This window comes from Arvicola amphibius, chromosome 1 (genome assembly GCF_903992535.2).
Source record: "Arvicola amphibius chromosome 1, mArvAmp1.2, whole genome shotgun sequence".
Taxonomy (NCBI): Eukaryota; Metazoa; Chordata; class Mammalia; order Rodentia; family Cricetidae; genus Arvicola; species Arvicola amphibius.
Genome location: NC_052047.1, coordinates 17,507,509 through 17,651,687, shown reverse-complemented (window position 1 = coordinate 17,651,687; position 144,179 = coordinate 17,507,509). Strand labels below are relative to the sequence as shown.

The 144,179-nt window shown below is 36.2% G+C and overlaps 5 protein-coding genes across 14 annotated transcripts in view; 1 reads left to right on the top strand and 4 right to left on the bottom strand.

Annotated features, from left to right (window-relative positions):
• The window catches only part of LOC119807696 (UDP-glucuronosyltransferase 2B17-like), a 42,362-nt gene extending 17,836 nt beyond the window's left edge, over nt 1-24,526 (bottom strand). The window contains exons 1-6 of one of the 2 annotated variants that reach the window (XM_038319808.1): nt 23,725-24,507; nt 19,312-19,460; nt 17,930-18,061; nt 13,414-13,501; nt 12,726-12,945; nt 9,988-10,282 (exon numbers count right to left, since the gene is read on the bottom strand). In XM_038319808.1, coding sequence (XP_038175736.1) covers nt 10,003-10,282; nt 12,726-12,945; nt 13,414-13,501; nt 17,930-18,061; nt 19,312-19,460; nt 23,725-24,448 — 1,593 coding nt within the window. In that variant the 5' untranslated portion in view covers nt 24,449-24,507 and the 3' untranslated portion in view covers nt 9,988-10,002. Of the gene's footprint in view, nt 1-9,987; nt 10,283-12,725; nt 12,946-13,413; nt 13,502-17,929; nt 18,062-19,311; nt 19,461-23,724 lie in introns of those variants that run through there. The other variant, XM_038319802.1, reaches the window with a different exon arrangement.
• Nucleotides 24,527-26,276: 1,750 nt separating this feature from the next.
• On the bottom strand, nt 26,277-51,516 carry LOC119807749 (UDP-glucuronosyltransferase 2B17-like). Of its 4 annotated transcripts, XM_038319868.1 has the most exons (7): nt 36,502-37,252; nt 34,592-34,740; nt 32,104-32,235; nt 31,313-31,400; nt 30,337-30,556; nt 27,826-28,072; nt 26,277-27,401 (listed from the first exon to the last, which is right to left on the bottom strand). In XM_038319868.1, the coding sequence occupies exons 1-7, from the start codon at nt 37,223-37,225 to the stop codon at nt 27,348-27,350; spliced, it is 1,614 nt and encodes a 537-aa protein (XP_038175796.1). In that variant the 5' UTR covers nt 37,226-37,252; the 3' UTR covers nt 26,277-27,347. The 4 variants fall into 4 exon arrangements, with proteins under 4 accessions (XP_038175796.1, XP_038175824.1, XP_038175812.1 ...); XM_038319896.1 differs by lacking the exon at nt 36,502-37,252 and adding an exon at nt 51,397-51,516 and having other exon boundaries at nt 26,277-28,072; XM_038319884.1 differs by having other exon boundaries at nt 26,277-28,072; nt 34,592-34,736; nt 36,498-37,252.
• Nucleotides 51,517-53,435: 1,919 nt separating this feature from the next.
• On the bottom strand, nt 53,436-77,046 carry LOC119812268 (UDP-glucuronosyltransferase 2A3-like). Of its 2 annotated transcripts, XM_038326826.2 has the most exons (7): nt 76,961-77,035; nt 68,179-68,824; nt 62,451-62,599; nt 59,759-59,890; nt 57,372-57,459; nt 56,769-56,988; nt 53,436-54,129 (listed from the first exon to the last, which is right to left on the bottom strand). In XM_038326826.2, the coding sequence occupies exons 1-7, from the start codon at nt 77,033-77,035 to the stop codon at nt 53,835-53,837; spliced, it is 1,605 nt and encodes a 534-aa protein (XP_038182754.1). In that variant the 3' UTR covers nt 53,436-53,834. The 2 variants fall into 2 exon arrangements, with proteins under 2 accessions (XP_038182754.1, XP_038182745.1); XM_038326817.2 differs by lacking the exon at nt 68,179-68,824 and having other exon boundaries at nt 76,315-77,046.
• A 17,673-nt stretch (nt 77,047-94,719) lies between these two features.
• Nucleotides 94,720-103,126, top strand: LOC119806347 (UDP-glucuronosyltransferase 2A2-like). The gene is given in 3 exon segments (XM_038318051.1): nt 94,720-95,437; nt 101,338-101,501; nt 103,109-103,126. Coding segments are annotated over 3 exon segments (900 nt in total).
• A 590-nt stretch (nt 103,127-103,716) lies between these two features.
• On the bottom strand, nt 103,717-125,855 carry LOC119817029 (UDP-glucuronosyltransferase 2A1). Of its 5 annotated transcripts, XM_042055280.1 has the most exons (7): nt 125,141-125,855; nt 117,864-118,493; nt 110,093-110,241; nt 108,725-108,856; nt 106,710-106,797; nt 105,984-106,203; nt 103,717-103,996 (listed from the first exon to the last, which is right to left on the bottom strand). In XM_042055280.1, the coding sequence occupies exons 1-7, from the start codon at nt 125,853-125,855 to the stop codon at nt 103,717-103,719; spliced, it is 2,214 nt and encodes a 737-aa protein (XP_041911214.1). The 5 variants fall into 5 exon arrangements, with proteins under 5 accessions (XP_041911214.1, XP_038190122.1, XP_038190139.1 ...); XM_038334194.1 differs by lacking the exon at nt 108,725-108,856; XM_038334211.1 differs by lacking the exon at nt 117,864-118,493.
• Nucleotides 125,856-144,179: the final 18,324 nt, after the last annotated feature.

The following is a 144,179-nucleotide window of genomic DNA, read 5'->3' as shown; positions in this document are numbered from 1 at the left end:
TGCCCTTGACTCTTCCCAAAAATATAGATTCTAGTCATTGTCCTTGATTGCTTCCCAGATCTTGAAGATAAGATGTCTGAAGGCATTATACACTCCAGACTTAGGACCTAGAGCAATTGAGAAGCAATTGATTTAGAAACTTCCTCTCTGAGGACTTTCATAGTATTGGAAGAGACTATGTAAGATCTCTAAGGAGAAGTGTAATCAGTAATCCTATTAGCTGTCAGACCTATGGCTTATAATAATGACTGGCATGGCAAGATATCCATAATAGCAAAATTGTGGCACTTTTATCTTAGATGTAATCAAGATAAATCTAACTCTAATTGGATTTGAGGCCAGTGAGTGGTAAGAAATTCATGTGTGGTGCTGTAAAGTGAGTCAGCTGCCCATGAATGGAGAAATCACAGACCCCAGAATTAGAGCCTCCTACTGCTGTTTTCCAAAATAAGTATAATTTCTTACTATATTACTAGCTTTATCTTTATAATCACAGGAAACTGTAGCTCTCACAACTCATCAAGAATCTTTTATTGCAGCAAGTGGAGAATATTGCAGAGATCTACAGCTGGTGAAAAAGGAAAAGAATAATTGATCATTGGATTCCCAAGGCCAGTAAGTACACTTAGAGCAGCACCATATCAAAATCAAAGGCTATGGAAACATTTTGGAAAAGACTTCAGAAGAGCGTAAGACCCAGGGGACTAGGATGCCTGATGAAAGATGGTGATCTTATCTATCTATCTATCTATCTATCTATCTATCTATCTATCTATCTATCTATCTATATTATAGGGATATTAAATTTCATGAAATTTCACCAGTGTGATTGCCTAAATAAGACCTCTGTAATGATTGCCCCATTTGACCTGCCAACATGGATGTGGAAATTTCACAAAGTGTTATTTCTATAGGGAAAACTGTGGGCAATCAATGGCTGCCAAGATGGGAGTGCCAGGTTTCTCCAGTATGACCTCCCTGATCTATTATCCAATGCTCCATTGTCAGCTCTAAACATGTGTATATAACAAGCATCAAAAATAGGACTCAGTTGGATCGTGATATGGTAGAGGGCAAAGCAGGAGTTGATGGAAGCAGAAACGAGCCGGAAAATGATGAAAATATAATACCTGCATATGATTTCTTCAAAAATGAAGCATTTCACAAAGGAAACTGATAAATAACACATGTCTGACACAAGTCTTTTTAGGGCATTCAGGACAACCATGACAACTACAGTGTTGTATTGATCCAGGAATACCATGGCAATCAGAGTGCTGTATTATAGACAGGAGCTGGTGGCGCACACCTTTAATCCCTGCAGTCAGGAGGCAGAGGCAGGCAGATCTCTGTGAGTTTGGGGCCAGCCTGGTCTACAAGAGCTAGCTCCACCACTGGCTCCAAAGCTACAGAGAAACCCGGTGGTGAACAAACAACCACAGTTGCTGTATTGTTGTATGAGAAACAGTGTGAACTTTCTGTGACGGGCAATATGCCATTGATCATTAATGTTTCTTAGTGGTTTTTGAAATATTCCTGCTTTAGAAAAGGAAACAGGTATAAAACTGAATCTGTAAAAGCCAAGGTAAGAACACAATGCTCCTTATAATAAACAGTTACTTTTACAATGCACACTTTGTTCCTGGAATACAAATTACAATGCCAGCTCACATTTCATTCTCTTTTAAGTAAAAAGTATTTTAAAACTGGTTATTTTTGACTTTTCTAAAACAAATCCGTTTGCTTCCTATCACTCTTTAGCTTGTTACTCCTGCTTCAGTTTCTCAGAGTCTTACCCAGAAGGTCCTTCTGGGGGACCCACTGGAAAATCCTGGTATTGGGACCTAATGTATCTGCTTTCATATCCTTAAGTCTCCAAGACACAGTAGGAAGTTAGACAATAATTTATATCAGATTTCAAAACTTAAAATATAGGAATTAGATAATGCATACCTAAATGCCATTTGAATCCCCTGTGTACAAAGCAGGTAAGGAGACATTAACAATAAGAACTACCAAAACATAAGGCAGAGTATGGCAACACTGTCTATGTTTTTCCTTACATTTAATCAGGTCGAATATCATCATGATTTTTTATGTGCAGTTATGTGCACACATGAGAGAGTTAATGAAACATGAATTTCACTTTGTGAAATTTTCACTTTGTGAAATGCCAAGCAGTTCCACAGCCAGACCACACAAATGGTGCTCATTTTGAAATCCCAAACCACCATTCTAAATGTGAGCTTCACCTACATGTTCAATATCTGTTTGCCACAATAAATTTAAACTTTTCTCAGGGAAAACCAGCACGAGTTATTACAGGGAGACTTCATGGGATAGGAAACTAAAATCTAGTTCCTACATACTCCTGATTAAAGTCCAGATATGGTAAATTATCTTCATATACCTTATGAAGAGAGTCAGCTGGACCTTTTCTGGCATCAGTCCTATTTCTACTGGATTATCTCTTGGTTCCCACTTCTTCCTAAATGAAACTCACTTTACTCTTCTGGGTTAGAGACAAAGTGCCATAGACAATGTGTGACTGTGTGTGGTTCACCCTAAGGACAGGGACCATTCCACCTTCTCCTGTATTAGGTTTGGCAGATTCTAGAATGGCTGATTCTTCCCTTTTTTAAAATCTAAATGAACAGGGTACAAGGGGACTGAGGTGGCGAACTGTTTTTTCCACACTTTGAGAAGTCTTCTGAGAGGTTCTAAGCAATCCCAGTTCAGTTCAATTCTCATAAAGAGGGGGAGGGAAACCTGGGAAATTTCTATGCTACTGCAGGTCTGGAAACTATTAATACTATACTACAGATATTATTCTGTATCTTCAAATAAGTTTTTAAATAAACTTTCATTTTCCATGACTGTCTAGATTCAAACAAGGCTCAAGGAAAAGGTTTAAGTGACCACTTGCTCATGTTCTGCCTCCTGTTCCTCATTTGGACGTTGGGAGCTCAGTCTGGTGCTCCAATGTGGGGCTCTGTCTCTATCTCCATCCATTGCCAGATGAATACTCTGGTTTCTCTTCAGATCGTATAAATCTTTCGCCTTTTACTCTGAATTTTTTGGTCAGTATATAGAAGAGATGTTGATTTTTATTTTATTTTATATCCTGCTATATTGCTGAAATTGTTTAGTAATGCTAAAATCTTTCTGCTGGGCTATACATGGTCTTTTAAATTCAAAATCATGTGTTTTACAAATAGTAAAATCTTACAAATTTTACTTTTTAAAACCAAGTTTACTTTTTTTTTTTTTTTTAAAAAAAGTAGGATTTATTTTACGTAAGGGCACACTCTATGCATGCAGACCTGCAGAGACAATAAGTGGTGTTAGATACCCCAGAACTGGAGTGACCAGAGTTATAAGCCTCTTGATGTGGGTGCTGGAACTCACTGGGTCCTATGCAAGAGCATCAAGTGCCCCTTAACCATCACACTAACCCCAACTTCTTTCTCTCTTATTTGTAGCCCTTAATTTCTTTCTTTTGCCTTATTACTTTATCTAATACTTCAAGTACTGTGTTGAGTAGTAGAGGCAATGCTGTCAGGGTTTCTTCATTTGCTGTAACATTTTCTATGGATTTTCTGTATAAACATTTTTATTATGTTGATGTGTGGTCTCCATTTTCATAGTTTTTTCAAGGCTTTCATCTTCAAGGGGTGATCAAAGGTCTTTTCTGTGTCTATTGAGATGAACATGTGATTTATGTCCTTAAATTCATTAATTGGATGTATTGCATTTGTTGATTTGGATATGTTGAACCATCTTTTCATCGTTGGAATAAAATCACATTTTAATTATAAAAAAAGGAATTTTAGCTAGTTACACAGATCACTAAAAGATGGTATGTTTACAGTACTCTTCTGAATAATACATGGCTGCCTAATGTGAAACACATATCCATACACTATACAATACGAAAGTGGGTAAGTGAGGAAGGAAAATAAATTTTATATGGAGAGACATTCATAACTTGACTTGCTACTAAAGACAATGTGCTGGGAGACCAGAATCAATGGAAATGAACTCAAGCTGCAACAGAGGTTAAAATTCAGAAGCCCTGAACCCAAACTTCTGATATTTGCTTGAGAAGCTGTATAGCCTATATGGGATCTGTGGAGGCCACATGGAACACTTCCAACCTCACAAGGTTCTGGTATAATCTATCATCTTTCTTCTGGCTGTCAAACCACCGAGGTACTTCACAAAAAAAGTGAGAGTGGTCATTTTATTGAAATTGTAAAAAATGTACATAGTAAGAGATTGAATATTTAGGTTTCTTAGAACTTGCTGAGGATTGTTTTGTGAGCCCAATTTATGATTGATAGATTCTGGAGAATGTGCTAATTACTGATGGTATAATATATAACCCACATCTACTGTGTAAAATCTGTTATCAACATTGAGTAAGTCAGTTGGGTAATGATAATAGCTAAATCCCATATTGCATTTGTTGACATTCTTTGTTGATATGATAAACTCAATATCTTATTTTAAATTTATTATAATATTTATAAAAACATGTCAATTTTAATTTCTTAAAGGCCTGTTTCTCCTTTAGAGCCACATTTTGTCTTATTGTTTCAGAAATTTTGTTTCTGCATATTGTGATTTGTCCACAGAGCAAGTCAACTCTATTGATTATATAAATAGAAAGTTATGCTGGCTAGGTGTTTTTTTTTTTTACTAAGTTTAGTTGATTAAGAAATATCTATGGCAATATGCTATAATTCTTCATTTATGGATTGCAGAGTCCTGACTGCAAGATGCAGGACCCTCAGCTACTTCTCTAACATGTCTACCTGCATGCCACCTTGTCCGACCATGATGATGATGAACCAAACCACTGAACTGTATATGAGTGTCTTTATTATAAGAGTTTCCATGGTCATGGTGTCTCCTTACAACAATAGGAATAGCAATAGGCTAAGACCGATTCTGACCTCATTTTTAGGAGTTATTAGTTTATCACATTGAAGATTTGCCTTGGAAAATCCACTCAATTGCATATTCTCACTTGAGTTCCTGTTCCATATTACCATCTTGGGACTCTACCTAGGAGGGTTCCTGTGAAGTAGTTGGCTAACTGTATCAGTATCTTATTTTATTCAGTCTTACAAGCCAATGGGCTATGCTACCTCTAGATTGTCATAGGAAGTAAAGCTTTGTATCCCAATTGGCCTTTCTCTGTAGAGAGCCTTCAGAAAAAAAATGAGTATGCCTTTTTATTCCACTGTTGCCTAGGTATCAATTTTAAGTTTCTGCTTACTTATTCTGCAGTCTAATGAAGAAATACCATAACCTCAACCAAAAGAAAATTGTCAGGAATCCTGGCATGAGGGTCTTTGCTTAGAAAGATCTAATGAAGCAGAAAAGTACTCCCATCCACCGATTACTTATCCTAGGGAGCTGTCACAAATACTAGCCGATTATTTTGACCTCTGTTGAAACTCTTACACCCCTATGAAGCACTCAGCTAGCTTAACTCATATGTACCCCAAGAAAGGTTGAATAGTTCATACTCAGAAAAACTACCTAATAACATGAGAAACAAAATGTTAGTGTTCATAAATTTACATCCCCAGGAAACAGCAGGACTACTCACTGATAAGAATGTATCTAACCTTCAAATAACTGTTACAGACGTTGGATTATGACCGGAAGGACTCTGAGCCAAAAAGTGTGCCTTCACTCTTGCGCAATAAACCCTCACCCTATCTTGCTAGCTGACACTATACAAGGCCCATCAAATGTTATCAGTACAAAGCTCCAACCAAAAGTTATTCAGACATATAATAAATGTTTAAGACTGTGGGGGCTGAGAAATACAGGCCCATTACCCACATTGTCTGGCAGTCAGAGAATCTGAGAGACTAACTGGCACAATCTGCACCTCCAGACACAGGATGGGGTGACCTGCCATCTTTTAAAGTTGGGTAAACTCAGTGCCATCCTGAGGTAGGATGCTAATACAATTCTGCTCCTTCCATTTTAACTATGAGGTCACCTGGGGAAGAGGATTTTTCTGTCTACTTGACAAAGTGGACTTGAGTAAAATATGACTTGAGTCACCCAGCAACCTAGGCAATGGAATGTTAATGAAGCAATAGTTACTATTTAATAGTTAATGAAGCAAGCTGTGCTCCATAGCCTCTGTCTCCTCAGCCTCCTCCACACTGCACCGGTCACACATTAACAAGTTGTTAGTGCACAAACTCTGTGTCATAAACAATGAGGAGTAGATACAACAATGTCCCTGGTGGGACTGAATCATCTCACTGAAGAGACCTAACTGTTTTCTCATACTCAACTCTCTGCTAGTTTTAAAGTTCTTGCTGAAGGATTATTCAACTTTGGACCTTCTCTTAAACCCCTGTTTTCCTACCCCTTCCCAATAATCTTCAATACATAATTTGAGTCCTCTTGGAATTGTGTATAAGAGAACCCATCTAGCCTGTGTCGCAGCTTGTATCAACCCATTAAGTCAGAAAATCTAATCATTTAAGTCAGAAAATGATTAGGATTTTCTAACTTAATTAATCCTAACTAATCCTAATAACTTAATCTTGAGCTAAGATTAAGTAGTACATACAGAAATTGAGTCAGAGAGTAAGCACTTGACATTAGTATTATTTCTTTGGTTTGTACATTTAAAATGTATACCTTAAATTGTAGATATATTTTGTAAGCTGACAGCCTACAAAAAGATCTTATACAAATGAATAAAGTCCACATTTTTTACTTAGTATCATGTTCCACAGAGAAGAAAAATTTTACCCTTGATCATATTCTGCTTCTCTTAGCCAACATTGACAGATTCCTGGACTAAATGTTTAGATACATGGACAAATGTTAATCTCAGCCTTAATCAGAGAATCCCCTCTTTGCAATGAACAACTATAAATGAATCATGTCTGCTCAATATGCTGAGGATGGATGGCACTTGAATGCTCATCTCAAGACAGAGGATTTATATAACCAAGTCCAGAAATGCCTTCATTATCATCTTAATGTTGTATTGCTTATATCTTCAAAACTACCACTATCTGAACGATGCTCCCAAATTTTGAGAAAAGTATGTGCTCCCAAACACCTTGGACAATAGCTGTATCTGGAGATATACAAACCCTAACTAAATACATTTCTTTTTTCTGCAAAGGAGCACTTTGTATAGTAGTCTTAATTTAGACTCTTTTATAACTGCTTTGAGTTTTCATAAGGTAGAGTTTTCAATGAGTGAGTTATGCCCTCAAAGCACTTTTCAAGTAGTACCAATAAAAGGCACATGATTTCTTCCTAATGGTGCTAACCTTTTCAACAACTAGAATGCTTTTTTAGTCCCTTCTTGCTGACAATTGAAAACTTTCTCATACTGTTTTCCTTGTCAACTTTCCCATTTTTCATAACTTTCTACTATATCTCAGTGAAGATCTGAATTAAAGCAGCAAGAAGTAGTTATACCATGTCCTGATGCAATTTGTCTTAAAATTTCTTCTGCCAAACAACCCCCCCCTGCTTTTTAATTTGTCTTCAATCAGCTTCTCAATACATGGGCAGAATCAGCCAGATTCTTTGGCAAAATATGACCTAAATGGCCTAGAATCGAGTTGCTCTTAGAGTCCTCCTTCCTTTCTGTATTCTGGTGAGTCAAGCTTCAGTTAACACTTTCCCTACATTCTCTTCATTCTGATTCCTACTACAATAGCCCAATAGCCCATTAAGCTCTATGTACACCATTCTGATTCAACCCCTCCATATTCCTCTTGTAATCAGTCCCTGAAGAAACATGATCAGACTTATCACTTCAATAGCCCTACTTCTTGGTACTATTTTTTGCAATGTGTACAATTTGTTGCTGTGACACTTTCATGTCAAGAACACACATTCACTCAGGATTTTGTTTGACTTCCACAGATAATAATGGCATTATCTCTTCTCAATTAGCTGTGTGTTTGTGTTTCTGAATACATTCTTCTAAAGCTTCTTCATCTAGTAAACCAAGTCTATATACAGAGAAAACAGTAAACACTTGAAGATATGAATAATTCTTCCAGTTTTACTCATTATTTAAACTTTTGTTTAAATTTTTTATTTTTGTTTTTGTTTTTTCTTTTACAGGCAAAGCACTATTATTAATCTATCAAAAGGAATATACTTCTGGGTTCTTTCTATGTCATATCTAAAATCAAATTAACAAAGCACTAGAATTTCTTATTAAGAAAGAGGATGAGTAGCAATCCTATGTAGTCAACTGGATTCTGTGTTATGGTGTTGCTAATGATATTAGAGAGGTCATAAAAATTGTCATATCTTTTAGTCAGTACTTTTTTGTGGCCCATCTTTTCTGCTAATGCATAATATGTCATGGTAACTACATGGCCTAAAAGTATTGCATGACTCTATAAGCCAACAGTACAAGACACAACCACACCTATTATCCACATGAGTTCCAATCTTGTATCCATAACTTATCAGTTCAAATCCCAAGTAATTATAATATGACCATCATATATGGAAGGCTATGAGAAGTCCTACATAGTAGACATTTCTTTATTTTAGAGTCACTTTTATTCTTTTGATCTTTTCTGAACGTTCCCCAAATTTTGATTGAAATTATTTTATATATAAATTGCATAAAATAAAATCATCTCCAACGTCAATAATTTTTATGGTACACCTCTCAGAATGGACCAAGTGCTAGACTCAAAAGATCCCCCAATAGAAGTATTGGACTATATGAAAAATTATAGGCCAAATTTAATTGTTGTAAATAATGAAAGACATAAACTAAGACATATAAAGTGGCCATTATATAAACTCATGGAAAAAAGAGAAACTCTTTTAAAATTAAATTTCTCATTTTGATAATGATTAAATGCTAGTTGATATGTGTAAGATTGTCTCTGAATTCAAATATGGAAAGTACCCTTTACCACTCATTAACAGAAGTAATAGAGATTGTATGATATAAACTCACAGAAACCACACAACTACATTACTTAATCTTATGTCAATAAAAAGAAACAAGCTCTTAGCGTGGGAAGTCTTTCTGTCTATGTGTTAGTTTTTATTGGTTAATGAATAAAGAAGCTTCTTGGGCCTATGACAGGTCAGAGGAGAGCGTGACAGAAATCGCAAGCAGAAATAGAAAAGAAAAATAAGGTGGCTTCTGAGAAATGCCATATAGATGCTGAAAGAAAACAAGCAAAACCTTTACCAGTAAAGCATGAGCCTTGTGGTAAAATATGAAATAATAGAAATGGGTTAATTTAAGATATAAGAGCTAGCTAGAAATAGGTTTAAGCTATTGGCCAAAGAGTATTGCAATTAATATAGTTTCTGTGTGATTATTTTGGACTGGGAGGTCAGGAAATGAACAAGCAGTCTTCACCTACAAGTCTGGCATAGGTCCTCTGCAGCAGCACAAGCCCAGATAATACCAAGACCTCGGATGGCAGTTCAGGCCTCTCTCATCAGGCCATTCCTTGCTGCATTCACGTCTCCAGATCCACCTCTCTTCACAGAGAACAAACTGCTCCCACTTCCCTTTCTGTCTCACCTCTCCACCACATATTTGCCCAACATAGTGGTGTCTGGCCTGTCCCTGTCCCAGGCCTCACCTTTGTTTGAATTTTTCATTTTTATTTGTTTTTATTTGATAAAGAAGAGGGTTTATTTCATCTCATAGCTTCCTGTCCAATGAAGAGGAAAAGTAGACCAGGGGTTCAAAGCAGGACTCAGGAGGCAAGACTGAAGCTGATACCATGGAGGAACTCTGCTTACTAGATTATTCCTTATCATTTGCTCAGCTTTTTTTATTATGTCTTTTATTTTGTGAGATTATAATATAATTGCATTATTTCTCCATTCCCTTCCAAGCCCTTCTAATGAAGATATGCCTTGATAGAGTGATCAGTGAATGTTCAGAAGGCCATTTAAAAACTAGAATGATGCTAAAATGTAGTTCATGTGCCTTCTTAATAAGCTCTACTCTCTCTTTGTTTTCTTTCCTGTCTTTATAAACTTTCGATAAATGAATAAGAAGGATTTTATGGAAAGGAAAGCTATGGTTGCCACACAGGCCAGGAGGAATCCAATCACATCCAGAGAGTGGTACTGGTACCAGGTAAGGTTGTGTGCAAGTGGCCTCAGGTGCTTGGCCCCCTTGTGACGCATGATAAATTCAATCCAGAAGATGATTCTGTCCAGGGGTTTCATGGGCTGGTCATGGTGAATGGTTGACAACCACATAGCATTCTCTTTATAGCTGAAAGAAGGAAAATGGACATCAACTTACATAAAATATGAAAAATGCACTTGTATAATTTTTTGTGTATGCTTTATGTTCATTACTAGGATGATCTTCAGAGGCATGACTTAGCTCCTTGAGCATGCAAGATTATGCATGTAAAAAAAATAAAAAATAAATAAAAAAATCCTGAAGTAGAGTTTGAATACAGCTAAGCCTTAAATTCAAAATATATTAAAATAAGATATTATTTGGGTATGTTAAACTTCAGCTACCCATATGTGATTAATAGTAAACTTTATGAACAAAATGTATACTAGTGTCAGGATGCATAAGTATAAGACAAATTTCTCTCTAGTCTCCATGGTTGTGTATATCTGTGTAAATGTGATAAAGATTGAAATGAGATTTTTATGGAAGATATATCAATTGTTAGTGGTTATTATTGCAAGTATGTTCTGGTTCTTATTAATTAGCTCTAATAGAGTCTTCTCACTTCTTTTATGTATTTCTCATTAATGTTCTCACATATTTGATAAAATTGATAGGAAGGATAATTTTCTTCACTGTTACTATTCTGGGATTTCTTATTAATTTCATTACTTTTATTGTTAAGTAGAATTACAATAAATTCTCACTATTACTTTTAAATATGTGTGTGTGTTTGTGTGTGTGTGTGTGTGTGTGTATGTATGTATGTGTTATGAGATCTGCTGGAGTTAGAGTTACAGATGGTTGTAATAAACTGATGTGAGTGCTGGGAACAGAGCTCTGGTCCTCTGCTAGGGCAGCCCTTCCCTTAACCACAGAGTCTTCGTTCAAGCCTAATTTTTTGCTACTATTTTTGATACTCATTTCCTGTTATCATTATAATGTTAGAAGTAAAACTTGTAAAAATTTCACACTGAAATGTTGTGGGTGCATTTTATTTTAATGCTGAAATAATTATTAATGAGTATAAAAAGGAGAAGGGCAATATAGAGACATGAATCATCAACTCTAATGTCAGTTTTTTGTAGTACAATTAGCAATTGTAATAGAGATAACTTACTATCTTTTTATTTACAAAGCAAAATGAGAACATCATGTATTTATTCTTATTAAATAATCCTCATTACTTACTTAAAATTTATACATGTTATACTTATTTAAAATTTAGAATATAACTTAATTAATGATTGGGAAATGGGAAGAAGGAAGGATCATTAGGGAAGGGAGAGGGAGGTTAATACAAAAGGATAGAAAATAATAAAGTACCAATAAGGATGTCATAGAAAGCCACCAAGAATTTTACTATTAACAATTTATTCAAATCCCGCATAACATGTACAATTTCATGTATAAATATACATATATAGTTTTAAAGATCTTTTCTCATATGGGCTCATGGTGCTCGATCCAAGAGTCAAAGGGCACCTAACATAAACCCCAACACCAGACATGAGAAATCCTCTTTTTAAGAGGTTGGCTTGGTCTGTCAAAGAGACTCCCTAAACATAATGGCCTATTTGTGTTGCTTATTCTCCAGAGGTGGAAGGTAAGTTCTTATTGTTGAACGAGCATGAAGTTCAGAAGCAGAATTCAGAGACTCTGAGCTAGAACTGACTTGAAATCCCATTACCTAAATACTAGTTCCTGTGGTACAACACATAAAAGAGTATTGAAAGATTGTAAAAGCCAGAGGGACAAGATAACTGTTGTGAAGTTGCGTTTTTGATAAGCTACACTCATGAAGCCTCAACAACATAGATCCCTAAATAAGAACTGAATAAGGATGACCCCAGTATTCATGCAAACGTGAAAAGAAGGAGATCTCTTTCTGGTCCTAATTATTATTGGCACTGAAGTATTGCTGAGAGTGGGAGAGAAGTAGGCTTTTCCAGGAAAGAGCTTCCAATTGGATTTTTTTAATCAAAGAAAAAAAAAATGATGAACATGCTAATTTGCTTCAGTCTAATAGGTTTTTATTATTTGAGTTTATCCTCAAACAGGTTGCATATTTAATTATCTAACAACACACTTATTTTCCTATGGCTTCTAGGTGTAATACATCTGTCAACACTCCTAACATTTCTTTTCACTTCAATTATTGGCTATATAAGTCTTATATTATCCTTAAATCTCTGACCAATTACTTACCTAAAAGAATTAAAATTAAAAATTGGCCAGAGCTAGTGGCATATGCCTATTGGCCAAGCAGTTTGGAGGATGAAGTAGAAGGATTCCACATTTAGGACCAGTCTGATTTACATAGGAAAGAAACATAGACCGCAACACAGACACAAAAAGTAGTAACAAAAAGAGAGAAAATCTATGACACTGAATCATGCCCTAATTTGTCTCTGTACTGTCCATTATTTTTGTCTTCAGGATAATTCTTGCTCTTTTGGCCTTCAGTGAAAAGCAAAATAAATGATAAGTAAATAACAATAAATACACATTTTTAGAAGGTTATACTCACGAAGGATTATCTATGACAGCCTCCAGTGCATTGAGCAAATCTGCCCTTTTCATTGTTCTGAAATCTAATGAAACGGCTGCTCCTTTGGCTACTATGTAGGCAATGTTATCATGTTGCTCTCCAAACAAAGGAATGCCAATCATAGGGATTCCAAAATGGATCGCCTCATAGATCCCATTGGCTCCACCATGAGTTACAAAGGCTTTGGTTTTTGGATGACCTAGAATAAGACAAATTCAGGTTGACATTAATTAGCAGTCTTAGACATGAAATGAGAAATGTGCACTATCCGTAACTGAAAGGAGATTTTCTACATGAAGATTATTTTTTAATTAATCAAATTTATTAGTTTAGTTTACATCACAACTACTGTTTCCCCTCCCTCCTCATCCCAAGAAAACCTATGTGAATATTCTTATACTCATAACCTCAGTGAAATGTTTTCTTGTCTCAGAGCAAGAAGAAACTAAATTTACAGAGAGATATTTTGTAGAATTGCTTTTGACTTGAGACTTAAATATGGAATCCTGATTCCTAGTTGAACACATGGGGTAAATAAGAGAAAATGAGTATTAAAAAAGACCATCTTCATACCAGGACTTGATATCTTAAATAAATAATATATTCACTAAGTGTAATATAAAGGATTTTGAAGTCAACTAGGATAGGTGTGTTCCTAAAATCTTACCTAGAAGGTCATTCTGGGGGAGCCATTTGTAGACTCTGGTATTGGGCCCTAAGGTGTCTGGTATTTTGCCATCAAATCTCCAAAGAACCTGTTAAAGATTCGATAATCTTTATTGCTGAAGCCAAATTTAGCATTATGCAGACTGAACAAGATATATTTAGGAATATAAATGTATCTATATATACATACACACATGTGACAACTTTAATAGACATGGTGCTATGAATTGAAAGAAAGCAAGGAGCATGGGTTTAAAGCAAGTGATGAAAATTTATATAAAATATAATGTAATTATATTATAATTTCAAAAACAGAAATTGCAAAAAATAGATATTTTTAAGTTTAAATATAACATAGCTAAATACCTCCCATAGGAGGGATGAAAACATCAGAAAGGGTAAATAATGAGAACTCTGGAAAGACTGAGAAGAAGATTGTGCCCACAATGTCTGTGCTTATTATTACATTCAGACTGGTTTAATATAATCATCATTTTTCTAGGCAGAAATGCAAAAATAACAACATTGATGCCAGACTTCAGAATGTAATCAAGCTATTCTTTTGTTACAAGATGTCATTCAAGGAAGTGCTGCTATTGGCAGTCCTTGCACTAAAGTACTGCTGTTTCCTCTCTTCAGTGTCCTTTTAGGTTACACACAGAATATTGGGGACTTATACTGCCTCAAACAGATGGACTTTTATTGGGTTGCAGTAGTTTATCCATGAATGCAATCATAATTCATGCAAGAGTCTTTGATGAAGATTAAACAGGGGAAATTGCAGTACCTACAAATTGGTTATTTAAGACAGAAGAAAAATTGCAGTTATTAGTCTTGTCTCTACAGCCCTTCACAAAGACTCAGTACAAATAAGACTGTAGAATTAAGCAGCTTATCAAAGAAAAATTATAGATAATTATTGGAATTAAAAATAAATGTAAAAATGTTTACAGTATTAATTAGTTATGATGGGACTGATGTTTCTATTATAACCATGTAATAATGGCCATCCGAATGGCTCCTAATGGGGGGAAGTAAATTCAACCCTGATGTTGAGAACTATGAGTTCTAACAAGATTAAACAGAATACTACAAAATTACAATGTATGAGTCCAGAATACATAATGAAAGTCCTGCAGCCTTACGTTACATGTGTTCTGATTAATTTTGTTAAAGAGACTTCCTACAACAGACTCATGCAGAGATCTATATTCCCACATCTAATGATACCCATTCTTCAGAATCAAAATTTTAATGGAACGTTGGGTTGTTGAAAATAAAAAGGAATAGGAAAAGAGTTGCAAGGGATTATGGGACCTATATTCCCATGTGGAAAAGTCCTAAGTATGACTTAGGTTTTCCATAAGAGTCAAAAATTATATAAAATCATAGTGACATGGCTCAGGATGTACTACATAAATATGGGCTTATTATTACACCTGAAAAAGCACAGCAATGAGACACTGTGTAATATCTGGGGCAACTAGTTACTAGAACAACTGCTAAGCAACATCCCACCTCCCACACAAATGTCCATTTATCAATTTGAAAACATTCAATGCCTTTCACAAATTATTAGGGCATGTTAATTTTCTATATATCACTTTATAAATGCCTAATTATGACCTAACCAATCTATCTAAAACTCTGAAAGGAGAGAGAGCATAGTCCTTAGTTTTATCATTAGAGGCAAAGGAAGAATTATAGCTATTTGGTTTTAAACTAAGAGATGCATTTGTATATTGTGTGGTGTCATAGTCACACGTTGGGGTGACACCTGTTGGGGTGACATCTTTTCGGGTTCAGAATTGATGGGGTTTGCATGTTCCAGGGTAGCGGCATGGGGATTAGAAAAATTAGGCAGGAGGAACAGAGATATGAAAGAAATACGGAGATGGGGGATAGAAGCAGGGGAGTTGTCCAGCGAATACTGAATACGGCCAGGTTTATTTCTCATATACTTATACACCCCAATCCAAAAAAGGGGGAAGAAGGCAAAAGAGACTGGTTTGACATGACTCATAGACAAATAGAACAATTACTTGCTTCAATACTTGAGACATCAAGTCACTATTACTTGAGTTAAGTTTTCTGATGTTTTAGGCAGGACATTCAGTGGCTACACCTGAGACTAAGTATCCTGTAAGCAGCCACTCCCTGGGTCAAACCTCCTGTCCTATCCTTGAAGGAGCAGAAATAGACTTAAGTTCTCTGACCTAAGTTCAAGGTGGAGTGGAACCACTTCTCTGGGCACCCACAGTGTGGATCCTTTGCTGCCTTTAAACTTATTTTCACCACACAATTGTCTCCTAGAGGAAGTGTAGCAAAAAAAAGAATAAACCTTTAGAATGAATTTATTTACACCATAAGGTCCATATAAGACTAATTTCTTACTTTCCTTTTCTTGTTCAATCAGTAAATCAGGGGAGGACCCAATGTCAACAATCATATGGCTTTGATCCTTGTTGTACTATATTACATCCTACTAACAATCAGTTTTAAGGAGAGTTACAGAACTGTATAGGTTTTCAAATTTTATTTATACATTGCTATGAATGATAGAAAACTGTTTTACATTTATCTTCTTATCCTATTATTTCTTGGAATGTGTTTTTGCCCTTCTCCCAGATGTAGTAGAAAGGAGTGGATCTACTTCAGGGTAACCACTACTGCTTGTTGCTGTTTTCTAGATAATGTATAGACTGCTCTTTGCCACACAGGCAAACATGTTTTTGCCACACAGGGTTTCTTGTTATGAGTGTATACAACTTTAACTCATGTATGTTTTGCTCATAAGTCCTTTCTTAACCTTCAGCGCATATGTTGTCTGATTCTCTGAATAAAGTCAGCACTTTTCCTGCCTGGGTGTTCTGTATGTGCTGCAGTATATAGGAGCCAATTAACGTGTGTGGGTACATGTTTAAACGTTACAAGGTGAATGTGGAATGGGGAAGACTACCTCAAAATTCATTCTGGTTTCTCATATGTTGAAGACAGAATCTCTTACTTGATTTTTTTTCTGCTGACTCACAGGAATTCTCCTATTTCTGCCTTCTGTCTTTGATCAGAGTATTGGCATTACAGACACATAAAATACTATGCCTGACTTGATGTGGGTTTGGGGGTTCACACTGAGCTGATCACTCTGCACTAAAAAGTGTTAACATACTGAGTCACTTCTCTTCCTCAGAAACTCATCAAAATGTAGAAAATAGATGTTAAACAAGCAGTAAAGGCTCCATTTTATGAGTTTTGTCAGAGAGTTCTAAAATTATGACCTTATTTGGGGTTGAATTAGATGGATTTGGGTATTAATATGCTGACCATATTAATCTTTGCAAAGATTCTTTGCAGTCTCTTCTACATAATTTGCTATTCACAAGTGTTATTATTGAAAAATATTCCAAAATCTAATGACACGGATTTCTGTCCTACTGACTTGTTCATACTTGTAGGTATGCAGTCCTTATGATGAACTGCAAAGATTTTACTGTAGAAGTCAGAATGTTCTGTGACAGAGAAATTAGGTGCTAATGTTGAAATTCTAAGACAGATCTCATAAAATGGAGCATTAGCCTCACGGTTAACATGGATTTGCTATGTGACTGATAAAATCAACTACAGGATGACATCAAAGAATTAATGTAGGGGAATAAAGAGTGACTGTTTCAATACAAAACTGAAAATGCTCATAAACATTCAAATTTAAACAATAGAAAATTACCTTGTAGTATTCTTTATAAATCTTTATAAGATATTTTATCTTAGATTCCTTTGAACTCTTTCTTTTTTCCTTATTTCTTCCTTGAGTGGTAGGACTATCACTCTGACTGGTTAAGAGGAGAGTGGTGAGTTTCATCTTTTATGATGCAGACATCACTGTGAGGGAAGCACCTGTCTCTACCTTTCCCTTGGATATTTTTCCTACAAAAACCCCAGTCAAGAGCATAGTTTTTATTCTTTTAATGCTTTTTCTCTCAATTAGCCAACAATGTACTTTGATTGACAGTTGGTGAACCTTGGACTTCCTTTCTTTTATTGGCTCTCTCAAAAGCACGCTGAACAGGTGTATTTAAAAATTAGGATGCAGAGTCATGCTGCATTTCAAACTCTTTCAACACCTGCTTACTATTATTCTGATAGAAATATTAAATACAAATTAACTTACCCTTGAAATTCTAATGTATGCAGTGACTATAAGTAATCAACAAAGAGAACAAGTGACTTTGAAGAATTTGGCTATGTCTACGTACTCTTGATAGCAATGTCATCATCATGCCAGCATTTCACAATGTGCCCACAGTGATCACTGTGTTTATATCCAAGTCACTCTCAGTCAAGAACACCTTCTGCAGTATTGAAGCATTTGTCGTGAATATCAATTTCTAAATTTCGCTAAGGGAAATTAGAGCTTCCTTAAAACTTTACCTTTCATGCCATCATTTCTATAATCAGACCTTTCAAGGATGTTCACAGACTCTGTATACAGTCACCTCCCATGGAATGTTTTCCCTTACCTTTTGTGGAATCTGGGCAAGGGCCCATGCAATTGCATTGGCTTTGTCTTCTGACATGTTGCTGACCATTGACCCCAAAGAAAACACCACGACACCATGCTCTCCAGAGGTCTGGACAAAATCTTCCATTTCCTGTAAAGAGAGTTTATTTCATGACAAAATACAGTTGAAGAAAAATCACTTATGAAACCTTTATAAAAAAACTAGGAGAATAAAAATTGATGTGTTTCTAGGAATATTTAATATAGTGGTGTTAAAACATCCAGAAGACAAACATGACAATGTCAAAGACTTTGAACTTCACTGGCATCCACACACACTATACTCACACATTGTCCAACAGAAATTCAAAATATCCTCTTCTGACAAAATTAAAACTCAAGAGTGAAAGCATATTCTACGAAGCATTCATAAAATTGTAGTGTAATTTACATGATTTCATCTTACAGGAAGTGTGATATTTTTCCCTTGCCATTTCATTTTTCTATAATACCCGATTAAATATTATTAACAAGTGTTTGATGAAATAATATTTATGTTATAGTATGTACATACATGATAGTTAACACAAACTACCTCTATGATTAATAAAATGTTTTGGTTCTTTGTGAAATAATCATAACTGCACAATAAATAAATACCATATAATAATTTTCTGATATTGTGTACGAATAGGGTATTTTCAGAGCTGAAATCCAAAATTTACTGGTTGGAGAGAAACTATGTCTATGTTGTTTGTTCGGATATCAAACAATTACCTCGGATATATGTTCATCATAGCTTTTGGTGATAAGCAGTTTATGATTGATGAGTTTAACTGACTTAATTTCTCTGTCTTTTGTCATGTGTTTATATGTGTGTGTGCTTGTGTGCACATGTGTGTTTTTGTATATGTATGTGAACATGTGTGTTTAGCACTTGGATGACAAAAGTAAAAATCTGATGCCTTCCTCTATCAGTCTTCAAAATAGGTTTTGAGATTGTCTCACACTGAACACAAATCTCATCATTTTTTAAGACTAGTAGCCAGCAAGCTCCCACTATTAACTGTTTTTGTAACTTCAGTGCTGAAATCATTGCACTGTATTGGGACATCCAACTTTTTACCTGGGTCTGTGATTCAAACTTAAGTCCTCATAGTTGCCTGGTAAGGAATAGCTAACCACAAAATTACCCTGGATGACTTAATTTAATTCACTGATATGAATGTGTTTCCGGTCTATGACATTGTTGTCTGAGTTTATCAAATTCCTAGTGAGCAGGATACTTCAATCCACTTTCTATACATCTCTATCCTGGGGAGAAAAATCTAATGAAAGCTGTAGAATCACATTCAGCATAAAGGAAATCAAATAAGAAAGAGATCTAAAGAATGTATTTACCTTCGGCAAGGGTTTGGCAGGTTTGCAGTGGAGACCTCCAACATAGTCAACATTTGGTAAGGTTGGGCGAGGAAATTCCAAATCCCAGTAAGTTCTAATGAGCCACATTTCTGCTTTGCCTATTGTCTCAGTTAAGGTAGTGGGCCTTCCTAGAAGAAGAAATGAGCAAGTGAGAAGGAGAAAAGTTGACAGGATTGTCAATTGAATGTAAAATATATTTTTTAAATGGTGGAAGACATATTTGATGTAGAACATGTGTATTTAAAAACAAATCTTACTCTTTTCTTGAGTTAATTTTGTATCCTGCTACATTACTGAAAATGTTTATGACTTGTATAAGTTCCTTGGTAGAATTTTTTGGATCGCTTATGTAAACTGTCATATCATCAGCAAACAGTGAGAGTTTGACTTCTTTTCAGATTTGTATTCCCTTGATCTTCTTTTGGTGTTTTATTGCTCTAGCTAGGACTTCAAGAACTATATTGAATAGATATGGAGAGAGTTGACAAGCTTGCCTTGTTCCTGATTTTAGTAGAATCGCTGAGAGTTTCTCTCCATTTAGTTTGATATTGACTGTTGGCTTGCTGTATATTGCCTTTATTATGTTTAGGTTTATTATGTATGTTCCTTTTATCCCCGCTCTCTCCAAGACCTTTATCATGAAGGGATGTTGTATTTTGTCGAAAGCTTTTTTGGCATCTAATGAGATGATCATGTTTTTTGTTTGTTTGTTTGTTTGTTTTTTAGTTTGTTTATATGATGGATTATGTTGACAGACTTTCCTATGTAGAACCATCCCTGCATCTCCGGGATGAAGCTGACTTGATCACGGTGGATGATGGTTCCAATGTGTTCTTGGATTCTTCACAGACCTCGAAAAAATGGCACTCAACATCATGGAAGAACCCAGCATAGCCAAAACAATCCTGTACAATAAAAGAATTTCTGGAGGCATCACAATCCCTGACTTCAAACTCTACTACAGAGCTACAGTACTGAAAACATCCTGGTATTGGCATAAGAGCAGACAGGAAGACCAATGGAACTGAATAGAAGACCCAGAGAAAGAAAGTCAGAACCATGAGGGATGCGTTCACCCACTGAGACGGCAGGACAGAACTAATGGGAGACCACTAAGTCCACTTGGAATGGGACTGACGGAACATGCGACCAAGTCGGACTCTCTGAGTGTGGCTGATGGTGGAGGCTGACCGAGGAGCCAAGGACAATGGCGATGGGCTTGGTCTCTATGACATGGACGGGCTCTGTGTGAGCCTTGTCAGTTTGGTTGCTCACCTTCCTGGACCGGGAGGGAGTTGGGAGGACCTTGGACTCAACATAGTGTAGAGAACCCTGATGGCTGTTTGGCCTCAAGAGGGAGGGAGTGGGGGTGTGGGTGGAGGGGAGGGGAGGGAAGGGGGAGGAGGAGGGGAGGAGATGGCAATTTTTAATAAAAAATAAATAAGCTGGAAAAAAAATAATCCACACTTTTTTTCAAACACCTGATTTTTAACAAAGAAGCAAAAAATATCAAATGGAAAAAAGAAAGCATATTTAACAAATGGTGCTGGCATAACTGTATATCAACATATGGAAGAATGAAAATAGACCCATATCTATCACCATGCATAAAACTCAAGTCCAAATGGATCAAAGACCTCAACATAAAGCCAGCCACATTGAACCTTATAGAAGAGAAAGTGGGAATTACCCTTGAACTCTTTGGCACAGAACACCACTTGCTAAATATGACCCCAGCAGCACAGACACTGAAAGAAACAATTAATAAATGGGACCTCCTGAAACTGAAAAGCTTCTGTAAAGCAAAGAAAAAGTAATACCAAATTACAGCCTACAGAAAAAGAAAAGATCTTCACTAACCCCACATCAGACAGAGGTCTGATCTCTAAAATATACAAAGAACTGAAGATTTTGGTCATCAAAAGAACAATAATCCAATAAAAAATGGAGTACAGACCTAAACAGAGAACTCTAAACAGAAGAATCTAAATGACTAAAAGACACTTAAAGAAATGTTCAACATCCTTAGTCATCAGAGAAATGCAAATCAAAGCAGCTCTGAGATTCTATATTATACCTGTAAGAATGGCCGAGATCAAAAACACTGATGACAATTTATGCTGGAGAGGATGTGGGGAAAAGGGAACACTTGTGCATTGCTGGTGGGAGTGCAAGCTGGTACAGGCCCTTTGGATGTCAGTGTGGCGATTTCTCAGAAAATTAGGAAAGAACCTTCTTCAAGACCCAGTAATACCACTTTTGGATATATATCCAAAGGGTGCTCAATTGTGTTACAAGGACATGTGCTTAACTATGTTCATAACAGTATTGTTTATCATAGCCAGGACCAAGAAACAACCTAAATGCCCCTCAACTGAAGAATGGATAAGAAAAATGTGGTACATTTACACAATGGAGTACTACACAGCAGAAAAATATAATGACATCTTGAATTTTGCAGAAAAATGGATGGAGCTAGAAAACATCATTTTGAGTGAGGTAACCCAGACACAGAAAGACAATTATCAAATGTACTCACACATAAGTGGTCTTTAAACATAAAACAAAGAAAAACAGCCTACAAATTACAATTCCAGAGAACTTAGACAACAATTCCGACACTAAGGACACTAAGAGAGACATATATAGATATAATCTACTTGGAATTAGAAAAAGACAAGATCTCCTGGGTAAATTGGGACCATGGGGACTTTAAGGGAGGGTTGAAAAGGATGGGCGAGGCAGGGTGGGGAGCAGAGAAAAATGTAGAGCTCAATAAAAATCAATTAAAATATAAAATAAAAACAAATGTTGATTCATACGCAATACAATTTGCATGTGTTATTGATTTATAGCTCACATAATATACATAAATGTCAGCTTGGGCTTATTTTTAAAACAAACATAAGTATTACCTTATATTTCCACAGTGATTTGAAATAAAATTATTCAAATAACCCAATATGCCACTATTTAATGAGCTCACATTTTACTCCTCTCTGTTTCTTTAAAAGGAACAGTGAAAATATAAACACACATACACATTCCAGGTCCAAAAGTCACATCATGCCATGTACCATGGCCAGACTTCCCCAGGGTCTTTGTAGTGTGTAGCTTGTCCTTCATCCTTGTTTTGCCAAAGGAGCTGTAGAGTTTATGAATGGCTGAATTTCTGGTTAGTGCTTCTACCTTTGTTTCATATTACAAATTTTAATAGTGCTTATCTTTCAAAAATAATCACAATAGGGGCTAGAGAAATGGCTCAGAGGTTAAGAGCACTGCCTGCTCTTCCAAAGGTCCTGAGTTCAATTCCCAGCAACCACATGGTGGCTCACAACCATCTATAATGGGGGCTGGTGCCCTCTTCTGGCCTGCAGGCATATACATAGACAGAATATTATATACGTAATAAATAAATAAATATTTCAAAAAATAATCACAATATTTTCAGAAATTATGAGAATATAAATTTTGGAAGTCTTAACTATGGCATATTTGTTGAAAGAAAAAAAAAACTTCCAAAGAATACAGACTGGGTACATGAGTATCTGTGCTTCTGTAGTGTTTAAACAACAGATGGTAGGGAAGTACACAATAAAAACAATATGGTATTGGTAGAAAGTCCAGTTCCATTTTTACACCTGTGAGCTAGCATAGATTCTTTCAAGAGTAAAGAAATTCTTTAGGAAATACAGAGAAAATATTTTATAATTTGTATTTTTATTTATATATCTGTGTGGCTGTGTGAATATATACCAAGTTTATTCAAGAATCGGCAGATACCATAAAAGGGCAGCAGTTCCCCTGAAAGTGAAGTTACAGGCAATTTTGAGTCTCTGGACCTGGATGAATGCTAGGAACAGAACTCAGGTACTCAAAATGAAGAGAAAAAAACTCTTAAACTTTTGGACATATTTTCAGATCCACATTCTTATTTTTAAGTTAAGACAGTTGCCTATGCAAGAGAAAATAATTTCTTCAATGTTATATACAAAGTGAAACTGTAAAATATTTAATTCTTTAATCTATATTAATCACAATTTGTTTAACTAACTAGTTCCATATTAAAATAGATTAATAATTACAGCAAAATGAGTAAAGGTTCACTTAGGGAAAGTCTACTTGCATCTCTTTCCAGCTGTGTAGCTCACCAGAATGTCCTGTATCAGAGGTATCACCAGAATGTCCTGTGTCAGCAGGTATCAGAGAAGCTGATACCTGCTTCTCTTTGATCAATAATATGAGCTTTCATAGTGTGTTTGGTAGCTAACATCATATTACATTTGATCACCTATAAAAGGCAACTTCAGTTTGCATTTCATGGACATGACTATAGATTTAAATACTTGTGAAATTTAGGTCTCTGAGCTACTGATAAGACACATGACTTACCCAATGTTTCACTGTAAAATTGATCCCATTTCTTCTCATTAAATGTCTGGAACCAAAAGTCAAAATAAAGCATACACATCATATTTTTTACCCTCTCCATGAAAGTCATTTGACCACCTAGTCCGGACAAAATTACAGGTACATAAGAGGGAGGGACTAGAAATCTTCCACTGTACTTTTCCATTGTGTAGCCAGGAGAGAAGCGAAGACTGTACAGAAAAGGGATCTGGAGAAGTTCAGCTATCAACTCCCCACAGGGAGCAATGGCATCCGAGAAAAGGACATCAAACTTGGATCTCTGTAGTTTTGACATCAGTTGTTTGTTTGAAACTGTGTCTTTGCAAAGCCTTAGATAGCTATTAGAATATTCTTCAAATATGTTTTGTAGCAAAGAAGAGAACGATAAACACAAATCTCTTGGTAGCTCATATGTCCATAAATCCACAAGCTTTATGAAAACCTTATCCAGATCATCTTTACTGATAGATGTAGAAAAACTCTCAAACTTCAGACCAGGTGACTTTTGGGGATCAAGGAAGATAGAAGCTGAAGGTCTCAGAACTGTCACTTCATGACCCCTCTGTACAAGTTCATCCAGTATTATCTTTAGATTCATCCAGTGACTGTATTCCATTGGCCATACCAATACCTTCCCACAGTTCCCAGATCTCAAGTAACAGCCAATTTGCAGGAGCAGCAGAACAGACATCCACTTTACAGTCATCCTGGGACATCAAAGTCTTCTGTTCAGTGTGTCCCCTGTGTCATCGCCTATCCTTATACCTAAGAAGAAAATGCCTTGAGTTAAAATATAACCTGAGTAGATCAAAGAAACTTACTAAATGACCACACTGATCTTCTGTGCTTATTGGAGATAGTAAAAGCAGATATTAATTACTCATATTTGCATATCAGTGTTTAATGTTATATGTTTTATAATGAAGCAAATTCAGGAGTCAATACACTGTTTGCATAACACCTCTGTTTCTGATATATTTGAATATAACAAGAATACTGGTTAGCAAGAAGTTAGTCTGAATTTTCTTCTCAACATAGAACCCAAGATGTAGTAATTGCACATCATGTAAATATTTTATGGATATCATTTTTAAAGTTTCTTATACAACTGTTGATTAACATATTCAGTTACATATAATTTCTAAAATGCTTGACAGTAAACCTAATTAAGTTTACTGACAGAAGTCCTGGGAAGAAGATAGGCCTGAGCCTCCTCCTACTCATATCCCTAGGGAAATAGTTGACTAGCAATTGAGTTGTTAGACTCATAGTTGATAGAATAACCTGAGATATATTACTGCTAAGGCAGTAGTTTGTTCAGCTTATCTGTCCACTGGCCTTTCATGAGCCCAAGAAGCACTTGAATAACTTGTTATGAAAGTCTTAGTCTACAAAAGCCCTGAAAAGTAGATGAGTACATGCATCTGCCTCCTCTCAAGGAAACACCGTGACCACCATTCTTGAGGTCATCTATTTCTCTAAGATTGTATATGCAGACCTTGGATACTGACATGTGATCTGCCTATGTCTTCTTCTGTACCCTCGTATTCTGCTGAAGCTATAAATTTTCAAAGCACTCTATGAGGCATCATCTAGAGAAAGTTTTTTTTTATAATAAATGCCAATTCCTCATTATATTGAGCAAGTCCTTCGCCAAAAAAATTTGGAATTATGGATATATTTTGTACCATGATTTGAAGCGGTAGTATTCATCATTGCAAGCAAGGTCTATAGGAGTTTTTGTGAAGGAAACATGTGGCAGGGACATCCCCAAATCATGGAGAACTGATAAGTTACCCCTTTCTGGAAGTTTCCTTACAGATATACCCAAATATTTCTTTCATTATAGTAATGCTTTTACCAGTCAACTTAGCAGTGAGAAACCCATCAATTCACAAAAATGAACAATGAAAGAGAAGAAAGGTACAAAATAGATACACAAACAAGAAATAAATTAATTAAATGACATTAGAATTTATTAAATTATAAATATCAAGCTAGGATGTTAACATGTCAAATTCTTTAATTAAAATATATGTTCTTTCTAATCAAACAAACATCTAAGCACGAGACTCTATGTATAAAAAAATTACTTTGTAGGTAATATACACTTGCACTGAGAATTGGAAAATCAATACAAAAGAGCAAATTACAAGTAGTAGATACACTTATAATTGTCAAAACTAATTAAGTTATAGAGTATAAAATATGAGCTCTAAGGTCTCTATATATTTACCAACATATCAGTTTATCAAAGGCAGTCACTATACTACATACACATACAATTATTTTCCACAAACCTTGGCTGTGAAAGAGAGACGTAAACACAGTAGGACCTGGAGTTCTGGAAACCTCACTTCAATTGGAAAATCACTCGGGCAACAATTCAGCACTAGACTTTAGCACAAACGCAACTGGCTAAACAGAAAATTTCATTCAATGGGTACAGGATATACATTCTTTTCACCAGCACATGGCACAGTGCCCTGCATTCACAATAAATAGAGCCACAGAAACAATTCCCAATAAACTGATACAAATTAAAAGCATAATTTATTATTACAGTATAATAAAACCACAATTCAAACATTATAAATTATACAAACACTGAATTTAAAAGCATTATTTTTATAACCAGTAAACCAGGAAGAAAATAAAAAGGAAATAAAATAGTTTCTTGAAATCAATGAAGTATGGAAGCATAGCCCATGAAATTCTGTGAGGTATGACAGCAGATGAAATGGGGAATTTACATGCCTACATAAAACCAGAAAATATTCAGAAAATCCAAATGGTAACACTGACAGACACAGATCAGACATAAAGCAAACAAGCTACGAAGCACAAACCATAGGGAGAGATATGGAAAATTAAAATATGGGCTCACTCTTCTAAACCACTATTAAAAGAAGTCTCTCTTTTTAATGAGCTATCTACACAGGTATTATCTATGGTATTAGACTTATAACATTTAGGATGCTAGCAAATACAGTTTTAAATAATATTATTGCCTTACCAATTTCTATTTTCTTTCAGTTGCAAATTTTTGTTTCGCTAAATATTGAAAGCTATAAAAGCTATAAAAGATTGACTTAACACTAAACTTCATTAACAGATAGCACTGGAATACATACTTTAAAATAGTACATATTTTATATGACAAATACTATTAGTATTTCTGATTTTTTTATTTTAAGTCATCTTTATTGATGGCCAGACAAAGACCGGAATTTAACCTCCAAAAGGTATCTTCATGCCCAACTTCAGGAATATAGTTTTGAGAGAAAACCAACAAAGATACATCAACATTAGAAGAGGGTCAGAATAACCTTGAAATGTGTTTCTTGGAAGAGCATGGTCGTTATTTTAGACATACTTTATAAGTTGTTTTATTTAATACATCTAAATGATGGTAAAGGCCATGGATATCATAAATGTGTTATGAGGGCTGCCATGACTATTGGGAGAGGAAAAGATAGGACTGAGAATTGTCTAAACAAACACAAAATGGAGTCAGAACTGCTCTCTTTTTCTGATAGAGTTGGGTTCAGTGTATTCTCAGTCCTCTTCCCTATACTTTGTTGCTTTAAAGAAAATCTGACTTGTCACTTTTTAAACAGATCATTTTCTTGGTTTTTTTCTTTCTTTCTTTCTTTTTTCTTTCTTTCTTTCTTTCTTTTCTTTTGGACTGTAATTCAATGTCCATTTCCTTCCGCTTTACTTAAAAAAGTGATATATCTGAAAATTTATAATAAAATGTCAGGCCTATTTTCATCTGGTAAAAAGGCTAATATTTCAGTGGTTATCATTATTCTGAAGTTTAATACATTGATAAATTTGTATGAAATATAATTATGTGAGAAAGTAAAGATTCAGCATTGTTAACCTTTAACTTTTAAACCTTTATCTGTAAAATACGTAGATAAACTAAGTAACCTAATATCTTCAAAGAAAAAAAAGATAATATTGCTGCACCGGATAAACAGTGTTAGAATTTAATTGAATAGTCCTGCCAGTCATATCCAGAGATCATATCCAATGTTTTTAAGAGCCCTATTCTCTTTTTTTCTTTTCTGAGTTTACAAATAATCGGTAAATAGTCAAGCAGCATTTTACAGCAAGGAAAGCCATGGCTGCCACACAGGCCAGTAGGAATCCAATCACATCCAGAGAGTGGTACTGGTACCAGGTGAGGTTGTGTGCAAGTGGCCTCAGGTGCTTGGCCCCTTTGTGGCGCATGACAAACTCAATCCAGAAGATGGCTCTGTCCAGGGGTTTCATGGGCTGGTCATGGTGAATGGTTGACAGCCACATTGCGTTCTCTTTATAACTAAAAGAAATACGATGAAAAATAATTTAGAGAACAAATTAAAACCATGCATGTATGTTTTTCTCACAGGTAGTAAAGACGATAACACTAAACGTAGAAGGAAAATAAACTATTTTTTATCACGTCTTAGTATTCAGGCCAAAGCCTGTGCACAAAATGATGAATACAGATGAAAAATATAGAAAAGCCCCAGTATTTGTAAGCAACAGACTTGACCACTAAAGCCCTAAATATAATTAAAAAATAAGCAGAATGGGCCTGTCATTTGGAAGTTAAGCTAGAGTTATCTGGTAACTAATCATTAGTTTGCCAGGTGTGTAAAGTTCATGTTAGTGTCAGACTTTAGAGACAGGAAGTAAATCTCTGTCTACTTATCACTGTGGTACCTTGTGGGCAAAGTCATGGGGACTGGGACTGCTTTGGACTTTGTGTTGATCATTTATCATCAGCAATTGATTATTACTATCTTTGTGGACAGCTGTTTTTCCCTGCCCTTTATACACCTCTTTGATAATTTGATTCCACTGGTAAATTATTATTATCTCGGAGAAATGTTTTTTCCTTTTTCAGCTGAGGACGTGGCTAATCCAGCCTGAATAACGTGTGCTATAGCATTACACGGTGGAATGGCAACAGAGGTAACATCCTTCCCTGATTTTATAAGCATCATAGTGAGAGGATTTTTTTCTCATGTGAGAGTGGTATCTTAATGAGTTTTATAACATAATGCATTATTTTTTCAAATCAAAGAAAACAAAGTATATTTCAGGAAGCCATGGTTTAAATAACCAATATCTCCTAAAATCATAAAACTATTGTTTATAAATGTATGCATTTTATCACCTCTGTACAAAGTGTTTTATTTTTATTTAATTTCAGCAAAGAAGAGGAAAAATATAAAAAATATTTCTGATGAGAAGAGAGATTACATAATACAATTAATATTAATATATGTCCGAAAATTTGAAAGGTGAGCTTTCCTACTTTGGATAGCTTATGTTTTAACTAAGTGTTTTCCAAGTTATAATTTTGAGGGGAACATTTTATCATTATTATCCAAGTAAGGCAAACAATCCCTGAAACCTAAAAATATGTGCACATTGAAAAGTAGCATCATCTCTCTCCCGCTGGTGTTAAAGGGGTGAAATCTAAAACCCTAATTGTTTGCCATTTATCAGTATTGGAAGTAAATATTTGCCCCAAACCTAGGGAGTATTAATTACTATTAAAATGAGAGTTTGATTGTGTCTGGTTCATTAAAAACATAATTCATTATAGGAGAATTTTTAAAAAGCAAAGAATTATATGCAAAATGAAGTTTTGTTAGCATTTGTTTCACTAAAATAAGGTTTTAAAAATATGCAATTATCCTAAAGAAAGTGTTATTTACTTTAAATATTCACAATTCACTTATCTATTTTTACGATTTATTTTATTGAATGATTTTGAATATTTTGCATATATTAATGTTTTGTTCATTATGTGATGCCTACTATGCATGGAGACAAGAAGAGGGTATCTAATATTCTGTAAACGGGACTATATAAGGCTCTGAGGACCCATCGGGGTCCTGGAGACTGAGACCAGGTCCTCTGGAAAAAATGGAATTCCCTTAATAACCAAGACATATCTCAAATTTTGAGTTATTACATGATTTTCTCTACTGATGTCTAATGCTAAAAACATAGATATGATAAAATGATTCATATTTACATTTTATATTAATGTCTCTCATCATCAGTATCTTCCTACTTCTTCTTGTAATATACGCCTACTCAATTTTAGTGATTATTTGCATTGTACTTATGAATTATTTGAAAATTTTGTAATGTACTTCAAATTCTGGAAATTTTTTCCCACTGGAAAAAAAAAACTAAGAGGAAAATTGTTCAAGGGTGGTAGTACACATTTATAATCTTAGCCCTCTGAAAGACGAAACAAGAAAATTGAAATTTTAAAATCATATCTCATCTCTATACATAATCAGATCCACCTAGGCAAAAAACCAGCAAACAACACAAATAATGTCCACTGTGATAATATATTGATTTACCTTTGCCATTATTTTTTGTCTTTAACTGCCCTTTTGTCATTCAACAAGTAGGTAAGAAATAATTAATGTATAAATGAATAGCTAACTAAATAAAATGAGATAAAGACACAGATCACTGGTAAAGGACATGCCTATCGTGCAAAATCACATTCAAAGTTAGGACAAATAAGTCAGTAAATATGTAAGTAAATATGGAAAAGGTTATACTCACAAAGGGTTGTTAATGACTGCCTTCAGTGCATTGCGCAAATCTGAGCTGGACATAGTAGTGAATTCCAACCCAACAGCAGCACCTTTGGCTCTCATATGAGCAATGTTATCACGTTGTTCCCCAAATAAAGGGATGCCAACCATGGGGATCCCATGATGAATTGCCTCATAGACACCATTGGCTCCACCATGAGTTACAAAAGCTTTAGTTTTTGGATGACCTAGCATCAGATGAAATACAGTAAATACCATTAGAAAGCGTAGGAAGGAAGCACAGAAAGTAGAAGGACTTTCTGTAAATCTTGTCTTGCTTCTGCATTTAAATTGCTTTTGTAGCAACAAGCACCTAAGTTTACATACAACACAATGAAGCATACCAGCCATTGCAGGTGGCCAGTGACTTGAAAAACAAAAACCTGCATGCCAATTGAAAACTCAGAAATCATTTAGCAGATAGAAGAAAAATACTGTGATAAAAGTCCAAAGTACGTGTCAGAACACGTACTTTTAAAGAAACAGTGGATCCACTCCGTCTGGCACAACAGTGTTTAAGGAAATAAGGGGCACATGTGAGTCACAGGAAGTATGTAATCACTTCATGATAAAGACTGTCAATTTTTAACCGTTTATAAAAGAGTAATATTAAAACTAAATGAAGAATACTTCTTAATGGTATTTGAGAAATCTTTACTTCATTCAGAAAAGTAAGTGTGATATGATAACTAAAGAAAAAGAGTTAAACTCTAGTAATTATAGAAAATTCTCTTGGAGTATTAGATACAACTAAAGTATATACTTTAATTATGGTCAGGAATATTACTATAATAGTAAGAAATGTATACGCTATTCACATTAAAACAAAAAATTTACATATTGATTTTCCTTTGAATTTTCTATGACAAAACTCAGTTGCTTCCTGATGTGCTGTCTATCTATGAGATTGTCATTCACTCATCATTCCAGTGTTCTGGTCTTACCAAGGAGGTCATTCTGGGGGATCCACTCATACACACGAGTATTGGGTCCTAAATTTTTTGGTTTCTTGCCTTCAAATCTCCATAGAACCTGTGAGTTGTAAGACAGTGCTGGATTACAGAAACCAAGTTTATAAATGTAGTTTATAAATTTAGAGACTAAATAACTGAATCCCTTCCGTAGGACTGATGAGAAAACCAAAGAAGAGAAACTGAGTAGTGAGAATTATTAAAAAAAAAAAAACTGTAACAAACAGTATATTTCCTATGCTTGTTTTCATATTCATTCAAGTTTAATGTAATCATAATTCCCCAAACATAAGTTAGACAAATGAAATACTTAATGTTTGTGGTTATATTTAAGATATTATTTTGTCATAAAAATTCTCTTGTAACAAAGAGTAACATACCACTAGTTTGAGTATATTTATTACATTAGTTAAGATGAAGAATCTAGATTTACAAGAGATGTCTAAACTTATTGTTACATTGAAAACTTTCAAGACATGTTAATGCTGTTGTATTAGTGCAGCTATTAAGTAAAATTTACCTCTTCCCTGAAATAATGTTAGCATGCACAGAGTCCTCAGACAGTCTTCAAGAAGAAAGAGCAAGTGACTTAGAAGAATATTTTTATTCTTTGTACTCCTGCCAGCATTATTTCCAGAGCACTGTAGTTTCACACTTCTAAACTAGTTAATGCAGTTTACAGTGTAATAATACTAAATTTCTACAATTAGATCTTCTAAGACTTTATAGGCTCAGTACACAATAGGCTCCACATTTGACCTCACCTTTTGTGGAATTTGTGCAAGGGCTGATGCAATTGCCATGGCCTTTTCTTCTGTCATGTTGCTGACCATTGACCCTAGAGAAAATACCACAACACCATGTTCTCCAGAACTCTGGACAAAGTCTTCTATTTCCTTTGAAGACAGAATTTGTTTCAGCATCAAATAACAATGGCAGGGAAAGTACTATGGAGAAAATGCTATGAGAATATTTTGATTAAAAATCTAATATTAATAGAAATTAATAGAGGTATAATGAAAGGTAAAATACAGATAGCACAAAACTTTCCTTCTTACATAGTTCTTAAATCAGTGTTACAAAGGACTGTAGGTAGAACAATTCTAATGTTGTATAAATAAAAATATTTAAGTTATTTAATTTAAATTCTTGCTTAGCTTATTTAGTGTTATCAGAGATTCTTAAGATTTTTAAGACATTATATGCACATATATAAGTTATATGATAACTTGTAAAGTTGTAAATAGTTAGGATATTTGCAGTGTTTACATCACAATAACTTATTCACATAGTGACTGTGAATTCTGATTAGCTGGTATGGATGTACGATAACATGCTGTATAGTGATAGAGATGCCCATTGTTATGACCCATCACTCAACTTTCTAGATTTGAATTTTGCTTGAGAAAAGGAAAGCACTCGCTGAGCATTTGAAAAGCTCTGAGTAACAACTATTTGTGGAGAAGGCAGAAATATTTAACAAAAAATTTGACTGCACAATACTTTACATGGAACCAAATCTTGATTATGAAACATAGCAGTATTTTATTAATTATTGTTATATTCTGTGACTCATTGCTTTGTCTTCTTTCCCCACTTTTTCTCAATGATAATAATACTGTAATTTTCCCTTTATTGGAACTGAGAAATACTCCAGGTAACAGAATATTTCCTGTAACAACTAATATAATATTGAGTCAATCTATGGACTTTGAAAAATTATTATGGATAGCCTTATGAATTTAAATTGAAGAGTAGTATTTGGTTTTGTTCAATAAAAGGCTATAATACTATTAGCAGGAAGAATTCTTTTATAAATTAAATTTAGTGATTGTCTTTACTGAAAATAATAAGAATTACTAGGTTTTCACATACCATGCGTATTTTTCTCTGTGGTCATTTTATGACTTAGCTGTGATGTCAAGAGAAACACTACTCAAAAAAGCTTTAGTGCAATGGTTCTCAACTTGTGAGTTGTGACTTGTTTCTGGCCTGATAATATCAGAAAACACATATTTTAGGAACTGAGATACCACTCCTCAATCCAATTCCAGGCAGGTCAACCCACATGCAGGTATGCTCACAAATAAGTACTCAGAACAGTATTAAAGGGTCTTTCTCAGGAGGGTTGAGAATCACTCTGTTCTGAAGGCTTGGCTTAGACCTTAAAAATATACATCAGTAATATAAATCTTTCAACTTGTATCCTAAGGAGCAAAACTAAGATCTCAGTGATGAATGCTTTAAATTGCTGAGTGTAAGTAGGAAATACTTGTTTTTCACAAAGTGTTACTGAAACCATTTGTTGCATTGTGGAATGTATCTTCATTTGAGCCAAAATACTGGTGAAGTACTTTCTGTCTCCATCTTACTGTCTAGATGTAGCCAATTACTTTTAAACAAATCTGTAAGGTAGTGTTCTATGATTTTATTTGAAAATATGACAATATTGTGGATAACTTTTTCTACTGAACAAGACACTTAAAGTGTCTTCAAATATATTAGATAATTACTGTCAAATAAGTATTCTATTTTGAAGATAAATTGTTTCCCACAGGATCAGTCTGAAGGATTTGGTTCTAGATAACTGCAATTTTTTTTAAAATTTCTGAAAACTTTAAGAGGAAACCTAAATATAAGAAATATGTAATTGGAAATATGCATCTCTTGGGTGCTGTATATTGCTCAACCCCAACTTTACTTGCTGCGTTCTATAGAATGAGTAGCTTCTGCCATATACTTCAACTGTCATCTAACACAGTCCCAGAGTCAATAGACTCTGAGATGTTCAGTGATTCCAGCTTCTCTTAACATTGTAATCTTTCCTTTAAAACCAGTTTCCGTAATAAAGATTTTGTTAAGTGATAAATCTTTTCTTTCCTAAGGAGCTTTATGATGGGGGTGGTTGGCAGAAGCCATGGTACACTGTGTATTCACACTTCAGACCCTTATGTTGGGGTGTCCTAACTACTTTAGTTTTTTAATGATGAGTGAAGCTTTCCAGAATGATGAATTGAACTGACTTGATATTGCTGATTCTTCTGTATATTTCCAAGATCTCTGTTGTTCCCTAACTGTAGAAATGCAGAAACATGTGACCCTATAACAATTTATTTTTTTCATTTGTAGGGCTCAAATACCTCACTTCATATATCCTTTTTACTGAAAGAACTGAAATAATGAAGTCGAACAATTTCCATTGAAAATAAAATAGGATGAAACCAACTAAAAACAAAAAAGGCACTTATTTACCTTGGGCAAGGGTTTGCTAGGTTTGCAGTGATGTCCGCCAATAAAATCAACATTTGGTAAGATTGGGCGAGGAAACTCCAAATCCCAGTAGGACCTAGTAAGCCACATTTCTGCTTTCTTCATCATTTCAGCTAATGTAGTAGGTCTTCCTAAACAGAGAAAATGAGGTGGTCAGGGAAGGGAAGGAAAATGGAGGGAAGAGAAATGGAGGGAAGGGAAGGGAAGGGAAGGGAAGGGAAGGGAAGGGAAGGGAAGGGAAGGGAAACAGAGGGAAGAGAAGGGAAGAGAAAGGAAGGGAAGGGAAGGGAAGGAAAGGAAAGGGAAGGGAAGGGGGAAGGGAAGGGAAGGGAAGGGATGAAAAGGGAAGGGAAGGGAAGAGAAGGGAAGAGAAGGGAAATGGAGGGAAGGGAAATGGAGAGAAGGGAAGGGAAGGGAAGGGGGAAGGGAAGGGAAGGGAAGGGAAGGGAAGGGAAGGGAAACAGAGGGAAGAGAAGGGAAGAGAAAGGAAGGGAAGGGAAGGGAAGGAAAGGAAAGGGAAGGGAAGAGAAAGGAAGGGAAGGGAAGGGATGAAAAGGGAAGGGAAGGGAAGAGAAGGGAAGGGAAGGGAAATGGAGGGAAGGGAAATGGAGGGAAGGGAAGGGAAGGGAAGGGAAGGGAAGGGAAGGGAAGGGAAGGGAAGGGAAGGGAAGGGAAGGGAAAAATGATGGCAAGGTTGTCTTCAGAATATACTAAGTTTTCCTGAAAAGTGTTAAAATAATTTGTGCTCAATTATGTAGAAAATGTGCATTTATAAACAAAATATTTATTCAAGTCAAACATAATTTATGTGTGTAATTTACATGTGACTTATGCTATAAGTTTATTTATGTGTTGTAGGAAAACTCAAAAGAAATTCGATGTCTCTAGCTACCTCAGTAAGGAGCCTTCATAGACTCCTTAAGATAAGCCTCCACAGAATTGAGTTAGCACTTCCTTCCTCCTTAAAGATTTGAATGCATTAGGTAAATATATAAACAAATACTCACACTCCAGACAAAATAAAACTACCACAGCCATAGACACAACTTGCCCCAGCAAATCTCACCCTATTTCTGAAACATAAGCAGCAGCTCCTTGATTTTCAAAGTGATTTCTGAATTTGATGCCTGTGTGAATTCATTATACCCAGTACTACCTGTACTTTATAGTAAGAACTTACTGGTTCTTAATATACTCCTACTTTTATGTCAAGAACTTAATAGTATTTACATATTATATAAAAATTAGCCATAACACCTAGAAAATATACAGAAATTATGAGCATAAAAATTTATATTCACCATTAATAGGGCTTACCTCTTTTAAATAGAAAAACTTGAACTTAAACAAATGGCAAGGAAATTCATGAATAGCCATACTTCAGAAGATTTGACTTATTATAATAGTTACAAACAAAGGAACTTGTAAAGAAATACAGAGTCATTAGAAACCTCAATTAAATTTTTCAAGTCTGTGTTTAAACACACTATCACAGAGTAAATCCTTCAGGACATATATGAAATTCTTAAATAAAGAAAATTGTCTACATAAGATCATCATTAGACTAATTTATATCACTCTCTGTTCTACATGTGCTAAGCATATTTCCTTTATACATGAGAAATACTGAGTAAAATGAATAGCTAATGGCTTATGGCAACCCCACAAGTTTCACTTGTTGATTACATGACCTCCTTAGTCATTTATGTACTAAGTGATTCTAGCTGATCAATGATACCCGAGTGCCCACTTTTTGTAAAACCATAGTATTACAAATCATTTATTAAATGCACCTGTAAAAGATAAATGCATCTTATTTTAGATGCATATAAGAATAGATAAATGTAATAAAATTTAGCCTCCCCCATTCAGAGATAAAAAAGTTAACTTACTCAAAATTTCAGTGTAAAACAGACTCCATTTCTTCTCAGTAAATGGCTCAAACCAAAAGTCAAAATAAAGCATGCATATCATGTTTTCGACCCTCTCCATGAATGTCATTTGACCACTTAATCCTGACATAATAATAGGTACATAGGAAGGAGGGAAGATAAGACCCCCACTATTCTTTTCTATTGCATAGCCAGGAAAATAGCGAATGCTATACACAAAGGGTATTTGGAGTATTTCAGCTATCAGCTCACCACACGGACCATGTGGATCTGAAAGAAGGACATCAAACTTTGATTCTTGTAGCTTTGTCATAAGAGGCTTGTTCAAAACAGCTTCTTTACAAAGATTTAGCCACAGATCAGAATATTGCCTATACACTTCATCAAGTGATGGAAAATATCTCAAGCATGTATCTCGTGGTACTTCATTCATCCAGCCAATGACCCACTGTGTATAAAAAATTTCGAGATCATCTTTATTAATAGATGTAGTAAATGTTTCAAATTTAAGATCAGGTGACTTTTGGGGATCAAGAAAAATGGAAGCTGAAGGTCTCAGAACTGTCACTTCATGACCCCTCTGTGCAAGTTCATCCAGTATTATCTTTAGATTCATCCAGTGACTGAATTCCATTGGCCATACCAACACCTTCCCACAATTCTCAGGTATAAAGTAGCAACTCATCTGCAGGAGCAGCAGAACAGACATCCACTTCACAGGCATCCTTTGAAACCCCAAGACTCCTGTTAATGTAGCCTTCTCCTTTATTATAACCTGTCGATATATATATCTTTGTGTTTAATCTGAGTGAAAATTAAGCTGTAAGTTAAAATATAACTTGGGTTGAGCAATGTTGACATATTAAATTATTAGGCATAGCATATTGACTGAATTTATACATTAAGTTAGTTAATGTATACATTGGTGTGTTTAATGTATATTTTGTGATGAAGTGTGTTCACTTAGTACTGTGTGGGTAACATCCTATCTGAGAAGATACAGCACAGACAAACACATGTATCTGTTCACCCAGAAGAGCAATCCTTGAGAGATCACAGTGAGGATAGTACCAAAGTCCAACTTGCTAAAGCAATGCATTCATGAGAGGTTTTCAGAGCTGGAAATCATTAAAAGAAGCAAATATACTGGCAATATTGGTCCTCCAAATGAAACAAAAGAACAGTCTCAGGTCAAAGCAGTAAATTAGGAAGAAAAAGAGTTTCTGTGTTAGAATATGAATAATTTGAAACAAAAAGGTAAATCTGAAAAAGTTAAAAGAACCACGTACATATTGAAATTAAACATGCAAATATTGATAATATGGATGATACAGGAGAAAATTAAAAATTATCAAAAATAATTATTCACAGTTACTTCTGGAAATATTCTTTTATAAAATGATAGAGATATTCTGACAAAGACATTCAGAATATTCTATATATTACATTGAAATTACCATCTACTTCTTGCTATTATCATGATGTCAAAGTCCAAAACAAAGGTTTCTGATATCAGCATGAATAAATTATTAACCTATTACGTAAAGTTCTTTTAGAGTAAGATAATAATTCTCAGAAGATATCTAAGACTATATCACATGAGGAAATATATTTAAATTCTCCAAAAGACAAAGTTAAAACAATATACCCAGAAAAACAATGCTTTAGAATTCAAGGAGAGATGGATGTTTCTGAAACAAGAAATATTAAAGACCTATTACCATCAGGGCAGTTATAAAACATATTATATAGGAATTCTATACTAAAGGCAAATTACACAAAATAAAATCATAAAAATAATGTAAGAAAAAGCTTAATAGTAGAGTAAAACCAAAAAGAAAGTGGAAAAGAGCAAGAAATTTTCCCACAGAGAAAACAAACAACTCACCAATACTGAAAAAAAGAAAAGGAACAAACATATACAAGACAATAAAAAATGGACAACATAACAGATTTATGTACTTATTTATATACAGATAACCACACTGTGGATAATGAATAAATTCTTCAGTGATTTTTTTTTGTTATGTGTAATGGAGTTAAAGTGTAAAACAAGGAGTGAATGTGTAAGTAAAATAAAAATGACATAAATAGTACGCGAGGAAATCTGTGAATGATCTGCTCTTCTGACTGATGGTGTGACCATTGGTAATTTACTAATTTTCTAGAATGGACTGTACAATGAATAACATTTTTTTCTAGTACTTTTTCCAATAAGAGTCTGCATCCCTGAATTATATCTAAAGATATCTAATTATTTCATTGAATGCCACCACCCATTTTTGCAGTATTTGTGAATCAATTCAATCCTATAATTTCAAATTTTTTCTATTTTTCCTAATTTACATCATGCCTCTACTAACTGTTTTAAATGTCATTTATCACACTAGTTATTTTTAAATAATTAAAATTCTTTGTTAATCTGACATTAATTGATTCATTTCTTTCCTAGGGATTATGTGCCACTATTATCATGACCCACAATTTTTTTTGTTTTTCCAGTTTATTTATTTTTTATTAAAAATTGCCATCTCCTCCCCTCCTCCTCCCCCTTCCCTCCCCTCCCCTCCACCCATACCCCCTCTCCCTCCCTCTCCAGGCCAAAGAGCCATCAGGGTTCTCTACACTATGTTGAGTCCAAGGTCCTCCCAACTCCTTCCAGGTCCAGGAAGGTGAGCAACCAAACTGACAAGGCTCACACAGAGCCCATCCTTGTCGTAGAGACAGGACAGAACTAACAGGAGATCACCAAGTCCAGTTGGAATGGGACTGATGGAACATCCGACCAAATCGGAATCTCTGAAAGTGGCTGATGGTGGAGGCTGACCGAGAAGCCAAGGACAAGGGCAATGGGCTTGGTCTCTATGACCCACAATTTTAAATTAACAATACTAAAAAGACCATTTCTGCAACTGCAAGAAAAGTGATGAATAGAAAAACTTCAGGAGAACTCTATATACATATACACATATACATAATATATACCTATATGAACATCTATCTATCTATCTATCTATCTATCTATCTATCTATCTGAGACTTGTCACTTCAATCCATTATATATTTTATTTTACTCTCAGCTGATTAAGGTAAATTTTCATAATAACCAAGATACAAAGCTTACTTCTTCTGTATCATACATACATAAGTATAAAGAATGGTAATGTTTAAAAAAAATGGCCCACCAACACTTACTCTAATAAACATTTATTTAGTTACTTCAGAAACAAAATTCAAGCCTTGCTGATATAATTTTTAATTATCTATTGGGACATAGATAATTAGATAAGTGAATGACCACTGGTGTGACTGAACATCCAATGTCTAAAGGTGAGCGTCTCAGAATTTCTGTCTGTTCTTTGTTCAGGTTCATCATTTTAAGGCAACTTAATGCTTCTTGCTTGTGTTAGTCTTACCATGAAGGTATCTACTTAGTACTAGGTTAGTTGTTAGTATTAGGATACCAAAAACATTTAGGATGTTAATAGATGAAACTTTTGAAATATAATTTTTATTTTCTTCTCAGTTTTATGACTTCCAGTTAAAACACATGATTAAATTCTTTGTCACAGATAAATGGTATGAGTTTTTTTTCTTGCATGAAGTACAAGGCAAAAGATCAACTTTGATTATGACATCAGTTAATTACCAGAAGGAGGTTTATAAACAAAAAAGATGGTGAAATTTTCCTCACAACATTTAAAATATATTTATTGTCTTAGGTTGTGGGATGTTTGTACACTGTGTGAGGATGGATTGCTGTGATTGGTGCAATAAGAAGTTGAATGGCCAATAGCTAGACAGAAGACAGAAGTGGGACCCTAGGAAGAGGAGGACTCTGGGAAGAAGAAAGGCAGATTTGTCAGGAGATTCTGAAGAAATCGGATATACAGTAGAGAGCAGACGTAACTGAGTCTCAATGACAAAATGTGGATTAATAGAAACAGGTTAATTTAAGTTATAAGAACTAGTAGGGAAAAAGCCCAAGCTAAGACCAAGCTTTTAAGTCTCTTTGCTGTTATTTGCAGGCTGGAGGTCTCAATGAGAAAGTATTGGTATAGGCTTAGCATAAAATGTGTACAACATTTTGTTTTGAAAAATATATTAATAAGGTTAAGAGGCATTAATGTATTCTTATTTGAGAATAAACTGACTTTACAAATTTTTATTTCAAATATATTTTTTAAATTGAGAGACATATATAAAAACACTTTCTATTTCCTAAACAAAGTTATAATTGTGATTAGTAAAAATCATTTCAAATGTTTTATGCCTATCCCTTTAGTCAGGGCATATTCAGTAAATCTCTACTTCCTTACCCTGTTATTTTCCATTTACTAGAAGCTGAGCAGTCCATCCTAATTCCTACTTCTTTGATTCTTCCTGTTTTTTACTTCTATAAAATCCCATTTGCCATGTCTCAACCTGTAGGGTTGAGTTCAGTAGGAGGAAATGTCTCCCTCCTACTTCTATAGTTTGAATAAATTCTGTCTTGCCAACATGCAAAGAGATCATGCCCTTCTTTCTTTTGATAGACTTTGGCAGTCAATTTTAGCAAAATGATAGTGCTTCTGACAAAGCTCTATCAAACCTTAGGCTTCTTTCTCTTATACTTTAAACAGGCTGATGGTTAAGTGAATATTATTAATTTTAGAACTGCAGCATTCATAAGTCAGCACTAAATTATTTAAGGAAACTATACTAAAATTGCTTAGTTATTAATGTTTATGTAAAAGGAAATTATATAAGTATATCAAACATTCCAAAGTCTTCTACAGAAAAACCAGAGGATTATCTTGCCACAACTGATACACAGAGCTGGGTGCAATAAAATCCTCTGTTTTATCACACACAACCTTAGATCATAGACCAGATCTCAAAGAGCTCACAAGTAGATGATTCATATTAGTGGTTATTGCTGAGTCATCAATAATGTATCTCTTGGTGTCACATTAAGGAAAGAAAGAAAAGCACATTCCCTTGGAGTCATTTAACCAAGAGGGAGTCCAGATTTAAATAATTTTTTCACACTCCCTGTGTCTTAAGTCCTTTGTTGCATGAGTCTGAATCTGTGCCTACCTGAAGGCTGTCTGCCTCTGTGCTGTCTGTGTGTCCTTGTTGAACACCGCATGGAAAGGAATGGAATACTTCACAGAAACTTTTTATACAGTTTTACAAGGGATTAAGTCACTGGCTCCAACTAATCTCAACTGGTCAGACAGAAAGCAGTACTATAAACATCACTGTTTATCAACCAACATCTGCACATGGTTGCTTTCAATCTTTATGGTGGGTTTTAGGAAGTTGCTTTCAACTTCTGTATTTGCTGCTTCCAGAAAATGATATGCATGCATTGTCTGGATTAGGGGAATGAAATAGTATGTAATTTAAGATTATAATTAAACCTTAGCTAGGATTGTAAAAGTTGATTACATGGGAAATCCAAGGCAAATAAGGCTGATTGTTACATTGTCTTTTGAAAGTCAGGTTGAATGAACAGTTTGAGCACAGGGCAGGCTCAAATCTTACGTCTTAAGTGACCTCATGGTGTATTATTAACTTTGACTGTGAGGTCGAGCAAAAGTTCCAGTCACTCAACATAAGAGATATTTTCAGAATATTACATTGCTGCAACCTCTGCTCATTCTCTTTCTTTCTTTCTCCCCAACATATTTATAAACAAATGAGCAGCATATAGCCACACTGGTGCTTATCTAGCATATCACCATAGAACCTTCATCTGACGTTGGATGGAGATAGAGACAGAGACCCACATTGGAGCACTGGGCTGAGCTCCCAAGGTCCTAATGAGGAGCAGAAGGAGAGAGAACATGAGAAAGGAAATCAGGACTGCGAGGGGTGCGTTCACCCACTGAGACGGTGGGACAGATCTAATGGGAGATCACCAAGGCCAGTTGGAATGGACTGATGGAGCATGTGAACAAACCGGACTCTTTGAATGTGATTGACAGTGGAGGCTGACTGAGAAGCCAAGGACAATGGCACTGGACTTTGATTCTACTGCATGGACAGGCTCTGTGGGAGCCTTGTCAGTTTGGATGCTCACCTTCCTGGACCTGGGGGGGAATTGGGAGGACCTTGGACTTCCCATAGTGTAGTGCACCCTGACTGCTCTTTGGCCTGGAGAGGGAGGGAGTGGGGATGTGGGTGGAGGGAAGGGGAAGGAAGTGGGAGGAGGGGAGGAGATGAAAATTTTTAATAAAATAAAATAAAAAATAAAAAAAGAATTTTTAAATAAAATCTTTTCTCATTTTACAAAGCTATGCCAGTTTCTACTCCCACCTCTCCTCCTTCCCTACCACCCTTTCTCCCATCCTCTTTATCTACTCCTCAGAAAGGGAAAGACTTCCCATGGGGAGTCAAAAAGTCTGACAGTTCACTTTGAGGCAAGACCAAGGCCCTAAGCAGCATTTTGTTATGGCAAGAAAAGCAATGGCTGCCACACAGGCAAGCATGAATTCACGCACATCCAGAGAGTAGTAATGGTACCAGGTGAGGCTGTGTGCTTGGTCCTTCGTTCATGATAAACTCAATCCAGAAGATGGCTCTGTGTAGTGACTTCATTGTCTGCATAAGGTAGTAACTTATAATCATACTGCATTCTATTCATACATAAAATGAAACAGATGTCATTATGATTATTTTTATAGATAATAAAGAGGACTTACATGAAAAGTGGAAAGAAAGTGTTTTATCCAGTGCTAATTATGGAGGTCTCAACTAGAACACAAAGCATAGAAACACAAAAAAAAATCATAGAAAATAATAATTATTTCTAAGCTACAGTTTGGACCTGTAAAACCTCTCAAACTAAACAATCAAAATGTGGTGTTAGACAATTGTATTCTGTCAATTATATTTTAAATAAATGCTTATTGGTTAGTAGCAAGGCAGGAAGTACAGGTGGGACAACCAGACAGGAAGTAGAGGCAGATCAAAGAGAACAGAAGTATTCTGGGAAGAAAGAAGCTTTTTCTGCAGTTGTGAACCCGCCACAGAAGAAGCAAGATGAGACTGACTTGCTGAAAAAGGTACCAAGCCATGTGACTATCATAGACAAGGATAATGGGCTAATAAAATTTATAAGAGCTAATGAGAAGCCTGAGCTAATGGGCCAATCAGTTTATAGTAAATGTAGACCTCTGTGTGCTTTTTTTGGGACTTAATGATCACGGGAACCAGGCAGGACAGAAACTCAGACAACAAAAATGAAAATGCATGCGGTATCTTTCATTTGGGGACAATAAAACTTGAGTTAGCTGGTAATCAATTATTAATAGGCCAGTTATGCAAAGTTCACAATTCAGAGATAGGAGAAAAACCCCTGTCAAGTTCCCAGTGTGGTGCTTATGAGGGCATAGATGAAAATGAGTTGGAACTGACTAGGAATTTGTACTGACCTCTTACCACTGATTAATTTTTATATCTACAAATGTGCATGCCTTTATTATTTACCATAAGAGAGACTGACTATGACCTACTGCTTAACAATAACTGTCAATCATTATTGAACAATTTTTTAAGAAGCAAAGAAAAATGAATTGACTCAATATGAGTCAAGCTTCCATTCATAGCCAGACACTTTGTAAGGAACAAAAACAAGTAAAAGCAAAATACAAACAATAAAACCACCAAAGGTTTCTTGTGGTGCTCTGTCATACTCTCATTTAACTCTGCCCTCATTTTTGCTTTCACTCTTCTGTTTATTATTATTATTATTATTATTGTAAGAACTAAACAATCAAGATCACATAGTCATATATGCCATTTGCTATACCATGAGTCAGAAGATTTTTCATTTTCGTGGCCTAGGATCAGAATAAATGACTAGAGACAGAAAGTTCTCTGACAGGTAGACAGGTGGGGATGGGGTCACAGATAGATAAGAAAGGTGCTGAACCGTTTGGTTGCTTAGTTACCTCCTGACCTTAGACAAAAGCTTTCTCTTTTATCAATTGGGCCCTGCCACCTAGGGACTGTTCCAGGCTCTTCAGTTAAATTCAAATGCCTTGTCTCCATATGTTTACCCAAAGCTGTTTAGCCTATCCATTTCCCTACCTTTGATTCAACTGGCCAATCCTAAATTGGGTAAAAGGGAAAAATCCTGGCCTCCAAGTACATTTAAAAGTCCCAGTCCTTCAGGAAAGGATGGATTTTTTTATTTCTTGAGTCCTACAAAGTGTCTTTGTCTCTATCTTTCAGTCAGTCTGTCTGTCTCTGTCATCTCTCTGCACTCTTTTTCACAGCTAATAAAATCATTTTTTTTTTGTCTCCTGATTCTGCTGATGTGTCCGGGTTTTCCCTTATGCTTCTCATTATGATCCAGTTTTTTCTCCTGCCTTAAAATTATTATCTGACGGAGAAAAGAAACCTATCCAGACTCCTAGACAACAAGAATGTCAAGAAATACACAAGAAAGTACGAAACAGAGGTACATGGTAGGCTGCAACCTCGACAAGCCAGCCATAGCTTCCACAGTCACCTCAACATAAGCTGCAGCAGTCTAGGAAGAGGAACATCCGACAAAGTGCATCCATTCAGACTGCCTATTCGTCGGCAGTGCACGTTCTTTCTTTTTCATTTTTTTAATTAAATTATATACTTTTACAAATTTTCATCTCCTCCCCTCCTCCCATTTCCCTTCCCCTCCCCTATGCCCCTCCCCCTCCTTCTCCAGTCCAAGGAGCAGTCAGGGTTCCCTGCCCTGTGGGAAGTCCAAGTTTCTCCCCCATCCATCCAGGTCTAGGAAGGTGAGGATCCAAACAGACTAGGCTCCCACAAAGCCAGTACATACAGTAGAATCAAAACCCAGTGCCATTGTCAGCCCTCCTCGTCAGCCACGTTCAGAGAGCAGTGCTCCATCTGTCCCAGTCCAGTTGGCCTTGGTGAGTTCCCATTAGATCAGTCCCATTGTTTTGGTGAATGGGCACACTCCTCACGTTCCTGACTTCCTTGCTCATGTTCTCCCTCCTTCTGCTCCTCATTTGGACCTTGGGAGCTCAGTCCAGTGCTCCAATGTGGTTCTCTGTCTCTATCTCCATCCAAAGTCAGATGAAGGTTCTATGGTGATATGCAAGATAATCATCAGTGTAACTATAGTAAAGGACCAGTTCACTCCCCCCCTCAGCTGCTCAAGGAGCAAGCTGAGGACATCTCCTTGGACACCTGGGAACCCCTCTAGAATTCAATCTCTTGTCTACCTTCAACTGGCTCCCTTAATTAAGATATATACTTCCCTGATTCCATATCTACTCTTCCTCCATCCCAAGTGTGCCATTTCCCCCAAGCTCTCCCCATCCTCCCCTTCTCATTTCTCTTTCCCCATCTCCCCTTACTCCCATTCTACCCCCACCCCCAAGCTCTCAATTTTTGCCTGGCAATCTTGTCTACTTCCAATATCCAGGAGGATAACTACATGTTTTTCTTTGGGTTCACATTCCTATCTAGCTTCTCTAGTATCATAAAATATAGGCTCAGTTCTATGGCTAGAATCCACTTATGGGTGCTTACATACCATATTCATCTTTTTGGGTCTGGGTTACCTCACTCAGAATAGTGTTTTCTATTTCCATTCATTTGCATGTAAGATTCAAGATATCATTGTTTTTTACCACTGAGTAGTACTCTAATGAGTATATATTCCACACTTTCGTTATCCATTCTTCCATTGAGGGGCATCTAGGTTGTTTCCAGGATATGGCTATTACAAATAATGCTGAACAAATGCTTTTGTAGTACGATAGGTCATTTCTTGGGTATATTCCCAATAGTGGTATTGCTGGACCCTGGGGTAGGTTGATTCTGAATTTCCTGAGAAACCGCCACACTGCTTTCCAAAGTGGTTGCACAAGTTTGCATTCCCATCAGCAATGGATGAGTGTTCCCCTAACTCCACATCCCCTCCAGCAAAGGTTATCATTGGTGTTTTTTATTTCAGCCATTCTGACAGGTGTAAGATGGTATCTCAAAGTTGTTTTGATTTGCATTTCCCTGATCACTAAGGAGGTTGATCATGACCTTAAGTGTCTTTTGGCCATTTGAACTTCTTCAGTTGAGAATTCCCTGTTCAGATCAGTACCCCATTTTTAATTGGGTTAATTAGCATTTTAAATGAAGAAAGTGTGGAATATATACATATTAGATTACTACTCGGTGGTAAAAAACAATGACATCTTGAATTTTGCATGCAAATGGATGGAAATAGAAAACACCATCCTGAATGAGGTAACCCAGGCCCAAAAAGATGAACATGGGATGTACTCACTCATAATTGGTTTCTAGCCATAAATAAAGGACATCGAACCTATAATTCGTAAAAAATCCTAGAAAACCTATATAAGAAGGTGAACCCAAAGAAAAACATATAGTTATCCTCCTGGATATTGGAAGTAGACAAGATTGACGGACAAAAAATGGGAACATGGGGGTGGGGTGGGATGGGGGATAAGGGGATGGGGAGAGAAATGTGTGAAGTGGAGGATGGGAAGAGCTTGGGGGAATAGGATGGTTGGGATATAGGAGGGGTGGATATGGGAACAAGGAATTATATATCTTAATTAAGGGAGCCATTCTAAGGTTGGCAGAGACTTGACTCTACAGGGGTTCCCAGGTGTCCAGGAAGACGCCCCCAGCTAGTTCCTTGGGCAGCTGAGGAGAGGGTGCCAGAAATGTCCAGATCCTATTGCCATACTCATGAATATCTTGCATATCACCATAGAACCTTCACCTGGCATTGGATGGAGAAAATGACAGAGCCCCACATAGGAGCACCGGACTGAGCTCCCAAGGTCCTGATGAGGAGCAAAAGGAGGGAGATCATGAGCAAGGAAGCCAGGACCGCGAGGAGTGCTTTTACCCATTGAGACGGTGGGACAGATCTAACGGGAGACCACCAAGTCCAGTTGGAATGGGACTGATGGAACAGGGGACCAAACCGGACTCTCTGAATGTGGCTGACGGTGGAGGAGGACTGAGAAACCAAGGACAACGGCGATGAGCATGAACTCTACAGCATGGACGGGCTCACTGTGAGCCTTGTCAGTTTGGTTGCTCACCTTCCTGGACTTAGGGGGAGCTGGGAGGACCTTGGGCTTAACATAGTGAAGGGAACCCTGAAGGCTCTTTGTCTTGGAGAGGGGTGGAGTGGGGGTATGGGTGGAAGGGAGGGGAGGGAAGGGGGAGGAGGAGGGGAGGAGATGGAAATTTTTAATAAAAAAATTAGAAAAAATAAATAAAAAAATAGAAAAAGAAAAAAATAAAAAATAAATAAATAAAAAGTCTAGTTTCTTGAGCTCTTTATATATTTTGGAGATCAGACCTTTGTCTGTTGCAGGGTTGGTGAACATCTTCTCCCAATCAGTAGGTTGCCTTTTTGTCTTATTGACATTGTCCTTTGCTTTACAGAGCTTCTCAGTTTCAGGAGGTCCCATTTATTCAATGTTGCCCTTATTGTCTGTGCTACTGGGGTTATAGGTAGGAAATGGTCTCCTGTGCCTATATGTTGTAGACTCTTTCCCACTTTCTCTTCTATCAGGTCCAGAGTATTCAGATACATACAGAATAAAGAAGGAATATTAAGAGCTGCAACGGAAAAAGGTCAAGTATCTTATAAAGGTAAACCTATCAGACTTACACCTGACTTCTCTATGGAATCCATGAAAGTCATAAGGTCCTGGATAGATGTACTCCAGAAACAAGGAGACCATGGCTGCAAGCCCAGACTACTATACCCAGCCAAGCTTTCATTCACTATAAATGGAGAAAACAAAATATTCCAGGATAAAAACAAATTTAAACAATACATAGCACAAATTCAGCCTTACAGAAAGTAATAGAAGGAAAAAAATCACAAACCAAGGATTCCAACGATGCCCACAAAAACTCAGACATCTAGCAACCCTTCACCAGCACGACTCAAAGAAGGGAAACACACAAACTCTACTACCAAAAAAATGACGACTGGAGTTAACAACCACTGGTCATTAATATCACTTAAATCAATGGACTCAATTCATCTATAAAAAGGCACAGGCTAAGAGATTGGATACGAAAACAGAATCCAGCATTCTGCTGTTTACAAGAAACACACCTCACCCACAAAGACAGACATCTACTCAGAGTAAAGAGTTGGGAAAAGGTTTATCAAGCAAACGGACCTAAGAAACAAGCGGGTGTAGCCATACTAATTTCTAACAAAGTTGACTTCAAACTAAAATCAATCAGAAGAGATGGAGAGGGATATTTTATACTCATAACAGGAAAAATTCATCAGGATGAACTCTCAATCCTGAATATCTATGCCTCTAATATAAAAGTACCCACTTACATAAAAGAAACATTACTAGAACTCAAGGCAGCCATCAAACCACACACACTAATAGTAGGAGACTTCAACACTCCTCTCTCACAAATAGACAGGTCAATTAGACAAAAATCTAACAGAGAAATAAGAGAATTAATGGAGGTTAAGAATCAAATGGACTTAACAGACATCTATAGAACATAACACCCAGATAGGAAAGATTATACCTTCTCTGCAACTCATGGAACCTTCTTAAAAATTGGCCACACACTCAGTAACAAAGCAAACTTCCACAGATACAAAAAATACTAGTTACCACCTGTGTCTTATCAGATCACCATGGATTAAAATTAGAATTCAAGAACAATGCTACCCCCAGAAAGCCTACAAACTCATGAAAACTGAACAGTCAACTACTGAACCACCCCTGGGTCAGGGAAGAAATAAAGAAAGAAATAAGTATTCCTTAAATTCAATGAAAATAAAGACACAACATACCCAAACCTGTGGGACACTATGAAAGCAGTGCTAAGAGGAAACTTCATAGATCTAAGTGCCCACATTAAAAAAAAAAAAAAAAAAAACAACGGAGAAAGCTCACATTAGAGAATTAACAGCACAGCTGAAAGTTCTAGAAAAAAAAGAAGAGGAAATAATCAAACTGAGGGCTTAAATCAACAAAATAGAAACACAGAAAACAATCCAAATAATCAATGAAACAAAGAGCTGGTTCTTTGAGAAAGTCAACAAGATTGACAAACCATTATCCAAATTAATCAAAAGGCAGAGGGAAAACATGCAAATTAACAAGATCAGAAATGAAAAGGGGGACATAACAACAGACACTGAGGAAATTCAGAGAATCATTAGGTCTTACTACAATAGCTTATATGCCACAAAGTTGGAAAATGTAAAAGAAATGGACTTGTTTTTAGGTAAGTACCACTTACCAAAATTAAATCAAGACCAGGTGAACAATTTAAACAGACCTATAAGTCGTGAGGAAATAGAAGCTGTCATAAAAAACCTCCCAACCAAAAAAAGCCCAGAACCTGATGGTTTTACTGCAGAATTTTATCAGAAATTCCAAGCTGATACCTTGGCAGTGCATTTTCTTAACTGAGGATTGATTGACTGATATCATTGGGCCCAGCACACAGGGATTTGGCCCACCCCTGAGAAGGTGGTAATAAGTTGTGTAATAAAAAGCTGAGGTGGGAAGAAGAGAAAGAGAGAGGGGTGAAAAACAGGGCACAAGTGATCTGGTGGGGGAAATGGTAAAATAAGAGCTCCAATTAGTGAGGAGGGATAAATACAGAAAAGAAAGGAAGGATAAATGAGAGTCTGGATTTGACCATAATCCTGAATATTGTCAAGGCCACTGAAAGATTACTGAAAGATCAGTAGGAAGTAGTCTAGAGAACTAAGCCCACATTCTGAAAGATGGATAATGGATATTTATTACCATTTGAAGAGGGTTAAGTGCAAGTTGTTATTGGTAATGGTCAATAAAAAAGCTGAACAAATGAGATTAGATTCAGGGATCTTGTACAAAGAAAAGTGGGATATAGAAATGTGCTAATGAAAGGTAAGATAAAAATTGAATTAGGTACAACACTTTGGCAGTTTGGATTCATCCAAAGAGGATAGATAATGAAGTATTTTCTTTGAATTTGTCAAACACTAATGGACTAGGCATTGTTAATGTAATTATTGCCAGTATATATTTGTATATGATTATTGTACTTATTGCATGTGGTTTTTCTTGTATTAGTTATAACCTTTTTATTTTAGACAAGAAGAGGGAAATGTGGTGATATTTTGTTTGTGATCTAAGAAATAAAGCTTGCCTGTAGATCAGAGTACAGAGTTAGCCACTAGTTAGTCATACAGGTCAGGTAGTGGTGGCACACACCTTTAATCCCAGCACTCAGGAGGCAGAAGCATACAGATCTGTGTGAATTCAAGGCTACCCTGGGCTACATGAAATTGATTCAGTCTAAAAGAGAAATAGAGCTAAGCTATGGTGGCTCACACCTTTAATCCCAGCACTAGGGAGGCAAAGACAGGAAGTGATATGGCTGGGTTGAGAACGGAATATAAGGTGGGAAGAGACAGGAGCTCAGGATTCAGTCTGAGGTTTCATAGAGAGGATATCCAGTCTGATTTGTAGAGACAGGATACCCAATTTGGTCTGAGGATTTTGTAGAGGTAAGAGCTAGTTATTGACTGCTCTGCTTCTCTGATATTTCAGATTTTACCCCCTAAAATTTGACTCTGGGTTTTTTATTATTATTAAGACCAATTAAAATTTGCATTACACTGGGCCCTCCCTATCAATCACTAATTAAGAAAATACCTTACAGGCTTGTCTCCAGGTCAATTCCATGGAGGCATTTTCTTAATTGGAGTTCCCTCCTCTCATATGACTGTAACTTGTATCAATTCTATATAAAGCTAGTCAGCACACCTGGAAGTTATATTTATGAGTATGAATCTGAAAAATAACAGAGGGAGCAAGAGTATGTAATTTTACCACCCCTTCTTAAAAGAAAAAAAAAGAGCTTCCTTACCACAAAAGGAACAGGAGCACACAGGAAACCTGCAGAATTCCAGATCTGCAGCTGGCAGACAGAAAGCAATTGATTTGCAAATGGTAAGCATCTGTGCTTATGTAGCTGGACAAATGTCACCTGGCATTGCCTCAAAGCATTGAATGAAGCCAGCTGGAAGGGCCACTGCAAAACTGAGGCTGTGCAAATTATATTGAGAGCAATCAGACTTTTTATACTTTGAAGAGAAACAGAACATTTTGGGAATTGCCAGGATCAATACAATTGCAGTTGTCAGGATACAGAGAAGTTTGCAAGCCCTACAGGGTATACGAGAATAATGCCTAAGCCAACTGTCCTGTCAAGTCTTCATGCTCCCTTTACTGCTAAAGGAACAATACAGAGAAACACAAAGCAGCCTGAACACTTCACTGCTTGAGGGAGTGCATTGGTCTCTCAGGAACTGAAAGGCACATTGTGTCTTAGAAATCATGAACCCGAACATCTTAGGCTGCATGCCTCTCAAGGAGAAAAGTAATCATCAATTTCACCAAGATACAAACCCTGTGATCTATAACAGAGACCTGCCTATAAGATATACTGGTTCAAAGGTACGGATATACTGAGACAAAGGTATGGATGACTCCAAGGAGACAGTGTTTTGCATACACAACAAGAATGCTATGCTTATGAACTCATAGAGAATGTGACAGCATGCTAGACACCTGCTCAGGTTCAGACCAAACAAATTTCCAGCACCAAGGGGAAATTGATTGGTACCTATTGGGAGAGGGAAAATAAGTTTCTGTAACAGTTTCACTGGGTATATCAACTACATGCTGGATCAGGCCTCATATCCAGGAGTAGATGACCAACAGAAGAGTCCGTAGTGTGTGTGTGTGTGTGTGTGTGTGTGTGTGTGTATACATTTTGATTTGATTTTTGCCTCATTGACTCTCTCTCTCTCTCTCTCTCTCTCTCTCTCTCTCTCTCTCTCTCTCTCTCTCTCTCTCTCTCTCTCTCTCTGTATGTGTGTGTCCTTCCTTCCTTGCTTCCTTGCTTCCTTCCTTCCTTCCTTCCTTCCTTCCTTCCTTCCTTCCTTCCTTCCATCCTTCCTTTCTTTCTTTCTTTTCAGCTATTTTGAGACAGGGTTTCTCTGTAGCTTTGGTGCCTGTCTTGGAACTGGCTCAGGCTGACCTCAAAATCATGGAGATTCTCCTGCCTCTGCCTCTAAAATTCTGGGATTAAAGGTGTGCTCAGCCACTGCCTGGCTCTTTCTTTCTTTCCTTCTTCCTTTCATCTTTCATTTTTATCTTTCAATTTTAATGTTTTGTTTTTCTTTATATATAGGTATATATAGTTTTTATTGTGCTATACATTTTTCTGCACGCTCCCTTTCTTCCCTCTTCCCTTCTCCCCTTCCAATGATCCCCATGCTCCCAATTTACTCAGGAAATCTTGTTTTTTTCCTCCTTCCTATGTAGATTCATATATGTCTCTCTTAGGGTCCTCTTTGTTGCCTAGGTTCACTGGGGTTGTGGATTGTAGGATGGTTTTTCCTTGCTTTATGTCTAAAAGCCACTTTGAGTGAGTACATATTTTATTTATATTTCTGGGTTTGGGTTATTTCACTCAGTATGTTTTTTTTTCTAGATCCACCCCAAGGACCAACAATTCATACCACTTTTGGGTATATATCCAAAGTATGCTTAATGATCCTTAATGATACAAGGACATGTGCTCAACTATGTTCATAGAAGCATTATTTATAATAGCCAGAACCTGGAAACAACCTAGATGCCCCTCAAATAAAGAGGATAAAGAAAATGTGATACAATTACACAATGGAGTATTGCTCAGTGGCAAAAAATGACATTTTAAAATATACTTTTGAGAGAGAAAGAAAATGAATTTGCTTGGGCAGTGAGATTGCAAGGATATGGGAGGAATTGGGGAAGGAAAATGTGATCAAAATATTTTACATAAAACATTATTTTAAGTAAAAATAGATTCTCAAAAAGTATAAAAGAATTCATGCTCTAATACCTGCAACACTGGAAAAATAGAAAAGTTCATTTTTATTAGAAAAGTATGATCTCATAACACACTAAATTCCTGTGATCATTCTTAGATAATATGACAGGTTTGTGACATATATCAATTACATACTATAAGTCATCACTTGATTTCTATAGAACATGTTTAGGATGAACAGTTTTCACATCTAAGGACAGTAAGCAGACAATGAGAAGACTGCCTGCTAAATGACCACCAAAAAGGGTGAGCAGATGACATAAACCTAAACATTTAACATTGAAGGAGCTCCCACAACATAACATGATATTTTGTCAAAAAAAGAACAGGATACTTGAAAATAGTATAAAAGCAGATGAATGCAAGTTCCTTGTGGCTACAACTGGTATAACTGTCATTCAGGACTTTCTCAAAGCTAGAAAGACCTAGTTCTTTTTTTTTCTGTTCCTCCGTTTCTTCTTTTCTGACGTACATAGTTTTCGACAGGTAAACAAACAGCATTTAGTGATGATGAATGCCAGAGTTACAACACAGACCAGGAGAAACCCAATCACATCCAGCGAGTGATACTGGAACCAGTTGAGATTGTGGGCTGCCACACGCAGGTGCTTGGCCCCTTTGTGGCGCATGACAAACTCAATCCAGAAGACAGCTCGGTCCAGGGGCTTCACAGGCTGTTCATGGTGAATTCTCGATAGCCTCATGGCATTTTCTTTATAACTAAAAGGTAAACGCATATAAACTCTTTATTGATTGTTTATGAAACATCGTATACATTATTCAAGACATCAGCTATATAAGTTTAAGACATACTTAATACTTTCTGAAACTTTGTTGGTTTCAGAGGCTGTCAGAAGTTTAAAGGAAAAGTTGTGTAAGAAATCTGTTCTTAGACGATGTGGTCAAATACAGATGTAAAAAAATTGTAGGATCCAGTATCAAACCTTTAGTCTCCTTTTCCTGATAGAACTGTGATGTCATAGGAACTATAGTGCTCAAGAAGGTTCCAAGATAAAGAAAGGGGACATCTGCATACATGTGTGTACATCTGCACATAATGTGGCCACTAGAATCTAGGTAGTTTGTGTTATAGATACAGGAAACAAGCAGTCATTATAGTGTTCTGAGATCTCTTACTCCTCCATGCACATTTACATACCTGTGATCCAAAAGACAACATTTCTCTCTCTCAGCAATGTGTGACTGAATTCAAAAATCATTACAGTCATTTAAGAATGACATGTACAAGTACAAGGACTTGGATGTTGTGTAGGAAATAAACATAGCTCTCTAAAATCAGATGCCTCAGTCATTTGGCAAAAAAAAAAATATTTAAGAGTGAAGGTTTAATCATTTTTGAAACAACCCATTGCTAGGATCTATATATCTAAAAGGCAAAATATGTTGTCTCTTTTAGTTTCTCAATTTTGAGTCAGAATTATTGTGCCTTGAGTTGATTCTATTCGGTTTCATTTCATTGGTGGCAATGAGAGAAGATATGTGATTTGTGGGTAGCTGCTTCAGTGCTCTTTACTTCCTTAGACCTGGGCAAGCGGCATAGTGGTCCTCAGGCTCATGGGATGCAATTGGTGCACTAGAAATAGCAACGCACTACTTATATGCATTCTACTTTGCTGATTGTAAAAAAGAAAACAGAACAAGTGAAAAAGAAGTCTTGTATTTTTTTTATTTCACTGAACCAAAAATAGAATCAAGATATAGTTTCACAGGATCATGCAGCTGAAATTTAGGTAAACTATATTGGTGATAAAATACTAATATTTACAAATTTGCTTTTCCAATAAGGTTTTCTGCTTAAAAATTAAATTTCAAATTTACATATATTTGTCAAAAAACATTGTGACTAATTTTTTTAATTCTATTTTTATATGAAGGCAGGACAATTAAGGCCTTTGTTTATTAATTTAATTTACCTCTTAGTCACTAAATGTTCAGGCATAAAAATGTTAAAACATCCTGAATAATTAACATAACTATCATTTATATATGTGTAATATATAGTAGAATGTATCCTCTTGCATTTTTTTATCTCTGCATGTATAAATGAACATGGTGAGTGGGTGGTACATGCACATGTAGTAAGTAGTCAGAGAACACTATCACTAGGTGTTAGTCCTCAAATTCTACCTTGTCTAAGACAGGGTCTGTTGTGCACTGCTGTGCTTTTGGGGATTCTCGTGCCTCTGCATCTCATTTAGACACCTAGGTATTACAGACAAATGCTAGAACACAGGGGATCTGAATTCAGGTTCTCATACTTCATGGCAAGAGCTTACACTGAGGACCCTCCCCAGCTCCCTGTTGAAATTTTTAGTTATTTTAGAGAATCAGATAATGAAATAAAAACACTATTCCCTATGTCCCCAGGCAATCTTATATATACTATTTGCCTTTTTGTTAATATGAAGTTATTTTATGTTGAATATCATATATATGTATATATATACCAAAATTCATTTATATGAGGTTTCTAAAAGTATTTTTATGCAGTGTGTATATATGAACTTTCTAAAAGTGCTTATGGTTATTTAAAGTACCATTTTAGTGTGTATATATATATATATATTTACTATTTATATGAGCTGTCTAAAAGTATATACTATTTATACATATATGTATATATGTGAGCTTTCTAAATCAATATATATGAGCTTTCTAAAATATTTATGATTCTTTTTTGGATCAATAATTTTAAAACTAATAATGAATTGTAATAAATATTCTGTGCATTAATGTTTAAAATATCATAAAATGTACCCACTCTGGTAGTTAATAAATGAATCAAATTATAACTAAAAACTTGGTCTAATATATCACACTGCTATGTTAACATTTATATAAAAGAGTAGCTCATGCCTAAGAAACATTGACATTCCTAGCCTGAAGATTATCTCCTGAAATATATTCCTTGAGTAGCTTAAATATTATGATATACTTACTCAGAAATAACTAATATATATATAATTGTAATGTTCAATAACACTATAAATTAATTTTGAAAAAATAATATTCAGCATGTAATTCTGTCTTTTAAACAATTTTATCTAAGGGCTTATATACTTATTTCTTAAATGAAAACTACAAGTGAATTTGTTTATTCATAAACTATTTTGCAAATGTATTGATTTGTACAACCTTCAAAGCAATTACTTTCCCCAGTTTCAGGAGGTAACTTTAGTAGATAGGAAAGGAGAAAAAACATTTTCCTTTCTTGAAAACTGTTTTATTTTCTCCTCTTTGAAAATGAGATAATGTAAGATATGAAACATTGGAAATTTTCCAGAACAATGGCAAGGTTAACCAGTGGCTGACAGGGATTTCCAAACGGTAATACTTACGAAGGTTCATTAATGACAGCTCTCAAGGCACTGAGTAAATCTGCACTTGTCATTGTGTTGAAATTTACATTCAGGGCTGCTCCTTTGGCCTTCATGTGAGCAATGTTGTCAGGCTGATCAGCAAATATGGGGACTCCCACCATAGGGATCCCATGGTAAATGGCCTCATAGATCCCATTCGTTCCACCATGCGTGATGAAGGCTTTGGTTTTAGGATGTCCTGTTTGAGAAACAGAGTGACAAATTAGTATGGATTTCCAGCTATCATATTCACACAAAAGGCAAGAAGGAAACACAGCCTACAAAGGTTGGGCACATGAGACATTTCTTCCATAGAGCTAACCCTTTCTTCACTGACTGAGAAGGTACCACTGAAATGGTGAACTTGGATGGAAAACCTGAAAACCGATTAGAGTCCCAAGTGAGGATACTCCTTTGTGAACCAAGGCAAAACAAAAACAAAGCAACCCTTAATTTCATAGCTGATTATTTAATCATAATTGTCTGTAAAGTAGAATTGCAACGTGAAAATATAAATGATTCAATATCGTCAACTGATCTGATGGTTTTCTGACTGCATAGCTTTTGACCCCATGGACTTACCAAGTAGGTCATTCTGGGGAATCCAGTTAAAAAGCCGTGTGTTAGATCCTAACGTGGCTGGTTTTTTGCCTGAGTATCTCCACAAAACCTGTTGAAGAAAATGTGATTCTGCAGGTTAAAAACACACAGTGAGGATGTGGTCTGGTCATGGTGTTATTTAGAACAAAGATAGCCTGTACTTATTAGATGATCCTCAAGGAGAAAGCACATTTGGGGTTGCTTGTAAAAACTGAGAGATATAGTCAAGCTGTTCATATCTACCTACTCATAACAGCTTCTCCTAGTAGTCTAAAAGCATAATATTACCACCTGTATCTTCAGTACTGAAAAGGTGATGGAATAAGAATTTAAATTTTAATCAATCAGAATATTGGGATCAAAACCACTATGAATGTGAATGCCATAAACTTTATTTCACAAGATCTATTGATCCTAATTATCATGTTCAAAATGAGATTCTTTTTTCAAAAATATAACTTGGTTTAGTGTTTGTGGTATATTTCTTTATTATTTATTTGACTTTTTTCTAACTCTTCACATAACCTCCTTATTTGACTTTGCCTCCCATCTTCTCTTTGTTTCTGCTTCAGTCCTTTCTTCTTTATTCCTCTCTAGTACTGGCCTCTGTCTCTCTCTCTCTGTCTCTGTCTCTCTCTGTCTCTGTCTCTCTCTGTCTCTCTGTCTCTGTCTCTCTGTCTCTGTCTCTCTCTGTGTGTGTGCACGTGTGTTTCTCTGCGTTTCTAGACTAGATTAAGTTATTTGGTTAAAAATGTAACATTTTGTTACATAATATTTTCAGCAGAGAGAAAGAAAATTTCATATAACTAAAAAGTAAAAAATTAAAGGATACTGTAGACCTTAACACACAAGTTTTCAGAAGCATAGTTAGAGTGCATGCTTCATACATTTTTATATACTTTCTCTTGCACATAAACATAAAGCTACATAGAGTATACAAATATTGGATTTTATTGTTTAAATTCATTAAGTATAAATTGGAAAATTATATTCTTTGATTAATGCAAGTCTATACTTCAAAGTATAAACTCCTCAACTTTGAAAGAATTCATAACTTGAGGTTTCTACTTGTAGATGAAGTACACTTTGGTAAAGTCCTAATAAAAACCTATAATCCTTTTAAAACCTGGTTTCTCTCTCTGCTCTGTCTGTACCGTTTCACATCTTGTGAGCCACTTTGCTAAATCGTGAATTGGACTTTTTGCTAGGACTCAGTGCAAGTCATGGAATTTCACGTGGTCTGGGGTCTTCCTCTTTGAGGGTTTGTGCCTAGTCTTATTATAACTTATTGTGCTATGTTCAGCTGTTATCCTTGAGAAGCCTCCTCTTATTCTGAAGGGAAATGGAGGAAGAACGGATCTGGGGAAGAAGGGAGGTAGGAGTGGAAACAGTGGAGGGAGGGGAAACTGTGGTGGGACCATAATATATGAGAGAGCAGTAAAAGAAAAAAGATCAAGGAAGTATATATCTTAATTAAGGGAGCCATTTTAGGGTTGGCAAGAGACTTGACCCTAGAGGGGTTCTCAGGTATCTAGGGAGATAGCCCCAGCTAGTTCCTTGGGCAGCTGAGGAGAGGGAGCCGGAAAAGGCCAGATCCTATAGCCATACTGATGAATATTTTGCATATCACCATAGAAACTTCATCTGGCTATGGATGGAGATAGAGACAGAGCCACACACTGGTGCATCAGACTGAGCTCCCTAGGTCCAAATGGGGAGCAGAAGGAGGGAGAACATAAGCAAGAAAGTCAGGACTGCGAGGGGTGCTCCCACTCACCGAGATAGTGGGGCTGATCTAATCAGAGCTCACCAAGGCCAGCTGGACTGGGACTGAAAAAGCACGGGATGAAACCGGACTCCCTGAACATGGCCGACAATGAGGGCTGCTGAGAAGCCAAGGACAATGGCACTGGATTTTGATCCTAACTATACACACTGGCTTTGGGGGGGGGGGGGGGTAGCCTGTTTGTATGTTTACCTTCCTAGACCTGGAAAGAGGAGGGAGGAACTTGGACTTCCCACAGGGCAGGGAACCCTTAGTGCTCTTCGGACAGGAGAGGGAGGGGGAGTGGAGGGGGGAGGGGAGGGTAAATGGGAGGCGGGGAGGAGGCAGAAATTTTTAATTAAAAAAAAAGATCAAAGACTACAAAAACATGTTTTCCCATAGTCGTGCTAAGAGTCAGTGGGCAAATGATAAAATGTAACTACAAATACCACTTACATGTTCGATCAATGTTTACTGCACGCTGGTCTCAGCTATGGTCCCTAAGTAGTAAGTTGCAGTTTCTACCTTCAAAGAACCCTGTCTTCTATGCCCTGTAGGCAGCCCTAAGCTTCACTGTTTCCCAGGATCAAGAGGATGTACCAACCTTCTGAGGAATCTGGGCAAGGGCTGAGGCTATGAGATTGGCTTTGTCTTCTGTCAGGTTTTTGACCATTGACCCCAGAGAAAACACCACCACACCATGTTCCCCTGAGCTCTGAACAAATTCTTCCATTTCCTGTAAAAATAACATTCTGTCTATTAAAAACACACATCAGCCAGTCCCACCCAACAGCGGCACATGCCTTAAGTCAGAGGAAGGCAGATCTCTGTGTCTTCAGTCAAGGAAAGCCTGGTTTACATAGTGAGTTTCAGGCCCGCCTGGAAACATAGTAAGACATGTCTCAAAAACCAGACATGATCATAAGGGATAAAGGAAAGAAATTAGTAAAACTGAAAAGATTTAACTTCTTAGATTATTTCTATCTCACACCTTGTAGAACTACCTACTCATTTAAAGAGGAGACATCTCTCTGAAACATACGTAAAATATATTCAGTAAAACCATGATACTAAATCAATATAGAAAGAAACAATGGCTCCTGGAAGCTTTTCTCCAAGTAAATGGAATTGTTGTTTTCGAAATTTAACACTCCTCATGCAACTGAGATGTTTGCAAGATGCGGAATTATTCCATGGAAGTTAGGCTATGATTTTAATATTATTATGTCTGTTACATAAACATATTTTAGGTTGATCCACCTTCTCTCTTGATTGTTACACAAACAATCAAGGCTACTTTGATTTATGTATTGTCTTCTCTATTTCACAAAACCAAGTGGTAGGATTTTATAATTACACACTTAAGAAAAACATAGCGGTTAATTTACTGCTATAATCACAATGGCATTTGTGGACAATGCTTATTGTCTTCCTGGTGGATTATCTCCCACCTTATTCTAAAGATAATTACAGTAATTGGAATAATTTAAAAATAAACTTCCTTGAACATTCACATTTTAAAAAGTTTGCACTGCAAGAATGGAACTGAGTTCTTCACTGAATAACATGTGAATACCACTATCTAGAAATATGTCCTGTGTCCTTTGTAACCAAAAATCTACAATTAATGGATGGAAGAAGACTGCTATTTTCAGCTCATATTAAGATTTTTAAGAACTTCATATAACTTTGTTAGTTTTTGTTTCAGAGACAGTCTGGCCTCAGACTCAAGATTCCCTGCCTGAAACTCTCAAGTGCTGAGATTGACAGGTATACTATTTTATTGTTTTAACTTATTTTCAAATATATATTTATATTATAACACACAAATACAGGCACACATAGAAATACCCCATTGACAGACAGACACACACACACATACTCATACACAGGCACTTACATAGAAACACATATTGACAGACATACAGACAGACACATACACACACACACACAAACACACACACTAAATGACATTGAACTTTTACTTGAGTGAACCTCATTTTTTCCTTATTCTACATTTCAAAAAATATGAAAGCCATGATTAACATTTACTTGGTCAGCATCTATTTTGTTAGATAGCTTTAATTTGGAATGAAGGTTCCCCTTTACTCTTATGAAATATGTCTAAACAGTTTTGTAGTGTTTTCCTTATGGAGGGACTTTAGGAAATTAAATCTAATAGTGTGTCATGGAGTTTACCATGCAAGCCATCTCTGTATCATTTAAATATTGATTCATTAAATTTTACACAGCGATATTTAGTTAAGCTGGGTGACATCTATAAGAAAAACATATTCATAAAACTAAAATAAAAGTTACATTTAAATACCCCCTCCACAGCCTATACAGGAATACAGAACTTTCCAGAAAAGAAAGACACTTAATCTGCAATCTTCTGAAAATTATGTGCCTGAGGACTTACCAATCAATAAATTTATATTTGTCTCTTCACTCTACAGTTTTCCTGCTTTGTTTACCTGTTGTCTCCTTTTATTCTCAGTGATTTTTGTTTCAACATTCCTGGCATTCACTTTTCAAATATATGATATACACTTTTCTTTTTTACTTCAAAAACTTCTGACTTCATACTCATAGAGGCCCTATATATCTCTTGAGTCTACCCATTTTATTACTTTTACTTAAATCTGATGACTCTCAAACAAACTGGTCATTTTTTAGAATTCTCAAAAGTTCTCTTCAGTGAAATAATAAATCTTCAGTTTTTTATCATATGTAATTGAAAGGCAAACTCATCACTGTCAACTCTATTTTTTTCCTGCCGATTATTACTCACGCAGTAAAGGTCAGCACATCTATTATTGCCTAAGATTAACTAATTAATTATCATGTCGGAGATGCCTTGATTCTGAAGGCATTCAGTACATGTTTTCTCTGACTAGTTAAATTCTAATATATTTGTCCAGATCTCTCAAGAAAACATCTTTCTCTATCAAGCAGTTGGGCACAGATTCCGGTTCACAGCTCTGCCAGGCATATGAGGAATTCGCCTTGGTGATCTTCGTGATTCTTTTCCACTATTTACTGTGATATCCACAATGCAGACACATGGATACTTTTAATACATCATTCCACTTTTGTTCTTAATCCTAAATTCTTTAGTAAAGTTGGAAACATCCAACAAGTTTCGTCAAAGATTACCTATGATGAGGAACACAAATTCCCCTGGTATAGTAAAGCTACTAAGAGTAATATCTCTATTACTAAAGTTATTAACCTTGAAGGAAATCAGCTATTATATCACAGAATTCCTAATATCCCCTCCATCATAGACCTACCTTAGGTAAAGGCTTGGCAGGTTTGCAGTGCAGTCCTCCCACAAACTCAAAATTTGGTAAATATGGACGAGGGAATTCAAAGTCCCAATATGTTCGCATCAGCCAAATCTCAGCTTTCCCAATAATCTCACAGAATGTGGTGGGTCTTCCTTTAAAACATGCAGAAAATTGAGTGAACAACATTAGCAGTCATATTTGCTGAGGAAAAGGTGCACTATAGAGAGGCTGGAGGCTTGACTCGGTGGGCAACAGCTTTTGCTGCTCTTACAGAGAACCTGGGTTATGTTTCCAGCACTCACCTGGCTGCTCATAAGCATCTGTAACTATAGCTGTAGGTTATAATCTGATGCCATCTACAGGCATCAGACACACATGTGGCACGCAGACATACATGCATGAAAACACTAAAACACATAAAAACATAGTTTACAAATGTCCCACATTTCTACATAAGTTATTAAGATGAAAATTTCAGTACTCTAATATGCTTATCATGATTATATGTTTAAAGGAGGGGAGGAAGGATTGTGGGGAAAAAAGAAGCCAGGAGTTGGAAGTAGTAAAGTAGTAATTATAATTTCATAATCCAGTCAATGATATATTATTGAGGGGTTGGCTGATCCAAGGTTTTCCTTTGGTCCTGATCAAAGGAGAAGGAATATACCTCTTTCTCAAATCCAGGAATATGCCTATCAGAGCCAGTAATGGCCTAAGTCCAGGTCTTTGAAGGAGCTGTGGCCTTGTATCCAGAGAAACAAACACTTTCCATCATTATGTGGCTATCGTTAGCAGTTTCAAGCCTGATGTGTGTGTTTGTGTGTGTGTGTTTGTGTGTGTGTGTGTGTGCGCGCGCGCGCGACTGCTCACATGCATGCGCTTGTGTGCGTGCTTGCTCTGTAATGGTCTTGAGATACCCTGCCCTCCTCTTGTGCACCATTGTTTGATTAGCTTCCCATTAGTTTCATCCCATTTATTCCCTGTAAATAGTATATAAGATGCTGCACTTTTTAATAAGATTGCTTGGAATAAGACAGCTTATGCAAGACTTTCCTACCACAGCATTCCCATCTTCTTCATTGTCTCAGCTCCTAGCCACTTCCCATTTAAGATCCTGTCAATGAAGAGATACCTACTGATACAGGTTGATCAGTGGGCAAGAGGAGAAGCAATTAAAAAGTAGAATGAAGGCTAATATTCAGGGAAAAATAACCTTACTTTTTTAACCTACCAAAAACACATTTTGAGTTTGATTTAAATATCTAGGTTTCTGTATTACACTGCCTGAACTGTAGACCATCCCAAGAAACCTTTTTATGATGATGATTAATTATGATAAAACTGTCCACAACTGATATATCTAGGTTTTATTCTTACTTTCTTAGACACATAAAAATGGCAGATGTCCTGGTCTGATAGGATAATTGTATAAATTTGATAGAATAACTTATGGCTTCAAAATTGTGATAAAGTAAATCATCATATAATAAACTCACTCTCCTCCTAATTTCTGGACATATTTCAGTTTAGTGCTGAGCTATGCCAAGACATTTTGCCTACTGTGGTTACAAACATTGTCCTCTTACCAATAAGAGAGACTTTCCTACAAAAACTTCAATGTAGTGGAAACATTCCCTGTACCCGGCAAAACAACAGAACATGGGACACATTATAAAAGTGGAATTTAATTGCATATCATTTTTCTTCTTTTTCCTTACAGAGATATGCAAATTTCTTCAGGGACAACATAAATACGGTCCAGCGGTGACCCAGAATGCATGTTGTGTTGACAGTTGGATTTAGTAATGTGTAAGAGTCATGCAGGTGGTACTAGTTTTGAAAGCGAAAAGAGATGCCTTCTTAGGTGGAGAACAGCTGGAGCTTGTCACTTTGGGGCAGGACTGAAATCCCTCAAGAGAGGCAAGAAGTGGCCACTGGTGAAGGTATAAGCTGAGTTATAGTAGGGTCAGTCTAGAATAAGAGAGATACAAGTACCTTAGGATGCCTACAGCTGTGGACTGAAACTGACCTGAGCCTGTACAACGAGCTGCCCTTACTACAGAGGCAGATTTGAAGAAGCAGAACTGCACAGGCCACTTGCTTTCCAGAAGTTCATGAGTGGTTCTGAGAGGACAACCATTGAGTCTTCTCACTGTTGAATTTTGATTTTGCTTTGATTTGATTTGACTGTGTCTTGATTCTTCCCTCTTGGAGTTAAAAAGTATGTAATTTACTTTTGATTTTACAAGGGTCCACAATAAGAGGCTTTGGACATTTAAAGAAACTTTATGTTTTTAAAAAGACTTTAGATTTCCAAGTGTTGAAACTTTTAAAGATTGTGGAACTTTTAAAGCTATATTATGCTTCATATGTGTTATTAATATTAACATCACATATTGGGGATGACTGTGAAAGGAAAGATTATAGATGAATAGTGATACATTTTTCTGTCATCTTGACAAGGGGTCAGCTGTGTGGTCTGCCTGTGGTCAACTTGACACACATCTACACCCAGCAGAAAAGAGGAAATCTCTGTTGGTCAATTGGCCTGTAGGAAAACTTTAGTACAGTATTGATTATTATTGGAGAGTCCAGCTCATTGTGAAGGCAATGACACCACTAGAAAGGAAATTTTGAATGGTATAAAAAAGTGGGCTGAGTGAAGCCATTGGTAGCAAGACATAAGCAGTATTCCACCAGGGCTTCTACCTTTAGTCGGAATCAAATTCAAAGTATAAGGCTGAGTAGAAGGCACAAACGTGAGTGTACATAACTACAGTCATCTTCCTATTTGACAAAAATGTCAAAAGACACAGCATCTTCACCAAATGGTGTTGAGGAAGATGGATGCTTCATGGAGAAGATTGATATTAACCAGTGTCTATCACTTTGCATAACAACAGCTCCAAATGCAGCAAAGATCTCAAAAAGTGAAGACAAGAAAACCTGAAGCTGTTTGAAAAAAAAAAACCCTAGAAGAATCCTATAAAAATCAGTGAAGAAAAGTAAGCACTGCAATTCACAAAGGAGACCTCATAAACTAAAAAGAATGGGAAGAATTTGAGTAACAAGAAAGAAAAAATAAACATTTTTTAACCCTCTCAAGAACATATTTTTGAGTCTGACTTCACTATCCAGGTTTCTATATTACACTCCCTGAATTGTAGACCAGCTTAGGAAACCTTTTCATCATGATGATCAATTATAATAAAGCTGTCCACACCTGATTCAGAATATTTTACAGCTATACATCAGATGCTAGAATATACAAAGAACTCAAATGTAAAGTATCAGGAAAACAAACAAACAATTAAAACTTAGTGGGTCTAGAAAGAGACTTTTCAAGAAAAACACAAAACTAAGTAAGGAATAACTCTAAAAGTGCTTAACATCCTTAACAATGAGAAATGAAAATTAAAACTTTTTTTTATTTCATCCTACCACAATTACAATGACTAAGATCAAGAAAATAACTGACAACGAATGGTGGTAGCAATAGAGAAACTATTTCATAAGCTTACTCAAAAATGCACAAAAGTATATTTATTCACACACACACACACACACACACACACACACACACACAATTATGCCACGAAGCACACAGAGTGATAATAATTCCAAGGCCCACAAGAATAATAAACTAACAAAAATTCCAATTCCTAAAATGGGAAAACTTCCTTCAAAGTGTTGTATTAGGAGATACCTGACACAATATAAGGTTTTGCTATTAGTGACTCATGAAATCTAAAAGATCCTGTTGATGAAGAGACTGTACAAGTCTGAAATAGGATGTAGAGGAATCCAGCTAGAACTGCTCTGGAATCCTCCTCTCTGAGACCTTGCTTTCACAGTACTGAAGGTTCTATGTAAGCTGCCAAAGGAGAAAAACCAATTAATTGTCCTACCTACTGTAAAGATTAAGTAAAATGAATGTCCTCTCATAATTTTTAATTACAGGGAAGATAGTGGCAAAATTTACTGTCATACACTAAGATGCCTGTCCTCTGCCCAGTGAGCCCCTGCTGAGTAGAAGATAGTTAGGCTTCCCTCACAATTTCTGTGGCAAAGGTGCACAGTAATTTATCTTGGTCTCCTGTGTTCCAATTCTCTCTGAGCCAAAGTTGAGGTCAAGACACTGGTCATATTTTATTTAAGACATGGATTGAAAACTGAGACAGTAATTGAACATGGCTGCCATCTCTCTAAAAAGAGATCAATAGACATATTTTCAAAGAGGTGGTTAAGTAATACAAGAGAAAGAAGCTGTCTGCCTGCGAGATAAGGGAATAGGTCTGAGCCAACCCAGCCCTGGACCTGCTGAGATGGACCCAAGATAAAGGACCTTGCTTTGTCATCATTATTTACTATCCTGACCCAGAACTGTCCTCTGACCTCCACATGAGCAGTGGGGAGCATCTGCCTCATACAAATATTGAAAAGTAATATTTGGAATTAAATTAAAGTAAATTATGGAATTAAATTCAAGGCGAGGCAGTGTTTGGTGTTGAATTTTGATAGTACAGAGTTTTGAGAAATATGACCCTTATTAAAATGGTGAAAATTTGTCATAGTCACCGGGAACAGCTTCCTAATGCATTTTCATGGTAAAAACAATGCTGGAATATACCTCAGGCAGTGCAACACAGAAACCTGGAAACAATATCAATCTCTACAAGACTTGATTTCTTCAGAGACTAAAGCACAGTAAAAGTTTTCACCTCACCAAAGGCTTATACTTTATTTTTTAATTCATTCTGTTTTCCAATGAATGACTAATTTTGTCTTGCAACATGATGTTTACTCTGAGACTGAGTCTATCTTTCCATTTAGTTTTTTTTTTTCTTAACTAGAATCTAAATGATATACTAAATACCAAACAGAAAGACATGTTGGTATACAAAATATGTTACTATTTTAAATTTGATTGTGCTAGATGGCCAAGGATGCTTTAGTCACAGCCTTCATGACTTCCTTTATTTGCAGAGTTATTAAGATATTAGGCACCTCAATTGATGTAGTGCTATAGATTTTCAGATAAATAATTTGCCATTGAAAATATTTGTGGAATGAAATTTAGAGGTATGTAATAGACATTGAATTATTCTCATCCTGACATTATTGCTTATATTTCATCTTATTACTGGCATAAATATTTCTTACTTCAGCAACAATATATTGTTTACCAATATGAGCCATACCATCCTTGAAAAGATATGGAAAATGAGTGGGAATTAATTGTCTTTTCCTATCTGGCAAATAAAATCATGTTCTATTCTATTGATATTTATCTGTACATCATTTAAAAACTGATAATGATCTGTTACATTTCAAAGTACTATCAAAGAGTTTAGCCAGGCGGTGGTGGCGCACGCCTTTAATCCCAGCACTCGGGAGGCAGAGGCAGGTGGATCTCTGTGAGTTCGAGACCAGCCTGGTCTACAAGAGCTAGTTCCAGGACAGGCTCCAAAGCCACAGAGAAACCCTGTCTCGAAAAACCAAAAAAAAAAAAAAAAAAAAAAAAAAAGAGTTTAACAATTAAAAACAACGGGTAATAATAGTAAAATGATTTCATTCTATATCCTCAATTAGTTACAAATAAACTAGTCTTTCACTTGTAGAGTTTTATATGGACACAAAGTTTATAAAATGCATTCCTTTCACTGTAGTTAAACATTTCCTAAGCTTTAAAATACTAACAACGAGCTCAGCTTGAGATGCAGTCTCTTACCTAGTGTTTCACTGTAAAACTGATCCCAGAATGCAAAGTCATATTGCTGGAGCCCAAATTCAAAAAACAGTGACAGCATCATATTTTTCACCCTTTCTGGGAAGGTCATACGGTCTGATAGTTCACTCATGACAACGGGTACGTAGGAGAGCGGAATTGGAAGCTGGCCACAGTATTTCTCTATGGTAGATCCCATGCTGAACCTCAGGGTGTTCACAAAAGGGACCCGAAGCACCTCGGCCACCAGCTCTCCACAGGGAATGACGGGGTCTATAACCACTACGTCATATTTTGCATCTTGGAGCTTGTTCATGAATGTCTGGTTGTACACTGCACTCCTACAGAGACCTTCAAAAACTGCAGTCAGTTGAATAAAGAAATTTTGCAATGTTTTTGCTCCTTGCCAAAGTGACAAATTTGGAATGACATTCACAGCTACATTTACTAGCTCGTTTAAATAATTCTCGGCAATGTCGTTCTCTTGCGACACAGGGATGTTCTCAAAGTGCATTGCAGAGTGTTTGTGCTGATCCATGATGATATTGGGAAATTTCAGGACTGTCACCTCATGCCCTTTCTGCACAAGCTCCTCAAGAATAGTCTTTAGGTTCATCCAGTGACTCATATCACAGGGCCACACGAGGACCTTGCCGCAAGAGCCACAGCCGACACAGCAAAGCTGCAGCATAAAAACTGCCACAGTCCACTTTCCAGATGCCATGGTGTGTGTTCCCAAGCTGCTCCGTGGAGACTGAGCATTTACTCAGTTGAGTAACAATTTATATATAAAATAAATCAAAATATTAACTTCCAAAGTTACGAAAACACACAGGTCAAGAGACAATGGTGTGATATAGTGCCCATAGAACATTGTTCCATAGATTAGAGTGATACATATGAAGAACTGGACCCAGTTGTTAACAATTCTATTTTGAGCTTTTTAGAAATGGAACAAAATGTAATATTTTAAAATTAATTACGTAATGGTAGCAGGAATAGCACATGCATGTCAGCAGGAAGCTAGATGAAGCTGCTGAACTAGGCGCCTGGAAGAACACGCTAAAGAAAAATGATGTTGGAATTATGATCACTGAAGTGGGGAGCTTTTGGCTCTTTGTGTGGACCACAGAGTGGGCAGGAAGAAGCTAAGTTCAAAGAACTTTGGGCTCATTTCAAGTCTCGATGAAAGCTTATCAGAGAGAATAATATCTCAGCCTGAGGATGGAACCATAGGGCTAGAGTTCTTAAGATGCATGAAAAGGGAGAGTTCTTCAACGATTTCAAAACAAAGCTCTGTGGATCTCTGTGAGTTCGAGGCCAGCCTGGTCTACAAGAGCTAGTTCCAGGACAGGCTCTAAAAAAGCTGCAGAGAAACCCTGTCTCGAAAAACCAGAAAAAGAAAAAAAAAAAAAAAAAAAAAAAAAAAAAAAAAAAAACAAAGCTCTGCCTCAGTTCCTAACCTGAGCAATCAGAGTGAGGTGATGTCTGTAGCAAAGACATGAAAGGAAAGTAGGAATAGAAATGGACTGGCCAGGGGAAGGGAAGGATGCACTTATACTTCAGCTAAATCTTTAAAGATGAATACTTTATGAAGTGGAAAAGTAGTATTTTACCTTAAAGAGAATGGCAAATCAGTTGCCACTATATTCATGACCCGTTAAGAGTTATATTCAGCCTCAATATTTGTTGAGAAATGGATTATCAAAATTTCAAGTTTCTGTAGCTGGAGAGAGTACTCGGTGGTAAAGAGAACATACATCGAAGCTCACTTCCTAGCACCGTTGTCTGTGGTCTGACAGGCATATAAAACATTAGCTGGTGGAGATCAGATGCCTCTAGGCTCTGCAGGCATCTGCACTCATGTGTAGATACCCATGACCCCCAATATCTATAATCTAAAAGTAATCCCTTATTATTTTTCATCTTTCTTTGGAAGTTTTGGCTTGCTAATGTAGAGTCCTAGGACACATTCATTTAAAATATTACAAAAATAAAATAAAATATCACAGTCAAATTGGTAGCAAAATCAAAGTATTCAGGTATAGTTTTCACAATGGTTAATGACTTCACATAGGAAACACTCCCCAAAACATCAAAAATGCAATTCCCAGTGTGTGAAAGAGTTAACAAGTGGCCTAAAAATATTAATATTATTATCTTAGTGAGCAAAGTCTTTTGAAATAAATTTATTACCATAGAAGCAATAAAAGTTACTTGTACAACCTGAGATGGTTTGTGATATGATGTAAATTTTGAAGTAAAGTGGAAAGGGCATTGGTATATAATGTCACTTGTAAATTTATAAAACTGGCATCTAGAGGCATTATTAAATAAATAGATATTATTTAAAATTTTTCAGTTGTTTGATTTTGTGGAAAGAGTGTCTAGTTCTGGCTTTGTAGTAGGATTCATTTAGGTAAATTTAAAGATGTATGTTTGTGGTTTTCTGAATGAGAAAAATCTCCATAGGCTCATATATTTGAATGCTTGGTGCCTAGTTGGTGGAACTGTTTGGAAAGGATGAAGAGTTGTGGCTTTGTTGGAGGAGGCAAGACACTTGGGTTTGACTTTGAAGTTTCAAATCCCATGCCTTGAAATTCTGAGTTAGCTCTCTCTCTCTGCCTCGTCTTGGTTGTCTCAAGATATATAATCTCTCAGCTACTCTCCAGCACCATGCTGGCCTGCTACCATGCTCCCCACTGTGGGGGTCATGGATTCACCCTCTCAAACTGTAAGGAAGCACCCGAGGAACTCTTTGACAAGTTGGCTTTGTCATCGTGTCTCTTCACAGCAATAAAAACATAATTAAAACAGCTGTATTTTCTCTTCTAGTAAAGTATACCATTTAAAAATAGAGATAAAATATAAAGTTGTCTTTGAAATCCATTCTCAATGTGGAAAATAAAGGAAAATCACCTGCCCTCTTTTCAGTTCTCCCCCAGAATGTGAAAACAGAAATCTACAAAAGTTCACCAAAACTTGAGCAGTTTCTTCGACAGCTACAGTGTACCTAGAGACATAGGGAAGAATGAAAGTCTATAATATGGGACTCACAAGAGTCTCTCACCTTCACAGATGAATTCTAGTATAGATACCTATAGTAAGTAGGACTGACCGACTCGGAGCAGCACTGCTGGAAAAATATTGTATACTGAGTGTTGTTAACCAGCTACTCTCATGAACATTTTTATATCTAATTAAAGAAAGAAAGGAATTATAACAAAACTCTAAATTGTGAGAAAACAAAAACCAAAATGATTCTCTCATTTACCCTGAAATGATGCTTCATAGAAGAATTAACAACAATAACAACAAAAACAGGGACAAATATTCACTTCATACGACTGTTAGCAAGGGATCTTGTGGCGGCCTTTGCCTAGTTCACGACACTTAGCTCCTAAAGTGATGTCAGAGTCTCTGTTGTCTAAGTGAAGAGGGTAAGAAGCACTACAGCAGTAATGAGGCACACTTTAGGGTATGTCCGAGAAGCTTTTCCCCGAGGGTGAACTGAGGTGAAAAGACACACCGTGAATGCTGCTAAAACCACTCCATGAGTTGGACTCAACTGAATGAGATGGGGAATGAAATAAAGCCAGCAGAGATCCAGCGTCGCCTTCTCTCCACTTTTGAGCTGCTAAAATGTGAACAAACAGCCTCAAGTTCCCGTGGACACAGCGGCAAGCAGCTGCTGGGATGGACAGGACTCACAAACTCTGAGTCTGAATAAATGCTGCTTGCCTTTAGCTGCCTTGGCTACTGTAACAAGAAGGGTTCCTAATGTGGTGCAAACTTCACTTTAATCATGAGAGCCTATAACATCATTCAGCAATATCCTAGTGGAAGTAATTGACCACAGTTTGAAACATACTTTTTATTTAGTATTTATTGATACAGCCTGGAGTAACAAATTTGCTTCATTGTATATATTCCATTTATTGTCATTTTTGATCAAGTTTTCAGTTATTTTCCCCTTTTCACTTTGACCTGACCCTATTGTGATTAGAATAGAATACAAAAGAATAGGATGGAATGATATAATTAGAATGGAATAGAAAAGCACATTTCTATAAAACTTTCATAACAAACTATCAAAAAAATCTGTTACCTCAGCAAGTTTGCTTTTGACCCATGACCCCTGGGACTGCTACTGTTATTGATATGGGAATATGTGAATGTCTTTGAGAGCCATAGTGGCTTTCTTTGCTCTAAACTTTGTTTGAAACTTGACGTCCCAAGAGCTCAGTGACCACCAAAGTTGCCCTCAGGTAGAAAAAGTGTCAGAAGCTACAGCCATCTGCATCTATAGGTGGCAGGAAAAAAGTGAGCCACAAGACCTAGCTTGAGACTTTGAAACCTCAAGCCACATGACACACTTCCTCCAACAAGGCCACACCTACTCCAACAATGCCACACTGCTCTGATAAGGCAACACCTCTAATAATGCCACTCCCCATGAGGCTATAGGGGCTATCTTCATTGAGACCACCACAACACGCATGCTCCATTCTTTTTTTTAATTGATTTTTATTGAGCTCTACATTTTGCTCCCCCTTTGCCTCTTCCCTCCTCTTCAACACTCCCCCAAGGTCCTCATGCTCCCAATTTACTCAGGAGATCTTGTTTTTTTCTGCTTCCCATGCAGATTAGATCTATATATGTCTCTCTTAGGGTCCTCATTGTTTTCTAAATTCTCTGGGAATTAAAACAAAATAGAATCTTTTTCCCTCCTTGCCCTTATTCAGTAATCTAAATTGGGATTAAGCAATTAAGTTCCCTCTTTGCCTATGCAACAAGAAATGTTCAGGTCTCTGAATGGAAAGCTTCTAATACAGAAGCTGCAGGTCCACCTTCCTTGCAGGAAGCCCTGAATTAGTTAATCATTCAGCATAGAATATCCGTGGAGATTCTTAAGGGCATTTTCTCACGGACTTTCTCCTTTGCTTGTTTCTTGCTCTGCCGCTCCTTGCTCCTTTCCACTTATCTTGTAGCCCGCCCAGCTCAGACTTCTGTAGGGAAAGGTTTTATAACCTGGCCAATTCAGACTCTACGATCTGATAAGCTCTGAACAATAATTGTGGTCCTTGAGCAACTTTAACCATGCTGCCCACCGTCAGTCTTGCTTCTTTTGCAAATACATGTGAACCTTTGTTTTCAAGTCTTTGGAGAAAAGGCTGAGAATCTAGAAACATTCTTTGGATAAAAGGTGGAGAATCTATAAATATATAGTGCATTGTTCCAGAAGTTCTGCTAAATCTAATCCTAAAGCACACCGCAGTGCAAATTCACTAACAGATCCATTAAGGAGCTACTTGAAAGGACCACAAAATTCTGCTAAATAGTTTAAACAGTATAACACTTGTGTACCAAAAATACACTCCTTACTAATCACAACACCCATCAAAAAGGTGATAAGTATATGGAGATATTTTCATTTTAAGACTAAGAAGTAAAATTCATTCAGTTGGCTAAGACAGAAAGTAATTTAAAATTTAGAGGTAAGTAAATATTTGCTCAAAAATATCATATATTATGGGCTACCAAGTTCTGTTCAAACTGATTGGGCTATTTGGTTTTTCTCCTTCTCTGTATCATTCCTTCTTTCTTCCCTCTCCCCATCCCTTTCCTCCTCCTTCTTCCTTCTCTATCTATTTCTCTTTCTCCTCCTTCTCTTCTTCTTTCTATGATACAAGGTCTCAAACTGCTTTGTAAATTCCATAACAATAATAATAAATTCCATTACAGACGGCTCAGTGGTTAAAAGCACAGCCTGCCCTTCCGAAGATCCTAAGTTCAGTTCCCAGCAACCACGTGGTAGCTCACAACCATCTGTAATGAGATCTGGTGCCCTTGTCTGGCCTGTAGACACACATGCAGACAGAATATCGAGAATACTGCATACATAATAAATAAATAAATAGATTTTAAAAAAAATGGAAGCAAAGTCTAAAATATTCAAAGCTTCAACAACTTTCAAGTTAACTAAAACTCTAACCAAAAAAAGATAGTAAATGTAATAACGAGGGAAAAAAGGACTTGAAAATTTCCCATTTTAAAATGTGCATTGTTACAGAAGAATATTTCATGAACAAGCTTAACATTCTTAAAAGTGCAGAATCAGGCATTACTTAGCTCAGTAAAGATACACTTTAGGTCAACGGAAATAAAATGATCACAAAAAGCAAATCAGTGATTGATTTGATTCCCTTACAAAATCTGGTGTGATAGTCCAGACAAATTTTTAAATAGAAATGTTTACTGGTTTGCATTAAAATGACCAGCTTCATGTTTTAGTGTAGTTTAGCATCATTAATTGTGAACTAAAGATCCCCTTGAACCTATTAGATTACTTAGGAACAAATGTGTTTATAAAAAAGAAATCACAAACATACTCTTGTCAAATTAACCAAGAGATAAGGGACATATATTTAGAAATCAGAAGAATGCTATTCAAAAGAGTGAAAAAAAGAGGGGTCCCTACCAGGGCAGGGAAATGAGGTTGACCACTGTGACTGTTTTAACAACAACAGAAAGAAAAGGTCCATTAGCATTTTAACTTTCAAGGAAAATAGTGGCAAACTTTGCAATCTGACTCCAAGGTATGCCTTGCTCATTGTGCTCCCCGCTGAGTAGAAGTTGGTTAAGCTTCACTCATAATTAGGGCAGCAAAGTTTCCCAGTGATATATCTTTAGTTCTCTGTCTTCATGAGGTCATGACCGTGGTCATATTTAGCTTAAGACGTGGGTTGAAATCTGGGACAGTAATCCAACATGGCTGCCACCTCTACAAAAGGAAAACTATGGACACATTTGCTGAGGTGGTTAAAGAATACGGGGGCAGGAAGAGCTGTCCGTAAGACCCAGGGTAGGTTTGCGATTGACCGGCCCTGGCCCTGCTGAGATGGACACAAGGCAAAAGTTGTTTCTCTGTCATCATTGTCCACGCAACTGACTCAAAGTTGTCCTCTGACCCCCATGTTATATCCTAGAACATGCACATTACACAAACACCATACAATAACAATTACAACTAAAATTAAAAATAACAGTGCAACCCTGGGTGTACTTGCTGCAGGAACGTCTAACTTAGAGAGTTTGGAGAAATGCATTCTCTAAAACAGAATGAAGCCTTGGTGTAGTCACTGGGGACTGTCACAAAACAATGTCACGGTGAAAAGTTTGCTGTAGTGGTTTATACTTTGGACTGTGGAATACAGAAACCTGGAAAAACATTAGTGGCTAAAAGACTTTATTTCCTCAGAGGTTAAAGCACACTAAAAAGTTTTCACTTCACCAAGGACATTTAGGCATTTTTAAAAATTTCTTTCTGTTTCCTAATGAATGATCAATTTTGCCTTGAAAACTGATACTCAGTCTGAGACTGAGCCTATCAGGTTCCGTTTAGCTGGATTTTTTTTTAAAAAAATTAGAATTGCAATAAAATATTAAATATCACGCAGATGGATATGCTGATACTAAAAATATTAATTTAATTTTTTGAATGTACTGGATTGCCAGGGATGCTTTAACCACATCTTCAATAATTCAACCTCAATTGCAAGATGCATAAAATATTAGGCACCTCAATTGAGAGGAGAATGAAATAGATTTGAGAGCAATAATTTGCAGCTGCAAGTATTTGTGGAATAGAATTCAGAGTCAATGCACTTTATGCTGAATTTTGTCTCATCCTAAAATTATTTCATAATCATTTTATTACCTGAACAAAAATATTTCTTATTTTTGCAACAGTGTATTGTTTACCAATAAGAGACTTATCATTTTAAAAAGATACAAATGTAATTAATTAATCTGACAAATTATAAGTCTTTATCTGACAAACGAAACCATGTTCTACACTATTGACTTTATCCTTGAATACCTTTTCTTAGATATGATGATGACCTATTAAATTCAAAGTACTATTAAGCAGTCTAACAATTATAAACAAAGGTAAGAATAGCAAAAATGGCTTCATCATACTTCCCCAATTACTTATCAATAAACCCTTTATTGCTTTTACTTGTAAAGTTTTACATGGACACAAAGTTTATAAAATGCATTCCTTTCACTGTAGTTAAACATTTCCTAAGCTTTAAAATACTAACAACGAGCTCAGCTTGAGATGCAGTCTCTTACCTAGTGTTTCACTGTAAAACTGATCCCAGAATGCAAAGTCATATTGCGGGAGCCCAAATTCAAAAAACAGTGACAGCATCATATTTTTCACCCTTTCTGGGAAGGTCATACGGTCTGATAGTTCACTCATGACAACGGGTACGTAGGAGAGCGGAATTGGAAGCTGGCCACAGTATTTCTCTATGGTAGATCCCATGCTGAACCTCAGGGTGTTCACAAAAGGGACCCGAAGCACCTCAGCCACCAGCTCTCCACAGGGAATGATGGGGTCTATGAGCATTACATCATATTTTGCATCCCGGAGCTTGTCCATGAATGTCTGGTTGTACAATGCACTCCTACATATCTCTTCAAAATTTGCAGTCAATTGAATAAATAAATCTTGCAACGTTTTTGCTGCTTGCCAAACCGACAAATTTGGAATGACATCCACAGCTAGGTGCAGAAAATGGTTTAGAAATTTCTCAGGAGTCTCATTTCCATACAACACAGGAACATTCTCAAAGTTCAGTGCAGAGTTTTCGATCTGATCCACGATGATACCGGGGAATTTCAGCACTGTCACCCCATGCCCTCTCTGCACAAGCTCCTCAAGAATAGTCTTTAGGTTCAGCCAGTGACTCATATCGCAGGGCCACACGAGGACCTTGCCGCAGAAGCCACAGCCAACACAGCACAGCTGAAGCAGAAAAACTGCCACAGTCCACTTCTCAGATACCATGGTGTGCTTTCACAGGCTGCTAGGTGGAGATTGAGTGTTTACTCAGTTAAGTGATAATTTAGATATAAAATAAATCAAATATTAACTTCCAAAGTTACGAAAACACACAGGTCAAGAGGTATCTGTTTGATATAGTGCCTATAGAACATTGTTCTGTAGATTACAATCATACCTATGAAGAACTTGATCTAGCTGTTTAACAATTCTATTTTGAGCTTCTATAAAATGGGACAAAATGCAATATTTTAAAATTAACCATGTAATGGTAGCAGGCAGAGCACATGCGTGTCAGCAGGAAGTAGATGAAGACTGCTGAACTAGGCGCCTGGAAGGACACCTAAAAGAAAATGATCCTGGAATTATGATCACTGAAGTGGGGAGCTTTCGGTTCACTGTGTGGACCACAGAGTGGGCAGGAAGTCAAGCTTAAAGAGGAGACTTTGGGGTTTGTTTTAAATTTCGTTGAAAGTGTGTCAGGGAGAATACTGTCTCAGCCTACGCATGAAACCATAGGCTTAGAGTTCTAAGGTGCATGAAAAGTGAGAGCTCATCAACAATTTAAAAACAAAGTTCTGCCAGGTCTTGAGGTAGGTTGTTTTCTAATTTTCTGAGAAATTGCCATACTGATTTCCAACGTGCCTGTATTCCCATCAGCAATGGAGGAGTGTTCCCTTTGCCCCATATCCTCTCTAGCATAAGTTGTCAGTGTTTTTTCTTTATATAAGATATCGCCTACAGTACCATGCCTGTCTGCCTGCTGCTGTGCTACCTGCCATAATGGGCCCAGACTCACTCTCTGAAACTGTAAACCATGCTCTAAGGAATTTTTGTATTAGTTGCCATGGTCATGGCATCTCTTAAAGCAGTAAAAATAAAATTCAGAATGGTGTTTTTCCTCTTCAGGCAAACTATAATATTTAAAAATCTGGATTAAAAAATAAAATCATTTTGAAATTTACTTTCATTTTTTGAAAACAAATAAAATTTACCAGCTGTCTTTAAATCTTCCCCCAAATATGAAAAGTGGAATTCTGTTGTAACAAAATTTTACCAGAACTCAAGTAATTTTGTGAGCACATGATTTAAAATGAAATAAAAAGGCAAGGATAGTAATAATCAGTATGGCTGTACCCACCTAAGCTCATGAGTGTAGCAGTCTCAGAGCTGCTGCAATGGCTGACACCTGAGAACCTGAGCTAAATTTGCCAGCCAGTCATGGTCTATGTATGGCAGGACCACTGACCATGGCCTGTGACCTGCCCAGGCACAGCAGGCAATGAGGGACAGGCTGCCTGGTCCTAAGTACCCAGGAAGATAGCTAAGCAGTGGATGGAGCATGGCATGCGCCCTGCTGCGTGACCCAGCTTCAAGCCTAGGTTCAAGCCTGATAGCCAAGCCACAAAAAAAGTGTAGCCTCAGGGAACTGCAGCTCCAGACCCATTCAGGGGTCTGTGAAAGTGTAAATAAGCAGGTTAAGCCTGTCAGCTAGGCAGAATTGCAGGATGGATTAAAAAGAAATCACGGAAACAGAGATTAATTCAGGACTTAAGGGAGTTTAATGCAGCATATTGCAGCCGATGGGAGCATTACAACCTGGGCTGTCTTCTCCTATAGCTATACCAAAAGGCACCCATAAAATCATTTTAGACTTAATAGATTGTTTTTATACCATCCCTTTAGCACCATAAGATTGCCAAAGGTTTGCTTTCAGTGTCCCCTCAGTTAATATCAGAGAGCCAATGAAGAGATATCAATGGAGCATTTTACCTCAGGGTATGGCACAGTACTACCATGTGCCAGAAAGTATGTAGCTCAGGCTATGCAAGGTGTTAGAGATCAATTTCCATAGATTTATATTGTCCATTATATGGATGACATCCTGCTTTCCCATAGAGAAGCTCTTCTTGAGACATATGGACTACTACAGCAGAGCCTTGGCCATGCAGGCTTAGTTATTGCTCCAGAGAAAGTGCAGAGGCACTCACCTTTCCAATATTCAGGTTATATGTTATACCCCAAAGGAATTAAACCTCAACAATTGGAAATAAGGAAGGATGGTTTAAAGACCCTAAATGGTTGCCAAAAGTTATTGGGAGACATCCAATGGCTGAGACCTTATTTAAGGTGTCCTTCAGGAGACTTCGAGCATCTAAGGGAAATCTTTAAAGGGGATCCAAATTCCAATAGACAGCTTTCAGAAGCTGCCAGACAGGTGTTCTCCCAGGTAGAGCATGTTATACAAAACAGTAGGTACATTATGTAAATTATGACCAACCTTGGCAAGCACATATATTTCCCACAAAACTTGCTCCTACAGCGGTTTTATGGCAAAACGGCCCACTCTTATGGATGTGTCTTCCTGTATTGCCAGTTAAGATATTAAACTCTTATTTTGAAGCAGGAGCTTGCTTAGCGCAGAAGAGCAGTATGGAATCTTAGAGATGCCTCGGGATCAATTCAGACACAATTCTTACTAACATCTTCTAAGAGTTGTCAATAATTGTGGTCCTTATTATCTTCACTGTAAGTCAGACATCCAGGCTAGGGAGAGCTTTAAGATAAGATCACCATTCCAGACTTAGAGGCATTCTCCAAATAATGGCAGGTAGAGTGGGGGGTGATCTTCACTGGGAGAGAGTCCTCCATGTTAGCATCCTTGGAGAGAGCTGGCTATGGTAGACTGAAACATTAGACCAGCAAGGCCTCCCAATAGTTTAATGATTATAAACACATGGTAATAATACCAAGCTGTGTTCATAGTGCTTCCCATTTAGTTATCAGTAAACATTTCATTACTTTTTCTTGTAGAGTATTATCTGGATATAAAAGTTTATCAAATGTATTACTTTTATAATTTTAGAAAAATTTTAAGATTTAAAATACTATACAACAACTTTCTTTGCATGAAATGCAGTCTCTTACCTAGTGTTTCACTGTTAAACGAATCCCAGAGTGTAAAGTCATATTGCTGGAGCCCAGATTCAAAGAACAGTGACAATATCATATTTTTCACCCTTTCTGTGAGGGTCATATATTCTGATAGTTCACCCATGGTAACTGGTACATAGGAGAGTGGAACTGGAAGCTAGCCACAGTATTTCTCTATGGTGTGTCCCATGCTGAACTTCAGGGTGTTCACAAAAGGGACCTGAAGGACCTCGGCCACTAGCTCTCCATGGGGAATGATGGGGTCTATAACCATTAGGTCTTATTTTGTGTACCAGAGCTTGTTCATGAATGTTTGGTTGTATACTACACTCCTACAGATCTCTTCCAAATTTGCAGTCAAATGAATAAATAAATCTTTAGAAGATTTTACTGTTCACCAAAATGAGAATTTTGGAAAGAAATTCACCGCTATGCTGACAAAATCATTTAGCAAATTCTCAGCAGTCTCATTCCCAAATACCACAATGATATGCTCAAAGTGCAGTGCAGAATGTTTACTCTGATCCATAATGATACTGGGAAATTTCAGGTCTGCCACCTCATTCCCTCTCTCCACTAGTTCCTCAAGAATAGTCTTTAGGTTCAGCCAATGACTCGTATCACAGGGTCACATGAGGACCTTGCGGCAGAAGCCACAGACAACACACACACACACACAAAACCTGCAGCAGAAAAACTGCCACAGCCCCCTTCTCAGATGCCATGGTGTGCCTCCTAAAATTGCTCTATGGAGATTGACTGTCTCCTTAGATTAGCAACAATTTAGACATTAAATAATTTAATTATTAACTTCTTGAGTTACTAAAATATAGAAGTCAAGATACAGAACCCACAGAACATTCTTCTGTGGATTACAATCATTTAAATTTTTAGAAGGAACTAGATTCAGTAGTTTAACAATTCTCCTCTTAGCATCTTAAAAAGTGGGAACAAATATGGTATTTTAAAATTAATAATGCAATGGTAGCAGGCAGACCAGATGAGTGTCAGGTGGAAAACTAGATGAAAATAATAAAGCTAGACAAATAGAAGAAGACAAGCTAAAGACAAATGATGTATCAAAATTATAAAATATCTTATGAACTGGGCCAAGTCAGTCCACACTTTCCTCATTCTGAGGAAGAAGAAAACACTCTGAACCCATGCAGCTCCCCTGACTTTTTGTGCTGAATGCCTGCTAGGATGCTGATGTGATGAGGGTTAGGGCTCTCATAAGTCATCACTCTTAAATTTAGAGACAATTCTCGCACAACCCTGATCCAGTCAGTAACTGGCCACAAAAGTCATATGAAGGTCATGGGGATTATTTTCTTCAACTGAAAGCTGGTCTATGTCCACCACTTCACCCAGAATCACCATAGCTAGGAATGAGGCATAAATTAGGGTTGAGTTCAACTCTAATGCTTAGGGAACTAAAATGGCATCGAGATAATGTGGAAGGTGAAACAAGAAGGAGTATGGAGTTGGGGTTCTCACACTGTGAAATGCATGGCAGCAAAGTACTTTCATGGGAGCTTGGGTCCATCTCATTTTTTCTCTTTCCTTTAATATTTGTGCACAGGATTGGAATGACTTTCACACCTATGTATAAGGAATAATTTAGCAAATTCTTAGCAGTCTCATTCCCAAATGAATCTAGGATATCCTCAAATTGCAGTGCACAATGTTTACTTGGATCCATGGTGATATTGTGAAGTCCCAGGACAGTCATTTCATGATCTCTCTCCAGAAGCTCCTCAAGAGTAGTCTTTAGGTTCAGCTAGTGAATCATATTACAGGGTCATATGAGGACCTTGCCACAGAAGCCACAACCAATCTGTAGATGGAGCGGCGCGCTGCGTCCCACCACCTGGCTAGCTTTACCCAAAATAATTACATGGAAACTGTATTTTTTTAAATACTGCCTGGCCCATTAGTTTCAGCCTCTTATTGGTTAATTTTCATATCTTGTTTTAACCCATATTTAGTAATCTGTATAGCACCATGAGGTGGTCGCTTACCAGGAGAGATCTTAACCTGCGTCCAACTCGGAGAGGAGAAGCATGGCAACTGCGTATGGCGACTGCCTGAAGCGTCTCCCCAACTCTGCTTCCTTTCTCCAACAATTCTGTTCTGTCTACTCTGCCTACCTAATTTTCTGTCTCTTAAAGGGCCAAGGCAGTTTCTTTATTAATAATGAAAGTAACACATAGACACTCCTCCATCAACTCCTAACATCAGAAACAACTTCTCCCACAACCCCAATCCAGTCAGTAACTGGACACAGGAGTCATATGAAGGTCATGGAATGGAGATCATTTTCTTCAATTAGAAGGTGAAGTTCACCACTTAAGGCAGGATCACTCAGCTAGTAACAGGTCATAAATCAGGGTGGAGTTCAACTCTAATGCTAAAGGAACTAAAATGGCATGGAGATAATGTAACGCAGAAAAAACACGTGGATAGGGCTTCACACTGTTAAACAAATGTGTGTGTGCGGTATGCTTACAGGAATCTGGCTCCATCTAAGCTTTTCTTCTACTTTAAATTTTTTTCTGCCTTTGTGCATGGGATTTGTTTATTAATTGTTTTCATCTGGCACCCACTGTGGTGTCTTTTTTTTTGGGGGGGGGGGGTTCGAGACAGGGTTTCCCTGTAGTTTCTAGAGCCTGTCCTGGAGCTAGCTCTTGTAGACCAGGCTGGCCTGTGATGTCTTTTTTGACCATGCAAAGAAGCACAATTTTCCAATGCCGAGCACAGCTGCTGCTCGTTGCAACTTAGCAGTGAGAGGTCCAGGACACATACCTCAACCTTTCCCCATTCCCCTTCTAATCTGCCTTCCTGCATTTCTGCCTTCCCAGGCAAAGACTCCAAGGTCTACTGGCACTCTACACTAGAACAGAATCTGCTGTGGTGTGCAGTTCCCTTCCCAGGTCCATTCTGTCCAGTTTGGTCTGGTGTGGTTCAGCATGCTGTGCCTGAGCTGCCTTGGTGCTGTGTCTCCTCCACCAGCTGGTCAAAAATTGACACTACATCTGAATACCTTCATAAAACTCAACACTCTGAGCATTGACTCCACCTGCTGATCAAACATCATCACTACATCTACACAACCAAATATTCAGAAGATCAACATCAGAATTGGTAGAACACTTGGGAACTTTTAAACTGTGATCTGGTCTGTTCAATTAATTAATTTAATTAACTAATTAATTAATTAATCAAAATAAATTTAAAATATGTTTAAAAGGGAAAAGTATTATCTTAAAATATTTCCCATATTAAAAATATTAAATATCACATTGCAAGGAATCCGGGTCCTGTTCAGTGCTATTTTGGAGATGATGCAAATGAAAAAAATTAAATGAAAAGATAAACAACTTAGCTGTGTTAAGATAATGTTGGTCATAATTATTATCACTATGGTAATTCAGATTTTATACCTAAAAATTATTTGATAACTGTGCCCAATATTAAAAGTTGAGTGATAAAGTGCAAACTTAAAAAAAACTTGCTATTCATAAGAAATATACCTTAGAGAAGGTTACTACTGAAAATATACAGGCCCTACAAATAATTACTAAAAATATTACAATTCTGACTGATAAGTTACAAGCTATAAAAAACTTATTAAAACAGATAATAATTTTTCAGATATAAAGAGATTTAGAGGTAAACAAACACCACCATTACATTATGAAAGTAGAGAGTAGCAGCCGAAGGTTACCAAAAAATTAACCTTACTCAGTCACCTAACGAGAACAACTACCAAATGACAGGTATTTTGAAGGGCATGTAAGGACTCCCTGGGTTCCTACGGAAATGTTAGATTTGAGGGGATTTAAGGATGCAATATTCTCATATGTTATACATTCACCTTTAGTGATGCAGATATTAAATTCATGGACAATTAGTAACAAAATTATTCCATGAGATTGGAACAATTTTTTTACAGCAGTATTAGAACTGATCCTCAATTACAGTGGAGGACCTGATGAGAAGATGAGGCTGGGACCATGGAACAACGAAGTAGGGCAGCAGGTATGAAAATTTCCCAAGACCAATTCCTTAGAAAAGGTGATTATGCTGTTGCTGCACAAAGATGGTCTCTATATGATCAACACACCTTAGTCCTTTGCCATAGAACAGATTCAAATTCTTGGAACAAAGTTGAAAAATTAGAAAGATATCTGAGTCCTTTATCAAAGTTACACAGGAGCCTCCCCTCAAAAGGCATCACTGATATTTACAAAGATTTACTTCAACTGCACATAAGATAATAACAAATCGAGAATCTAGACAAATATTAATTACATCTTGGCTTTTGAAAACACTAATTTACAATGCAAAGGGTAACTAAGCCTTTGAAGACAAGATCAGAAACCACAGAAAAATGGATCTGAGACACAGTCAAGATTGATTCTCATAAGAATGATACTAGGATTTTAAAAAGTGATTTACAAAGGTTTAACAACATCAAAATGTCAGATGCTTAATTGTGGTATGTAAGGTTATCTAAAAAAGACTGTAGGCAGGGTGTTACTAGAAACAATGTTTTGTATCTAAAATAATCCATCCAGAAAGTCGCAGTCCTCTGGAATATATGAGAGGTACAGCAAAGGATGACATTGAACCAATGAATGTAGAACATCAAGGGACAGACAAGGTATATCTTTGCCAGCAAAAATTGCCTTTGGGGGCCTATCAGAGGCACAATGACATATTTGCCTCAATCATTCCCTGTCATCATAGGGGAAACTCTTCTAGAGGACAATTAAAGGACCAAATGCCCGTTGAAAAAAATATATATTGCTCTAGATAGGAAAACAGCTTTAAAAGTTAAAACAAAAATTTCAGAGAAACTATAAAAGGAATATTTTGAAAATTTTCTATAAATTGTCAAAAACTAAAGTTAACAATACAAATAAATGACCTTAAAATTGAGGTTTGGTAGCCACAGAGGCAGATTTAGCAATAATTGTGCCAAAATCATTGCATCCAAATTGGCTTCTTCAGGAGGTAAAAGTTCAGCTTCCAAGGATTGAAATTTTGTCTGAGTTAAAACAAAGCACAAGATGGGTCTAATTCATAGAGCCTGAAAGATAAGAGGAAAATAAAAAACCATATGTGGCCAAAGTAACAAAGAACTTGTTACAACAGTGAAAAAGAGTCAGAAAAAATATTAAGAGTTATTCCCTAGAGTGGTCACAGAGTTTTCAAATTGCACAAAAACTTGCCTCAATAATTGGTGACCTCTCCATAGAGCCAACAGCCCTACTTTTAAAATTGTTGTCTGCATGAAACAATGGCCTTTAACATAAAAAAATCTGCAGATATTAAAACAACTGGTACAGGAGCAGCTAAATGTTCAACATATTAAAAATCAACTAGTACTGAGAATTTTCCTATATTTCTTTATTTGTCATTAAAAAGAAATATGGAAAATAAAGAATGTTAACAGATTTGAGAGGGATAAATAAAATAATTCCAGCCGGATGGTGGTGGCACACGCCTTTAATCCCAGCACTCGGGAGGCAGAGGCAGGCGGATCTCTGTGAGTTCGAGGCCAGCCTGGTCTACAAGAGCTAGTTCCAGGACAGGCTAAAAAAGCTGCAGAGAAACCCTGTCTCGAAAAAACAAAAAAAGAAAAAAAAATAAAGTAATTCCATTGATGGGATTTCTAGAACCTGGAATTTCCCTGCCTTCTTTGTTACTTAAAGGATGGTCTATTACAGTGATTGATTTAAAAGACTGCTTGGTTACAAGTAGCTATTGTTTAATGAAGAGAAAAATATGTATAAACAATAGAGATTAGTTTCAGGATCTCATTCTGAAAAGAAAAAAAGGGTATAGAAATTATAGAAATAAAAAGATAGATTACTGAACCTATTTTCAAACTAAAAGAGCAACTACTAGTCTTAAATGTTTTACATTGTTATGGATTTTTGTATATTGATACAAATTTAGTTATATTTTATACTGCATATGTGTTTTTGTTTTGACTTAGATACTTTTGTTAGTAAAACAAAATTAATGTAATTACCCTTATACTGTATATCTGTTCCTATTTTACTTATGGTATTAACTATACAGCTCATAGTTATATAGTTTGTTTAATTATGCATTATGAAGTTTTAGTCCCTAAAAGCAATTTAGGACAATAAAGAAACACAGGCTAATAGTTACCCATTGCTCTCAAACTTATAATCATGTTAGTTAGGTTTTTAATGTAATGCAGAAATATATTTCAGATAGATGATCTGCAAACACTTCAAAGACAGACAGAATATGACATTTAAAATATTTGAATAATTTAGACTTTTCTGAACATGCAAAACATCTACTACTGGCAACACATATTTATTCAGAAGAGAATGATGGACATTGAAAAATTCCATATGGAGTTTTCTTTCTTTGTGTAAAAACCCAGTGGAGGCTAACTGAGAAGCCAAGGACAATGGTGATGGGCTTGGATTCTACGGCGTGGACGGGCTCTGTGTGAGCCTTGTCAGTTTGGTTGCTCACCTTCCTGGACCTGGGGGGGAGTTGGGAGGACCTTGGACTTAACATAGAATAGGGAACCCTGATGGCTCCTTGGCCTGGAGAGGGAGGGAGTGTTGGAATGGGTGGAGGGGAGGGGAGAGAAGGGGGAGGAGGAGGGGAGGAGATGAAAATTTTTAATAAAAAAAAAACCTAGCCAATAGGGCAAGAAATTGCTTGCTACCAATATGCTGTCCATTGTGGAGAAGCACTACACAAAGAAAAGCCACTGTCAAATGTTGCTGAGACAGAGTAGGACAGTCCTTCAAAATTTCCTATTTCTGAAAAAACGTCTATAATGTGGGACTTGCAAGATTTTTTCACACTTTCATAATAAAATTCTAACAGAAATAGGACTGCAATGATTTGATTGTCATTGTGAGAAAAATATTCTTCCCTGAGTGTTAACAAACAGCAACATGCACTGATATTTTCAGTTTTAATTAAAGTAGAAGAGAATTTTAACAAAACTCTAAATATTAATTCAAATTCTTCATGAACAAAAAGTTTAAAAGTAAAGAAGAATGTCTCATTCAATCCAAAATGATGCTTCATATAAGAATGAGCAACAAAAAATGGGACAAAAATATTAATTTCAAGAGCACACTAGCAAGGGATCTTGAGGCAAATTTTGCTTATTTCATTATTATTAGGTCCAATAGTGATATGAGAGCTTCTTTATAGTAGAAAATGGGAAGAGTAACATGATGGTAGGTGTCTATGCATCTCTGAAGATTTTTTCAGAGTGTTGGGGCAAAAAAAAAACACACCCTGAATGGCACCATCCCATGGACAAGTTTCTTGATTTTATGAGGAAAATAGAATTAAGTCAGATGAGAATCAGATTTATCTTTTCATTTTTTTATCTATTTGATATGAGGAAACAATGTCAAGTTCCTGTGGTACAATGACAAGTCGCTGCTGTGATGGAACAATATTCACAAAATATGTGTCTAAATGGTTTTCCCTTCAATTTCTTAGTCAGACAATTGGCACTGTAACAAGAAGAGTCCCTAATACGTGGTGAACTTCACTTTAATAAAAAAAATTATTGACTTATTTTGACACATCCTAAAGGAAATAATTGACCAAAATGTAGAATACACTTTTTTTATCAGGATTTGTTAATATTGTATGGAGAAAACTTTCTTCATTGAATATATTTTGTTCAATTATTATCATTTTGTTACTCCAATTTGTTTACTCTTTTCTCCTGTTTGAATTTGTTCTCCACTTATTGGACCTGGTTCCACTGGTTAGAATAGAATATGAAAAGAAAGGAAAGGACAGGATAGGTTAGGATAGAATACATAGAATGGAATAGAATAATTTAATTTAGACCTATAAAACTTTCATTAAAATACTAGTCAATAAATTCTGCAATCTTACAAGCTTGCTTCTGCCCTAACACTACTGCTACTACTACTATGACTGATATGAAAACATGTCGGTGTTGTTGAGAGTCATAGAAATTTTCTTGGCTCTGATGTACTTTGTTTGAAACCTGTAGTCTCAGATGCTACCTGACTACCAAAAATGCTTACCAAATTCATTCTCAATTAGAAACATTCAATATCATGTGATACAGCCCAGGGCTCAACATCACCTTAGACTCAGGTGACCATTTATTAGCATTTCTAACTATTATGTTATATTTCACACAGATTTTTGCTGTGGAACAGAAGGAGAATGTTTAGGCAACCATATTGGTGAGATTTCATGGATGCATTTACCCTGTTGTATCTAGGGACAATGCCTAGCAGCAGGGGTCCTGAATCCCTTGCTCTTACAACCTTCCCACCTCCTCTTCTCTTATTTTCACTGAGGCTTAGTTGTAGAGTGTATTGCAGTTATATCAGTTGAGTATGGACTATCTCAACATAATAAACTCATGGACAACATCAAATTAAATGCCAAAAACACAAAACAAAGTCTACTAAAATTTTGTGTTTCTTTTCAGTGTTGTACTTGAAGCTCTAGCTAGAGCAATAAAACACAGGCAGGAAATTAAAAGACCACAAAAAGGAAAAAAAGTTAAATTATCCCTATTTGCAGATGATATCATAAGAGATCCCCAAAATTCCATCAGAAAATATAAAATGATCAATAGGTTCAGCATAAAAATATAAGTAGACATACAAATATAAGTTGCCATATATAGAATATAGTACCCACCAATAACAAGAATCTGAAAAAGAAATCATGGAAGACTATTATTCATAGTAGATTCAAAAATATATCAAAGAAACTTGACCTAGGAGCTGAAAGACTTCTTAATAAAAGATGTAAATATCTGACAGAAGATATAGAAAAAAACACTAGAAGATGAAAAGATTCCCCATGCCCATGGATCAGTAGAATTAATATTGTAAAAAAGACCATGCTACCAAGAGCAACTTACAGATTCAATGCAATCCTAATAAAAATCCCCATGACACTCTTTTCAGAAAAAGGAAAAACAAAACTAAATTAAAACTCATATGAAATCAAAAAAACCCTGAATAGCCAAAATAATCTTAAGCAAAATAGAATATGCTGAGGGATTACCATAGCAGACTCCAGAACTTTTTCATCCAATTTAAAATTAAGATAAAAATTTATCAGTTATTTAATATAGTTTTATTTGAACATTCTTAGATATTTTCTTTTAGGTTTTTGAAAACTTTGTAATTCTGTCTTTTAGCTATTCCTAATTTGCTGCATGAAGATTAATTACCCATGTTTTTGCTATGTCATTCACTATTCCTTAAGGAATATAGTTCTCTGGGGCTCTCTGATCTCTGAGATCTGTTTCTGGGATATCTTTTCTAGCTCTAAGAGACTGCTCCAAACAGTCTCTAGCTGAAAATAAAACAAGGGTCTCCATATTTCAAATATGACTGTTTAAACTTAAAACAGGTAAATTTTATGTTTATTTTTATGCTATTTTCAAAAAACGCCACCAAATTTTTGCAATATTTTAAAGAGAAAATAATACAGATATTGCATAACAGTGGAATATATAAAATCCATTATGCATTAATATAAGTTTTATGCTCTGACCACTACAAAACAAGCTGGAATTTGAAGGAGCATCTTTTGTATATTTAAGATAATATATTATATATAATTATATAGTATAGTATTATGTATAAAAATTAACTGAAAAATTTGAAATATCAACAAAACTATTTTAACTAAATGCTGTATTCAGATGTTTATTTGAACCATGTACTCATGGAGATTAATTGATTAATGTAAAAGAAATATTTGGAAATTAATAAGAAATTTTATCTATCCAAGTACCACTTTCATTATTAAATCAGACAGATTTGACAAAAAAAATTCTTCTCTTTCCATTTATGGAAATTTAACTTCATCATATAATACCTACAAATATCCATAAATAAAATGTACTTACTTTATTTTAATTTGTAATTGTGAAATATTTTGGTAGTATATGAAACTAGGGATCAAAATATATCAGAAGCCTAAGGCAATTCTCATGAAGATAAATTCTTTACCATCCAAGTAAAATTTCTGAACAAATAAATGCATGCATCTGTTGTTAACTAAATGCAGTATTTCTTTATCACTACATAATAAAATTATTTTACTGCCCAGCAAGGATCATTTAAAACTCAAAAACTGACACTGAAAATTTCATGTTTTAAACTCCCAAGTAATTTAGTGGTGCTGCCAATGACACTCTCTACGGACACCAATATGAGATATTTCACACTCTCATCTGGCTTCTGTGATTCAAAACTGAATTGGCTGCAAAGTACTACAGCATTCTCCAAACTGAAGCTGCCTCCTCAGAAATTATAAAAGTCACAATTCAAACAGTGCATCATTCCCAGCTTTTCTTTCTCCCTTTTTGTGGTCCTTCAGTTACTAAAGAACCTGGAATTTAAAGATTCAAAAGTAACTGATTGTGAATTAATGTAGCATGCTAAATGTCCATATTTCAGCTTTGGTTTTATTCTCTTGATTATATTATTTGTTTTCATGGCTCTGTTTAATAAATAGCATTGTAATGAGTCTGACATTGCAAAATTATATAACTACCTTTGCTGGGTTCAGACTGGTTCAGAACTTCAGGTGGTACCTCTAAACCCATCTCAAAAGCTAGATCACTAATTTAATCATTGGACTCTTTAATCTGCTAACATGGGAACTTTTATAGACTGTTAAAATCTTAAATAGTGTCATTCCTCTGAGAGAAGCAGCCTTCATGGTAGCTCTACAGAGACTGCTAACTTACAAAGTAATCTAACAAATTAGTTCTGTTGTCATTCATTTACACCAAGAAAAGTGAGGCTGAGAGGTCCAGATAATTCTCCAGCATCTTCAAACCTTCAAAGGATATAATGTTTTTGATTGGGGCTTACTGTACTTTTGGCTTCCTCTTGTGTAGTCTCCTACACAGAGGTAAAACAGACCCTGTTTCAACAGCCTTCAAGGAACTGTGTTTTGAATTGGATTAAATGTTGCATTATGTAGAAAAAGAAAAGCCTGTAACAAGGAGGTGAGAAGCAATTATAAATAACTCAGAGTAAAAGAGGCATCTTCTACACAATGTTTACTAGCTTACCCTACTATTCAATCAATTTAAACTTCTAAAAGTAGTTGTTGGGGGAAATAGCTAATAAATAGAAGGTTTTTCAGCTTTCTTCCTAAATGTGAATGATAATGAATGTTTGGCAGTTGAGTCAATAAAGTTATGAATATACTCCAAGTTGGATGACTTTGTCATATTAGTTTCAGGACTCAATTACAGTTCTCAATGAAGTGAAGGAAATAATGTTTGACATCCAATGTTGGAGAATCTAAAAAGATAATGTATACAGATAGCTTATATTGAGGACACATGATTTTATGAAGTGGATCTGGCATCACAGAACACACGCACACATTTTATAACTTCTTTACATTACACTTGGGTTAGATTTCATTTCTACCCACACTATAATCAAGTTGATACATATCAAGTTCAATTATGTAAGTTCCTTCTTTGTTGTAAGAGGAGCGGCGGGCTGCATTCCTACCTGGCTCCCTGCTGCCCGGCTAGCGTTATCCAAAATAATTACACAGAAACTATTCATTTAAACACTGCCTGGCTCAATAGTTCAAGCCTCTTATTGGATAACTCTTACATCTTGATATATCCCATTCTTATAATCTGTATCACCCTCCTACTTCATTTACCCTTTTTCTGTTTAAACAAAAAAGAAAGGCTTTCACTTTAACATAGTAAAATAACATATAACAAAACAGTTATCAAGCAAGAATTATAGTTATAATATTTATATTTATTTTATCTTTTATCTTAACTATGAAAAACTATAACTATCTATCTATTCTTCAACTCCATCAAAGACTCCAGAAGTATATAATATTCCTAAGTAAACAAGAAGTAAGCAACTTCCAAAACTCTAGAAATGATAGAGACATATCGCTGCCTGGACAGTCACCCAAAGTTCCTCTGTACCATTGGGGAATCAATCTTTGGCCTACAGGCCCATAGGATCCAGCAGACTTTTTCATGAAGCAGGAAATTTCAAGTGACAGTTCAGTCACTTTTTTTCTGTATCATGCAGAATGTCTCACAGACTCTCTTATGAATCAGGTCCCCTGAAAGACCATCTCACATTTAGGCAAGTTCAGCAGTCCTCTCTCTGCAGTTTCTTTGTATCCAGTTTATGCAACAGTCCAGGCAAGAGCAGTTTCTTGCACAAATGGCTAACCAACTACATAAAGAGCCTCTTCAATGCCCATCTTTCTCTTGAAGTAGGTGGTGCTGCCAGGAGCAGATGTGTCTCAGTGTCATGAAAAGCCCTAAGTTATTAAAACATGAAATGCCATATTCTGTAGTCTTTGAAAGATATGAAGAATGCCTATCTAACTGAAAATATACCTCTATATATCTAGAAAATCTAACTACATGACTACAAGTTTGACTTATTGATGATTATCTATTAACCTATATTTCTTCATTGTACATTACCATTTTAAATGAACTACACAATCACAATACCTTAATCAACATCAGAAATACATATACATATAACAAAATTGACCTTAAAATCCATACTAATGCAAATTATTCTTATCTATAGCATATCCCCTTTAAATGTAAAAGAACATTTACACAAATATCTGGGAATATGGATGTAGTTATTTCTCTTCAAATTTCTTCCTGCTGTATGGGGGTGCTGTTAATTATGTCTTTTATGGTATATATTGTGTGTCAGGTTTATCTCAGTTGGCAGTTGAGTGAAGTAATTTTTTGAGGGTGTTCACAGCAACTTTTCAGAAGGGTGTGGTCTATCATATTATATTGGGATAGAAGCAATCCACAGGGTCTTATCCTCTGTAAATCAAAAGAATATCTTTTCCAAAGCATCATATCCTTAGATCCAAATTCTGAAGTCAAGATAGATTTATAATACACATGTTGGATTAGCTTAGCAGACCACACAATGAAATGTCTCTCTGTATTTAGCTCCTTCACAGTCAAAAAACTGAAAGAAAATACAATATACAGAATCCAAACTCTCTGTGAAGTTTCCATTTTTACATGGCTTATTTTCCTTTATTTCTTTAATCTATCACTATCTGTACTCTGTCTCTTTATAGTCTTTACCCTTTTTTTAAGGCATTAACTTTATTCTCTATATTCTTTTTCTTCTTTCTCCCAAGGTTATGTATGTCTAATACCATGACCCATTTAGAGGTCTTTTATGTCTCAATCTCTCCTGTTGTAAATCTGTAATTCTTGACTGTCCAGGAGCACTTCTTAAAATGCTAAGCACTTCTTAAAAACTTAAGTTGCACCATATAGAGGTAATATGGTACCAACTGTTTACTGCCCATTATAAACCTTAACTGTGCTGTTATTATGATAATTACAATAATTCCTGCCTGAAATCAGCACAGTTCAGCATGGCAGATTGCTTCTGTCTCAGAGCCATTTGGTGCCCCTGACGTATGCACAGTTCCAAGCACACAGCAGCGAATCCACATTGCCATCAAGCAAGCTGTAGCAATTTACTTACAAAACCCCATTCAAATGCTCTGTCTCCCAAAGGAGCCAGAGGTCACATTAGGAGCATAGCCCAAAAGCCTGCATTTTAAAACTGCATGGCTTTTTTTTTTCCCGGCCTCCAGGTAGGAGCCACACTCAGCACTTTAACTCTGAGAATGAGTTTTTTATCTGACTTACAGCCAAATCTGCCATGCAGAGCACTGTACAGCCTGGAAACATCTCTCTGTATGGTGGCAGAAATCCATCATGCTCTCCCTCTGAGCAAGCCTGATTTAGCTATCTTCCAAGGCAGGAAGAGCTGAGTCAAGGGCATGGTCTCAGCTACTTTGTTCCCAACGAGAGTGGGCCCTCAAATGCTCCATAGCCGGGAGTTTGCACCAGTGGATGGACTCAGGAAGCCTTGTTTTAAAATGGTGCAGCTTTTTTTTTTTTTTTTTTTTTTTAATAAGGCTGCTGAGTCAGGAAATTCTTTCTGCGGCACGCCACCCACAAACAGCAAAAAGCTGTGTTAAACTCTCTTTTTTCTGCATTTAAAATTAGGCTCTCTCAGGTTTTTAAGTGTATTTAATTGGCCACGTTGGGCCACCAATCTGTTGTAAAAAGAGCAGTAGTTCACTTCCCATTTGTTTAAACAGAAAAAGGGGAAATGGTGTAGGAGGGACTTCTGGTGTAGGAGGATCTTCTTTCTATGTGTTGCTTTCATTGGTCAAATAAAGAAACTGCCTTGGCTTTTTGATAGGGCAGAATTTAGATAGGTGGAGTAGACCGAACAGAATGCTGGGAGAAAGAAGAAGAGTCAGGCAGACACCATGGCTCTTCTCTCTGAGACAGACACTGGTTAAACTCATGCCGGTAAGCCACAGTCAAGTGGCAATACACATTAATGGAGATGGGTTAATGAACATGTGAGAGTTAGCCAATAAGAGGCTAGAACTAATGGGCCAGGCAGTGTTTAAATGAATACAGTTTCCATGTAATTATTTTTGGTACAGCTAGATGGGCAGCAGGAAGCAACCCATTGCTCTTTTTACACTTCTTAATTTATATAGCAGTTGATATATGAATGGGTGTAACTAGACTATCATATTTAATATTATTTTTACCTGAAATATTCTTAAATACATTGAACTTTTCTTTTTGATCTTAAAAGACCCGCAGTAGCCAGTTTCCCACAGTGGATTCCACCATGATTAAGAAGTTTTCCCAGCTCTAAGTTTTTCATTTGGCTCTGACTGAAGTTGTCCTCAGCGGGAATGTGCTAATTTGGCCTACAGATGGCAGCCATTGGTTAAATATTAAAATCCTCCTTGAAGAATTGATTCAACGAAATCACAGTGTGACTGTACTGGCTACATCAGAAACGTTATTCATCAACTCCAGTCCTGATGACTTTATGCACTTTGAAGAGATTCCAGTTTCCTACAAGAAAAGCAATATAGATGAAATAATTAAACACATGATCGCCCTGTGGCTAGACCACAGGCCAACACCTCTCACCATGTGGACATTCTACAAAGAACTAGGAAAGCTCCTCGAGACTTTCTATCAAGTAAACATTCAGATCTGTAATGGTGTACTAAACAATCCCACACTAATGTCAAGACTTCAGAACCGTGGCTTTGATGTGTTAATAGCCAACCCAGTAACAATTTGTGGCGACCTGGTTGCTCTGAAATTGGGAATACCGTTTGTGTATACATTGCGCTTCTCTCCAGCCTTTACAGTGGAGAGGCACTGTGGGAAAATCCCAGCACCTATTTCTTATGTACCTGCAGCCCTGTCAGAGCTCACTGACCAGATGTCCTTTGGTGAAAGGGTTAAGAACACCATATCTTATCCTCTGCAGGACTATATATTTCAGTCCTACTGGGGAAGATGGGATTCATACTACAGCAGAGTTCTAGGTGAGTCTCAACATCTGTGTCATGATGACCGCAGGTGCCTTCATTCTTACTCATTCAGCTAAAGTTATCCACCTGCTGGATGAGCCACAATTGAGTGAATGTACATGGTATGTCTCTACAAGTCTTTAATTACTTTTTTGTTTAAGAAAAGTCTTCAAAGAATGTTGTAGTGGTATCGATTTGTATGCAGTTTTCATCCACTGGAGAGTAAATATTCTTATTTAGTCAGTAGCTTAACAATATTCAAAGAAACATCCAAGCATCAACAAATCCCCATTTAGTAATGTAAATTATGACATACCCACACAATCAAATAGAAAATATTGTGATAACATATAATCTCTCCATTCTCCAGTCTGTCTTTATCTGCAAAAAATACATTAGAAAACATAAAAGTCTATCATTGGAAAACCGACGTTTACATTCTAGTCTGCTATTTGCCCTTAACATCTCAGGAGGGCTAGCCATCTCTACTCACGATGCATCTCCATCCCCTGTGTTTCTAAAGCCTTTTTGCCTTAAAGTTTCCTTATGAAAATCAGTCAGATAAAATAATGTCAACTGAGAAAGCCAGTTCTAGATGGTTGTTTATATTATTCTCTTCCTGATGCTCATGAGCTTACCTTCCACATTTTCTTTCTTTCCTGATGGCTTTTCTCCAGATTTGTTAGTACTCAGGGGGATTAATTAGTTCACAGGTTAATACTGAATGCTGCCAGTGGCATTTTCTTTCAGAAATTAGGTGTAAAACATTATCTTCTTACACACTTTTCGCTCTTTTCTATCTCCCTCTATTCTTTTCTTTTTCTTCCTTACCTCTTGTTTCATTTGCATAAAGTAATATTTACTGAGCATAAAATAGGCACCTAATAATTTCCTACAAATTAGAAATATAATGTTTACAGCTTACAGTCAAAATTACATAATATGTAATATTATATACAAATAAGCATTCAAGGCTGAACATACTTTAGACTATACTCTTCATTACCTCTTCAATGTCAGAGCCATAATTGCATTTCCATGACGATCAGTACCTAAAATTAATTAATACAGATCTGCAAAAGAAGGGGTAACACCATAGCTTTGTGTGTAAAGTATCTACTGTGCAAGCATGAGAACTTGAGTTCAATACCCAGAACATATATTGAAAACAAACAACAATGATGACAAATAAACAAAACCAGCAGTTCATGGTTGTGCATACTTGCAATACCGGTTCCCTGGAGTACTGCTGGTCACCCAGCCTATTTCATTTGGCAAGTTATTGAGAGACCCCATACCACCACTGACATCAAAAAGTAAACAGCACCTGAGAAATGACATCTGAGGTTGACCTCATGTATATGTACACAGACAGACGTAGAAGAGCAGTACATGACTTCACGTGTACATAGAGAGAGGTAAGCGGAGGCAATGGTGACCTCATATGCACATACATAGAGAGGCAAGCAGAGACAACAAGGCTTTATATGTACATACACAGAGATACATAGAGAAGTAGAGGATGACTACAAGAAAAGTCATCATTTGGACATTATAGGACACCTACACTTATGAGCTCACTGTGATTCCAACAATATGGGCAAAGCCTGTGCTAGCCAAAGATGTACCGAATCTGAGTTGCTGGCAGGAGCTAGTCATGAAACCCCAGCCACAATCCGGAGCTATTGGCAATTGCTGGCTGCTAGAAAAGGGAGTTTTCTCTGAGAGTGTAATAACTCTACAAGTTCCACTGGAATACAATGCCTTAATGTAAGTGTATTAAATCAACACAAATTTATCTTGAAGGATTTAAAAACAAAAAAGGACAAAATGTTGGGTGAGTGTGGAAGAGGATGGATCTGGAAAGAGTTTGGAAAAGGGTAAAAATGATCAAGGCAGATTACATGAAACTTTCAAAGAACACACACACACACACACACACACACATACACACACACACACACACACACACACACACACACACACACACACACACACACGCTAGGTGGGAGGTTACTGGAGCCCAGAAGATTAATGTGCATTTTTATATCTTTAGATGTAGTAAACTTATAAGTTCTAGTCTTTCTTGAATAACTAAATGTTTTTGGCACAAACCATATGGGGTTAGTTGAAAATATTTCCAAAACTGCTCTTGCCCTATTTCGGAAAAGTAAAATTTAAAAAGAAAAAAAATTCAAAGCATGTGGCCTCTGGTATGACCTATGTCTTTCCTCTTAAAGTCATAAAAATAGTACAATGCTCATGACAGCCTTTGTAAATAGAAATTTCCCAGCTTCTTACTTTACCTGATAACGATCTAGATTTACAAATCCGACCATTTGAGAAGTTGTTTGCTAAATACTTAAGTCCATTGTTTTCCTCAAGTTACCAAACTTCTTATTCTTTCTTCTGTGTGTACCTGTGCCATGGTGTGCAGGTGGAGGTTGTAAAGCAACAGTTTGTGTAGGGCATCTTCCCCTCTGCCAAGCAAGTGCTGGGGACTGAATTCTTGTCCTTTAGCTTGGTGGCAAGTACCTTTGCCCACTGAGCCATATCACTAAACATCCCTGAACAGGAAATATTTAAGTAGGAGTACAATGTCCCAAACTGGTACTATGTAATAACTTCCCTTAGCAATTAGGTAATTTTGCAGTGTTATCAATACCCAGTGTGAATAAGCTGATAGTGGAAGAAAAGAACTGCATTATTTTTATATTATTATTCTGAACATAAGAGGTTTCGTAAAGTATTCACTTCCTACAGTTTCCATTATAATGTTATTCTTCTATTCCCTATGGGGAAAAGTGGAGTTAAGTTTGACTGTGGTTAGAGACTACACATCTGTTTTCAGGGGACAGAATTGAGCACAAAGACGTAGCCTAGTGAACCCATTCATAATCCTATATTGTGTGTCAGAGGGATTGGAGATCTTAAGGCTGAAGTGGTTAGTCTTTTTATACACCTAACGGACAAGGGAGCAGGAGTGTCAGGAGTATGACACGCATGATTGTGAATTTCCAGGAGTGCGTGTGGCAATTCTTCTTCCTTATGCTGATCTTTGTTCCTTGTCTTCTAGAGTGACTGCTTTCCCCTCTGCAAACATTATAGTCATGATGATTCTGTGCTTTGATATAGATAACCAGAAGCCCATCACCCCAGAACCAATGTGGCTTCCTGAAATCAAATTTTATTCTCCAAAAGTTAACTAACTAAACTTATACACTTAATTTATTACTTAGCAAATAAATTTTGTCATGGCAACAGATTATATCACAAAACATTAGTTTAAAGAATGGAAGGTTTTTACTTTTATAAGAAATCAAGTCATCTTTAAATTTTAGTATCAAATTATTTATCTTATACTTAAATCACATCTTTAATTTCTTTGTGCATTGTTTTTTTTTTATTTTTTAGACTGGTAATTAGTTTATTTGGATAGGTTTTGTTAACGAATCATTAGATATGTTGATTACCTTAAAAATACTTCCACAAATGAAAATAATCACAAAGGGGATGATGAGATTGCTTAGTCAGTGATGGGATAGCTTTATGAGTATGAGGGTTTGATACAGATCCTCCAATACACACTCCTATTATCGTAGCACTAGAGGCAGAGACAGTTGGATCCATGGAGGTTTTTTTTTTTTTTTTTTTTGCGAGACAGGGTTTCTCTGCAGCTTTTTTAGAGCCTGTCCTGGAACTAGCTCTTGTAGACCAGGCTGGCCTTGAACTCACAGAGATCCACCTGCCTCTGCCTCCCGAGTGCTGGGATTAAAGGCGTGCACCACCACCGCCCGGCCGGATCCATGGAGTTTTTTAGGACACAAAAACAATTTGAATGTCTGCTGGTAAATCATAGGCACATATGCTTATGGATTATGTCTCAAAATTATGATCTGTTTTTCATTAAATATAGTATACACATATGTATATGCTTGTGCCTGTTGTATTTCTAAATACATAAATACAGTATGCTTGATCTGTATAATGTTACTTGAATATGTGTTCAGGGCTGACAGCTTGGTAGAGGATTACCACTTATGCCACTGGAATCCTCCTCTCTGGGAAAGACTATTTCTGCTACTTTCAGCATTACCAACAGTTCTTTGTGTATGGTTGAGGCCTCCAGGTCTTTCCCCTATCCACTTAGGCATGTCTATGGTTGTTGTCCGTGTTCAGCTGACGAGTGAGTACTCTTGTTGATAAGACTTACACTGCAGCTTTCTGATATTACTAGGAACTGCAATTTCACAGCAAACTCCCTCATCCTTTGGCTCATACGATGTTTCTGAATTAAATCTTAGTACATTAAAAGTATGAGTTACTAAATTATTTACTAACAAGCATAAATATTTAATCAAATTTTTTTATTGTTATGGGCTTCATATTTATAACCATGAATCACTGCTTGGGTGTGTGTGGGTATATGTGTGCATGCCTATGGTGCTATGTGTGGATGTGTGTGAAGGCTGGAGGGCATTGACTGTTCTCTCTTAACAATCTCACCATAATTATTAAGACTGATTTTCAATGGAATTCAATTCTGATTTGGCTAGTCTGGTTATAAAATTAATTCTAGGTATTCATTTCTCTGTAAATCCACAGAACTGAGATTACAGGCTTGGGCTACTGACAGCTTTTTATTGACCTCTAAGAATACAAGTCCAGAGAATCTTGCTGTGGGACAAATATGATACCAACTGTGTCATCTCCAAGATCCATGTATGGCTGCTTTCACATTAATTTCATCAACTATTGTAATTGTTATATTAATCATTTAAAATTCTCCTCATGAAATTATCTTAAAGGCTAGAAGTACTCATAAGGTAAAGCAAGCAAGGGATATAAACACTCTGATGGTGGAGGTGTGAGATGGTTTTAATGCACTGCCTGGAAACTCCAAGCTCAGTATCCTTGAGCAATGATTATTTGCTACATAGCTATATGATTAGGCTGTGTGGGTCCATGCGTGTTTCAAACCAATGCTAAATTGTGACCATTGAAAGTCATATCTACCCTGCTTGCACAAGATCAACAGGTTTATGTAAATAGATTTTCATCGTGTATTTATTTTCTCACTTTCAGAAAATGTTTTCTTTTTAGTTAATATTAGTAATTTATAATATAGATGTCTTCTCTAAAAGGCTCTTGAAAGTAGTATGTAATATTTTTCTAGTTGCATTATTTATTTATTTATTTATTTATTGGTTTTTCAAGACAGAGTTTCTCTGTAGCTTTGGAGCCTGATCTGGAACTTGCTTTGTAGACCAGGCTATCCTCAAACTCACAGAGATCCACCTGCCTCTACCCCTTGAGTGCTGGGATTAAAGGCATACATCACCACTGCCTGGCCCATTATTTTTTCTTAACGGTAAATGTTAAGAGAGGTATTGGCAACCCTATATTTGTATCTCACATCTCTAAGTTTATTGTATTGAGAGAATTAATCCAGATTTCCTGATTATGAAAATGGTGATAAATCATTTGCAAAATGGTACTCATCTAACATAATGCTGAAAGCAAGACTATGACCCTGTGCATAATAGAACTTTTTTCCTAGTTAGAGACTTTACAACAACTGAAGAGTGTCAAATAGTTTAGAGGATGCAAATAATCTCTCTACTGCTACTTACTGGAGAAAATGGATCTTTGTGGAATTCATCCGCAGTTATAACTACACTTATATTTTTATTGCTTTATTGTTTGGAGATAGTATTTGCATATTGTCTTTCTTTCACTTTCCCAGGTTTGGCTCTTTTTCATTTCTCGCCTTCTCTTTTAAAATATTGCCATGATAAGCATCCTAGAAGATGTAAGTTTTATTTCCAATAGCTAGTAAAGAAATGTAGGATACATTTTTACTTGGCAAACTTGAGTGCAAATTTTCTCCATGCAATATTATGTGTACTCTCCAGGAAGACCCACCACATTATGTGAGACTATGGGGAAAGCTGAGATTTGGCTGATGCGAACATATTGGGACTTTGAATTCCCTCGTCCATATTTACCTAATTTTGAGTTTGTGGGAGGACTGAACTGCAAACCTGCCAAGCCTTTACCTAAGGTAGGTCTCTGGAGGGTAAGACCTTAGGAGCTGCAAGACATGATAGTTGATTTTCCCTCTGAAGTTAACAGCTTTAATAGCCGAGATGCATTGCTGAGTAGCTCTAATGTGTTAGGAGAAATTATCGCTGTCATCACACTTGCTCTGTTTGAACTATATTGGGTCATTTGGACTTGAGAACGTGAGTTTCTATGACAACCTGTAATAGACAGAAGAGGAAGGAGAAAAATAGAGCACTCCAGACCTCTGCCTACAAAAATAGCCACTCTGAATAGAGAATATCAAGGCTCTTATAATGACCCGAAGAATGCCCCAGAAGAATCCCTCCTTAGGATATCTTCAGAAACATCTTCAGTATCTTATCTTGATGCCATTTAATTATTATGGATATTTAGTATTACAGATATTTTTCTTTGTTTATAGATTTGGTTACAAGTTATTATGGATAATAGGAAGAAAGCTAAACAATGGAGATTAGATTCAAAGGTTTTGTTTTGAAAGAAAAAAAAATGGAGGAAGTGCTGTGGGACAATGGTCTTATACCTTGTAAAGATTTGTCAGTATTGTTGGTTTAATAAAAACTAGGTGATTGGCTAGTCACCAGGAAGTGAGTAAAAGCTGGGTGACCAGAACAGGACAGTTCTGGGAAGAGGAAAGACTCAATGTGCAGTTGTCACCCAGACACAGAGGAAACAAGATGAGAATGCCTCATTGATAAGGGTACCAAGCTAAGTGGCTAACAGACAAGAATTATGATTTAATGTAAGTTATAAGAGTTAGTAAGTAGACTGGGTTAATTGGCCAATAAGAGGTTTTTTTGGTTTTTCGAGACAGGGTTTTCCTGTCGTTTCTAGAGTCTGTCCTGAAACTAGCTCTTGTAGACCAGGCTGGCCTCGAACTCAGAAATCCGCCTGCCTCTGCCTCCCGAGTGCTGGGATAAAAGGTGTGTGCCACTACCACCCTGCTCCAATAAGTTTATAATTAACATAGGCCTCTGTGTTACTTTGGGACTGAACGGCTGCTGGACTGAGTGGGACAGATACCTCTGTCAACAGACCTGGACTTACTGGTGGTTATGACACTGTCCTGCCAGTATTAGCTGCTCCTTTGAGTGGCACTTGGATAGGAGAGTGGGCCTAATTCTGGTTGTAAGTCGAGGCTGTCTCCATTGTAATGGGAACGGAGCTTAATTAGAGGTCAGTCATGATGAACAAGTATTAGCCTCCTAGCATCCTAAACATTGCTGGTCTCTAAGGTGCCTGGTTAACATACTACTTATCTTTGGGGGTATTTTAGAGACAGTGATCCTTTAGCTACATGTTATTTAGTGCATTCTAAGAAAATCTATTAGTAAATCTATTCTAGCATCAATTCTACTAAGTCAGGTGTCTTCTACATCAATATAAGGTTCTTAATTTAGACATTTGTCACATTCTCAGTAAATCTGGTAAACGAATAAATTTTATTATTGCAGCCAAAAATTATGAGTTTAAGTTGACAGAAAATGGAGAGTAGGAAAAACACAGTGATCTCAATATAAGTATTTATTTTTCAGAAGATGAAACATCTCATTATAAGTAGCGATTATAGATTGTGAACAATATGATTTTTATGTATTTTAGGGAAAAGCAGGAAAATAGAACACCATGATTTAAAGGTGCTAACAATTTTTATATATAGTTTTCCTATGGTAATATGTTGTCACAGTTCTGACTTCATCCTCTAATACTAGTGACATCAGAGAATCACAAGAGTTGGCTTTTATTTCTACATAAAATAATGAGTCTTCTCAGGATACACTAATCCCTGTGGTCAGCGCTTCATTGGTGTGGTCCATGAGGAGTTGTTTTTGTGATCCTTGTGTGATAATTAAATAAAATTCAATTTGCTCTATGTGCCTTCCCATGATTTCAGAATGCTATTAGTTATCATCTGGTTTATATGTTAAATGACATCCTGAAAAGAACTTTTAAATCCATAGTGCCCCTGTGCAGGAAGATAAGAAAATGCTAGGACTGTCACTAAATAACAAAGGAAAGACAAGGCACTTTCAGGAGAATGTGATTATGCTGCATCCTAGAATTAATTTATCTACTGGCTAGGTTAGCAGTGTGGTGTTTGGCAATGAGATGAAGGTAGGTGACTGACAGCTCCATGTGCCTCTAAGTACTAGTACTACTTCATTCGGTTCTTTACCAAACCCAGAGACCTTTCTTGTCTTTTCCTTGGTCTAGTCTCTTTTTTTCTTCTTTCTTGTCTTAGCAAACTTTTGAAATACAAACAAACAACATTTTGCAACCAAGAATATAGCCGATGCCACACAAGCCAGCAGGAAAGCAATCACATCCAGCGAGTGGTACTGAAACCAACTGAGGTCATGCGCTGCCACACGAAGGTGCTTGGCTCCCTTGTGGCGCATGACAAACTCGATCCAGAAGACAGCTCTGTCCAGGGGCTTCACTGGCTGGTCATGGTGGATTCTTGATAGTCTCATGGCATTTTCTTTATAACTTGAAAAAAATACACAAACAGACATTTGTTTTGTGTTTAATTTTTTTAAAGTGATTATGTGACATGTGTTTAGCTAATAGATTTAATTTTTTACACACAGGACCTAACACTTTGACCTTTTTTCAAACAGGATCCAGAGCCAGGCAGGTCAGTCAGTCTCAAAACAACAAAAAAACCAAACCATATCAAGTACAGAACTTAGTATCTGTAATGCAACCTATGTTTTCCCTTGAAGTTTCTCAATAACTAGTGGAGAATTTATAAATTTCACTTAGGTTTGATCATAGGATAAAGTTCCAGAGTCCGTTCATTGAGATGAGGACAGTAATGTGGTTAGGGAAGAAGTTTCTTTTTTAGTTTGAAGACATCCTTAGAAGTAGAGAAAAGTGAGAGGAACTGGGTTTTCAAGAGCCACTGTGGGGTCTTATCCACATCCGTTCTTCTTTGTGTACAATGGCGGAGGAGCTGTGGGCAGGTGGTAGCTGGTAAGGAAGGGCAAGTCTCTCTTTAAAGGTTTTACTCCTTGTGTGTTAACAGTGCTCCAGGGGATAAACCCAAATCCATGGGTGTGTGTGCAGCACAAATAAGACTCAGTGGCTTAATAAAAAAAAAAATTAGACAAGAAGTGCGAAGGAGTGGATCTGAGAAGAGGTAGGGGAAGGGTATGAGATGGGTTTGATCAGAATTTCATATATTTATATATAAATATATCTATGTATGTCTGTATCTATCTTTCTATCTATCTATCTATCTATCTATGTGTATAAAATTCTCAAAGAATAAAAATATTATATTAAAAATATTTACTTCTTTTCAGTTGTGTTGACTGTAGTTATTACCCAAATATAGTAATTTACATGTTCATTCCAGTGGATTTTATGTAAATGATTTTATATTTATGAATCAAATTTTTGGTTAAGATTTTTCAGTAGAGAATTTAAGTTATATGTTAGAGACTAAAATTACATGTTTGATTTTAATACTTTTATGAATACCAAAAAACCTGAAATTTTATTATAAATGAGACAGGATAGTTAATGACCACATTCACATACCATACACATCACCTTGTATATAAAAACATAGTTTTACTGTCAAAATATTCTAAGTAACTAAAATCAACATTTACATATTCATATATAATCTTTCATGTTTTTAATATCTTGTGAAATTAGAGAATGGAATATAAATAGCACATCCTTTCAATCTCAGATAAAACAGAAGTACCATTAGGGTTGGAGTTCATGTGATGTTTCAAATGACTTGTATTTTAATATGTAGGTGAAGCTTTCTGACAGTAGTTGTAATTCTATTTTCTTGCCTACGTGATTTTAAAATCTAGCAACAAATCTAGTGAACATTCTGCGGAGTCGAGCTGAAGAGAATCATAAACTTTCCTATTTTAATTTTTAATAAAATGAACCAAGTTATCAGCAATTAAAATCTTCATAATGGTGAGGTTGAATATAGTGCAAGGTCAACATTTATGAAACACAATAGCTCATTCCAAGAATTACTGATATTTCTAAACCTCAGTTCAGTTCCTGAATTAAGAGTTTTATACTGTTTATGCAATAATAGAATACTCAGAATTAAATGTTGACATTAATGTTTGATAACACCATGTTAATAGTTATGTATGCATGGGTAATGTTGAACACATTACCTTTTCCATTTTGTAGATACGGAATGGTTTATAATGCTTAACTTCTTATTTATAATTCTATAAAATAAAAACTACATGAGAATACATGCTAATATTATTATATTTGGAAGGTATATTGACTGAATTTTTAAAGTAGATTTATTTTCAATTTTTATGGTATAACCTCAGTAGTTGAAAATGAAACAAGCAGTGTTTACATTGTCCCTGGTTACTTGACTCTAAACTAAATTCAAAATGTGTAATTTGTAGAAACATTCCAAATGATGGACAGTCCATCCATCAGACATTACAGACAGGGCTTTACACGGTTCAACACTTACGATGGATCATTAATGACTGTCCTCACAGCGTTGAGAAAATCTGCACTTGACATTGTGTTCATGTTCACCTCCACAGCTGCTCCTTTGGCCTTCATGTGAGCAATGTTGTCAGGCTGATCAGCGAACATGGGAACTCCCACCATGGGGATCCCGTGGTAAATGGCCTCATATATTCCATTTGTTCCACCATGAGTGATAAAAGCTCTGGTTTTGGGATGTCCTGTTTTGAGGACAAATGAAGGAGTGAGTATAGGTTTTAGGCTAATTAGTTAGCAAAAATTCGGAAGTAGAAGGCAGCATTTTCTATAAATGTTGAGCATGTGAGACATTTCTACATCAGGAAATTACACTCCCAGAGAAAGGGGAAATTAACTCTTCTTCATTGTTTGGGAAGGTATTAATGAAGTGGTAATGTCTCGCATCTGAGGGAAACATGAAAACCAATGAGATTTTAAAAATATCCTTTAGGGCATGGGTACTCTGTGGACCTGTACAATTTACATCCACCTTAAATCTGGATGTGAAGTGCTGTATTGTGCTCAACAGTGGAGCATTTGATTTGCGTGATGCTACCCTAGGATAAATACCCAGTACTACCACAAAAGGAAAACTTGAAGTAATATGTAAAAATTAAAAATTATTGGATGTTGTCAACTTACTCAAAGCTAAGCAATTGCTTAATTTTTTTTCTTAACTATAGAGATTTTTCTGGCCCCAGAGTCTCACCAAGAAGGTCATTTTGGGGAATCCAATCAAACAGCCTCGTATTGGATCCTAAAGTTGCTGGTATCTTTCCTTTGTATCGCCACAAAACCTGTGGAAGACAATGCTGAGATATTATAGGTAAAGACACACGTTGCTAAGGCAGTGAGTTATTGGGAACAAGTGGTGTCCATACTTTAGGTGGTATCTGAGAAGGGGGTTACTGAGGTGGGCATTTGCAAACACTGAGATAGAATAGGACAATGGCTTCTACTACTGGTCTATTAAGCATAGATTAGTATTTTGAAATTTATTACTGAAATATCATTAGAAATAAATGAGAACACAAATATGTTGGGAGCAGTGAGACCCCAGATCCTGAATTTCTTGTAATCCCCTGATCTGAGTGCCTACAGCTGCTTTGAGCAGGAGACCTTCAGGAGTTCCTGATGGCAGGAGACTGGCTTCTGGTGGGTTGCCTGGGGCGTGGCTATCTCTATATAATCTGCCCCTGAACAGAATAAAGAGGGCATTCTTGGGGAATTCAAGGATGACCCGTGTCTCTGTCTCTCTGTCTCTCTGTCTGTGTGTGTCTGTGTATTTTAACCTCCAGCCCCCTTACCCGAAGCTCGTAAACTGGGTTCAAGCATATGGAACTTGACACGGGGGCAATGTGCGCGGCACAAATAGATATATTTTAGCAAATCAGAATATGGAGTGCAAATTATTGAAACAAACGCAAATGCGAGATACATTAAATACTTCCTTGTAACTTGGTGGCCCAAGCTGTCACCTCTTGAATGTGGTGCTTCCAGGTGATGGCCTCCTTTGAAGGCCAGTGTTTGTTTACTGTCATCTTTTCTTCCTGCTTCCTTCATGTTTTCTTCCTCCTCCTTTTCTTATCTTCCTTTCTTCTTCTTCCCCTTTCCCTTATCTTACTCTATTACCATTTTATGTCTATCTCAATGCTTATACCATTCTTCCATTTTTTGTTTTATTTTATTTATTTTTTATTTATTTATTTATTTATTTATTTATTTATTTATTTATTTATTTATTTATTTGGTTTTTCGAGACAGGGTTTCTCTGCAGCATTTTTAGAGCCTGGCCTGGAACTAGCTCTTGTAGACCAGGCTGGCCTCGAACTCACAGAGATCCGCCTGCCTCTGCCTCCCGAGTGCTGGGATTAAAGGCGTGCGCCACCACTGCCCGGCTTTATTTTATTATTTTTTTTTTTTTTAGAGAGAACTAGATATGGCATGTCTACATGTCATTTTTTAAAAATGTATTTTTGGAGTAATGAGGCAAGATTTTAATTTCTAAACAAAAAAGAGAAAGAGACAAGTGTAGGCATAAAATATAAATTTTTTAAGATGCTGATCAGCATATTACCTTTATGCAATCATATGAACACTGATCAATACATGACTGATTATAGATTATTCCATGAATAGGAATTAGTAGAGATGAGTGGAAGAATGATAATGATAAATACTAAGGTTAACTGAGTGCCATGAATTATAAAAATAATTATATTTTAAAATAATATTTGGATTTGGGTTGTAGAATATTTGATTTAGAAAGAATAATAGACTTGATGCTCTTACTTGCAAAAATGCCAAAATTTTCATATTGTCTTAACAGGATTCAAAAAGTTGGAGTATAGTTTTTAGCATGAATTCTTTCTGAAGGGTGTATGATCTTTTTCTTTTCAAAAGCAAGCTGGTAAACTAAATTTCAACTATCCAGTGGCAGTCAGTCCAGCCCAAATGATTTTAGAAGTGGCCTAATGTTTTCTTCTCTATCCTATATAGAGAAAATGTCCATAGAAGTCTATATTTTCATAATAACTACATCATAAGGCAAATGAACAAAGAAAACATCATTTATATGTTCTATCAGTAATATTGAAAGCCGGCACTAGTTGTGTTTAGTGGCTTACAGATTTCAGCTTCAGATTTCCAGAAAACACCACTACCCATTGAACATCCCATCAGTCCAAAGAAGTTCTGGTCCCCAGGATCTGGGGTTGTACTGACCTTCTGAGGAATCTGGGCCAGGGCTGAGGCAATGAGACTGGCCTTTTCTTCTGTCAGGTTTTTCACCATTGACCCCAGGGAAAACACAACAATACCATGTTCCCCTGAGCTCTGGACAAACTCTTCCATTTCCTGCAAACATAATGTCATATTGAAATTGTGTAGATTCATTAGGTGAGATTTTGTTCATTTACAGTTCTATGTACAAAACATGGCACTCAAGGTCAAAGAAATTTTTAGCTTTGTCTTTCCCATATCATATAATACTGATAGTAACTGTATCAGGAAATGTTTCTGAAAAAAAATGCATAGAGTATACACAAGAACCAATATGACTCCAAATCACCATAGAAGGGACCAGAAAATGGGGCCAACTCCTCTCTTATTAAGATGACATGTAATTCACAAAGTCTGAAAATACAAGGTTTGTTTACTTGAATGTACATAATTAAAGCCAGAAAGCAAGGCTTTAGAATTATTATCATGCCTGATAAACCCAAATAATCCTAATGCAATGATTGTATAACTGCTATAATATTTGAATCTGTCTAGCCATTTTCTTATTTTTACTCCATGTAGATGATTCTCAATATGCATCAAATGTTATTGGTTGATCAAACCAAATGTTCTCTAATAATCATCTAAAATATCCCTTCATCTTCTCGAAGAGATTACGCTAAAACCTAAAGCCGTCTCATCATCATCAGTTCCTGGAGATTCCATACCTGTCATTACTATGACACTACAGGTCACCACCTTGTCTATTAAATCCACGGGACTAAGGTATATGTGCCCTGCCTGATTCTGAGGACCCCTCACATGTGACTGTTCTTACTCATCAAGTCCTGAACAATTAATTCATCAGGACTTTCCACGAACCGTTTCTCTATCAAACAGTTGGGGAAGGTGTTCACAGCTTATTGTGGCACACAAGGAAGACTTTGGCAGTCCCGTGGTGATCCAACCATAGTTAGACTTTTCCATCCCCCACTGCAGTATCCGCACGATAGAAACACAGAAATTTTAATACACCACCTTTTGTGTTCTTTTTCCGTTTAGTTTCTTTTAAATTTTTATTGAAAATATATTCTTCTCTCATACAATACATCCCTCCACAGTTTCTCTTCCCTCCACTCCTCCCAGCTCCTCACCACTTCTGCTCTCCTCCAGATCCAATCTAAGCTTAAATTCTCAAGTCCAAATGACCCAATATAGTTCAAACAGAGCAAGTGTGATGACAGCGATAATTTCTCCTAACACATTAGAGCTACTCAGCAATGCATCTCGGCTATTAAAGCTGTTAACTTCAGAGGGAAAATCAACTATCATGTCTTGCAGCTCCTAAGGTCTTACCCTCCAGAGACCTACCTTAGGTAAAGGCTTGGCAGGTTTGCAGTGCAGTCCTCCCACAAACTCAAAATTAGGTAAATATGGACGAGGGAATTCAAAGTCCCAATATGTTCGCATCAGCCAAATCTCAGCTTTCCCCATAGTCTCACATAATGTGGTGGGTTTTCCTGGAGAGTACACATAATATTGCATGGAGAAAATTTGCACTCAAGTTTGCCAAGTAAAAATGTATCCTACATTTCATTACCAGCTATTGGAAATAAAACTTACATCTTCTAGGATGCTTATCATGGCAATATTTTAAAAGAGAAGGAGAGAAATGAAAAAGAGCCAAACCTGGGAAAGTGAAAGAAAGACAATATGCAAATACTATCTCCAAACAATAAAGCAATAAAAATATAAGTGTAGTTACAAGTGCAGATGAATTCCACAAAGATCCATGTTCTCCAGTAAGTAGCAGTAGAGAGATTATTTGCATCCTCTAAACTATTTGACACTCTTCAGTTGTTGTAAAGTCTCTAACTAGGAAAAAAGTTCTATTATGCACAGGGTCATAGTCTTGCTTTCAGCATTATGTTAGATGAGTACCTTTTTGCAAATGATTTATCACCATTTTCATAATCAGGAAATCTGGATTAATTCTCTCAATACAATAAACTTAGAGATGTGAGATACAAATATAGGGATTGCCAATACCTCTCTTAACATTTACCGTTAAGAAAAAATAATGGGCCAGGCAGTGGTGGTACATGCCTTTAATTCCAGCACTCAAGGGGTAGAGGCAGGTGGATCTCTGTGAGTTTGAGGATAGCCTGGTCTACAAGAACAAGTTCCAGGTCAGGTTCCAAAGCTACAGAGAAACTCTGTCTTGAAAAACCAATAAATAAATAAATAAATAAATAAATAAATAAATAAATAAATAATGCAACTAGAAAAATATTACATACTACTTTCAAGAACCTTTTAGAGAAGACATCTATATTATAAATTACTAATATTAACTAAAAAGAAAACATTTGCTGCAAGTGAGAAAAGAAATACATGATGAAAATCTATTTACATAAACCTGTTGATCTTGTGCAAGCAGGGTAGATATGACTTTCAATGGTCACGATTTAGCATTAGTTTGTAACACGCATGGACTCACACAGCCTAATCATATAGCTATGTAGCAAATAATCATTGCTCAAGGATACTGAGCTTGGAGTTTCCAGGCAGTGCATTAAAACCATCTCACACCTCCACCATCAGAGTGTTTATATCCCTTGCTTCTTTACCTTATGAGTACTTCTAGCCTTTAAGACAATTTCATGAGGAGAATTTTTAATGATTGATATGACAATTACAATAGTTGCTGAAATCTATGTGAAAGCAGCCATACATGGATCTTGGAGATGACACAGTTGGTATCATATTTGTCCCACAGCAAGATTCTCTGGACTTGTATTCTTAGAGGTCAATAAAAAGCTGTCAGTAGCCCAAGCCTGTAATCTCAGTTCTGTGGATTTACAGAGAAATGAATACCTAGAATTCATTTTATAACCAGACTAGCCAAATCAGAATTGAATTCCATTGAAAATCAGTCTTAATAATTATGGTGAGATTGTTAAGACAGAACAGTCAATGCCCTCCAGCCTTCACACACATCCACACATAGCACCATAGGCATGCACACATATACCCACACACACCCAAGCAGTGATTCATGGTTATAAATATGAAGCCCATAACAATAAAAAAATTGATTAAATATTTATGCTTGTTAGTAAATAATTTAGTAACTCATACTTTTAATGTACTAAGAGTGCAGAAAGATTGTATGAGCCAAAGGATGAGGGAGTTTGCTGTGAAACTGCAGTTCCTAGTAATATCAGAAAGCTGCAGTGTAAGTCTTATCAACAAGAGTACTCACTCGTCAGCTGAACACGGACAACAACCATAGACATGCCTAAGTGGATAGGGGAAAGACCTGGAGGCCTCAACCATACACAAAGAACTGTTGGTAATGCTGAAAGTAGCAGAAATAGTCTTTCCCAGAGAGGAGGATTCCAGTGGCATAAGTGGTAATCCTCTACCAAGCTGTCAGCCCTGAACACATATTCAAGTAACATTATACAGATCAAGCATACTGTATTTATGTATTTAGAAATACAACAGGCACAAGCATATACATATGTATGTGCTATAATTAATGAAAAACAGGTCAGGATTTTGAAAGAGATCAGAAGGACATATATGGAAGGGATTTAAGTGAAAAGGGAAAGTGTGAAAATGATATAATAATATATTAGTTATAAAAATAAGAGAAATAAATTTCTAAAAGTCATAAATTGTGCTAAGTTCAGTTTAACCAGATACATAAAACAGTCAACCACATAAAAATCAATTCACAATTTATGAAATTGACAAAACAGAGACCTAAAAATAGTGATAAAAGGCATTTTCTATTAAATTGACATTCACTTGTAGCTTTATGTATTTTAATCACATCTATTATATTTCACGGAAGGACAGAGCAGTCTGGTGAGAACTTCACACTTCCCAGTTGCTGGAAGAAAGATATAATGCAGGTGTCCTGCTGCTGGCAAAGTGGCAAAATTGGCATTGAATTCAAGCTAGGTCTGTAAGCTCACATAGTGAATGTTCAGTGATCTCGCTCTCACAGGGCATAGGGGTTCTTTCAAAGTCCAGTGCAGAACACCTGATGTAATGTGATCTGGGAGAATAGTCTGATAAGTCAGAACTGTCACCTCTGTCTTCTCTCCATGATCTCATTGAGAAGAGGATTCAGGTTGTGTCAATGGTTCATATCCTAGATGCACTCCATGGCCTTGTCAAAAAAAAAAAAAAACTATAATCTGCAGAGTCAGAGCAGAAGTGTAGCTGAGCCACAGCTGAGCCACACCAGAGCCACAGCAGGGCCACAGCAGAAGCACAACAGAGCACACCAGAGCCACAGCAGGGCCACAGCAGAGCCACAGCAGGGCCACAGCAGAAGCACAACTGACCCATGGCAGAGACACAACAGAGCCTCAGCAGAGCCACAGCAGGAGGACAGCAAGCAGAGCCACAGCAACAAAATTGTCATGGTTCATTTCTGAAAAATCACTGCTGTGTCTCCTCAACCTGCTCTGCAATTCAATTCAGTGGCAATTTAAGTATGAAGCAAGTCAGACATTAACTTCCAGACTTATAAATGCACCAAAAGGAGAGAAATCTGTCAGTTACTGTTTATGTATAGCACCTATAAACCCTTTACTCATGAAATTAGACCATTTAAATATATATGCCTATTGGTTAATATTAGTATGCGCTGGCTAATATTAAATGCTAATAATACAGTTTCACATCAAATAAATATGCATAAATTTATTTTCTTATTGTTATATTTATGAATTGAAATTTAGTGGGAGCTAGCTTCTTCAATTTGTGTATATTTCTATTGATTTATTTTATTTTGTATTCTATTCAAGTATTACAATTATTTAAGTAATATTCGATTTTTTTCTTTTTTCACATTGATTTCTCCATTATATGATACTACTTTCCTCAATGCTAAATTTCAGAAAATATTTCAGGGTCACCTTTTACTTTCAGAGTTTAAACCTTAAAATCATTATTTTCTTCATAGACTAGGATTTCACTTTGTTGAGAGATAGAATCTAAAAGACAGGTATTCTTACTGCCCATTTTCATTTCTCATGGTGTTGAGGCATTTTTGCAAGACAAAAAAAGGATTGAGTGCACATGTAAATATATTTATTCTCTGCTTATGTCTAAATATTTTCTTCAATAGTGAGAAACCAATATCACCACAAGGTGATACATATTTATTCCTTCAAACCTCATGAACAAATAGGGCTATAAAATCCATATTTTCTAACTAGGGTACATTTATCATTAAATTTATACACATTGAAACAGTGAACAGAATCATTCCCAAAGAGAGCACTAGACAAATGTGCTTCTGTGCATATATTTCTCTAACACACTTATAAGTAATGAAGCTTGTTGTTTTTTACCGGGCCGAATAAAGAAAGAAACATCTCTGACAGGTACAGAACTTTAGCTACAATAGGAGAGGTCAGCCTAGAATATTTGATGTTCTACATGCTCAAAGTCTACAATAATTTATGGATACAAACATCTATCCAAACATGAATAAATAAAACCAGCAATGTTGAAAATATAAAATATCTGTATCCCACTTAAATCAACTCAAGATGAGAAGGAAGGTTCTTATAAAAATATAACTTCATAAACCAAAGTCACTAGACTTAAAGAAGGTATATCAAACATTACTATTTTATCTCATAATGTTTGTTTACAACACATTTGATGAAACTTACTTTAAGCTTTAACACTTATTTTTGTGAAACATTTTATAATTAATAAGATTCTTATGCATGTTCAGTTTGATTGGTTTGAAGCCATGCCGCCATCATAGCAGTCTGAGTCAGAATATATCCACTACTTCAGAGAGTTTCCTCTTGCCTTTAGTATTATTTGAAGATTATTATCATTGTCTGTATGAAAAGGAGCTTAAAGATCTGTGTCCTTAACAAAATGTTATGGTGTACAATGCATTACAGTCAACTGTTACTTTTTGGCATATATGTATGTGTATATATATATATATATATATATATATATATATATTCCACTTTCCCCATAAGGAATAGAAGAATAACATTATAATGGAAACTGTAGGAAGTGAATACTTTACGAAACCTCGTATGTTCAGAATAATAATATAAAAATAATGCAGTTCTTTTCTTCCACTATCAGCTTATTCACACTGGGTATTGATAACACTGCAAAATTACCTAATTGCTAAGGGAAGTTATTACATAGTACCAGTTTTGGACATTGTACTCCTACTAAAATATTTCCTGTTCAGGGATGTTTAGTGATATGGTTCAGTGGACAAAAGTACTTGCCACCAAGCTAAAGGACAAGAATTCAGTCCCCAGCACTTGCTTGGCAGAAGGGGAGATGCCCTACACAAACTTGCTTTACAACCTCCACCTGCACACCATGGCACAGGTACACACAGAAGAAAGAATAAGAAGTTTGGTAACTTGAGAAAAACAATGGACTTAAGTATTTAGCAAACAACTTCTCAAATGGTCGGATTTGTAAATCTAGATCATTATCAGGTAAAGTAAGAAGTTGGGAAATCTCTATTTATAGAGACTGTCATGAGCATTGTACTATTCTTATGACTTTAAGAGGAAAGACTTAGGTCATACTAGAGGCCACATGCTTTGAAATTTTTTTCTTTTTAAATTTTACTTTTCCCATACAGGGCAAGAGCAGTTTTAGAAATATTTTCTATTAACCCCATATGGTTTGTGGCTAAAACATTCAGTTATTCAAGAAAGACTAGAACTTATAAGTTTACTACATCTAAAGATATAAAAATGCACATTAGTCTTCTGGGCTCCAGTAAGAACTACCTCCCACCTAGCGTGTGTGTGTGTGTTCTTTGAAAGTTTCATGTAATCTGCATTGATCATTTTTACCCTTTTCCAAACTCTTTCCAGATCCATCCTCTTCCACACTCACCCAACATTTTGTCCTGTTTTGTTTTTTAAATCCTTCAAGATAAATTTGTGTTGATTTAATACACTTACATTAAGGCATTGTATTCCAGTGGAACTTGTAGAGTTATTACACTCTCAGAGAAAACTCCCTTTTCTAGCAGTCAGCAATTGCCAATAGCTCCAGATTATGGCTGGGGTTTCATGACTAGCTCCTGCGAGCAACTCAGATTCGGTACATCTTTGGCTAGCACAGGCTTTGCCCATATCGTTGCAATCACAGTGAGCTCATAAGTGTAGGTGTCCTATAATGTCCAAATGATGACTTTTCTTGTAATAATCCTCTACTTCTCTATGTATCTCTTTGTATGTACATATAAAGCCTTGTTGTCTCTGCTTGCCTCTCTATGTATGTGCATATGAGGTCACCATTGCCTCCGCTTACCTCTCTCTATGTACACGTGAAGTCATGTACTGCTCTTCTACGTCTGTCTGTGTACATGTACATGAGGTCAACCTCAGATGTCATTTCTCAGGTGCTGTTTACTTTTTGATGTCAGTGGTGGTATGGGGTCTCTCAATAACTTGCCAAATGAAATAGGCTGGGTGACCAGCAGTACTCCAGGGAACCGGTATTGCAAGTATGCACAACCATGAACTGCTGGTTTTGTTTATTTGTCATCATTGTTGTTTGTTTTCAATATATGTTCTGGGTATTGAACTCAAGTTCTCATGCTTGCACAGTAGATACTTTACACACAAAGCTATGGTGTTACCCCTTCTTTTGCAGATCAGTATTAATTTTAGGTACAGATCGTCATGGAAATGTAATTATGGCTCTGACATTGAAGAGGTAATGAAGAGTATAGTCTAAAGTATGTTCAGCCTTAAATATTTATTTGTATATAATATTACATATAATATAATTTTGACTGTAAGCTGTAAACATTATATTTTTATATGTAGGAAATTTTAGGTACCTATTTTATGCTCAGTAAATATTACTTTACGCAAATGAAACAAGAGGTAAGGAAGAAAAAGAAAAGAATAGAGGGAGGTAGAAAAGAGCAAAAAGTGTGTAAGAAGATAATGTTTTGCACCTAACTTTTGAAAGAAAATGCCACTGGCAGCATTCAGTATTAACCTGTGAACTAATTAATCCCCCTGAGTACTAACAAACCTGGAGAAAAGCCATCAGGAAAGAAAGAAAATGTGGAAGGTAAGCTCATGAGTATCAGGAAGAGTGTAATATAAACAACCATCTAGAACTGGCCTTCTCATTTGACATTATTTTATCTGACTGATTTTCATAAGGAAACTTTAAGGCCAAAAGGCTTTAGAAACACAGGGGATAGAGATGCATCATGAGTAGAGATGGCTAGCCCTCCTGAGATGTTTAGGGCAAGCAGCAGACTAGAATGTAAACGTCGGTTTTCCAATGATAAACTTTTATGTTTTCTAATGTATTTTTTGCAGATAAAGAAAAGCTGAAGAATTGATAGATCATATGTTATAATATTTTCTATTTGTTTGTGTGGATATGTCATAATTTACCTTACTAAAGGGGAATGTATTGATATGTGAATGTCGATTTGAACATTGTAAAGCTACTGACTAAATAAGAATATTTTCTCTCCAGTGGATGAAAACTGCATACAAATCTGTAGTGGAGTGGCGGGGCTGAGTCCTGCCACCCAGCTAGCTTTACCCAAAATAATTACACGGAAACTGTATTCTTTTATAGACTGCCTTGCCCATTATTTTCAGCCTCTTACATCTTGCTTTAACCCATTTCTAATAATTTGTGTAGCACCATGAATGGCGTCTTAACGGAAAGATTCTAGCGTACGTCCATCTTGGGCTGGAGCTTCATTGCGTCTGTCTCCCTGAGGAGAGGCATGGAGGTCTGCCCCAGAGAGGAGAGGTGGGGAAATTGTCTGAGCCACCTACCTCACTTCCTTCTTCCTGTTCTGTCTACTCCACCCATCTAAGGGCTGGCCAAGGCAGTTTCTTTATTAACAAATGAAATCAACAGATAGATAGAAGACACACCTACATCACAAATCATTACCACTAAAACATTCTTTGAAGACTTTTCTTAAACAAAAAAAAAGTAATTAAAGACTTGTAGAGATATACCATGTACATTCACTCAATTGTGGCTCATCCAGCAGGTGGATAACTTTAGCTGAATGAGTAAGAACGAAGGCACCTGTGGTCATTATGACACAGATGTTGAGACTCACCTAGAACTCTGCTGTAGTATGAATCCCATCTTCCCCAGTAGGACTGAAATATATAGTCCTGCAGAGGATAAGATATGGTGTTCTTAACCCTTTCACCAAAGGACATCTGGTCAGTGAGCTCTGACAGGGCTGCAGGTACATAAGAAATAGGTGCTGGGATTTTCCCACAGTGCCTCTCCACTGTAAAGGCTGGAGAGAAGCGCAATGTATACACAAACGGTATTCCCAATTTCAGAGCAACCAGGTCGCCACAAATTGTTACTGGGTCGGCTATTAACACATCAAAGCCACGGTTCTGAAGTCTTGACATTAGTGTGGGATTGTTTAGTACACCATTACAGATCTGAATGTTTACTTGATAGAAAGTCTCGAGGAGCTTTCCTAGTTCTTTGTAGAATGTCCACATGGTGAGAGGTGTTGGCCTGTGGTCTAGCCACAGGGCGATCATGTGTTCAATTATTTCATCTATATTGCTTTTCTTGTAGGAAACTGGAATCTCTTCAAAGTGCATAAAGTCATCAGGACTGGAGTTGATGAATAACGTTTCTGATGTAGCCAGTACAGTCACACTGTGATTTCGTTGAATCAATTCTTCAAGGAGGATTTTAATATTTAACCAATGGCTGCCATCTGTAGGCCAAATTAGCACATTCCCGCTGAGGACAACTTCAGTCAGAACCAAATGAAAAACATAGAGCTGGGAAAACTTCTTAATCATGGTGGAATCCACTGTGGGAAACTGTCTACTGCGGGTCTTTTAAGATTAAAAAGAAAAGTTCAATGTATTTAAGTATATTTCAGGTAAAATAACATTGAATATGATAGTCTAGTTACACCCATTCATATATCAACTGTTATATAAGTTAAGAAGGAACTTACTTAACTGAACTTAATATATATCAACATGATTATAGTGTGGGTAGAAAAGAAATCTAGTCCAAGTGTAATGAAAAAAAATTATGAATGTGTGTCTGTGTGTTATGTGATGCCAGATCCACTTCATAAAATCATGTGTACTCAATATAAGCTATCTGTATACATTATCTTTTTAGATTCTCCAACATTGGATGTCAAACATTATTTCCTTCACTTCATTGAGAACTGTAATTGAGTCCTGAAACTAATATGACAAAGTCATCCAACTTGGAGTATATTCATAACTTTATTGTCTCACTGCCAAACATGCATTATCATTCACATTTAGGAAGAAAGCTGAAAAACCTTCTATTTATTGACTATTTCCTCCAACCACTACTTTTAGAAGTTTTAGATTGATTGGGTAGTGGGGTACGCTATTAAACATTATGTAGAGGATGCCCCTTTTATCTGAGTTGCTTATAATTCCTTCTCACTTCCTTGTTACAGTCTTTTTTTCTACATAATGCAACATTTAAAACAATTCAAAACACAGTTCCTTGAAGGCTGTTGAAACAGGGTCTGTTTTACCTCTGTGTAGGAGACTACACAAGAGGAAGCCAAAAGTACAGTAAGCCCCAACCAAAAACATTATATCCTTTGAAGGTTTGAAGATGCTGGAGAATTATCTGGACCTCTCAGCCTCACTTTTCTTGGTGTAAATGAATGACAACAGAACTAACTAATTTGTTAGATTACTTTGTAAGTTAGCAGTCTCTGTAGAGCTACCATGAAGGCTGCTTCTCTCAGAGGAATGACACTATTTAAGATTTTAACAGTCTATAAAAGTTCCCATGTTAGCAGATTAAAGAGTCCAATGATTAAATTAGTGATCTAGCTTTTGAGATGGGTTTAGTGGTACCACTTGAAGTTCTGAACCAATCTGAACCCAGCAAAGGCAGTTACATAAGTTTGGAATGTCAGACTCATCTCGATGCTTTTAAACAGAGCCATGATAACAAATAATATAATCTAGAGCATAAAAAGCAAAGCTAAAATATGGACATTTAGCATGCAACGTTACTTCATAGTTACTCTTGAATCCTGAAATTCCAGGTTCTTCAGTAACTGAGGAGCACAAAGAAGGAGAAAGAAAACCTGGGAATGATGCATTGTTAGAATTGTGATTTTTTTATAATTTTTGAAAAGACAGCTTCAGTTTGGAGACTGCTGTAGTACTCTGCAGACAATTCAGTTTTGAATTACAGAAGCCAGATGAGAGTGTGAAATATCTCATATTGGTGTCCATAAAGAGTGTCATTGGCAGCACCACTAAATTACTTGGGAGTTTAAAACAGGAAATTTTCAGTGTCAGTTTTTGAGTTTCAAATGATCCTTGCTGGGCAGTAAAATAATTTTATTATGTAGTGATAAAGAAATACTGTATTTAGTTAACAATAGATGTATACATTTCTTTGTTTATTAATTATACTCAGATGATAAAGTGTTTATCTTTATGAGAATTGCCTTAGGCTTCTGATCCCTAGTTTCATATACTACCAAAATATTTCACAATTACAAATTAAAATAAAGTAAGTACATTTTATTTATTGATGTTTGTAGGTATTATATGATGGAGTTAAATTTACGTAACTGGAAAGAGAAGAATTTGTATTAAATCTGTCTGATTTAATAATGAAAGTGCCACTTGGATAGATAAAATTATTTATTGACTTCCAAATCTTTCTTTTACATTAATTAATTAGTCTCCATGAGTACCTGGTTCAAATCAACATTTGAATACAGCATTTAGTTAAAATAGTTTTGTTGGTATTTCAAATTTCTCAATTAATTTTTATACATAATACTATACTATATAATTATATATAATATATTATCCTAAATATACAAAAGATGCTCCTTCAAATTCCTGCTTGTTTTGTAGTGATCAGAGCATAAAACTTATATTAATGTATAATGGATTTTTTATAATTCACTGTTATGCGATATCTGTATTATATTCTTCTTAAAATATTGCAAAATTTTGGTGGCATTTCTGAAAATACCATAAAAATAAGCATAAAATTTACCTGTTTTAAGTTTAAACAATCATATTTGAAATGTGCAGACCCTTTTTCTTATTTTCAGCTAGAGACTGTTTGGAGCAGTCTCTTAGAGCTAGAAAAGATATCCCAGACAACAGTCCTCAGCGATCAGAGAGCCCCAGAGAGCTGTATTCCTTAAGGAATAGTGAATGACATAGCAAAAACATGAGTAATTAATCTTCATGCAGCAAATTAGAGAATAGCTAAAAGACAGAACTACAAAGTTTTCAAAAAACTAAAAGAAAATATCTAAGAATGTTCAAATTAAACTGTGTTAAGTAACTGATAAATTTTTATCTTAAATTTAAATTGGACGATAAAGTTCTGGAGTCTGGTATGGTAATCCCTCAGCATATTCTATTTTGCTTAAGATTATTTTGGCTATTCAGGGTTTTTTTGTGATTTCATATGAGTTTTAATTTAGTTTTGTTTTTCCTATTTCTGAAAAGAGTGTCATGGGGATTTTGATTAGGATTGCATTGAATCTGTAAGTTGCTCTTGGTAGCATGATCTTTTTTACAATATTAATTCTACTGATCCATGAGCATGGGGAATCTTTTCATCTTCTAGTGTTTTCTTCGATCTCTTCCTTCAGATATTCACAGCTTTCATTGCAGAATTCTTTCATCTCCTAGATCAAGTTTCTTTGATATATTTTTGAATCTACTATGAATAATAGTCTTCCATGATTTCTTTTCCAGCATTCATGTTATTGGTGGGTACTACACACTATATGTGGCAACTTATATTTGTATGTCTACTTATATTTTTATGCTGAACCTATTGATCATTTTATATTTTCTGATGGAATTTTGGGGATCTCTTATAATATCATCTAAAATAGGGATAACTTAACTCGTTTTCTTACTTGTGGTCTCTTAATTTTCTGCCTGTGTCTTATTGTTCTAGCTAGGGCTTCAAGAACAACATTAAAAAGAAACACAAATTTTAGTAGGCTTTGTTTTGTGTTTTTGGCATTTAAGATGATGTTGTCCATGAGTTTATTATGTTGAGATATTCCAAAATCAACTGATATAACTGCAATACACTCTACAACTAATCCTCAGTGATATTAAGAGAAGAGGAGGTGGGAAGGTTGTAAGAGCAAGGGATTCAGGACCCCTGCTGCTAGACATTGTCCCTAGACACAACAGGGAAAATGCATCCGTGAAATCTCACCAATATGGTTACCTAAATAAGAACAGAATAATGGCATCAGTTGACATGACGGTATAGATGGGGAGAATTCAATATGGTCCCACCCCATAGATAAATAGCTACAGGTGGCTAACAGCTCCCAAAAGAGGGAGAACCAGTCTCTTTTAGTAAGGAGCTCCTGCCTTGGTTTGTAAACCCCAAGTACTGAGCTCTGGACACTTGCACATATAAGCAATGCTAAATGGACTCAGCAATATATATATATATATATATATATATATATATATATATATATATATATATATTTGACAAAGAAATCATGACTGGGAAGGAGGGGGAAGGTGGGAGGAGTTGAAAGGTAAGGGGGAGGGGGAGGTGATATAAATACAGTAACAGTGTATTAAGTTATCAAAAACAAATTAGAACAAAATACTAAAATAAGAAGGTACAGGAGACTTATTTGAAAATTATTTAAGTTATTAGTGTATGATTTTACTTTAACAAACCTGATATTTTGGAATCTCAATACTTTCATCTGTAATAATTATTTTTTTTCTTGCTCAGCAGTGAAATAACAAAGATATATATATATATATATATATATATATATATATATATATATATATACCTAAGTATAGGATAAGTTAACTATTGCTAGCTACTATCAATACAGATCCATGAGTTTTAATGAAATAGTCATGATTTGGAAAAACATATAATTTTTATTTTGACATCGTAAGATCCAATGCCTAGTAATTACCAAAGATTGAGAACCCACTCTGTGGTTCTCATTGCATTCTTTCACAGAGAAGTAATCTGGAAAATTTGGCTTGTTTTCTCAGCTGTGACAGTTTTAGGCCTGAATGTCTTTGGGGCCATTACAAAACTTGCATTAGCACAGTGGGGAAAGCAGATGATAAATTCAATGACTCTTTGGAAGGAGATCCAAACCCATTGCCAGCATCATTCTTATTACTATTCTACATCAATTGATATATTGCACTAAAATGAGGTACTTACTCCAGTATGTCAGTTTTTTTATTCTTACCTGATCTTTTAAAAATGAGTGTTCATCTCGCTCAGATCACCAGATTACTATGTCTTGGTAAGAAACAAACTTATATAGGCATTTTGAGCGAGAAGAGGGTAATTCAATTAGCAACACAATGCAGTATATCAAGAACATCTGCTTAAATCCTCATTGTTTTCTCATGAACAAACTGTTAAGAAAGATTAGTTTCTCGTGTCCCCAGTCTAGAATAGTGTGATTCTATAATCAGCACTAACTTAAAAACAAAGAACAATGGGCTTTGTGATTCTGAAACTTCATCCTGAGGAAGGCTAAGTGACAAATAATCTCACAGGTATGATAGGTAGTAATCATGAGAACTATGACTGTAAAGTTGAGAATGGCTTGCTAATGCTCCGGCAGTGAGGAAGTAGTAAAGACCCAAGGCTCTCCACGCAACCTCTGCATGTCCAGCCATTTCAATAAAACATGTTTTTTTTTTTTGTCAAAACAAATCCCTCTAAACAATTGCAAGCTGAAACACTTAGTATAACTTACAGGAGATATTAAAACATATATTTGGATCTAGAGAGATGGTTCAGTAGAAAGGAGCACTTGGCACAGAAGAGTGAAGACCTGAGTGCAGAATCCAGCACTCACTTTGAAAACAATCATGAGTATGGCCACATATGTCTGTAACCCTAGAACTGTGGAAAATTTGCTGTTTAGTGATGTGTTCAGTTCAGTGATAAATTTTGAAAGGAATAAGGCAAAGAATGACAGAACAGAAAACCCCACTTCTTCCTCTTACATCTGGCATGAACAGGTACCCACTGTCACACATGTGTACATAAGCCACCACTCACACATACACACACACACACACGCACACACACACACACTGAATTAACAACCATGTCATCTCTGCCATTTTTCTCGTTTCTCCCATTTCTCATATTGAGCTACACTAATAGTAAATCACACCTAATAGCCAGAATATATTATGCTAATTTTGGTTCCCAATTTAGGCACAATTTCCAGTCCAATAATTGCTTTTAGGGAGACTAATATTTGCTACTTTACTGTTTCCTGGTGAAATCTAAAAACTTTTCAAAATGCCACTCACTTTTGATTATTCAAGCAAAGCCTATCTCCTCTACCCTATTTCTGTATCTTCCTGCATAATTAATAGATTATTCCCTTCATAAACATAATGCCTCTGGCTTTACATCATTCCAATGACAATCTCTAATCTAAGACAGTGCCTGGTGAATATTAAAAAAAATCCATGGTTAGTGAAGAATAAATAACAAACCTCAGAAAAACATGAGAGAAGGGCAAAGACAATTTGATTTTTAGACTAACTATAGACACTTTATGTAATCAATATACATGTTTTATAACATTAAATTTGCAATTACTCACCAAATAAAAACTACATTGCATTTAAGTAATTAAGTAAAATAATTAGATATTTCATTTTGTTATTTTACTTAAGTTAGCTGTGTACACATACAACAAATAAAGCTTTCAAATGCCTTTGACCTTTATCTTAGTCTTTATTAAGCACTAGTTGGAGACTCTATGTATAATAAGAAAATTTTTGTAGATGGCAATCTATACAAGAAAAAGCTTATAAAATATGTAACTTCTTCCAGATGTATTCTACACAAGACTAAACTATCTAGGCAAATTTTAATCCCATATAAATTCTAAATAAGATTTAGTTTTATTTAGCAATCAAATTATTTCTTAAAACTTTGTTCATATAGTGGTTGAAACATTAAGTCCATAAAATTAGTAAATTGGTCCCATAATTCTACAGCCCATGCTTGTTTAAAAACATTCTTTCCTTCTTACATGTGGGTATATGAGTGCACTGCTATGCAAACTTGAAATTATAGATTTGTGTACAAAGAAGAACTTATTGAAGCCATGTTTATATTTCAATAATAGAGCTAGCCGGGCGGTGGTGGCGCACGCCTTTAATCCCAGCACTCGGGAGGTAGAGGCAGGCGGATCTCTGAGTTCGAGGCCAGCCTGTTCTACAAGAGCTAGTTCCAGGGCAGGCTCTAGAAACTACAGGTAAACCCTGTCTCGAAAAACCAAAAAAAAAAAAAAAAAAAAATAGAGCTAGAATGGCTACATACCTAAAGCGTTACTATAATAGGAATCCCATGGCTTCCACAGAGTTTCGAACATGTAGTCCTGCATTCGGTAGGAGATGAAGTTTCTTACTCGGTCAGTGAAAGACATCTGGTCTGTGAGCTCTGACAAAATTGCAGGAACATAGGAAGAAGGGAATGGGACCTTTCCACAGTGCTTTTCCACCGTAGAGGCGGGAGAGAAGCGTAAGGAATAGATAAATGGAATTCCCAGTTTTAAAGCTACGATATCGCCACAAGGAAATACTGGGTCCGATAACAGAACTTCAAACTTCCCTTTTGCCAGCTTTGCCATCAGCTTTTCATTTTTAAGAACGCCATCACAGATCCCTCTGGATACCATATGAAAGTCCTCAATGACTCTGGCCATCTTCTTGTAGAAGGTCCAGATAGTGGAAGGAGATGGCCTGTTTTCCAGCCATGTCAAAACAAAATCCTTGATCACACTCTCTATCTTTTCCTTGCGAAAGGACACTGGATATATTTCAAATGTCAGAGATGGACTAGTTGACGGTGTGATGAAAAGTGCACCAGAGGCAACAAGGACAGTCACATTGTGCTCTTTTCTTATGAGTTCATCTATTATTATCTTAATATTTAGCCAGTGACTGCCTTCCATTGGCCAGATGAGAACATTCCCGCCAAGACTGATCCCTAGGAGACTTATCTGAAGAGACCACAGCAAAACGTTGCTCAACATGATGTCATTTGTTGTAGACTTCTGAAGATGCTGAACAAATTTCTTCACTTTTCTAGCAAAAAAAAATAAAAAATATGACTCCATATTTTTAAAATAAATGATATTTTTTAAATAATTCTCTCTCTTTTAAGTGTTATTAGATGGATACATATTTTATGGACTCAGCAAAGTGTTCTACCTTTCAATGTGATTCCTACCTTTTGACCCTTCCAAATTTGATCTCTTGATCCTTGTTTATATACCCTACTTGTTGATAAATTTCTCCTTAAACAAATCAACTCCATGTACTCTTCAACTCTACATTCACGTCCAGATAATGTCAGTTGAAAGGCCCAGTGTAAGAACACTAACAGTAAGTTTTATTTGTTTATTTATTTTACTGTAGTACATTCATATCATTACATTATTGATGCTAAAACTTTTGCTTTAATTGTATAATTATATGTTTATGACAGAAGCATAATAATATGAAAGTCAAACACACGTGGTACATCTATAAATACTTTTCTCACACATTTGAGAGACGATTTTGGTAAGTTCTGAAAAAAATCTTATAAGTAGGTGAACAAAATACGTACTAAAGGTATGTAATGGATGGTGAATAATGCTCTGGAAAACAGTTTCTAGTTGAGAGGTTTGCTTATTCAAGAACAATATGACAAAGTTTCGTTGAAAAGCAAGTGAACACAGGTCAGTGACAGCTGCCCTATATCACACACTTGCTAATATGAAAGACATTGGAGAATAGGTCACATATATTAATTTCTTTCTTTTCACATTTTTAAAAGATTTGATCTTATTGCACTTATTTTTGTCTGCTGATGCCAGCCACATCCATAGTCCCATAAATATAATCTTTAAAATAGCTATAATAAATAGTTCACTGGAAGGGACAATTTTCCATGAGTTGCTTTATTCGTGTTAGTTTCTTTAGCAAGAAGTCAGTTCCAGTTCTATATGGTATCTTACTGTTACTTTTTTTAATGGGGAAAAAATCCTTTAATAGTTGGAAAATTAATGTAAATTAGGTTTTTCATATCTATTATATAGTAAATAAAATTTAAAAATAAAGTACATAATGTGATATTACATAACAAGTATAATTATATAATAAAGAATTAATACTTATGAAATCATCTGTAGAGCATGAATGAATGCATATAACATGAAATCATATTTATTAATCAACAAATACAGTGTCAGAATAAACCTTAGATTTAGAATGTAATATGTTCCTCCTATAAGCCCTCCTCCTTGTCTTACAGAGAGTAAGTGAGAAGCGTGCTGAGATAGAATGACAGGTAATCTGTTGCACTCATTCAGGATAGAAATTGCTCCCAGGATATCGTTTTCTAGCAAGAATCGTCAGTGGAGCAAAGAATAGGGATGAATTCAGGAGAGATCAGATTTTCAGACTTTATTTTGTGGTCTGGAATACTTGGATGTTTGAAATCAGCAGGGTATACAAATGAGACCAGTATCATGCCATAACATAAACCTTAATCTTCATATACACATCTCAGAAAAATGGCAATATTAAGAATTATTTCAAAATATGGAGGTTAAATTTTAGATTAACTTTTGGCCCTATATTAAACTGGTGACTATACCAGAAATTGTAGAGATAAATATATAAAGAGATTAAAAGTAAATATTGCCACAAGCAAGAAGCTACCTTTTTATTTTATTTATGGTTACCTAAAGTTCATTGTAAGCCTAAGTTTCTCTTTCACAGAAAATTCTGAAACAGGATGCAACCAAACAAATGACTGAGCATGGTAGTGTATACCTACAACCCTAGAATTGAGGAGAGTGCGGTGGGAGGATTCTAGATCAAGATCAGTCTTGGCACTGCCTGAAATAAAGATAAATAAATCATACCTAAAGGAATGGTTGCTGTGCTTATGTCATCTGTCCTCTGCAACACGGAAATTGGCATAATTGGAAAGAAACTGCAGTATTCAAATTTTTATCCTAGGCAATGAATGTAAAAAAAATATTTTCTGACATGTTGACAGAAGGATTAAGCATCACATTAATTGGAGCAGCTGACTCCATTTATACCTGAGATTTCCATAGAGAAATTTTATTTCCTTTCTCACTTTTAATTATTTTGCATGAAGTATATGCCATTTATATTTGAAAGTTACAGAAATTAAAATTGGCTACATAATTTAGAAAAAGAAATTACCACATAATGCTGACACCTTGCCCAGGTTTGCACAGTTGTCCTGTAAGGACTGAGGTGGCCTTTGTGAAGCTCATGCTTCCTTTTGTCATGACTTCATGTGAGCCTTACTTATGACATTATGCTTCCTCAACAGAAAAGCAAGTTAACTTTCCACTGCAAAGAGTTAGGGATTCGAGATAATGCCTCAAACAAGCCAAGAAATTTACCTGCAGGCCAAATTAAATTAACTTTCCTCTTGCACATCTCCTTTAAAACTATAAATCAATATGAAAGGCACAGACTTGATAGAAGAAACACAAACATAAAACAAAAAAAGCAAATAGCTCAGCTTATTTCTGAATCTAACATTTCCAAGAGTATACAGCTAAATATATATATATATAAATATATATATAAATATATATACATAAATATATATAAATATATATATATATATATATCCAGGCCAAACCTTTGTCATTGGTTATTCATTTTAAAAACTACAAGGTAAGTCTAAAATTACATTCCATGGAATAATAAAATAATTAGGAATAGCTTTAAAAGGAAGACTAACAAAACATGTCAGCTTACAGTATTCCTCGCCACAAATCAAATTGTTAAATACCATTTTCTCTAACAGGCCATTATAGATTGATTATCTTTATGCTTATGAATCTCTTACCTGTTCTTCACAGCAGTATCAGCAGCACTCATCTGTCAATAAGAAAATGTTGAATTTAAATAAAGTCTGGGTAGACACGGTGATACGAGGAACATGATCTTGAAAATAGGGAGATTAAATAGATTTGCTTACACTTAACCTCCGCACCCAGTATACCTTTTGTTAAAGGTACATCTTTCCATTGGCTCCTTTATAGCCATTTATTTTCCTTTTTTATTGATTTTATTGAGCTACACTTTTTTCTCTGTTCTTCTCCCTTCCTCTCCTCTCCCCTTCAACCCTCTCACATGATCCCCATGCTCCAAATTTACTCGGGAGATCTTGTCTTTTTCTACTTCCCATGCATATTAGATCCATGTATGTCTCTCTTAGGATCCTCATTGTTGTCTAGGTTCTCTGGGGTTGTGAATTGTAGGCTGGTTGTCTTTTCTTTATGTTTAAAAACCACTTATAAGTGAGTACATATGATAATAGTCTTTCTGGGTCTGGGCTACCTCACTCAATATCAGTATGGCAATTTCTCAGAAAATTAGAAAACAATTTTCCTCAAGACCCAGCAATACCACTTTTGGATATATCCAAAAGATACTCAAGCATACTTCAAGAATATGTGCTCAAATATGTTCATAGCAGCATTGCTTGTCATAGCCAGAACCTGGAAACAATCTAAATGCCCCTCACCTGAAGAATGGATAAGGAAACATTTACACAATAGAGTACTACATAGCAGAAAAAATTAATGACCTCTTGAAATTTGCAGACAAATGAATGGAACTAGAAAATGTCACAGTTTTTATGAGTATTTCAACTGAAATATCCTTACTATGTCAATGAGTTAACTTTATTAATCTTTATGATTATGAGTAATTTTTGTTAATTTTTAAGCAGTCTTATTTTACATAATAATCCTAGTTCCCTCTCCCTCCCCTGATGTCTTTCCCCCTTTTCCTGACCCCACCCCTCTTAGAGAGGGTGATGCCTTGCATTGGGAGTCAACAATGTCATATCACTTAAGGCAGGACCATCCCTCACCTGCGATATCTAGGCTGAGCCTCTATAGGGAATGGGCTCAAAAAAAAAAAAAAAAAAAAAAAAAAAAAAAAAAAAAAAGAAAAAAAAAAAGAAAGAAAGAAAGAAAGAAAGAAAAGAAAACAGTTCACACACTAAGAATAAATGCTGGTTTCACTGTTAATGGACCCACACAGACTTCCCTAGCCACACAACTGTCACTCAGATTCAGAGGACCTTGTTCAGAACTAGCAGGTTCCCCAGCTGTCTGGCCAGAGTCAGAGAGCTGCTACTTGTTCAGGTCAGATGTTTCTGTGGGTTTCCCCATAGTTGTCTTGATCCCTTTGCTCATATTATCATTCGTCCTCTCTACAACTGGACTCCAAGGAGCTTGGTCCAATGCTTAGTTATGAATTTCTGCATCTGATTTTATCAGGTACCAGATGTAGTTCTATGATGACAATTAAGGTAGTCATCAATCTATTAGTCTTTCCTGTCTATAAAAAAGATTAGTATTTAAATTACTAGCTGTACACTTAAGTTTACAAGTTTTTAGTATACAATATTAGAGAATAAAATCCCCACTACATTTAATTATGCAAATATTTTGATTTAGAAAAAATAACATATTTAATGTGCTTTATGCATGTTTTTCTAAATATGTTATACTTATTAATAACAGGTACAGCTGAGGATTTCATCATTCACTGTTTTAGTTGATATGCAAAGGTGACAATAAAATTCATACAGATTTAGTGAGGGACAACTTTCTCTCTGAGAGACATTCTTTTGTGATGATATTGGAAAGGGAGTGTGAGAGAAGCAACACACTTCATTCAGATTCAAGTATGCATGGATTGTATACACATGCTTAAAAATATTGCCAAGTCATAGAACAAGTAAAGCTAAAAATAGTGCATGCTCTACAGAAATTATTTCACACACTTGAACTGCTAATACCCACTGCTTTTCAACCAAGTAGAACAAGCCCAAGATGTCATTTCCATGAGATATCAGATGAAAAGTCTCTTCCACATCTGCTAATAGAAGATGGCATGAACAAGAATCAATTCCTTCAATCTCTCCCTTTTCCATGGAGGATCTATATTATTAAAGCATATTTCTGTTTCCCTGTCACCAAATGTAACACAGAAGTCACACCCCATTTCTGTCAAAGATGTGTGCATTGATTTACATTATTTCTTGCAATCACTCTCCCATAGAACACATATGCAATAAGCTCCTTCAGTGCATAAACATTCTATTAATTCAAGAAAATCAGTAACTTTGACTTAAATGTTACCTTTTAAATTTCTGATGATCTGGAGAATGGCTTAGCACTTAAGAATACTTGCTGCTCTTGCAGATGATGTAGGATTGGTACCTAGCACCATGTGGCAAAATACAACCTTCTGTCACTCAAGTTCATGAAATCCAAATGCTCTGTATGGCTTCAATAAGCACCAGGCACACATGTATTGTCTTGCACATACATAAATGCAGGCAAAATACTCATATTTATAAAATAATTCTTAATTTTTTAAAAAACAGTTTGGTGTTTCTACATTGAGTTTTCAAATCAAAAATACCTTATATATCATTTATTATATAATTCATCATTGTTTGATTTATTACCAACTTCATATAGACAATTTGAATATATTTGTACATAATTGGTTTCTTTACCTGTTACTAGCGGTCATGAAAAAAATATCCCATTAAATATTTTGAAGAAAAAGAAATCATTTCACCCACTGTCAATTTTGTGGGTAAGGGTGTTTCGGTTGGGCAGTTCTGCTAATCTCTCAGACATAATTCACATGGTTTAAAGTTGTGTTGTTCTCTCTTTGCTAGAACCCTGACTAATCAGCCTCAATGAGATTGTCTGAAGTGCTCTCACTTAGCCCAGTGAAGCTGTGATCGCCTTTCTCCTACTATATTAATAGTGTCATGTGAAGACCCACCATCCACACAGTCCTTTAAACAGAATGAGGCCCTTATCAGTTCCTAGTACATTTAACGAAAGATAACACTATTTTCTAATAATTAGCTTTTTAATTTCTTCTTGATGTGAAAATTCTGATAATCAAATCTTGTGTAATAACACTCAATGATAGTTGGAAGACAGGAAAGATTATGCCTTCCATAAGACCATTTGATTAAAATAAGATCATACTAAAATGTCCAAAAAAAAATCTGTAATTGTAATTTCAGTAAAGAAGAACAAGCGTAGAAGTATAATTTAACTTAATAAGCAGTACAATCTAATATGGCATCATGAACTTGAAAGTAGAGTAGAGGTTATCGCTGTTCAAAATTAATTTTATCACTGTATTGTTAATAGATCATATATATTGCTAATAAGTGTAACTTAACTTTTAATGCACTATATTAACATTAACTTTTTATATTTTATAATTTTCATTTAGTAGTGTTTATTATGGTTATATGCGTATGTGCATGTAGTTTGTTTTTTAAAATATAATCTATTCATTTAAGTAAAGTATCCAGCTTTCTAGATTAACTTAAAAAATTTTTTTATTTTAGTGTTTTTTACTAGATTAACTATTTAAAAATTAATTCTTTTACATTTTTGGTTTTTTCAAGACAGGATTTCTCTGTTCTGAAATAGGCTCTGTAGATTAGTCTGGCCTTGAACTCACAAACAATTGCCTGCTTTTGCCTGCCATTCCTGGGATTTTGAGGTTATAACATAACTTCGTCAATTCTCCTTCCACTTTTTTCCTCTAAAGCAATGGTTTGCGGGTAGTGACCCCCATACAGAGTCAAATGACTCTTTTAAGGGAGTTGCCTAAGACCATCAGACAATTCATAACACTAGCAAACCTACAGTTATGAAGTAGCAAGAAAAATAATTGTATGGTTGAAGGTCAGCACAGCATGGGGAGCTGGAGGAGCTGCCTGTATTAAAGGGTTGCAGCGCTAAGAAGTTTGAGAATTACTCCTCTAAAGCCTCCCTATACCCTTCTTTTTCTCTTTGTTTCATTATATTCTATACTGTTTAACACAATTTTTAAATTTAAATATATTTTGATAGTATTTTTCTTTTCTTCCCAATTACCTGCAGATCTTGTCCCCCTTCCCACCCACCCAGATTTAAACTCTTTCTACAAAAACATAATACAACAATAAAACCCATCAAACCCAAGGAAGCAACACTTAAACGGGGAAAAAAACAAACACAACAACAACAACAAAACCCCCACCAAACTGTAACAAAATAATACAACAACAGAAAATTCTTGTGGAGTCCAATAGAGGATGATCAGCTACTAAACATGATGCCTGCCCTGGTGAGGTTGATAATACTCAGTGTTACTCCACAGGAGAAAACTGGCTTTCCCCTCCCAACACCTGTCACAGTGGACCTCTAGTTAGTGCCATTAGACAATGTTCACCTACGAGCAGCACACACCGAAGCCAGATAAACAAGGACACGTGTTGTTGAGTCTCTGAGAGAATACACAATTGCATTATGGGTTTGAATGTTCTTATCGTTTCTTCTGGAATTCTCATGAAAGTTCTGGAATGAAAAAGGAAAGACCTCACAAGCTAAGATATTTTCCCAACCGTCTGAAAACTTAACAATCCTACCAAAATCTACCTATCATATATCTCTTATTTCACTATTTTTAACTCCAAAATTTAATGACAAAAGCATGAGCAGACATTATTAATATTTTCTACTTAATTGTCATTGCTGAGATACATAATCTATGTATGAAAAACTTCTACACAGAAGAAAATGAAGAGTAATGACCACTGCTCAGATGCTAGTGTGGACCTCGGTGGGTAAAGTGGCTTGCTGCCAAGGCTGACAGTGTGAACCCAAATTCCAGGATCCACACGGTAGTAGGAGAGAACTGATCCCCATGTCTTGTCTTCTGCAATGACCATTTTTCCTGTCGCCACTGAAAAATTATCGTTGTTGATTCTGTGTGAAGAAGAATTTCAGGCAGGCATTAGCACTGAGCCGTGTGTTTCTGGCTACAGATTGAGAGCAGATAATAGAGAGAAAGGGTAAAATCACAACCAACAATTTCTGCAAGGATTAGTGTTTGGTGCTCTTTAGTCTATTAGTAAATCGGTGTTTATAGTTGGACTTTACATATATAGATAATGCTTCAAAATTCAGAAGTTACTAAAAATGATTTTCGTTGTGGTTTTGTTTTATTTCGTTGTCCTTAACCAACCAGAATTTTTCTCAAGGATGAAAAAGAGTTGCTGGAACAGTTAAGACTGTGAAATTTATGAGAAAATGAAGAATTTCGGAGAAATTTTCCAGAACCACTTGAAGAGGCGGGAAAAAACAAAACAAAACAATACTTACTTTAATTAGGAGGGGGGGTTTCTAAGAGATCTTTAATTGGTAATGGCCGTCGAATCACACGTAAGAGGCTGAGAACTTAGTACTGGGTCTGTGAAGATGAATACCTCAACAGTCGGAAGAGTCACAGAACAGTTGAAGGAACATGACCAGTAACTACTAACTAGTCCAGAGGCCAGTGCCACAGTGACTCCAATCTGACTCCTGTAATTCAGAGCGCCACTTGTCATTGTTCCATGATGAAAACTTAGATACACTGACTCTTGTATCAGTGAAGGAAGAAGCAGCAACAGCAAGGAAAACCAACTCCACTGCAAGAAGGTAAACCAAGCAGGCAACAGGCGAGAAATTTACTTCCTGAAAAACCCTTTGAAAGAAATCTGTATTGCAATCTGAATGTGCCTCAAACAATTGGGATGGTCCTTCTTCTGTCAATCAAAGCAATCAGGACAATTCTTCAGTGGTCCAACCCTCCCTAATCAGGTGCTTCTGGTTTGGGGCAAGTTGCCATTAAAACTAACTATAATACGTCTCAGTTTCATTAGGAAGTGTTCATGGACAAGAGACAGAGAGAATCTGGAGGCAGTGAGTATTATAAGCAACACATTTGATTCAAAGGGTGAAGGGAAATGAGGCAGACATGGGGTGCTAAGACTATAGATTTTCATTTTGCATTTTTACTACAGAAGAGAGCAAAAGACTCATGAGCCATAGGAAGAATGCTATAAAAAGAAGGGAGAGGAGGAAAAGGAAGAAAAGGAAAAGGAGGAGAAGAAAGGTTAAAGTTTACAAAGACTAAATGTGTGTGAGATTTACCACAGTTCTTGAGAGCTGGCACAATATTGATGCAGGGAGAGTTCACCCACAAATAAAGGTGGCCATACTGAGCTGTCTGACCAGAGGCATGTGAGTTCATCAGCAAAATTTATGAAAATTCACTTCTGAACACGGCAGGGGACAGGTTATTTATTTGAGCAAGGCAGCTTAGCAGAGGACTATGACTACACCTTTCTCAGTCAACTACCAAATTCCATTAGATCCTTAACCAGGGTAATGGGCTCATGAGTCTCTTTCCCCGCCATGATCAATTTTAGGTAATTTGTTGTAATTTACAATGACTATGCATATTGGAACAATTTGTCAGCATTTTTAGAAAGCTTCATTTCTTAAGGGACAAGCTCCTTTTTAGTGTGTTAGACATATACCTTATCTCTTAGGCTTATTATTCTGCTACTAGAATTGGATGCAAAGCATCAAGAAACTTGCTAATCTCAGTTAGACCTTGAGGATCTTTTCCTTAACTAACTCCAAAGTGCTAGAGAGGAATTTGTATTTTAGGATGCCAAAGTGAAAGTGATAATACCAAAGCATCTGCAAAATAATTGGAAGAGCCACCTTACTGCTGCGGTCCCCTGCAAGGATGGTGCAGAGGGGTGTTTCTGTCAATCACTTCCTTCGTTAGAGAAAAAGAGGGAGTATTCTCTTTCATATAAGCACTATGTTGAAAACAACTAACTCCAAATTCTGTACATTTCCCAAGTATATAGTTAGCAACCTTGCTTCGTCATCCTATATGAAAGGGTCATTCTACCAACGGCCCATGAGTGTATCAGTAAAGCTTTAGTTTATGATTTGTCAAGCTTAGCTTTAGCATTTTCCAGAACATAAATGATTTACAAAACCCCAATTTAGGACATTCAATGATTTCTCAAGACAAGTCATACTCAACTATGATAGGTAAGAGTTCTCGCCATTATTTCAGATAATTCTGTCTGCAACAGAGGGTTCCTTGAGCTCAGCGGCATCCTCCTCTCTTAATGCCAGTGTCACTAGTAACTAGTCTTCCAGCAAGTTTCTTCATGTAAATGAATACAAACTAAATAATACTATCATATGAACAATAATTTATAGATAAATTAGATGTTTCTCTATTATTCAGTACAATTTATAGTTTTAAAGCTATTAGTCAAGAAATGTATTTAACCAAAAAAAATTAAAAAAAAATAAAAAAAAAGCCGGGCGGTGGTGGCGCACACCTTTAATCCCAGCACTTGGGAGGCAGAGGCAGGCGGATCTCTGATTTCGAGGCAAGCCTGGTCTACAAGAGCTAGTTCCAGGACAGGCTCTAGAAACTACAGAGAAACCCTGTCTCGAAAACCAAAAAAAAAAAAAAAAAAGAAATGTATTTAGACATCGTATGTACAATACATTTTCTAATTTTACCTGACTTATAATTCTCACTAATTTCTAATAAAAAAATGTGGCCTAAAACTAGTGAACTCCTTAGAGTGCTCTACACTATATGCCCTAAGAACAATGTTTCTTTGGGATGTGAACTCTGAGTTCCAGTCTGTGTGCCAAGGACACTAAGTGCTCCTCTTGGTGACTGCACACCGTGTACCTTTTACTCAGTCTTATGTTAACACACAGAGGCTGAAATAAATTAACCTTCCCATCCCTAACAGCCCATCTGTCAGAAAGCAATATTTACAATTCAATAGGGAAAACGAGGAATTAAAAATTGCTTTATAACATGATTTTTTTTATTTTTACATTTTTCCAAAGTAAAATGGCCTGCATTTGAGCCTCTCCTAATATTCGTAGGGTCAGAACAAAAGGGCAAATGGACTCTTTAGCTCAGAGTCAGGCCCATGAGCATTCAGCATTCAAAAATCCTCACTTACAAAGTACTTGGACAGATCAGTTGCTATTAATTAGTGATCTTTTATTTCAGTTCACTTCCTCATTTCTCATGAAAGTATTTTCTTTTTTATTTTAAAACAATCTTTTCTCATTTTACATACCAATCCCAGTTCCCATTCCCTCTCCTCCTCCCACTTTCCCATCTCCTCTAATATCTCTCATCTATCTATCATCTATCTATCTATCTATCTATCTATCTATCATATATATGTACATATATACATATATATAGTCTATCTAGATGATAGATTTATCTTTCTCTCACCATAAAGCTGACATTGCATAAGTCAACAACTCTTGAGGAGTGCTCTGGGTTGTGGTCTAATACACAAGAGGTCATACCAGTAAAGAAACTCTCTCTCTCACTCCCAGAAGCTACTAAATATCAATAGCTCTTCAGCTAGAGCTAAGACTTCATGTCCTCTGTCTCCTTTTCCATGCAGGTATTTTGCAGGAATTAAGTTTGAACAAGGTCTTTGTGGATATTTTCAAATCTTTTCTCAGTGAACTGAAGTTTTGTCACTTTTCTTGAAAACACAGACTTATGGCTATTTTAATAAGAATATTATACTATATGGCTACTTAATTTCTGGTCCTAGGTCATGGAATTGTATGCAACAATCACCCTTTCCAGAAATCTTGCAGCTGGAGCCCTGAGCTTCTGTGTAACAGTCCGCCTTTTGGAGTTTTTAGACAAATGGATTTGTTTAGAGTGGCCTTGCAATTGGGTCAGCTTTCTTGCTAGTTTTATAACCTGGAGCAAGTACACAGATGCTAGTGGTAGCCAGATATATTCTTGGTGATATAACTGAGTCAAGGATTATTTTTCCAGCGTAAGCCTAATATTTTGTGATTAGAGTAGGTCCTAATCCTTCCTGTTCCTGCTCAATTTCAGAAAATCTAAAGTAGGTTATTGATCTGTCTTATGTTTAAAAGTTTAACATTAATAAGATGTGTCTTTATGCACACATATGTATGTACATGTGTGCTTATGTGTATGTGTGCATGTGTCTATGTGGTGTAAGAGTGCATATAGATGTATGTGTACAGGTGTCTGTTGTTCTATGTGAATGTGAAATGTCAGATTTCTTCCTCAATTACTTTCTACTTTTTTTTTTTGAGACAAAGTCTCTCACTAAATCTGAAACTTGCTGTTTCTACCAGAATGACTGTCCAGCAATGCCCATGGGTCTTGGCTTAGTCCTGGCAGTGCAGAGTTAATAGATATGCACCACCATGCCCACCTTTTCTTTACACGGATTCTGGGAATCTGACCACTGCTCCTCATGTTTGTGCAACAGATACTTTACCCACTGAGACATTTCTCCCCAAGACTTAATAGGTTATTTCTCTTACCATAAAAAGATAATGGACATGTAAGTCACAAAATAGGATATATTTTAGCTAAGGTTACTGTTGCTGTGATGAAACACCACGATAAAAAAGCAACATATGGAGAAAAAGGGTTTATTTGGCTTTATATATCTAGTCCATTTTAAGAAGCCAATGTTGGAACTCAATCCAGGCAGGGACTTGGAGACAGGAAATGATGCAGAGGCTATGAAAGCATGTTGCTTACTGGCTTGTTCCTTATGGCTAGCTCAATAATATTTTATGATCTTTCAACAATACAGGTATCATTTCTCAATTTTCACGCAATTAAGGAAACTATGGATCAGAGATAGTGATCTATATAAAATCAGATAACTGGTACATAGGGGAGATAGGTTCAAATCCTGCTGTGTGTGATATAAATGTTTGTGCTTTTTCTCCATGCCATATTACCTCTCTCTATCATTTTCCTACTGATCATTGTGCTGCATCCCTGACTCTTAGCCCTGAATGTAAGGTCAATTTGTCTTTGACTCAGAGCCATGCTGGAGGAATAGGACGTCTAAGAGGTTCTGGTGACCTGCCAGGGCACTGCAAGGATCTCTGTTATCAGTAGGAGTATCCTTGGCTGTGGTCAGAAGAAGGACATTTACTTCTCTTCAAAGATTGAGAGAAATTTGCTAATCCAGAGCCATACAAGGAACACGTGTCAGAAAAGACAGGAGGATCAAAGTAATAATTAGCAAATTACTAGCCAGGTTGAAAATGAACTTGGGATAACTTAGTGTCCTGAAAAATAATTGTTACTAATTTAGCCAAGATTTCCCTAATAATTATATAAAAACATCTAGGGGGCCCTGAAGGAAATTACAATTTGTTTCCTGGAGCTACATATCTGTATAGTTATAAATAGGTATGCATTATGCGACATGGCTTTCTCTGTGTTTCAGGTCTCGTACTTGACTAGTGAGTGGATCAATACCCTCAAGGTAAAAGGAAGTAAAAACAAACTGAGATCCAGGCAATGGCTGTGATAAAGCAATGGTGTATAGCTGCCCAGAGGCCAGAGAACTGAATGAGACACCTAGGAACTGAAGGATAGAGACATGGTCTCTGATCCTTTCTATAACCGAGTAAAATTGAATCTATTTTAAGTTTACAAGCAACGATTTGCTAATGTGCACATTTTGAGAGCTCACATGTGTACTCCCGTGGATCCAACTCAACATGACAGAAAGAGCACAGCTCACACTCCAACACAAGATGGCACTGGTGTTATAAGGACCATCTCTACAGTATGTTTTGTAGAGTTTGATTGACTTTTTCTGTCACTTTCTATGCTGTAATAAAATATTGAAGAACTTATATTCTCTCCCTTTCGAAGAGAGATAATTTAGAAAATAAATAAATAAAATACAATTTCCATTTAGTGATACTGAAGGACAGTTTTTGAAGGTTTTTCAGATGCAGATAAGTATTTTTTCAAGTGAATTGTATTTGATATAAGTGATATGTAGGGGGAAATAGGAAAATGAGGAAAGAATTTTAATTGAGAAAAGAGAGGGAAGTCAATACAGAAGTAGATGAAGGAGGGAAGAAAGAAGGAATAAATTACACTAAGGTTGTCTTAAAATCCATGAAGAAAACATTATTTATTTATTTAAATTATATTTAATACACACATGTAAGTGTTTATATATCTCTATAGCACTTTATGGCACATATGTACTTTTTAGGGTTCTCTAAAGAAACAGAACTGATAGAACATAAATATATATATATGTGTGTGTGTGTGTGTGTGTGTGTGTGTGTGTATACATGTATATATGCATATATATATAGATATATATATGCAGATAGATAGATAGATAGATAGATAGATAGATAGATAGATAGATAGAATGTGTGCATATTGGATTTATTATGTTTCTTACAAGTTGTGGTTCAGGTAATCCAACAGTGACTGTTTCACATAGGAGAGAGAATCTTGGAATTTTTTTAGACCATAAGGCTGGATGTCCAGCAGTTCCAATTTGGCACCCAAAGCATGCAGGAACCTGAAAATTTTCAGTCTATGTTGGATTCCTGAGGAAGTCAGTTTGAATATCATTGAAGGAATACTACAACATCAGGCTAGATGGTCTTACCAGCTAGACTGACAGAAAGCAGGCAAAAAGCAAGGTCTCTTTCTATGTGACTTTATCTGGCCTACTATCAGAAGGTGTAACCCAGATACAGAGTGAGTCTTTCTGCTTCAAATATTTTTAAACAAATCCAGCACTGAAATGCTCGGCAGTTGTATTTTAGTCGATGCCAGATGCAGTCAAGTCGGCAACCACAAAGATTGGTTATTCCAAGTTCACCCCTTGTCAGTTTGACACACCTATGATATCTCCATGCTTATTTCCCAAATGGAAATATGCAGGTCATAATTTAATCTAACATGATATGACTATCTCAAATGCAACCTTAAACACATTTTATATTTTAAAATAGGTGTCAAAGTCCTTAGACATTAGATGACATTAGAGTCACATAAGTTCAATGTGATAATATAGATAGTTATCCACCAATATTATCTCAATTCATGTTGTAGTACATGATAAAGAAACTAAGGAAAGAAAATGCAGATATTGACTTAGGTGTTAGCAATGACAGCCTTTCTCTACCACATATTCTTTATTTCCTTCAGTAAACAACACGGGTAGGTCCTTCACAGCAACAACCCATTCTGAGGTACCAAATTCTGTCCTACTGTCATTTCTACTGTGACAAGCAAGATGAACACAGTAACTTATAGAAGTACAAGTTTATTTTAATTTATGGCTCTTGAGTGATGAGTCCATTATGATGGGGAGGAAGGCATGGAGGCAGGAACAGAAAGCTGAGAACTCATATCTTTAACCGCAAGCAAGAGGCAGAAAGAGTGACCTGGAGGTACATCTAAACTTTTAATGTCTGAACTCATCCCCAGTGATGTACTTTCTTTATCACGACTGTACCACTTACACCTTTCCAAATAATACCACCAACTGGGGACCAATATTCAAGTGCTGGAGACTATGGGGGACATGTCTCACTCAAAACACCGGATCACATATATAAGGAAAATTAAATTATGATGCAGTTGAAGAAAGGCCGTGTTGTTAGTAAGTTGTGCTGGATCATTGCATATCCCTTGGGTGAAGAAACTTAGCTTTAGTCCTTTCATATAAATAATATATTACAGATTTCAAATAAAACAAAAACTATAAATTTATTTTAAAAAAATGCATGACTTAACATGACTTAATGACCTTAAGTTGCAATCGAGTATGCCTTACATGAAATTCAAATGTATACATTAAGGAAATATGGTAAAATACATAATAATTAAGGTGAATAATTTTTTAAAAAACTATTATGTGACCAAAAACTCAAATAATGGAACCAGGAATATATTTGAAGTGACTGATAACCATAATATATTCACATATACAATGTAATTTTAAAAGTTGTTAAAGCCCAGAAAGCCAAAATATTCTATTTATGTTATTCCTTTAATATAGTTTTATTACTTTATTTTATCTATATGAGTACTTTGACTACATGTTTGTTTGTGTACTGTATGCACTCAATGTCTATCGATGCCTGAAGAGAATGTTGGGTTCCTTGGGATTGGAGTTACAGAGTTTTTGAGCTGCCATGTGAGTTCTGAGAATCGATTACTGGTCTTCTGGAATAGCTACCAATGTGATTAACTGCTGAGCCTCCTCTTTAATGAACTTCTCAAAGTAAAGTAACTTACGCTGGTAGAAACCAGAATCATGGATTTCACTCCCGGGACTATTGACCGATAGAACAGGAAGGTAAACTGCAGTTCTGGTAGCATTCCACATATTCTCTTGAGACTTGAGTGTGATTTCCCAACAGTATTTATTTGAGGAGATTTACCTCTTTTATATATATATTGATTTTGTGATTTTTTAATTGATTTTTAGTGAGCTCTACATTTTTCTCTGCTCCCCTCTCTGCCTCTCCCCTCCCCTCTTCAACCCTCCCCCAAGGTCCCCATGTCCAGATTTAACTCTTTTTGTGTATGTGTATTGTACATTCCAGTATGCGAATGAAGGCACTGACAAGGAATTTCAGGGCCTCTCAAATTATATGAACTGAGGATCAGAATGCTTTGAATCTGCTTTATCTGTTTACTGATTTAACCACTTATACTTTCCTGTTTGCATTTCTTATATAATTTTATGGCAGAGAACCCACTGCACTTCATGCTTACAGCCCAAAATAGGATTGGAAAATAACAATACAAGACACACATCGTGGAGGTATAGTTTCCGTGTGCACTAATCTCAACAGAAACGTAGTTTTTGTACAGTGAAAGGATTAATTTCTAGGAAAATAATAAAATGAATCTTCAAAGAAACCTAATCGATAGAAATTATGTAAGCTAATGAATGGGTCATACAGTGAGAAGGATGTACTGGGAAACTTGCCCATTTGGTTGATTTTGAAACTCTGCACATTCGGCAAAAAAAAAAAAAAAAAAAAAAAACCAGTGTTGAGCTTTGGTTTGCCAAGCTCCTTTATCTTTTAAATCATACTAAATAATTGGTTTCATGTTTTTTCTGCTCTCCTCATTTTACTTTCTGTGTTTGCAAATGTGAATAGATCAACAAAACATTCTGTCTTGGCAGCTGTTTTCATCAGTCTTACAGTCATTGGGAAAACAGAAGTAGCTTGCATTTGTCTCTTGGTAATAAAATTACATAATGAATACTGCCAAGGAGCCACTTGAAGTGGTTATATAGAACACATAGTGTGTGGCACCAGTCTAGAGTTTCTTAACAGGCCCTCTAGAGAGAAGCATGTGAATTTCACTTGCTTTGCAGAGCTTGTGAAGGGCACAGCAGTTCTGATCTGAAGAAATGGATATAGGAACGTGAAGCATAAGAAAATATTTCATCTCTATGCTCTTTTCTGTTTGCTTCATTCTAACTTGCAAGAAAAGATTCTCTATAAAATTTATAACAGCTTGTTCCTTTCTGCATCAATAAAGAACAGGGCAGAGGACAGTCAGTGACTACTAAATAAGCTTTGTTGCAAAATTACCTTATTAATCTCAAGTGGGGATAGTGTGAATTTCACAGAGACATTCCTTTTTAATAAGTAAGCTTTCAGGTCAAAGTAGAAACTTGAAGTAGCCTACGTGAGTTTGAACAATGCTATTGTGACTGTTATGTCAAACTCTAGACAAGCACTGACTATTGATAAAGAAATGACATTCATAAATGTAATTATAGGTTCTCAGGAAAGTTCCCGAAAGCAACCGAGATTTCATGCTGACTCTAGCTTGGGATATTTATTGTGATTTTATTTATTGAATTCATATATAATTTTATGTGCTCTAATGAAACAATTAAGAGTGGCTATTCACTGTAAAAATGAATGTGATAATTTTTTTACATGGTAGCCTGGGATGACTTATGATAGGAGCAAAATGGCAATAAGATTTGAGAATTACATATCATTCTGGGGCTGGAAGATATCTCAGTAATTAAGAGAGCTAGCTGTTCTTCCAGAGGTCATGACTATTGACCCCATCACTCATGTATGGTGACTCACAACTGCCTGTAATTCTAGCTCCGGGGCATTTAACACTCCCTTCTGTTCTCTGTGGGCACCTGTCCACATGTGGCAGGCCCATGGAAATATAAAAAATAAATAATAAAACAAGAATTAGCTACAATTCTACATAATAAATTGCTTAATTTTGCATTAGAATGTACAATATATTTTATTATCCCACTCCATAATAATTATGAAAAATTAGTTCATTTTGTAAACCAACAAGAAAAGGTTGTGGTAAACAAGAACATCATTATTTCCCATAAATAAGATTGTTTCAAAGTGAAAAACATAGCTCTTACCTTAAAAGGAACAAGAGTTTGAACAACCTGTTGTTTCTACAAACATGAATAACTGTAGACCAAGAACACAGATCTAGGTTAACCTAAATATGTTGATAATTTTTTGACATAGTAGTCAGCCTTTGAAACCTTCAAAGGATGTTTTTATCCTGTTTTTAAA

Coding starts and splice junctions, on each gene's coding strand:
- LOC119807749 (XM_038319868.1), bottom strand. CDS start 37,225: ATGCCTGTGAAGTGGATGTCTGTTCTGCTGCTCCTGCAGATGAGTTGC. Junction 30,557..31,312: donor CCCCCAGAATGACCTCCTTG/GTAAGACCAGAA, acceptor ATCTGATGCTAG/GTCATCCAAAAACTAAAGCT. Junction 28,073..30,336: donor GCAGTCATTAACAACCCTTT/GTGAGTATAACC, acceptor TATTTCTTTTAG/TTATAAAGAGAACGCAATGT.
- LOC119812268 (XM_038326817.2), bottom strand. CDS start 77,035: ATGGTATCTGAGAAGTGGACTGTGGCAGTTTTTCTGCTTCAGCTGTGC. Junction 59,891..62,450: donor CTGCCAAGCCTTTACCTAAG/GTAGGTCTATGA, acceptor TTATTTTTACAG/GAAATGGAAGAATTTGTTCA. Junction 57,460..59,758: donor TTGCCCAGATTCCTCAGAAG/GTTGGTACATCC, acceptor TTTCTTCAACAG/GTTTTGTGGAGATACTCAGG.
- LOC119817029 (XM_042055280.1), bottom strand. CDS start 125,855: ATGTTGAGCAACGTTTTGCTGTGGTCTCTTCAGATAAGTCTCCTAGGG. Junction 118,494..125,140: donor CTATTATAGTAACGCTTTAG/GTATGTAGCCAT, acceptor TTTGGCCTACAG/ATGGCAGCCATTGGTTAAAT. Junction 106,204..106,709: donor TCCCCAAAATGACCTTCTTG/GTGAGACTCTGG, acceptor TCCTCAAAACAG/GACATCCCAAAACCAGAGCT.